The sequence below is a fragment of the Lycorma delicatula genome, chromosome 9 (assembly GCF_047948215.1).
Source record: "Lycorma delicatula isolate Av1 chromosome 9, ASM4794821v1, whole genome shotgun sequence".
Taxonomy (NCBI): Eukaryota; Metazoa; Arthropoda; class Insecta; order Hemiptera; family Fulgoridae; genus Lycorma; species Lycorma delicatula.
This window is the reverse complement of record NC_134463.1, coordinates 112,267,817-112,411,995: the sequence shown is the minus strand read 5'-3', so window position 1 is coordinate 112,411,995 and position 144,179 is coordinate 112,267,817. Positions and strand designations below refer to the sequence as shown.

General features: G+C 30.5%; 1 protein-coding gene and 1 long non-coding RNA gene across 2 annotated transcripts; both read right to left on the bottom strand.

The window, feature by feature from the left end:
* Positions 1-62,486: 62,486 nt before the first annotated feature.
* On the bottom strand, positions 62,487-69,655 carry LOC142330450 (uncharacterized). The gene is made up of 3 exons (XR_012757770.1): positions 69,257-69,655; positions 68,236-68,387; positions 62,487-63,596 (listed from the first exon to the last, which is right to left on the bottom strand). It is a non-coding gene; the product is annotated as an uncharacterized LOC142330450 (long non-coding RNA).
* Positions 69,656-76,630: 6,975 nt separating this feature from the next.
* Positions 76,631-124,325, bottom strand: LOC142330731 (uncharacterized). Its single transcript, XM_075376176.1, has 4 exons — positions 124,213-124,325; positions 83,576-83,751; positions 77,647-77,766; positions 76,631-76,657 (listed from the first exon to the last, which is right to left on the bottom strand). Exons 1-4 carry the CDS (start codon positions 124,289-124,291, stop codon positions 76,631-76,633), a joined length of 402 nt encoding a protein of 133 aa, XP_075232291.1. The 5' UTR covers positions 124,292-124,325.
* Between the last annotated feature and the right edge of the window lie 19,854 nt (positions 124,326-144,179).

Here is a 144,179-nt window from a genome sequence, read left to right as displayed (position 1 = left end):
ACCGAGTCATCCGTAGCAGAGTGGACCAGGCGACTAATACATGAATTAGATAACTGGCTGGACCGGCGTCACGGTGATATGGATTACCACATTACCCGATTAATGTCTGGCCATGGCTGTTTCAGCACCTACCTGAATAGAGTTGGTAAGAAGGAGACGCCTGTTTGTGAATATTGTCAGGGGGCGTAGATGACGCCGAACATACGCTGTTCGAGTGCCATAGATGGACGCAACACCGCCAACGATTAGTAGATGAACGCATTGTGACTGGAAATCTTGTGGAGTGGATGTTGGCCTCTGAAAATAACTGGAAATGGTTCGCAAACATCGCGAGAACAGTTCTCCGTACGAAGGTGGAGGAATATCGACGCCGGGGTTACTAGAGTAACCCCGGCGGGGGTTAGCATACGGGTCTCGGAGGACCCGTATGCTTAGGTGTACGGGTACCTGCGAGGGGACGGGGACTCCATGGGAAAGCCTTCGCGAGGGGTTAAGTTAAGACCGAGATCCGGCCGAGGGTGTTGGTTTTCTGGGGGTGCTTGCGCCCTTGTTGCTGGCACCTTTGGTTTGAGGCAAAGCATAATGACCGACATCCGGTTCCTGGTGGGGGGGGGGGGAACGGCATAGCCGAGCTCTGTTTCCCCCGCCGGGGATTAGAGGCAGGCACAAAAGATCCAGAACCGGGGGGGGGGGGGGTTGACCTGTCGTGCCGGATGTTAAGCCGGTGGATGGGGAGACCTCCTTAGAGTCGGAAGGACACGTCCTTGGGCCGAGTATACTTAATTGGATGTCCGGCCCAGGGATGTAGTGATAAAAAAAAAAAGAAAAAAAAAAACTAGCTCCTAGAGCTAACCTAATTGCGTGAGCGAACTAAGCATGGTGTCACACACCACTTGCTTTGTGTCCCACCGCTCACTTGTCATTTATTCTAAAATGGGTAGGCGCATCCCGTAATAAAATTATTATAAATTTAATGTAAATTAAATTTATATGCAATAAATTTAATTTATCACGTCAAGACAGCAATTCGCTGCCACGCCTAGATCGCTGAATGCCAGCAAGTATCTGTCCACCAATATTAAAGCGCTTGGAGCTTTAATTGGCTGATGGCCAGCCATAACTCTCGGGTAGCTTTTCACAGCGGCGAGGTAGGACTCTTTCCCTTAAATAAACTACTGATGCCGGTTGAACAAAGCGACGGCATCAAGGAACATCCACACGGTCCGAAAATGCGGCTCACGCCACATTGACTCGCCTTTTATGAGTGGCCAATTTTCTCCTTGAACTCTAAGTTCCAGGGTGGCCTGAGTTCTGGTCCCCCCAAGAGCTGGGCAGTCAAACATCATATGTTCGTTCAACTGGACTTCTCCGCAGACGCACAGCTCATGAGCTGCCAGGCGAAATCGAAACAAATATTGATTCAAGTTCACGTGGTTGGAGAGCACCTGGGTACTCGTTTCCCTTAAAAACTAATGTGAAGCATACCATCCCCCAAGTCCTGTATAAATCTATACAAGAACCTTCCCTTAGTCGTGGTGTGCCATTCTTGCTGCCATGCATCCATCGCAAGGCTGTAAAGCCTCCTCCTCAGGCGGGTGATGGGCAACCGAACGAAATTTAGAATCGGTGCATTGCGATCTAAAATATTAGATGAAATGTATATGAATACACAACCGACCACATATACAGTCGTTCACATACGTTAGATTTACCCTGAACATGTTTACCCCGGCCACTTCTAAAAGAAACGCAACTGCGCTAAAATACGATGGTCTTACATTATTATTGTAAATTTGTTTGTAACTACTGCATTTTAATAAACCTAAATACTAAACAATAGCTAATTTTTTTTGTAATGTTTTATTTTTTTAAAAGGAACATTATAAATAATACTTAACTGATTTACGTAATAAAAAACTATACAAATTTTATCTAATTTATTATTTTAAATTCGTATTATTTAAATAATGCATGAAAATAAAAAAAATAAATGTTTATAGAATGGAAACAATTAAAATAAATGATGGGGTAGGAGAGGGGTGCAATACAGTCCACTTTCAATAACTCGATAATCACTAATCAGATTTTCATGATAGATATCGGATGATAGGTTTGTTAGGTGGTTGGGGTAAACATGATCAAATAAACATGTTCATGGTCGATCAGTTACACTTAGTAGTAAATTCTTATTCAAGAATTCAAACATGCCACAAGTATTTTCACTTGCTGCCTTCGCCTGGTTGACATCCTTGAAGGATGCTATCAGACGTCAACCTAATGAAGATTTTGTGGTGATACTTCGTCGGATGTTCGAAGTGTCATCCATACGTAAATTGATAGACCCATACTTATACGTAAGCGCGTGAGGTGAACTCCAAGAAACTTTCAACGAGATTAATCTCATTGAAAAGCACCTTGATGAACTTCATGATGGGTGAACGAATAGTTCATATACCTACTAGATGCCCTTTTAAGAAGGGTTTTCTAGATTAGTCTACAGTTAACTTGCTTTAAGGCTCTCAGTCTCAAACCGAAAAGTTATTTGGTATGATTACATAGATTAGATGTCTTGACGAATCATTAAAAAACGTATTTACTTCTAGAATGATTAGTGTATGTGAGTATGACAAAACATTAATAATGACTAAATTGCAATACAAAGGTGTTATTAATTGTAATCAAATACTTAGATTATTTTAAAAAATTTATTAAAACTACATAGAAATATATAAATACGATAAACATTTTTAAATAAATGCATTAAATACTTTTAAATAAATACATTAATATACAATGAATAAATATACAATACAATAAATAAATAATTCATTATACAATAAATACTACAATTACTCTGATAAACATAATTTCTGTTTCCCAACATGCAATACATTTTGTGCTGAAAACGAGTATGATCTCAGAATCTTTCGATCACCCAACATTTTTGAAAAAATTTTTAATTTTAATTAAAGGATTTTTTACATTTTTCAACTATAGTTAGGCTATACTAAGTACATGTGTTTTCTTTGCGAATGGGACAGCCGAGCTACGGATAAAAATTATGTTACCAAAGAGTGAAAGAAACGAGACAACTTAACTCCAGATGGGAAAAATATTATTCATGACCCCTTAGTTGAACCAAAAAATTACTTTAAAAAATTACTACCCCCTCTCCAATTCAAGCTAGAACTAATGAACAGTTTTGTAAAAGCATGATGTATTTATCATGATCAAAGATGATGTATTTAACTGAATGTTAAATAATGTAGAAAGTGCAGCTTGGGCTTTATTTAAAGACGTTTGCAAAGATTTTCTCGAAAAAAATCTAACAATTACCTCGATATTTTTAATCAACTTTTTACTTCATACATAGTTATGGGATGTAATATGTCTTTGAAAATATATTTCCTCCACTCACATCTGGATTTTTTCTCGGATAACTTCGGAGACGTAAGTGACGAACACGGTGAACGTTTCCACCAAGACATTTCTGTAATAGCAAGCCGGTATAAACGGAAATGGAATACTAACACGCTAGCCGATTACTGTTGGAAATTAATTCGGGATGTGCCTGAGGCTATTTATCAGCAAAATCAGTTTAAAAGACAGGTATGGCCATGGAAAATTAAAATTTTACAGATTTTAACTATATTTTTCTCTTAATTTTTTTTGAAGCGTAATTTATTTAAAACCAAGGGTGAGAGAAAAATTATATTTACAGATCTGTAATGCGCGAAAAAAAAAACAATTTAAGAAATGGTATCACACTTAGAGAAACATTAACTTTTTTTTTGTTTATCAGTGTTATTTTTAAATAAATACATTAAATACTTTTAAATAAATACCAAAATTATTTTTAAATAAATATTATTAAATAAATACAGTAAATATACCATAAATAGTTTTAAATAAGTAGCGGAAAAGAAGGTAATATATCCGCAAATATTCCTATACTTAATTAATCCTAATTATTCCTGTACCTAAAGATATAATTTTTAGTTATTTAGAATATTTTTCGTCTAAAGATCTTTTAGAAAATATCATCTCTACTATTATTTTTATCAATTAATTTATTCCTCTATAGAACGTTTTATTTTGTAAAGTGATATGCTAGGTTCTGATTTTCACAGAACTACCTTTAAATTTATATATAGCATATCTAAGCAGTGTTCCTAAATGTGTAGATTGTAACCAGTAGGGAATTACAGAAAGATCTATGGGGAAAACTGTGAGGATTTTAAATTTAACGTAGAAAAAATAGAAATAAAGCAAAAAACAACAAAAAAAAATCACTGAAATTATGTAGTAATAAATTTAGGGTTGTAGATGAATGCGTATAATAAAAGGTAGAAAAATAACTTTTTATTTATAATTACAAAAAATAAATATTCAGCTTATTTTGTGAACAGCTCAATTTTTATAAGAAAAATATTTCTCTGGATTGTCTTATCTAGGAGGAAAATATTGGTATTTATTAAATATGCGATTTTAATAAAAAGTGACAAATTCCCGGTTGTTAATTAATAGAATTTTTCTAAAAATAAATGTTAAAAAGTAATGTTACGTTAATTGACCTTCCTTTTATCAATGTATACTCTTTTACATATATTTAATTGAAAGGCAATTTACATGTACTTTGTTTTTACTAATATTTTCTATCCTAAAAAAATGTAATATTAAATTATTTTTGAGATGTTTTCAGTTTTTCTTTTAAATTGATATAAGTAAATTAATTAATTTTTATGAACTCGCTAAACAGTCCTAAAATCATAATCAAATGATTTTCAGCACGCACTGCTGAAACGCTCCAGAAACTCAACTTTGAAATACTGGCTCGTCCTCCGTATAGTTCTGATATTGCCCCTTCTTACCACCACTTGTTTGATCCACTCAAAGAGGCATTAAGGGGCCATCGATTTACCTCGGACGAAACAGTGAAAGAAGCGGTGCATTCCTGGCTCGCAGCTCAACCGAAAACTATCTTTTATTAGAGCATCAGGAACGTTGTGCAAAGATGGACCAAGTGCGTTGAAATGCAATGGAACTATATTGAAAAATGATGTTCATGAAAGTTCCCTTTGTATTGCAATAAAATGTAAAACTACATTGCGGATAATAATTGACTTACCCTCTTATATGTATTATAATGGCATTAAAAATTACTGACAATTTCACATTTTTTGACTATGCAGTTTTTATTTTTAACTACGGATTTAATTTTTAGCATAAAAAGGTATTCCAATAATAAGAATGGAAACCAAAAATATAATTTACAAAACTATGAAACGTAGTAAAAAGTATGTTAATAGTTATTGAATGACTATGTATCACAGACTGACAATCGTTACAGGATACACTAAAAATTAAGTTAAATTTCTTTATTAAAAATCAAATGATAGGCTTAACATGTAAATAAATTATAAATAAATAAATATTGGTTGATTTTTCACATAATCATTGTCTCTAAACATTGTACAGATTGCTTTTACACCAATTTCTGTTTGTAACGACAACCTTCAAAATATACGCGTTTGATAATTTTATTGGAAAATAAATAGGAATATGTGAAATAAACGTATAATAACAATGGCGTAAAATTTCTTACTCGCATATAATCAGTATAAAATTGAAAAATGAATTTTTTTATTACTTTCATTTAATATTAAAAAATATACCCACTAAATTAAAAGTTGAGTGTATGGTTTAAAAATAATATTAAAACAAACATATAAATTTAATAATAATAAATGAAAAAAGCTAAAATTATAAGAAATAACTGTTAAACAATAAACCTGTAATTTAAAGGAACTTTCTTCATTTTTATAATTATTTAATAAAATATGTAAGATATAACTTGACGTTTTATATCGTTATAACTTCTTTCTTTTTCCTGTTTAGCCTCCGGTATTACTTCAGAGGTTGATACGTATGAGTGTAAATGAAGTGTGAAATTTTACAGTTTCAGTTCAACCATTCCTGAGATGTGTGTTTAATTGAAACCCAACTATAAAAAAACACCGGTATACACGATCTAGTATTCAAATCTGTATGAAAGTAACTGTATTTACTAGGACTTGAACGGTGGAACTCTAAAAACGCTTGAACTTATTATAACCTAAATTTAACTAACAGTTATACTTCGATATACCGTCCTAACCACGAATATTTGATGATAGTTTTCACAATTCGTCACACATCGCATCGTCTTAACCTAAATTAGCCGATGTTAATCTTTTTTTTTTTCTCTCAGCTCCCCTAGGCCGGACCGACTTGTTGGTATTACGCCGCCCAGGGGAGTGTCTTTAAAGTCAAATAGGCCTCCCCACCTACGGGCTATATACCGGCATGGCAGGTCAGCCTACCGGTTAGCTCTTTTTGAGAGTTCTTTATTAATATTGCCCTTTTGGACACCACGCCAGACCCAGTTCGCCGCGACGCGGCGCCGGGTCCCTTCAGTATTCAGTGTGCTGTTACCTGACTGTTACCCGTGGAGTCCTTGGTGGCTCATCAGTGCCAACACACCGCAGCATGCTGCACCTCACCAGCAAGGCTGTCCACCCAGTCCTATTCTAGCCAACACCTTGTCTTCTCTCATCGGAGTATTTCTGTACAACAACTTGTCTAACAAAGCTAGCAAAATTGTTCCAGTTTGACTCTCTTCTTAGCATGTAGTCTATTGTTGTCTCTGGAGTTATACCTGTGAGTGCCTTACTATGTCTAAGTGTGTCCCACCTATTGCACTCAAAAAAGGTGTGCTCAGCATCATCTATCTCGTTGCAGTAGTTGCAAATTGGCTCTTCTCTCTTGCCTATTTTGTGCAGGTAGTTATTGAAGGAACCATGTCCTGTAAAAAACTGCGATAGGTGATGATCAACCTCACCAAATCTTCTCGACAACCGTGGCTTGATGTTGGGGATGAGGGTTCTCGTCCATCGACCCACAGCTTCCTGCGACCATCTTTCCAGATATTATAAACAGCATCCCTAACCTCTTGTTCTGGCTTGCCTTGTGCCCTCTCCACCCTATTTTTTGCGATTAGGTCAATAGGAGGTGTACCCGATAACACGTACAGGGCGGCATAGGACACTGTCCTATATGCGGACACAACACCTAGGAGCACACACCTGTACGTCCTCGCCAGTCTCTCTTTGTTGCGCCTAATGGCGATAGAGTGCCACCAGGCCGGAACGGCATACATAAGCGAAGACACGACGGTGGTCGCCAGTAAACGGCGCTTTGCGATGGGGCATTCTGCGATGACATAATGATGTTTAGGCTTTTTATCATCTTTTCTGCCTTGTTGCATACATTGACTATGTGGTCGGTGTATCTACCGTTTTTCTGGAGGATAACTCCTAAGTACTTGATGTTATTCGCTTCTTCTATAGGATGACCGTTGATGGAAATGTGTTACACATGCGTATTGACACACCCAATATCAGTTTCGATACCTCGTCCTAACCAAAATTAGATCCAGAATTTGCGATAAAAGCTATGTAAGCGACTAACTTTGTGCTATCTTTTTTTGAAAAAGAGAAAAAATTCTATAACTTTATTCACCATCGTCTGTATTTAATAAGTATGGGAATATGAAAATAGGTTCTGTTTTCCTTTTTACCCGCCCAGAATTCTTATATTCCAGCTTTGACATCGTACGTATCGCATCGACGTTGTTAGCTCCTGACACTTCCGGAAATAAAATTAGTTTAAAACGCCTTGTAAACAATAATTGATAATTGCTACCAAAGACATTGAATTAAATAAACGAAAAAATATTATATTTAAATAAAATGATAAATATTTTAAATTTATATGTGTGTGTATGTTATACATCAGAAAAAAGGTACGTAGTGGAAAAGTACTTCAACTGTTTTTATTGCTTCCTATTTTTTTTTTGGAATTTTTTCAAATGTTTGCAAATTTTTTGCAATTTTTTACGTTTAATTATTTTCTTTAGTTACTTTTTAATTTTGAGATATCTAGTTTTGTTATATTAAAAATATGAAAGGAACCAAATACTAACAACTGAACGAATTTTATAGGGATAAAGCTTTCTGGATTCCCTTTTATTCTTAATACCTGTCCAAAAAAAACGGGACGTACTTATATACCGTTCTGGTATGTTTGAAGCTTACGAGGTGCGACAATAAAGTAATGAGACTGATTTTTCTTTGCAAGATGTGGCAACCCTGCAGCTTGCGTAGGCACACCATCTTTGACCTTGGTCTATAAGCTACTTCTAGTCCAAGCGGCACATTGATGCAACTGCTCAGTCGTGAGTTGTGCTGCACTGTAATAAGTGAACGAATACGTGTTTGTGTCTCTTGTCACAGAAATGAAACCGCAAAATATTGCGCAACGGTATGCCATTTCTTTTTGCGTTAAATCGGATGAAAACGCGACGACAACTTACGGTAAACTTCAGAAGGCTTTTGGAGAGGAGGTTATGTCAAGAGCTCAAGTTTTTCGGTGGCATAAAATTTTTAGTGAAGGCAGAATGTTGAAGATGAAGACCGCAGTGGACGACCATCAACCTCACGGACAGATGTCAACTTGACCAGTGTGCGTGAAATCGTACGATCTGATCGAAGATTATCCGTGAAAATGATTGCAGAAGAACTCAACATCGATCGAGAAACGGTTCGTCTAATATTAACTGAAGATCTTGGTACGAGAAAGATTTGTGCAAAAATGGTTCCCAAAAATCTCACACAACAACAGCGAGAAATACGGAAAAATATGGCAGCCGATCTGTTACAGCAAACTGAAATCAATCCAGATTTGTTGAGCCGTGTTGTCACTGGTGATTAAGGTTGGTTTTTTCAATACGATCCAGAGACAAAACGCCAAAGTTCGCAATGGTGCTCAAAGGGATCACCCAGACCAAAAAAAGCTCGTGTGTCAAAGTCAAAAGTGAAATGCATGCTTGTGTGCTTCTTCGATTCCAAGGGAATTTGTTCATAAAGAGTGGGTGCCTCCTGGACAAACAGTTAACCGATATTTCTACAAATAAATTTTAGAAAGACTTCGTAAACGAGTTCGTGTCCGTGCCAACATTGCTGATGATTGGATTCTGCATCACGATAATGCGCTATCCCATACTGCTCTGTCAGTACAGCAATTTTTAACCTCAAAACAAATATCAGTACTACCACAGCCACCTTATTCACCATATATCGCTCCGTGCGACTTTTTTCTATTTCCAAGAGTCAAAATGGCGGTCAAGGGACACCATTTTCAAACAACACAAGATGTCCAAAAAGCTGTGACGAGGGTCTTGGAGGATATTACAGGAGATGAGTTCCAGAAATGTTACCATCAATGGCAGAAGCGCTGGAATAAGTGTGTGCAGTCAGAGGGGAACTACTTTGAAGGAGACAACACTAAACATGACTAAAATGGTAAGCAACATTAATCCAATCTATGAACAAATTCACATCTTGTGCTTATTAGTTACTTATTTAATCCTGAGTTTATATATTTTGAAATTAATAATTTATTTCTTTATTAGATACTGAAATAGACATGTTACGCAATATTATGCAGACTAATCGGCTGTTACTGATTACTGTTTAGCCCTAAATGTATTTATTTACAGTTCTTTAACTGTAAAAAATATTCAAGCCGAACACGCACAAGATAGATGTTTACTATTTATGCTACACTCTTCACCCTTTGTTCTAGCAGTAGCGAACAACCGTACGCTAGCCTAGGCTATGAGTTATATATATAAAAAAATTCTTTACTCAGGTTTGTGTAAATAATAACCGAACGATGTGTCATTCTAAACATTCAAATGAAATTTATAATCGTTTAAACGATTTATAATCGTTCCCGATTCATTCAGAGACTAACTTTTTTGTTGGCTCTATTTTTATCGTAGCGAACTGATTTTATTACTTTCCATATTATGTCTAATCTACATGGAAAATACATTCACCGCCTAGGGAAAGACATTATACACAACGGTTTTAGTCACATGGCATGAGAAGCTGTCTGAAACGTCTGTTAGCGACTCCAAAACAGTTGTAGAACGTGTTGCGTCTGCCACAGGAGTCTCAAAAATAACAATTTAACGAATTACTGTAAGATAGCTTCGGAGAAAAATTCAGTTCTCCTCGGAAAGGAATAAAACGGAAAAGGAAGTGAAAACCCCCGACAGTTTTGATCGGGATACCATACGTAAAGTGTTTAAATTTTACTTAAACGAGAGCGGGTTGCTTTCTCTAAGTACTTGCCCCAAAACTAAAAAGTAATTGGGTATTTAATGAGCAAAGGAGTAGCTTACGGACATTTTTGTTATGCATGGACTTCAAATGGAAGAGAATCAGAAATAAGAGGACAATTATTATCGAAAACATTATATTCAGTACAAACGGTTTGCGTACTTGAATAATGTGGAAGAAAACCAAGAAGACGTAAATCGAGTTGAAGGAAGACTAATCGTCTGCGTCGATGAGACTTATATTTTAAGTTCTCATTACCAGCAGAAATGTTGACAACTTTCAAATGCACCTAGTGTTTTCCTGTGCCAATTTCAAAAGAGAAAGGATAATAATTATCTACGCCGATAGTAAAACGGGATTCGTTCCCAACTGATTGACAGTATGGAAAGCCAAATCTTTTTCAGGTGATTGTCAATCTCAGAAGAACTGTAACATGTTTTTAAAGCGGATGAGAGAAGAATTACTGCCTAACTTGTCAGTAAACAGTGTAATCATTTTAGATAATGCATCTTATCACGATGCTGAAGAAAGCCGAGCACCGAATTTAGCATCAACAAAACAACCGATAGTTGTTTTGTTGGCTGCAAACTAACAACTTACCATTCCATAAAAATTTGATCAAAATTCAGTTGTATGAGACAATTAAAAAAAAAAAAAAAACATAAAGATCATCTGAAAACATATAAAACAGATGAAATATTGGAGGAAGGCGGATCCCCGTTTTACACCTACTTCCATATCATCGCGATTTGAATCTCATCGAGATGATATGGGCACGAGTGAGAAACCGGTTTGCAGCCGAAAATGTACAATTTACGACTGCTGCAACAATGGAAATTTTTCATAAAAAGTTCGCAAAACTTTCAGTCGAGGACTGTATAAAATGTTGCGAACATGTTAAAAAACGGAAGATGAGTATCGCAAGCTCCAAGGAACTCTATAACAACAATTGAACATGTCATCATCAATTTGGGGGAAGGAGAGTTCATCAGAATCGTCAGAAGAAGACTAAAACGTGCAGTAGGGAGTAAAGTACCATACATTCGGCAAATTTTTAATATTTTACTTTAGTTATTTGTATTATGCTAGTGTTTGTTACAGAATTCATAACGAATTACATTATAAAGTAAACTTAAAAGTTTTACTGAAAAAATAATTGCCGAGAAAGTAAAAACAATTATAGAAATACGGAAAAGCATGTCAACATGTCAAGTTAATAATTATATTTAATTTTTTTTTACGTTTATATTAATTTTATTTTTTATTTCATTTAAATTCTTTTTTTCATTTTAATTTTAATTTTTTTTACATTTATATAATTTTTTTAGTTCTTCTATTATTACTAGTGTATTTAATTGCCATCAAATTTATTTTTATATTTTTTTTTTTTTAGTTTTTAAAAATAAGTTATTTGTGTATTGTTTTAATCCGCTATGAATTTATTTATTTATTTTTTATTATAAATATAAGACTAAAAATAGTTTAAAAATTATAACATGTTTTTTATTGATTGAATAAACATTAGTATAAAAAAATTAGTTACGTTAAAAAATTACTATAAAAAAATTATACTGAATATATATATATATATATATATATATATATATATATATCATAAAATTTATTATACCGTATATATACTATCTTCCACGAGTAGCATATTATAGCCCCGTGCTACCTAGGCAACGAATGAACAACGCATTAACACTAAGTTTTGTTTTAAGTTGCAAAAGAGTGCCAAAGAAGCTCACGAAATCGCAGTACACCGATTCTAACATTTCGTGAGAATCGGTGTACTGCGATAATGTGGTAACTTTGAAGACTGTATATAAGTCGTATGACCGATTTAAAAACGGAAATGAGTCAGTTGAAGACGAGCAGCGTGCGGGACGTCCAGTAACCTCAAAAACAGTTGAAAATGTGCAAAAAGTGGAAACAATGGTTCGTTCAAACAGGCGAATGACTATTCGGGAGCTATCGGAAGATCTTAACATCTCGTACGGATCCGTTCAAAGCGAAACGACGTACGAAGAAAGCGACCAGAAAAATGGACCAATGGCTTCCTTCTTCACCACGACAACGTGCCGTGTCACACCTCGCTTCTCATTCGCGAGTTTTTGGCCGAAAAAAGTGTTCCTGTCTGTCCACATCCGCCATACTCACCGGATTTAGCACCATGTGACTTTTGGCTCTTCCCAAAAATTAAAACTGCGCTTAAAGGAAAACGTTTTGACACCATTGCTGACATTGAGAGGGCCACGAGGGCCACGACCGAGTAGCTGAAAGCCCTTCCGAAAGACGCCTTCCAGAAATGCCTCCAGTCATGGAGTCAACGTTGGGATAAGTGCATTGCTAGCCAAGGACAGTACTTTGAAGGAGATTAAATCGAATTCTATGTAACCTTATTACTTTTTTTAATAACAAATTATTCACCGTATTTTTTGATCACACCGTAATGCTATACCAACATTAATATGAAATCTATGTTGAAAACTAGTTCTACAGAATCATGTGGATTGTTTTCGCTTCATAAATGACGGTTTTTAAAATTCAATATTCCGTTTCTCATAAAAGTGGCTTCGTCAGTAAAAAGATTGAATTTACCTTATAATCCTGACCCCGTAGGGAAGACACCCTCCACCACCTCCTCAGTTCCAAACCCTTATGGACTTTACCGGAGGTCATCTTCGAAGCCTCGGTTTTTGACATATTCCAGTCCGTCTCGTCCAGGATGCCACCGATGCGAATATCACGAGTGACAATTCCATCGGTGTACAACTTACTCAAAACAATCTCACACAGCTCACCAAGGCTTAAGTAAGACTGAAAATACCTAACGAATAAAGGAATTGAACTACCTACCCGTAGAAGGCAAAAGTGAGTTCAACACATAACATGTGTACCTTAACAGCGTTGTTTAAAGCCGATGAGAGATGTTTAACCGCTTAGGATAAAATTTGCGGCCAACAGATTACTCTGAACGGTTAATCTGTTGGCCGCAAATTTTAAATCTTCTGCAAGAGAAAAAGATAAAGATGTTCGTTCCGTAGGATTCGCCACACTTTGTTTTTTTTAACAAATCAGTGCCACATGAAATTCTCCTTGTACTAGTGCCTGGCCTACGCTGAATGTGCTGATCACAGGATGTTCATTATTAACACGACGATTTACTTGGCGTTCAGCAGAAAACGAATTCGTTGGAAATGACTTTTTCGTTCGTATACGCTGATAGACCGAAAAATGTTTAAAAATATTGCTTAATAAATGTTTATTAGGTACGGAAAGAATAATACGATTTTCCTATGTTTCGACTTTTTTGCTTCAATAAAAAACCAGTTTTTAAAAGATATTTACTTTTTATTGAATGTATTTATTTTTAATTTTCTCAGAATTAAATTCTCTACAAGTTTTTTCTAAATGTAGCGCATTTATTAGTCGTTTTACAAAGTTATTGTACTACAAACTAAAAAAAAACTTGTTTTTCAACACTAAATTTTGTTTTTTACGTTGGATATCTTAAAAACTACTGAAGTTACAGTTCTAGTACTTGTTTTAACCTATTTTTAAGCTCAAATAAGAAACCACAACTTACTTAATTTGGATTCCACAAATTACAGCAGAATTTATTTTTATTATAATAGCTGAAATCCGGGAGAAATTTTTCGTTAGCCGTAACACGAAAAAAAAGAGTTTCCAGGCCTATATTTTTATGAAAGGTTTTCATTATTTTCACAGTAGAACATGTCCTGAAGGTTTCTCCGAGGTGTGTGTATGTAGAATCTCATTTTATAGTGACTTTGTTTTACGGAGCAGAAAATGTTCAATCCTTAATGTACTAGCTTTTCAATCATTTTTTAATTGTTGCGTAATTTGTCGTTCTTTTCATATTGAAGTAATGTTAAAATATTATGATATTCTTATTTTTATTTCCCAATACAAAAAAATTTTGTTTTATATTATTGATCAAAAATGTGTTTTCGTTTTACACAAATGCTGGTGCGTAAACACATTTAATAATTGAAACAAACCCTTTTGTGCTTATAAAATAATATTATGAAAAAATAATCCTTTCAAATTTTTATGTATTATTGTTGTACTATATATAAATTAATATTACTTTACAATATAATAATTTTAGTTAAATATTTTTTTGAAATATTCTTTTATTTATTTTTTTTTTTCAGAACGAAAAGAAAAAATATAAAATTGGATGAAAAGATTTTTTAAAATAACCCTATTAATAATAAAGTTATGATCAAAGAATAAATTTATATTTTTTAATAAATATTTTCTTGTGATTTTTTTTATTAAAATATCAAACTTCAAAGGATGAAAGGAACTTGAAAGGATAAATTTGTAGATGAAAGTGAATGTTAACAGATTTTATAATTTTTGAATTCAATAATAGAAAACAATATTCACACAGGAATGGTATAGAAGGAAAAAAACTTTATCCTACGTTTCGTTGCTTTTGTTAAAATGAGTATTTTAGAATACCAACTTATGTGATGGACACTTACTCTATGTGGTGGTACATTAAAGAGAAATGAATTTTCTTAAAAATACTTAAGTTTTTTATTTACATAAAATACCATTAACTTATTCTATCAACAAAAAAAAAATCGATTAAGAATTTTAACAAATGCAGAAAAACATTAATTCTGTTACAACCCACAAACTTTTAGTTGAACAATTCAATCATTACGATTAAATCAGATATTAAAGAAAAGTATTATTAATTATCTTATAACTGGTACGATGATATTTTTATCAATTAGTTAACCGTTACAATTATTTTCAATTCTGCAATAAAGGTAATTTTTAAAATTTAAAAATTTTTTTGCAAATATATTTCACGTATAATATTTTTTATGGGAAAAAATTATGGGCAAAGTAGGTAGAGATTTTTGTAATATGTATTCTACGATTACTAAAACCTGTGTAGGTATGCTGATGGTTAGTAAACATTAAGGGGTTGGAGAATATTCAAATGTTAAATTAAGAGTAATCTTCGGTAACCTGAATAATGATGGAGGAATAACTAGTGTGCACTTCATTTTAAATTGGTTTACGTCTATTTGTAAGGGATGCTTCCTTTTATATTATACAATAAGTATTTGTCATTACCGTTTAATTTAAATTATCATTTTATATATATATATAAGGTTGATAAAGGAATTTGGACCTTTGTTATAAGGTTGAGTTTAGATCATACGATTATTATGATAATAATTATGAATTAAATTATAATTAATAAAACCTATTATCTAAATTCAAGGCTTTAACGAATACCTTTATTATTATCAGAGATAATTTAATTATTTTAGATAATTTGTTATTCCAATTAATTTAATTTAGAATAATTTTAAAATTTGAGTACCTTTTAAAAATATATAAACAATTATTATATTAATATTAATTTATTAGTAATATTAATTTATTTAGAGTAAGAAGAGGTACCTGGCGTACCAGAAGTATCCCTCTATTGGTTTCATTGGACATCAAGAACGCCTTTGGTTCCATTAGATGGAGCCATATCAATCAGGCAGTAGCAGCAAAGGGACTGAGTCCCTATCTATGCAGACAAGTAGAGGGATACTTGACTGTCAGGAGATGCACGGTCGAAGCTCAGGAGGAGGCCATAGATTTTCTAATGCACAGTGGAGTTCCGCAGGTGTCGGTCTTGGGGCCTTTGTTATGGATTATCGTCTTTGATGGGCTAATAAACAGTGAATTCCCGGTAGGCGTGGAGGTGATAGCATATGCCGATGATCTTGCGGTCCTATTAGAAGGCAAGACAGTTATGGAGGTGGGTGATAGGGCGAACGCCGCTGCTAACACAATACATGAGTGGTTATGCATGCTCTAGAGTTCTGGAACTGGCAATAGAAAAGTGTCGGTGTATCACCTTCACTGGCAGAAGGAACTTGGAATCCATGGACGTAAGAATTAATCACAAAGTCATCGAAGAGGTTAACTCCCTCAAATATCTGGGAGTTATTTTACAAAAGAATTGTAGATATACCGAACACATTGATAGTGTATGCCAGAAGGTGGAAGGAATGATCAAAAGTCTGAATGTTCTGATGTCGTCACAGAGAGCCCCTAGGGCTTCCAAAAGAAGACTGATTGCATCCACGGTTGTGTCCTTGCTGCTATATGCGGTACCGGCTTGGTGGAATGCCATCTCTATTAGGAGGAATAGGGAGAAGCTGGCGAGGACACACAGAAGAGTGCTTCTGGGTGTGGCAGTGGCTTACAGAACAGTTTCTTACGACGCCCTATGTGTCCTAGCGGGTGTGCCTTCAATTGACTTAATCGCCAAGCAGCGTGTAGATAAGGCGCATGGAAGGACGGAACAAGAAATCAGAGGCGCTATCATCGATACCTGGCAAGAGAGGTGGGCAAAGGATGGAGTAGCCCGGTGAACTAAAACACTCATTCCAATGATTAAACCCTGGCTCATGAGAAAACACGGTGAAGTGGAGTACTATCTGACACAGTTCCTCACAGGACATGGATGCTTTAACAACTACTTGCACAAGGTTGGAAGGAGAGAAGATCCTGGGTGCATGTACTGTGGGGAACTGGATGACGCTGAGCACACTTTCTTTGATTGTAACAGGTGGGCCGAGTTAAGGTTTAATGCATCTCTTACAGGGTTGGAACCAACAGATATAGTACAATTCATGCTAGTTAGTGAAGAAAATTGGAGAAGAGTCACTGACTTCGTTAAAAGAGTTATCTCAAAAAAGAATGAAGACGAGAGAAGAATGGGTTATTAGTCAGAGTAGGGTAGGGCAGACAGCCTCAGCGGTGAGGGTCGGCATGCGGAGGTGTGTCGGTCCCGATGAGCCGCTGGGGACTCCATGGGCATTAGATAGGGTTAATCAAAATAAGTGAATTAAGAAAAGACCCGACACCACACCACACCACGACATACTTGGTATGGTGTGGTGTCAAAGATTGGGCAATAATAAAAGAATAACTCTCTCAGAAGAGCTAAACCGGTAGGCCGACCTGCCATGCCGGTATATAGCCGGTAGGCGGGGAGGCCTATTAGAGTTAAAAAGACACTCCTCTGGGTGGCGCAATACCACCAAGTCGGACCGGCCCAGGGCAGTTGAGAAAAAAAAAATTAATCCTTTGTATAGGAAATCTGGATAAAAAACTATGTTATTCACAGTTTTTCATAAGATATAACTATTTTATTTCTTAAATACAGCACGTAGATGTAATTAGAGAAGTAAATTGTTATACCTGAATTGGCAGTTTAAATAAGGTATTTATTTGTATCAGTATAATTATAATCAGGGAATCGCTAGAGAATTTAAAAAAATGATCGGAATTATTTATTTCCAATGTTCAATTAAGCGAATTGGATTTGTGTTCGCCTAGTAATGATCGTGATTTTATTATCCGTAAGCAAAATTTTACCAGGCCTTGTTTCCACAAACAGAAAAATATTTAATTCAGCAAACATTATAGTTACATGATATCCTAATTTTCAAATGTTTCTTGTTATAGAAAATACCAGTCATATGCATGTTACAGCATCTACCCCAGCAGCCGAAATATATAACAGAGAAAAATGAATAGAATAGAAAAGGATTCTCGGTAGTGAATTACTGAATTTACCAACACAGTAATAATACAATATTATTAGTATTAATTTGTGTGATAAAATAGAAGAATTAATTTAAATAACTCTGACATATTACTAATAAATAATTGCTAATTATATACTTATTCTAATATATATCAACGATTTTTTAAAACTGAACCTTCCTAACGGTACCATATTTTTCGCTAATGACAGCCTTTTGTGTTTCTGTTTAGCTTCCGGAACCACCGTAAGGTATCAAACTTCAAAGGATAAATGAGGATATGTATGAGAATGTAAATGAAGTGTTTTTGGGCGAGATGCGAGATGAAGTATATAAGAATGCTACTAGTGGATTATTTTTGATGAAATCTTGATTTGAAAGCCATATTCTTATGCTCAACCTAAATAAGACAAAGTATATGTCGTTCTCGCCTACTGAAACCGGCAAAACCCCACGTGAATTTTAACTAAAACTACATACATGTTCAGTAAATAATAGCGAATCTATAAACAGTAACTGTCGTTGTCAGTCGATTGAAGTTAAGTCAATAAAATATCTTGGAATAATAATCGACGATCATGTGATCTGGAATGTCCATATACAGTATTTATCATCAATACTTAAATACCTTACCCATACTCTTTACAAAATCTTAAAAAAATTATAGATCTTTAAATAATAAGAATTATATATTTTGTATATGCTTATTCACGTTTTACTTCCTCGTACGAAGTAAAAGAAGTATTGTGATCGCGAAAAACTACGGTTTGCAGATTTCAACGGAAATATCCATTTTTACCATCCCTGGATCCATTTTGACTAGTCTCAGCGTGACGTCTGTACATATGTATCTCGCATAACTCAAATATGATTAGCCGTAGGATGTTAAAATTTTGGATTTAAGACTCTTTTAACATTTGTGCACCTCCCCTTTGATTATAATCGACTGGATCAAAAGTAATTATGTGACTCGTAAGTTATTATGTAAACGATTTATGTGAAAGTCTGAAGAAGGACGTGATTAATGATAAATTTTACCTGTCCTACTTTTAGTAATAGTGCTAAACATTTAGTAACAGGGAAATCAAGAAATCCAAGATGTCTTATGAATGTAAAAAATCTCCCGTCGATTACGTATCTAATTCTAAAGCAAGGATGACTTCAACGATTTTCGAATAAGAAATTCATAAATGGGATTTGGAATTAAAAAAAATAACAGAAAAATTTTATTATTGATCGATAATTGCCCCGCTCATCCGTCACTGCACAACTTAAAAAATCTGATGTGGGCACCACATCATTTACCTACCTTGGACGCTTATTAAATTGTATATACACATTTTTTTTTTTTAATGAAATGTACATAAAATTTTATTTCATTAATAATTCTTCTGATATTTTTTCATTTTTTTTTTTTTTGTTATTCAATTATTATTTATCGTACAGTTTATTTTACAATCAGAGGTTAATATATTAATAAATAAATATATTTAAACTAAAAAAAAAGTTAAAAAAAAGATGAAGTCTGATTCGAACCGATGTGCCCCCTTGTAAGATCCAAATATTTTATTAATTAAATTTTCATTTGGCTATAACTCTGGAACCAATGAAAACAAGTACCACTTATGACATATCGTTGAAAAGCTCTTAATAAGGGCTTATTACTGCAGTTAAGAAAAAATCCTGCCCTGAGGTAGATATTCCCCACGTCCGGAAAATAACATCTACGGTCCACGTCCAGGGCGGCAACAGCTGTACTCAAGTACATTTTATATAGCTGGCTAACAGGGTTCCGAGTGTTGTTTCTCGGATATGCTTTTTTCGGCCGATTTTCATCTATAGGCCGAATTGCAGGACTGGACTTTGCGGCCACCTTCAGATACGAAATTCTTGACGATTATGGAAATGGATTAATACCGCCTTTAGAGCTGGCGATGTGGCGGCCACGGTCAAAGTTATTTGCAGGTGTAACGGAGACCTTTCGTCGTCCACATGCTCCCCGCGATGGCAAGCATGTAGTTAAGGTGCCCATGTTCGGAGCATGGGAGCCCTGAAAGCTTCGGTGTGTAGGGACCTGGAGTCAGTGCAGAGACTGCGCATCCGCTCTCTGCCAGGACATATGCCGGTTCCACCGGAGTACCGGAACGGACCTCCAGGGTTGGTAGCCCTGGAGTGGGGGTGTACCCCGGCGGCTAGCCTTACTAAGCAGGGATCAACTGTTCATGCAAACTGAACAACCAAACGTGGCAGAGGGTTCACGGAAACACCCTCGTCTAGAACCAGCCGTTTCGCCTGAGGCAAAACGGAGAAAGAGCGCGGAATCTCTTAAAATTGAAGTTGAGGCTAGGAAAAGCTTGCAAAAAGCTTTCTTCAAAAGCAACGTTCCAAAGCCAAAATACATAGTTGTTACAAAAGAAGACGGTAATTTCTCGAAGGTGAGTCCATTCCTCATCGCTCGAGAAATAACAAAATGTGCTGGAGGCCCTGTTAAGGAAATTAGGAAAACTTTCACAGGACTTCATGTAGAGACTGTAAATGATATACAGTCACAGAAGATCCTAGGTCTTAAAAAATTTGGAGAACTAGCTGTACGTGTTTTCGAGTTATGAGAAATACGTACAGACGTCACGCCGAAACTAGTCAAATTAGACTCAGGGATGGTCAAAATGGATATTTTCGTAGAAATCTAAAAACCGAAATTTTTCGTGATCACAATACTTCTTTTACTTCGTACAAGGAAGTAAAAATGAGTGAATGTATATATTTATAAAAAGTAATTTAATAACAGAATTTCAACGTACATTTAGTAGTAATATTAGTTTGATAAAAAATAATAATGATAAAAAAGAAAGGAAAAAGTTAAAATAAAATAAATGAGGGAAGTAAAAATGAAACTAAAAGTTCCCAAGAAAAAAATTCCTTAGTTCAGAACAATGCAACAATACACCAGAATACAGAAAAAAGCTGCACAACATCAGAACTTTACAAGCAAAGAGAGACGCCATGGAGAAGGCTAATGTTCGGATGAGAGGAAGAAAACTTCTATGAACAGATGAAAGTGTATTGGCAAAAATAAAAATGAAACCCCAAAGACTCTGCAATTAATATTTGCGTAATCCGTCTAGAAAGCTAGATCGCAAGAGAAAAAAATGATTGAATTTATATATTTATACAATGAAAAATAAGTAAAAATAATCTTATTAAAAATCAAGATTAATAACACAAAATAACGAGCTTTAAACGTTCGTTTAGATGCAGTATTAAATTAATCAAAAAATAATAGCGATAAAAAAGATTGAAAAAAAAAATAAATGAAAGAAGTAAAAATTAAAATAATAGTTCCCAAGAAAAATATTCCGCAGTTCAGAACAATGCAACAACACACCAGAATACAGGAAAAAAACCTTTACATCAGAATCTTTGCAATCAAAAGGGAGACGCCATTGAAATTTCCAAAGTTGGGATGAGAGAAAAAAACTTTTCAGAACAGATGAACGTCTATTGGCAAAAGATAAAAATAAAAACCTAAAACCCTCCAATTAATATTTGCGTAGTCCGTCTAGAAAGCTAGATCGCAAGAGTAAAAAAAATACTGGAATTATACATTTATATGTATGAAGACCTCCTCTATGAATCATGAGACCTTGCTGTTGGTGAGGGGGCTTGAGTGCTCAGGGATACAGAGTAGCTGGACCGAAGGTGCAACCATATCGGAGAGGTATCTGTTGAGAGCCAGACTAAGGAATGATTCCTGAAAGAGGGCAGCAGCTCTTTCAGTAGTTGTTAGGGGCGTGAGTCAGGACGACTTAAACGGCCGTATCAACATCACTCAGTCCTCTGAGTACTGCGCAGCTGAAAGCAATGGAAAACTACAGCTGCTTTTTTTCCAAGAAAATGTTGCTCTCTGCATTTTCACATAGCAATAATGGAGGCGCCTTCCTTGGTAAAATATTCCGGAGGTAAAATAGTCCCCCGTTCGGAACTCCGGGTGGGGACTACTAAGGAAGGGGTCACCAGAAAATTAAAAATTTACATTCTACGAGTCGGAGCGTGGAATGTTAGAAGCTTAAAAAAGGTTGGTAGGCTAGAAAATTTAAAAAGGGAAATGGGTAGGACAAATGTGGATATAGTAGGAATTAGTGAGGTTCGGTGGGAAGAGGAAGGCGACTTTTGGTCGGGTGACTTTAGAGTAATTAACTCAGCGTCAAATAATGGGCAGGCAGGAGTAGGTTTCGTGATGAACAAGAAAATAGGAAGGAGAGTGGAGTATTTCAAGACGCATAGCGATAGAGTCATTGTAATAAGGATAAATTCAAAACCTAAACCGACAACGATTGTTAACGTCTATATGCCTACAAGCGCCCATGATGATGATGAGGTAGAATGTGTATACGAAGAGATTGATGAAGCAATTAAACACGTAAAAGGAGATGAAAATTTAATAATAGTTGGAGATTGGAATGCAAGCATTGGAAAAGGCAAGGAAGGAAGTATAGTGGGTGAATACGGGCTGGGCAAAAGGAATGAAAGAGGGGACCGACTTATAGAGTTTTGCACGAAGTATAATTTAGTAATTGCCAACACCCAATTTAAAAATCATAATAGAAGAATATACACTTGGAAAAAGTCAGGCGATACTGCAAGGTATCAGATAGATTATATCATGGTTAAGCAAAGATTTAGAAATCAACTCGTTGACTGCAAAACTTACCCTGGAGCAGACATTGATAGCGACCATAATTTGGTGATAATGAAATGTAGATTGGGGTTTAAAAACCTGAAGAAAAGGTGTCAGATGAATCGGTGGAATTTAGAGAAGCTTGAGGAAGAGGAGGTAAAGAAGATTTTTGAGGAGGACATCGCAAGAGGTCTGAGTAAAAAAGATAAGGTAGAAAATGTAGAAGAAGAATGGGAGAATGTTAAAAAGGAAATTCTTAAATCAGCAGAAGCAAACTTAGGCGGAATAAAGAGAACCGGTAGAAAACCTTGGGTTTCAGACGATATATTACAGCTGATGGATGAACGTAGAAAATATAAGAATGCTAGTGATGAAGAAAGTAAAAGGAACTATCGGCAATTAAGAAATGCTATAAACAGGAAGTGCAAACTGGCGAAAGAAGAGTGGATTAAAGAAAAGTGTTCAGAAGTGGAAAGAGAAATGAACATTGGTAAAATAGACGGAGCATACAGGAAAAGGAAAATTTTGGGGTACATAAATTAAAATGTAATAATGTGTTAAACAAAGATGGTACACCAATATATAATACGAAAGGTAAAGTCGATACATAGGTGGAATATATTGAAGAGTTATACGGAGGAAATGAATTAGAAAATGGTGTTATAGAGGAAGAAGAGGAAGTTGAGGAGGATGAAATGGGAGAAACAATACTGAGATCTGAATTTAAGAGAGCATTAAAAGATTTAAATGGCAGAAAGGCTCCTGGAATATACGGAATACCTGTAGAATTACTGCGCAGTGCAGGTGAGGAAGCGATTGATAGATTATACAAACTGGTGTGTAATATTTATGAAAATGGGGAATTTCCATCAGACTTCAAAAAAAGTGTTATAGTTATGATACCAAAGAAAGTAGGGGCAGATAAATGTGAAGAATACAGAACAATTAGTTTAACTAGTCATGCATCAAAAATCTTGACTAGAATTTTATACAGAAGAATTGAGAGGAGAGTGGAAGAAGTGTTAGGAGAAGACCAATTTGGTTTCAGGAAAAGTATAGGGACAAGGGAAGCAATTTTAGGCCTCAGATTAATAGTAGAAGGAAGATTAAAGAAAAACAAACCAACATACTTGGCGTTTGAAGACCTAGAAAAGGCTTTCGATAACGTAGACTGGAATAAAATGTTCAGCATTTAAAAAAAATTAGGGTTCAAATACAGAGATAGAAGAACAATTGCTAACATGTACAGGAACCAAACAGCAACAATAACAATTGAAGAACATAAGAAAGAAGCCCTAATAAGAAAGGGAGTCCGACAAGGATGTTCCCTATCGCCGTTACTTTTTAATCTTTACATGGAACTAGCAGTTAATGATGTTAAAGAACAATTTAGATTCGGAGTAACAGTACAAGGTGAAAAGATAAAGATGCTACGATTTGCTGATGATATAGTAATTCTAGCCGAGAGTAAAAAGGATTTAGAAGAAACAATGAACGGCATAGATGAAGTCCTACGCAAAAACTATCGCATGAAAATAAACAAGAACAAAACAAAAGTAATGAAATGTAGTAGAAATAACAAAGATGGACCACTGAATGTGAAAATAGGAGGAGAAAAGATTATGGAGGTAGAAGAATTTTGTTATTTGGGAAGTAAAATTACTAAAGATGGACGAAGCAGGAGCGATATAAAATGCCGAATAGCACAAGCTAAACGAGCCTTCAGTAAGAAATATAATTTGTTTACATCAAAAATGAATTTAAATGTCAGGAAAAGATTTTTGAAAGTGTATGTTTGGAGTGTCGCTTTATATGGAAGTGAAACTTGGACAATCGGAGTATCTGGGAAGAAAAGATTAGAACCTTTTGAAATGTGGTGCTATAGGAGAATGTTAAAAATCAGATGGGTGGATAAAGTGACAAATGAAGAGGTATTGCGGCAAATAGATGAAGAAAGTAGCATTTGGAAAAATATAGTTAAAAGAAGAGACAGACTTATAGGCCACATACTAAGGCATCCTGGAATAGTCGCTTGAATATTGGAAGGACAGGTAGAAGGGTAAAATTGTGTAGGCAGGCCACGTTTGGAGTATGTAAAACAAATTGTTGGGGATGTAGGATGTAGAGGGTATACTGAAATGAAACGACTAGCACTAGATAGGGAATCTTGGAGAGCTGCATCAAACCAGTCAAATGACTGAAGACAAAAAAAAAAAAAAAAAAATGTATGAAGAAAAATTAATAAAAATAATATTTTTTATGGATCAAGATTAATTTAATAAATAATATAAAATAACGAAACTTAAACGTACATTTAGTTATAATATTCGTTTGATAAAAAAAAGATAAATAAAATAAAATAAAAAGATAGAAAAAATACAAGCGAGAAACGTAGCGGCAAAAAATGAAAGAATTAAGTATACACGTAATTTTGCTGATATATCCAAACAAAACATTAACTTCAATATGGAGCAATTCCAGATAAAAACAGATGGAATAGATATTCTATGTATTTATATAAATATGTATTTTAAAAACTAATTTACTATTGTTATTAATTTTATTTACTTTGTATTAAATTCCTCTATAAGAAAATACCAGAAAATCTAAGAAATGCCAACTGCGCCTTAGATTTCATGAAGGAAAAAACCTGAAATTCACTGCCCCGTGGTTCAGGAGGGCAACGATTACATATATTAATGTTGTTTGGTATATACAAGCGGCTAACAAATAAAGGAACTCAGCAGCTTCCGAGATAAGGAGCTTCGTCCCTACAAATGCCAACGGCCTGTTCGGAGGGTGGATGAGCGGTAGAGGTTTAAGGCAATCCAATGCCTTGTGGATGAGAAATAGCCCCCAAAGGCGGAAGAAACTTCTATAGAAAGTCAACCGCATTAGGATACAGAAGACAACGGAATACCACAGTATTACGTTTTGCTAGTCAGGCACCACGATGACGTCTTTTGTTAACTATTGCGGAAGTAAAATGATTTCTTATTCGAATCTCCTGGGGAAATAGCAGGAGTGTCACATAAAAGACAAAGAACAGGTACATGGAATGTGAGGGCATTATTGTTTGTCAAGTAAATTGAAAAACTTTAAGAGAGGGATAAAGATATATAAAATGGATATAGTATGGATAAATGAGGTTAAATGGTAGGGGAAAAGAGAGTTGAAAAGTGATGAACGTACATTTCTTCTATTAATGCGTTGAAAAGTCTCAACATAAACTTAGAAAATTTTCTTCTTCTGCAGCTTGGTTTAGAAAAACTCCCCGCCAATGTTCGAACCCGTTTCGAAAATCGTACCGCCTCGTCAAGCGTACCCACATACGAAGAGTTGATTGAATTCCTCACCGTTCAGGAAAAAATTTCCGAAAGCCTTGACGCCGATGTCACCTTTTCTGAAAAATTTCCCTCGAGTTCACCTAAAAATCCTACGTACTTTAATAACTCTAATCCTCAAACATCAAAATTCTCCAAACCGATAAAATCCTTCTTTGTTCAAAATCACGCTCCGTCCGGCAGCTGTCCGGTATGTGCGGACTCTCATCGCATTTATGGTTGTAAGCAATTTCAAACTTTGTCACATGAACAAAAAATCGCCTGGTTACGAAAAAGTGATCGTTGTTTCCGCTGTTTAGGCTCTCATTCGCCGAAAACTTGTACGTCAAAATTCAACTGCAGAAACTGTAATAACTCTTCGCACCATACTTTACTGTGTCAAAAGAGTAACATCGCTCTCTTCGGAATTTCAAACGACAGCACTTTGAAACCCTTTCCATCGTCAGGTCGTTGTACCACTCCTCCATCTCCTACTTTTTCCCGGCAAAATATTACACAGAATTGTCCCTCTCAGTCTTCCAGTAATTTTCAATCTTCCCATCACTCGTCTCTACGCCCACATACCCCCACTCTATCCGGTTGTCATTCTGCTCATAACGCTTGCCCCTCACCCTCTGTAACCACACCTACTCCCACGACGCCTTCCGTCACACAATATTCAGATTGACAAAACCTTCCGGTTTTGTCAATCTGAATAGCCTTTTAAGTGGTGGGGATTTTTATAAAACGTAGTTTCGAAACATATGTTACTTTATTGTGTGAGAAGAGTGCACGCAAATGTATTACATCCGTACAACTGCAGTAAGTAACTTACTATTGCATACCGTCGTTCTGTTGGTAATATATTATTTCATTATTTTTTTCAAAATTACATCAGTTTTTTTTTATTCAGTGCGATTTTTTTCACATATTGGGCGTTTTTTTTTAAATTTGTGATTTTTTATTTATTTGCCGTAATTTTTTTTTTTTATCGAGACAATGAATGACGAACAGATTAGGCTTGCTCTTGACGAAGGACTTTCAGATTATGACGAAAATGACAGTGACGACCTTGAGGGCTTGGACGACATCACAAAAACTGAAATTAAGGGACGATGATGATCCAGGTCATTCGAGTAGTGAAACTGACACGGAACAGAAAATAAATGTAGCCGGTTCAGTTCTACATCCACATGCTGAAGGAAACGGTAATATATTTCATGAAATCCATTATCGTTCTCCAGTGCAGTTGGATGTTGAAATGCAACCAGCTGTTGAGTTTCCTCTCCAAGATGAGGAACTTGATACGGCGGAGTTACAAGAAAATCCAACTGACCGGGCCCGAAATGACGAAACAGTTAGAGATGACGAAGGTTACGAGTTGGAAGGTCGTCTGCCGGTTCTTGGAAATCCCTGGTTAGTTTGTACTGATATGTGTAAATATGACACACTAAACAGTTTGCCTTTTACGGGTCTTACGGGTGACGTTAGTCTTGACCAGATGAAACGTTTCTTTGCAATCATCCTGGAAATGGGTCATGCTGTAAGACACACTTTAGAAGAATACTGGTCAATTGATGAGGTTTCCCATATCGCTTGGTTTGGGAATACATTACCGAGAACTGTCTTTCTTCATATTTTGAAGTATTTACACTTCACTAACCAGGCTCCACCAATAGAATCAGAAATGCAAACTTGTAACTATGACCGTCTCTGGAGAGTACGCGAAATATTTGAAATTGCACGTCAGAAATCTCGTGAACTCTGTAATCCACGACAACAAATCGTAGTTGATGAGGTTTTATGAGCCTACAAGGGTAGAGTCTTGTTTCGCTAGTATATACCTAGTAAACGAAAGCGCTTTGGGATAAAGGTTTACAGACTTTGCGATAATTCTGGGTACACATTCGATATGAGTGTATATCTCGGGAGACAACGAGAGGAACTAAATGTAAACGAAACGATTACTGAACGTACAGTTATCAATCTAATTGCAGGTTATGAAAATTGTGGATATCATTTGTATATGGACAATTTTTTTTCATCCCTGCAATTATATCGACGACTGAAAGATGTGGGAATTCTAGCTTGTAGAACAGCTCGATCCAATCGTGCTGGAATGCGAGCTGAATTCACACGAAACAGACGTAAACAATTAGGTTTGACCAGACACCGGTTAGCCTGTCGTACGACACTGGATGGAATATCTTGTATTCTATTCAATGACAAGCGAATGGTAACAATTCTGTCTTCTATTCATGGGCCTGGTAAAGAGGGTAAATACAGTAACAATTCGCGGTACAGAAAATGTCGTGAGACCTGTAATGATTGTAGACTACAATAATTATATGGGGGCTGTTGATCTATCTGATCGTCTGTCTTCAAGCTATTACTTACATAGGCGCATGACAAAATGGACGAAAAAACTTTTTTTCCACATTTTTGATATGCTCCTTGTCAATGCTTATACGGCTTACAAGTCAGTCAATAAGATGGAGAAGAACCAATCCTTCAGATGGTTTCGAAATGAGGTTTTGAAAGGGCTTGTTTCATCATCTCCTACGGGGTTTTCTGTACGAGGATCTTATGTAAGAAATCGTGAATTGTTACGTCTTGAAAGTTGTGAAGCAAGACATTTTCCTAAACGTGGAACAAACAGTTTTAGACAATGCGTTGTGTGCTCCGCAAACGGCATTCGCGTAAGATCAGTCTGGAGGTGTGTGGCTTGTGAGGTACCACTCTGTATAGACGGATGACTTGGTCGGATTGGCCAAGGACCTGGTCTCCGGTGACCATGCAATCGGCAGGTCGCCGCCGCGGCCCCGGTTTTCCGCTAAGGAGGTCTCGGAAGCCCCTCGGGTAGTTGAGCGCCCGAGCGAAGCGGCATCGCAGAAAATCGAGATACCTCGGTTTCGAGCGGCGCGGTGAAGGCGAAAGCCAAACCCGTGCAGCAAGGACTAGGCACTGATGGGGGCGCCAAGTCCGAAGTACGTCTCCCTACGAAGTCGGGAAAGGCGGAATGCGGAGGCGCTAAATCTGCTCCTGGGCCTAAGGTCCCGGAAGGGAAGCCTGTCAAAAAGCAGGTCACCTCTGGGGCTGGAAGCATAGGGCGGATTGAGGAGATGCGGGCCGAATGGTCCAAGATCTCCTCAAAAAAGGAATCAAGAGTCGCTCTTGAGTTACGCCAGCTGGTTGACTCTTATTTGAGCGAATGTTCACTAATGGTTTCCGGGCTGGCATTAAAATGTGAAGGCCTCGAGGGTGCACACCTTAAAAACTGGACTATTTATGGACTGAATTACGGAAAACGTAAGTAGGCATTTCACGGAATATTTATATAATTACTAAAAGTGTATCTGTATGCTAAAGGTTAGTGAAAATTAATGTGGGAGGATAAATCACGTATTTTCGGTTAAGCACAGCCATCGGTAACGATTTAATGATAGTGTAGCAATAACTAGTATTTACTTCAACCTGCAACAACATCAAGACTGCCTACGCCAACCTCATGCCACTCTGGATCCTCCAGGATGGCCATGAACACTGGGGCCCACACGGATTGTGGACAGTGTGGCCACTGGTTTCGACCGAAGGATGGTCACCGTGGCCTCCTTCTTGGATGTATTAAGGCATTTAAAAGGGTGTGGCACGAAGACTTGTTATATAAGCTCGTGCGTTATCCTCTGCTGGGCGGGTTGGTAATGCTGTTCCTCTCCTATCTGACGGGTAGAAAATTCTACGTCTCGGTGGGAGAGTCGGTATCCACTGACCGACCCATCGCAGCTAGAGTACCGCAAGGGGCTGTCCTCTTCTCCCTGCTTTCCACAACATCGTGTAGCTCCGATTTTGCAAGGAAGCTACAGGAACAGCTGGAGAGATGGCGGATCAAGGCGAATCACTTTTCCAGTGACTTTTCAGGAGATAGGGGATGAGCTTCCTAGGCTAACAGATAGCATCGGTTAAGAAACTGACCATAATTATAAATTATAAGTATCTCATCAATAACGCTTTGTTTAGTTCTTTATGAATTTTGACTGTAATTATTCATATATTAATACAGCGATACAGCAATTGTTTTAAAATGGTTAAGTAAAAATTTAGAATTGTTTTATTAAATTAATTATCAAACGAACTATCTAATATTATTCATGAAATCTTAAGGTGTTTTCTCATTTATTCACTTGTAGCCAAATATTAGAACTAAATCTGTAGATAATGTTTTGTGGATGTCAGTAATACATCCTAATTTTAATTTCCCGAGAAATTTTTAATTTATTTGTTAAATAAGATCGTAGTAAATAGGAAGAATTAGATAATTGCCTGCTCTAAGAAAATTCATGATGTTGAATGGAATAAGAGGAACAACGAAGTATGTGTACAATGTATTTTGTATAATGAAATATTTTTATTTACAGTATTAGAGATTATTATCTCTAATAAAGGACTTTAAATCCTTTATTAAAGAGAAGACAAGAATGAATACGGACATTGGTGTAGAATGAGGTTTAAGATTTTAATCATAAGGTTCCCGATATTGCCGAAAATAATATTTATTATATAATATTTGAGTCATCTAATAAATAAATCATTTTGATAAGTATTGTTCTAAATGAATAATTCTATTATTTAAGCAAATTGTAATATCGCCAGAAAAGATACTCTGTATTTTAAAAATATTTTTTATAAATGTATTCTGAAAAAGTACAAATCCTTGGGAAAGAGCTATTTATTTACCTATATGTTAGATCTGTATATTTATAACTAATATATGTTTAGAAATCTACTAATATATATTAAAATATTATTTTTTGGATTATTTTTTAAAATTAAGAATCATCTTTCATATTTTGTGAGATGTCACTTACATACACAACCCAAGGATATAAGAAGGAAGCAAAAATAATAAATAAATGCAATTCAAAAGTAAAAACGAGTTATAAAAAAATAAAAATACATACATATATATATATATATATATAATAAAATCTTACATAGATAAAGTAATTGTAATGGATATTAAAAATCTATAATTTTATTAAACTGTATTATAATTTTTAATATGTGTAATTATTTTTAGATATTAATTACACACTAAAACGTTCAGAAGTCAAAGATATCGAATAAATGTCTTAAAATGGAAGAAAAAACAATAAACATCGAATAAACATTAAATAGATATTAAATGTTTATATGCATTTTTTTTAATAAACGCCGTGTTTCACAGCATTTAAATATTATTTTTTTAGGAATCGCTTCTTCCTCTAAACTTCAAAATGATCCGAACATGAAACAATAATGAATAATGTCTAAATGAAAGAAATTGAATACAAATTAGACCTATTCTAAACGGTTATTGAAACATATTGAAAAAAAGCCAAAATTAGAAGGTTTATCGAATATTATGTTAGTATAAAACTAACTTTTGTTCTAAAACAAACCGAAAGAGGAAAAAAACAAAAATAATTCAATTAACAAGCTTAAAAAGATTTAAAAAAACTTTTACCTTAAAGCCGATTAAAAAATTGATGTTTTGGTTTTTTAATGAAATTTCGCAAAATAATTGAAACGGGGCGGATTGTTTTAATTAATAAAAACTCTCTTCCTCGTTTCATTCGGAATACTGGAACGTATTATAAAGAATTGAAACCATTTTTGGAGTAAAAAAAATTCATAATTATTTCTGATTCAGTAATGCCAAAATTATATTCTCACAAAAATTACATAAACCAATTGATTCGAGTGTTACTTTTTGCCCTTCCAAACACTGTCATTCTTAGTAAAGCAAGCCAATATTCGTAGTAAACCAATATTAGGCTTAAAAAACAGCGTATTGAAAATATTTGATTCCAGCTTATGCTAAAATTAAGAATAATGCAAATAATTACTCTTCGACAAAGGTCATTAGAAAAAGAAGAAAAGGATCGGGTGAAAATGGAAGTAAAAACGTTATAAATTACGAAGACAACCTAAATATAAAGGTTTGCCGGCCTCCGTGACGCTAGTGATAGCGTCTCAGCCTTTCATCCGGGGTCGAATCCTGGTCAGGCATGGCATTTTCACATACAGTACAAATCATTATCTCATCCTCTGAAGCAATACCTAACGGTAGACCCAGAGGTTAAACAATAAAATTAAAAAGGTTTTAAACTTACACTTGATGCTTAGTTCAATACTTTTTAACAGAAACCTTGAATACAATAAGAGAAAAAAAGCAAGAATAACAAATTATCTAAAAAAACAATGACAGATTTACTAGGAAATCAGAAATATTAAAACGCAATAACAAAAATAGAATCTAATGAACGGGAAGATAAATGATATATTTCATAGTAGGATAATCGATTTAGCAAAAATAATTTAGGTGATTTGGAATAACCTATTAAGTAAAGGATTAAAAACAATATACGGAGTAGGAAAAGATGTAGAACATAATATAACAGATATTGAAAAACACGCACTAATATTAGTGCCGAATGAAGAATAAAAGCACGCATGACATTCAACAGCGAAAATTATAAAAAAAACAATATACCAGCGACAAAATAAAAGTAAGGATAATAATAAAGAAGAAAAATCAATTAAAACATTAAAAACGTTCATAGAAGAACACGACAATATAATTAGAAAAGCGGATAAAGGAAACGCTATAGTGATAATTAAAAAAGAGGATTACATAAAAAATAAATAAAAAACGGATGATTTTTAAAAAAAACTAATTGCAAAGTTGAACCTAAAAATAAAACAGAAGTATATCAAAGGCAAATTAAGAATATTATAAAAACTTCAAGAAATCTGATCACGAAAAATGAATATAATGTTTAACATGAATCCAAGTGTGCCTGTAGAGACCACAGATAAAAAATATACAAAGAAAAATCAACCGATTAGGCCAATAATAAACTGTAAGACAGCTTCGGCATACTAATCGCCTAAATTTTTGGTAAATATTTTTAAAAATTGGGGCTTATGGAAAAAAAATGTAATTTAAAATTCGGTAGATGTGGCAAATAAATTAAAGGAAACAAAGATTACAGATGATAGTAGGAATATATCATCCTATGTCGAAAATTTATACTAGTCAATACTAGTTAAGAAAACAATTAAAAAAAAGAGGATTGAAAGTAGTCTTGAGAATGGAGATGTTCCGAAACGCGTCGACTACGAAATCATTTATGATAATCCTAACGGTAATATGAAATATTGTGAAAATTACATAAACCAAGTTAATCAAATGGCACTGGAAGAGATAGAGCTCTCCGGTAGGTTTTCAGACAATCAGTAGGCTTCATCCAGGGGCGCCCCTGGATGAAGCCTACTAACTATTGTGATGCGATGGGCTGCGAACAAAGCTGCTGGAACAAGGAGGAAGAGAAAAATTCCTCTGTTACTTTTCTTGGACCATACGGAACGCATTTAATAGCGTTCCATGGTGTGTGGTGTTGGATGCGGTGGGAGCAAAAGGTGTGAACAGATACTTGTTGGCAATCATCAATATGTATCTGCACGAACGAACTCTACTGGTGGATACAGAAGATGGACGGGAAGACTTTAATATGTTCGGTGGCGTCCCACAGGGTTCGGTCCTCGGGCCAATACTTTGGAATGCGGCGTACGACGGCCTTCTGCGCTTGGAGTTACCGGGGAGATTCTGAGATGGTCGCATACGCCGACGATATGACCCTGTTGGTGGCTGTAAAAACAGAAGACCTAGTTGAAGAGTTGGCCAACGAAGCTATAAGGAGAGTCAGTGACAGAGAAAGGGGGATGGAGCAGACTCCCAATAAGACGGCGGTGTTGTCGATGGTCCGCCGACGGAAATTGAAAAGTATGGCTGTTTTAGTAGACGGACAAATAATAAAGGAGGATAGGGTAGTTAAGTACTTAGGAGTATACTTGGAGAGATCCAGGAAATTTAATACCCGTGCCAGGGAGGCTGTTGCAGAAGCTGAGAGGACCACGATTGCACTAAGGAAACTGATGCCGACGACAAAGTCTGGACCCAGAGCTAATCATCTGTACTGTGGCAACATCTGTACTGTTAAATGCGGCCTGGAGGTCAGTTCGAGAAATTAAGTGGAGCTGTGGACTTTTACAATCATTTCAGCGTAAACTGGCGATCGCGTCAGTCAGCTATGGCATAACGAACAGTACCCGGGGTAGCGGTCGGAGTAATATACGGTGTGCCACCGATCAGTCTCAGAATTAATTTGATTTGCAGAATTCATGATCGGGTTCACAACAAACAGGCAAACCAAATAATGGTGGAAGAATGGCAGGCGTCTTGGGAAGCCTCAACTAAAGGAGCGTGGACCAGGAGTCTGTTTCCCCGTCTTGAACCCTGGGTCCGAAGGGGTTGTCGTACTTCCTTACGCAGTTCTTCTCGGGCCACGGGAGATCTGGGGCATATCTAAAAAGGTTCAAAAGAAGATTCTCATCTGACTGTATATATTGTGGAGCGGAAGGTACTCGGAACATACGTTCTTTGTTTGTGACAGATGGAATGCTTTTAGGGTTTCGCCTGAACTACCCAGCTTGACACCGGAAAATGTGATAAGAAACTAGACAATGGGAACTGGTATCAAGCATGGTAGCAAATATTCTCTGTACAAAGGAAATAGAAGAGAACTGGAATACTGGCTGACTGAGCTGGGCACTCGGTAGGATTTCTACAGTGCTGCCAGCGGAATATAGTTTCTAGGAAAAGTCCTCTGAGAAAGGCAGAAAAGCACGACCGGAAGACGAAGGGGTAAAGGACAGTTCCCTGCTGAGTTGTCCTTTGGTATGCGCTTACGTGGATTGGCGACGATGATGACGCACGGCTACTCTGAATCCACTGAGTCCGAAGGCTCCTGCCGGGACCGTGGTAACGCTTCAATGCCGGTCTGGCCCCGGACAGGGGTGTTGGTGAGGGGGTTTAGGTTCAGTCGGTAGAGCGCAGGAACACACACGCACTTTAATTAACACCTTGCGGAACCTGTGGCAAGTCTGACACTGCCCCTTATGGGGCGTATGTAACTGGTATTCCCCTCATTACAAAAAAAAAATGAAGTTAATGAAATGGGACCAATCATTTTTTAGCCATAAAAATAATGACTTAGAACAATTTGTATTAAAAAAGTTCAGCAAATTACAGCAACTTCTACATTTTTTAATTAAAAATAACGTCAAGCTAATTAATAAATTGAAAGATGAAGTTTTACATTAATTTTTATTTTAAATAAATTGGTGGGAAGATCTTTTACCAGATCGGATAATTTATTAACAGTGGCATAAAAATCATATTACGGCCCTTTTTCGTAAGTCTATAAGGTAAAATTTCTTTTACTTTTCATCAATAAAACTATTAAAGAAGATTACTAATGTTACTAGATAATTACTAAATTTGAATTAATGAAACGTAACTGAAATTTTACATTGTAATTCCTTTGATGTAAACAATGATACTTAAAAGAATTCTAATAAAACTAAACTAATTTTCTAAATATCACTAAAACAAAATAATATTTTAACTATAAACATAAATTAGATTTTAGTTTCAAATGTTACATACCACTTTTCAGAGCAGGTATTGTATTATAATGTACTAAGATACTGGTAAAATGTACAAATACACTTTATAAAAGTATTCTGAGCACTAAAGTATTTCCTTTATTTTAATGATTAATATGTTAAGTTATAATCTGTATATATGTGAATATAAGTATATAAATCTTTAAAATTAAAAGAAAAACTTAAATTTTTATAATACATAGAAATTAATTAACTCCTAAGATAGTTTACTGATTATTGAGTATATTTTAAAATTATTATAGTTTGTGTGTGCATGGTTCATATATATATATATATATATTTTAAATAAAACAATTAATATATTTTTCAGGTTAAAGAACCTCACAGACGTAAATTTAACTGCAGGTCAGCAGCTTTAAAAATTAGTTTATAAAAAAAAATCAGAGCTAACGACTTAATAAAAACTGTATATATTTAGAATACGCACATTTTTTGTTGCATCTTACATTCTACGATAATTGTTAAATGTTTACTTTGTAAAAAAATGAAAATAATTAATTTTTGTTAGGGATCAATAATTTTCGAAAATAAAATCTAAATAAAAAAAAAAAGATTATAGACGTTTTATTTGAGACTCGCTTTTTTATATTTTTCTGTTCACGATCCAAATTTTTGGCACCGAACGACAAAATTAATTTAATATTATTTTACGACTATTTTTGGTTTTCTTGATGACACTGACTTACAGTCGTTAACTTACTCGTAAATGCAAACTATATATTTACTTTATAAATAATTCAAGGAATCGATTAATAATAATTATGTACCAGCCGTTGGCATTTCGTTTAAATTACAAATTTTTTATCATTACATTAAAATGTAGTTTCGTTTTTATGTCTATCATGTCGAGAAATAGTGCCAAGTGAACAAAGTTTACAGCCAAGATTTCATTCATCTGTTGGTTCATCGCATCAAATTTTGAAACGTTTTTTGAAGCGAAAGCTTCGCAACTTCTGTTATTGTAACAAAAGTCAATTTAAAGATAATGGAACAATTATTGAATATTAAAAAAAAAACTTCAAAAAGGGGAAAATTTTGTCGTTGAAAGCAATACAGGTGTAGTTGTGCTAAAATGGCATGACAGAAAAGAAGTCCTGATGTTGACAACCAAACACACTGATGATATGATAGAAGTTCAGAGACGAAACAATCCTGTTCAGAAACCGAAGTGTGTCATTTATCGATAGTTCGGACCAAATCAAGAGTTATTGCTCGTCTCTGAGACGTGGAGAGAAGTGGTACAGAAAACTTGCTGTGGAATTGCTTCTTGGAACCAATGTAGTAAATGTGCGATACTTATACAATCAGCTTACAAATGGAAACATGCACATCATCGCATTCAAAGAATTAGTCAAAGAATTGACAAGAATCAATGTTAGTGCCGTTGCTCCTCCTCCGACACCAGTAGACCAACCTCACTGCCTTGTCGATGTTGGCAGACAAGTAAGAAGGCGATGTCATAAAATGTTATGAAGAAAAGTCAAAGGCCGAAGGCAGGAAGATTGCCATGCGAAAAACTACTTAAACCAAATATAAATGTGTGGTGTGTGAAAAACACTTTTGCTTGGACTGTTTTTTTGGTGTACATAAATATATTGTCTGAAAAGTTATTTTTTATTTTTATTTTTGTTTACGCCGTTTAGCGTAAAGTCGTTTTATTCCAATGAATTCAAGGTTATGGTGTTAGCTCATTTCTATCACGCATTATTTCATTGCTGAAAACCATTTGCTCACTTAAGTACAGTCACGACAGGTTACTTACATAAAGTTGTCATTGTTCCGCTGCAACCTATTTCACGTGCTCAATTAATTTCAATGCGATTATATTGTAATTAACTCTTTATGTTTATGTTTACTTATCACATTTTCATTATTGTTATTAACTCCTTTTGTACTTGAATATTATTGTGTCCTTTTTCTACGTTATACTAGAATTACATTTTTATATTATTTAATGCTAAGTTTGTTGGTCATAAATCAGGAAAGGCCAGTGCTAATTAAGATTTACTGTAATTTATTTCTCTAGTTAATGACATTTGTTCATTCCTAATTTTCAATATTACTGCATTTATCAGCAATGCAATAATTTTTCAGACATACTATGTTTATTGATGTTATATTTTTCTAAATTTATAATTAAAATTAAGCTGTTTCATGTTCTCTTGTTTGCAGGCTTTGTTAAAAATGTGTATTTAAAAGTGTATATTCATGTATTTTTTCATTTAATATCATTGCTATGCTGATTTCATTTGATATTCTTATGTATCATTAAATTATGCTATTTTCATAATTTCTTTCTAGTTTTTAAGTTAAGTTGTTTTTCTTTCTAATTAAAGTCCAATTTATTTTGGCAAATACGAGCTGTGTTTTTTTAGTTAACTTTACCCAACAATTTTCAAGTTGAAATTTTATTATCTATATTTTATTTTCAAGCCCATTTTCTAGCAGATTCTTTGCAATTGCTTTTGTATAGTTTTTGTTAATAAAAATAACATCATATTATAATACTAATATTCTGCATTATTTCATTACATTTATCATAAAGTAATAGCCATGTGACACCAGTGTGGACTCACTATCAACAGGCCAATAACAGTTTCATGACATGCTGGCCATGCTCTTTCACTTGCCATGTGTTTTAATAGGAATTTTGAATCCAGAGCGGAGTTACACGGCCATATAACTAAACCTAACATGTGGTGACACATTCGACTCACGCGGCCATTAGATCTGTAACTCTGTGAATCGACGTTGGACTCACGTGGCACTTAAAGTGTTAAATAAATGAACTGCGATTTTCGAATCATTTCCAAACAAATTCGAATATAAATATACAATATTATAAGACGTGACTATTTTGTAATATTACAAATATTTTACAAAATAGAATTAAGATAATACTTATGAAGATATCAAGTAAATTTACAAATATAGAAATAAAATTTAATTATACAGACTTTTTCGTTACTTTTTTTTTTTACGAAAACCTATTAGAGAGGCACCTAAATTCCACATCTATATTCAAAACGTTTTGACATGCATCAAACGAAAAAGATAAACACAGCAGTTGTTTATTTGTAAATTTATTAAAATACATTTTTTTTTACGAAACGATTTGTTTCATAAATGTGTTCTATTCCAACTTAAAAAACAAACAAATATTTTGGCTAAAGAAGGACACTTAAGCTGCATGATAAAAAAAGAAAAATTTCCTGTCAAGAAATATTTGCAGCACAATGTATTTTAATTATTTAATTAAATCGACTAGAAGTGCTTATCTAAGAAAAAAATACGCGAGTTAGTTCAACGTAGTACTGTAATACGTAGATCGTCTTATTACAAACAAATAAGATTAAGTGAAAAGCGATAACAATGCTGATAATAAGGAAAAATTATAAAGTTTTCATAAACGATAATTATTTCTCTCGTATGCATATATATGTATAAAATATATGTACATAATAAATAAATCATTTTTTTATAAATTCAAAACTATTTTTAGTAATAAATATTCAACTACAAATTTAATTATATTTATTCAAGTATACATTCGATGATTACAATATTGTAGCAATTTTTCTAAATTTGAACTGACATGTCTGTCAAAAACACAAAAAATCATACTCTAAAATCCTCTCAACATATCACAAAAATAGCCAGTTATCAGAACACAAAGTTTGTAATTAGCAGAATATTTAACTTTTAATAAGAAAAATTTAGTAGAAGATTTAGAAAAGTCAGAAAAATATTAAGGGAAATCCGAGAACCCCAAAAAAAGTAAACAATAACTACGAACCAATCCATTGTCAAAACTTAGTGTACTACAATACCGAAACGCGTCAACATATATAAAAAGAGTGAAGCTAAGAAAGGTAAACGGTACTCAATATAGAAACTATAGTGAATTTCTCAACCAACTTGAGTATACTGTTGGAATGAATACAGTCATGACGGTAAGTATTTTACCTTTAGACTTTTTTTTTACTCTTTTAAACTATTACAATATTTTTAACTCCTGATGAATATTTTGAAATAAGCGGAATGATCTTGATGAGACAGTCCTCATATACTGCCAAGGTGGATTTTTATTTTTTAATAATTTAAGAAACTACAGTGATCTTAGCAGAAAAGACATTAGTAATTATTATTGATTTTAGAAAAAAAGACAATAGTAATTATTATTTTAATAACAACAATAACTACGAATTTCATCTTAGATCAAACAAAGAACTATATTAAAAATTCGAAAAACTAAAAAACACAATAACAAGAGTAAAGCCCTGAGGTAGATAATCCTCACGTCCGGGACAAAATATCTACGTTCCACGTTCATGGCGGAAACAGTTGTACAAATGAGATAAAAGAGTTGGAAAAATTCCTATTAAATTCTGATTTTATTATTTTAAATGAAGATTCAGGAACGTTTTTCAACGCCAGAGATCGATCGACGTCCTGTACAGATTTAGAATTTATAAGTGCATCGATAGCATCGAAGTACTCATTCAAAGTTTTAGAATATCTAGACGGAAGTGATCATTTCCCGTTGCAAATTACAACTGATGCTACAAGAAAATTAAATCCCATCTCCAAAAAGATGGCTGTATGATAAGGCAGATTGTACGAGCTTCATTGCTGATACGAAACTCTCCAAAATAACCGGAGTTATCGAAGCCGATGTCGATGCTGTAAAGAATGTTATATTTGACTCGACAGAACATCCGGGAATCTCAAGAAGCGACCTGTTCCGTGATGAAACGATGAAATAAAAGAAGTTATAAAAAAAGAAAAAAAAAGAAACCATACAACGCTTTTAAGAAACGCCCAACACTAAAAAATCTTATTGCCTTTCAAAAATATAGAGCGTATGCAAAAAGACTTATGATAGATTCTAAAAAACGATCTCGACAAAAATACGTGCCATCTATTAACAGAAAAACTACTGCATCAGACATCTGGAAGAAAGTGAAGGCTATTTGTGGGCGTGCAAATTTTACTCCAATAACTTGCCTTTAATATGAAGATGTAGTTAGAGATACTCCAAATAAAATTGCAGTTACTAGCCATTCATTTCGAAGAAGCCAGAAAAACAGCTAACTATGATGAATTTTTTAGAGGGCAACAAACAGAATTTGAGGTCTGCTAAATTTCAGAACTAAAATGAATTATTCATATAATGAACCGATCAAAATAGAAGAACTTTTGAAATCGTTGGAGAAAACCGGTAATACAGCTTCCGATCCGGACGAAATTCATTGTCATTATCAGACACCTATGCACCACTACAAAACTTAACATTTTAGAACTATATATGATCATCCAATACAATACAACGTCAATGTACAATTTTCAGTACTTGTATTACGATAAATCAAGAGATTTATCTAAGGGATTTATTTAGCCCCCGTGTAAGGACACGGGAGCTAAATATAAAGCACCTTAGTGTTAGATGCAGAAAGACCTAAACATTATTAAATGTTTATCAAACATAAATTGGGGCTTAGATAAGGGAATATTACTATGGCTGTGTAAAGCATTTCTTCAATCGAAGTTCGATTACGAGTGTATTGTATATTCATCCGCTCAAAAGTCGCATCCACGAAAATTAAACTTAATAAATAACAAGAGAAATATTCTGTTTACATTGTAACATCAGCAAAGTGAGTAAAAATTAATTTTTTAAGTGTTTTTGCATGTACTTTGGAGGTAAGAATAAGACATTTATAAGTGAAAATTTTTTAAATAATTAGAAAGTTACTACGAGCAAGTAACAAGACGAAAACAACGACTTATGTTTACGCCATGCGTAAAGTTCCGTTATTTTTAATGAATTCAAAGCTATGGTTGGGTCATGTTTTTTGTTACAGGCATAGTAAATGTTACTATGTTTCGTATTTTGGGAGGTGTCATTTGTACCTATTTGATTATTTGTTCTCGTGCTCGACACTCCTGGCGCCGGCCAGACTGTCTGCTTCTGTCATCCTTAGTGACCGCGTGTATTCATTTCTCGAATTATTTTTGGCTACCCTGGTCACACACCCGTTATTCATTCGTACCCATACTAATACACATCTCTTGTTTTTTTATACACACTCTCTCCTGTTCACTACCTGGGTTTGGTTTCCCCCTCTTTTCTTTCACCCTTCTTTTCGGCAGAGTAGATCCAACATTCCTCCTGTGCAGTCGTCTATGGCCATTCTCTCTCAAACTTGATAATATTTTTCATAGCATTCATACCCGCATAAACTTTGCGGTATTTCTCTGTCGAAATATTCTCTAGCCCTACTCGGCAATGTCTCGTAATTTCACCGATCTCAATGTTTTGTTTTGCCTCGTTTCTTCGTTAAGTTATTCTTCAAATTCTACATTACGTCTCTGTGGAAAGTGTAGGGTAGGGTGGACAGCCCCAGTGGTGAGAGTTGACATGCTCAGGTGTGTCAACTTCGAGGATCTACTGGGGACTCCAGGGGAGAGTAGAACTGACAATAAACACCGGAAAAGACCCGACACCATGTCACGACTTTACAAGGTATGGCGTGGTGTCAAAAGTGGGGCAACTGACAAGCTACACTCAGGGGAGTGTAGCTACCGGTCCAGGGGAGAAGAGTGAAAAAAATATATACATAACAGCGGAATCAGGTATGCCACAGATGCTTTTCGTACGGCGACTAAATTAATGTCAGAATCCGGCATAATGCCACTAAATTATAGAAGAGAGATCCTATTGTTAAGATATGGGCTCCCACCCATATAAACAATAAAATATTTAAGATCATCCTTTGGCTGCATTATATCAACTTACAAATGCCAGTTCCAGACCAGCCGGAATACGTTATCATGAATTGAGAAGAAAATTTGGAATTGCTTTACCAAACCCATTAGTAATTTCTACAAGAGAAATATCGCTAACAGAAAACAAAAGATAAACCAGCAGTAATCATCCAACAGGAATTTTCGTCAACCATCAGAAGTCATAAGGGATACATAAAAATCTATACTGTTGGTTCTAAATGCGACCACGGTGTTGGATGCTCCATATATGTAAATGGAGAAGCCCATTCATGGAAATTGCCCGATATGGCAAGTGTTTATACGGCAGAATTCATTGCCATACAGCAAGCTCTTTGCTACTCATAACATTTCTGCGAAGAGAGTGCTCATAAGTTCCGACTCATTAAGCGCACTAACTGCTATTCGGAACAAGGATGTTAAGGACGTCCTTATTAGAAACATCCTGACCATTCTACACGTTTTAAATCGACGAGGACAGTGAGGCGTATTTGTATAGGCTCATGCTAGAATCCCAGGAAGCGAAAGCGCAAACGAAGCTGCCAGAATGGCAACAGTATATGATAATAAGAATATAATTCCTATTCGAGTGACGATGTTAAAAATTGTCTAACCATCACTATAAGAAATACATGAAGTAATGAATGAAGAAGGTTAAATTCTAAATTAAAGCTTCTCCATACAAATGGAAGAGCTACATGAATATTTGTTAACCGATAAAGAAAGATCAATGTTCCGTGTTTTTAATAAATAGCTTACAGTAAAGCACCTACTGGAAGAATGTACCGTATATGAGGAACTCAGAAAGAAAAAAAAAACAAGAATCAAATTTTACGGTCGTATCTACAGAATGAACAATAGTAGAACTGGAAATCCATCCATCACTTTTTTTTAAAATAGAAAACAAAAAAGATATTAGTTTGAAGAAATAGAGAAAGTTTCTAGCAACTAAAAAATAAAAAAATACTCCTCAGCGTCCTTTTCAGAACAAAAATAAAAAGAATGAAAGAATTCAAAAATATAAAAACAGCAAAAAGAAATGGATAAGAAAAACGAAGAGAACATAAAGTAAGGATAAACATTTACTGGAAATAGAGAAAATAAGATAGTTCCAACTGGTATTTTTTACGAGCAGTCTACAGCAACCATACACACAAAAATTAAAAAATTCATTATTTTAAATTACAATACTTTTTATTTAATTCGTTAATGTAAGTTTACGTAAGTTTTTAATAAATTTCTATTTTTGGTATGTGATTTCTTATTATTTTTATATGTTGTTTACTTATTTAATAACTGATTACAAATATCTTCTCTGAAACTATTACTTTTTGTGTGTGCGTATAGAAAAATTACTAAAAATTATGAAAATAACTGAATTTTATTTTTTATGATTAGATCGATCCACGATTTGTGTGAATTAAATTGTATTTAATTAAGTTTCATTTAACTTTTAGTAAAATATTTAGTAAAAATTTCATTATTATTATTATTACAGTTAATATACATTTCAAGGTTCATCGAAAGCGATCTAAAGTTTAAGCCTTCAAGGTTTTGGAAATACGTCTCAAAACATAGATCTAACCAGAAAAGAGTAGTTGCACCAATGATCGATAATGAACCAGTCACCGATCCTCAAGTGCTATGTACTCGTTTTGGGGAGTACTTTCAATCTGTGTTTCAGTCTTTTCCAGAGGATGTACAAGCGGATACATCTTCAACGTCTAAAGATCGGATGAACTGTGCTGAGCTTAATATACCCTATGTCAGCGTCGAATTAGTATTAACCACCATTAACGGAATTAATCACAAGGCAGCCAGTGGACCTGATGGCATATCAACATTTATTATTAAAGGCGTCAGCAGCGTGATCGCTCCTATTCTGGCCTCATTGTGCAACTAGAGCTTGAAATCAGGTACCTTCCCCAGCCTATGGAAAAAGGCGATCGTTACTCCAATTCCCAAAACTGGTGTCCCCCTTATTCCTAATTTCCGCCCTATTTCCGTTCTATCCTCCTTTTCTAAAATTTTTGAATCAATCCTAACATCTCATATATCTCAAAAAACCCAACATAAAATTTCCGCTTCTCAACACGGCTTCATGCAATCCCGTTCCACAACCACAAACCTCAATTGTCTCCTTGATAAAATTGGTCCTGTTGTTGAATCTCAAGGTCAGGTGGACGCTGTCTATTTTGACTTTCAAAAAGCATTTGAATAAATGCCGCGTCACCTGCTCGAAAAGAAGTTGGCTGTATTTGGGTTCAGTGAGCGTCTTTTAAAGTGGATCTCTTCATACTTGAATAACAGAACTTTTGCTGTTAGGTATGCTGGATGGACTTCTCAACGAGAATTCTCTGCAATCTCTGCAGTTCCACAGAGTTCCAACTTTGGCCCGTTGCTGTTTCTACTTTTTATCAATGATATTACTGATATCAATAATTCTAAAATTTACCAATGATAAGAAAAATATCTTGCTTTGTTAACAAGCAAAAAGTGTAATAAAGTATAATGTTGCGATATGGAAAAGCGTAGTATTTTAAATAAATGTGTTATAATACGGATAGAGAAATAAAAACGGTAATTTTTAGAACTATCAAAACTCTCCTTAAAATGAAATTATCTACAAATTAGAGCAACTATAATGCTAATATATTGTAACAACTCCGGTATAACACACAATGCCCGCTAACACACAATGAACACCAGTTGTACGGTGAGAATAGACCAGGTATTGAATTCATGGGAACAAAACCTTCGGTCAGTGTTCTTACGCTTCGACTTGGGTCCGGTCCGGTAGGTAAAGCGGCTAGAAGTATAAATAGGCAGCAGACCAGCTAAAAGAGAATTCCATTAGAACCAGTCTGCAAGGCGTTATGACGCGATTCCAGCAAGAGCAATTCTGCGAGGAGAGACTGCGAGTCGCTGAACCAGTCAAGCGACATGTTGCAATGTCGGTCCAGCAAGGAGAGTCACAGGTGTGAGTCTGCGAGAAATCAGTTCAGCAGGAAAGTCCTGAATTCAGTTCGATACTAGTAAGATGGTGCCACGAGTAATTCCAGTAAACCAGAAGTACTATCGATGACTTACAGTAAAACCATAAGTTTTTAAGTAAAAGAAATAATGCAATAGACTTCATTCATAAACTGTCAACCGGGGAAGTGGTTGACCTGCCATGCCGAACTTACTGCCAGTAGGTGGGGAGGCCCCCTTAGAGTTAAAGGACACTCCTCTGGGCTGAGCTTTAATTAACTGTATGTCTAGAATTGATAAACTGATATAAAGATGTGTAATTTGTAATTTGAAACTGCTAATGAAGTGAATACTTTGAAAGCTCTCCAATAGGTAAGTGTTTCTTACTTTTAATTGGCTGTATATGGTGGTTTCAGTATTACGTGTTTTTACATATATATATAAATTATTGTTATCAATAATTTTTCATTATTTTATTTAAAATTACCATTTATTTATTGACCTAGAAGATGAAACATTCTTCTTTACTATTTTAATATTTTAACATAAAAAGGATTTTGATAGATGTGATCACTACGAAAGAGCTTATACAGGAAAAAATTACAAGCAGTAAGTAGGTATTAATGTAGTAAGCGATCTACCTCTGTAGTTAGTTACTTCTTAGATGGCTCCACGGAAATCAGTTGAGTTTTGCAGTTGTCTTTTAACCGCTATCAAAATCAGTTGTTCTTTAGCACACTGTTTTATCGCACACTCGAATATGAAAGCTATTGAGGTTTTTTGAGCCATAGCCACCGATAAATCAATCATTCAACATCTTCACCAACATTGATTACTCCCATCGCAAAATAGCCTTCCTGCTTGTTTAAAGTGTGGTGATGAAACCCAATAGGATTTCAAGGAAAAATAAGAAAGGTCAAGAATACAAAAACCTGAGATGTTCTCGCAAAGGATGCCAAACGAATCAATAAGAAAACCAAACCCTTTTTTTTATGAAATAGAGACTTCATGGATTTTTAGATTAAATAAAAATAATTTAATTTGTTCTTACATTTATTCATTCTTTTTTATATTTATTTTCTTATTTTAATGTATCGTTTCAGTGGCGCCATCTAAAAACTAAGTAACTACAAAGGTAGATTGCCTACTACATTAATACCAGTAAGTGTTATCATTTTTATTATTGTTGATAATAAATTAGGTATAATTTTTATTTTATATTTATATTATTTTTTTTATATTTTATAATTATATGTAATTTTTTTATAACTTGTGAAAAATGTCATACTTGACTGAGATTTGAAACAAGGGCCTTAGGAAAAAAAATCAATTTAAAGGCTTATATATGAACCCTCTTAGCTGTGATACATGTGAAGTAAGTGAGTAAAAAAAGCACATGTCAAAATTAGTTTCTAAAGAAATGTTGCCTACCGTACAGCCAGTACGATAAGAAAACCTATCGTAAAAGAAGTTACTAATTTTCTTTTTTTTTATTAAGCAACAAAAATTACAAAGGATAGATAAAGTGATGCAAACATCTAAAGCAGATAGGTTCAACCAAGGAAAACCAATTTAGAAAAGAAGCTGCTAGTATTAATTTTATGTAAAAGAATAAAAAAATAATTTATTAAAGTACTTGTGTATGGATTGTATTGCATTATGGTAGTGAAATAAGAAAAACAGAAGAGAAAAGGAATGTGATGTTACTGGTCTTTGAAATGTGATAATAAAGCATGATAAAAATGGGAAGTTAATAAATTTCAAAACTAAGTCAAACAAAGATGACAGATAGGACTTTTTTGGTAAAATCTTGTAAAAAGACAAAATATAATGATAAGATGTTGGACCAATGTAATCGATATTAAGGTCTAGTTACCCTGATAATAACGTAAAGAGATTTGTAGAGGTAAAAAGTGTATATATGTTACATAAAGAGACATCATTCTACTGATTGTAGGCAAACCCAAAATGGCACAGCTGTATTCAAAAACATGAATATCCCATCACAAGTTTACTCATGAAATTGAGACAAAGTTTCTTGTTACTTTTTTCATACATATCTATCATGTTCAGGTTCACCAAAATTCAGGTTCACCTGTACAAGTAACACCTTCACTCTATTCACTACAGGGTGTAGCCATCAAGAGAACATCAATAGTATCAGAAAAAGAAACTCTGACTAGTCCTCTTATACCTCAGATGCTTTACTTGCATCACATTTAAAAGAGCAAATAGAGTAAATTTACAGATTAATATATCGCTTTATACTGAAATCTGAATTTAAGAGAGCATTAAAAGATTTGAATGGCAGAAAAGCCTTCTGGGGTAGATGGTATACCTGCAGAATTACAGCACAGTGCAGGTGAAGAAGCGATATACAAATTATACAAATGGTGTGTAATATTTATGAAAAAGTGAAAGTTCTGTCAAACTTCAAAAAGAGTGTTATTGTCATGATACCAAGGAAAGCAGAAGCAGATAAATGTAAAGAATACAGAACAATTAGCTTAACTACTCGTGTATCAAAAATCTTAACTAGATTTCGGTACAGAAGAATTGAGAGGAGAGTGGAAGAAGTGTTAGGAGAAGACCAATATGGTTTCAAGAAAAGTATAGGGACAAGGGAAGCAATTTTTAGTGCTCAGATTAATAGTAGAAGGAAGATTAAACAAAAACAAACCAATATACTAGGCATTTATAGACCTCTCTCTCTCTTTTTCCCTGTTTAGCCTCCGGTAACTACCGTTTAGATAATTCTTCAGAGGATGAACGAGGATGATATGTATGAGTGTAAATGAAGTGTAGTCTTGTACATTCTCAGTTCGACCATTCCTGAGATGTGTGGTTAATTGAAACCCAACCACCAAAGAACACCGGTATCCACGATCTAGTATTCAAATCCATGTAAAAATAACTGGCTTTACTAGGACTTGAACGCTGTAACTCTCGACTTCCAAATCAGCTGATTTGGGAAGACACGTTAACCACTAGACCACTAGGTGAACTTGATATGTGAAAAAAGCAAGTTTATGAGATACTAAAATCTGATTAGGTGAACATAGTACCAGAAGTTAAAGAATTTTGTTATTAAGTTACTAAAGATGAATAAACAGTACAGAGATAAAAAACATGTGACATAAGAATTTTTACAGAAAAAGAGAAAAAAATACAAGTATCAAATAGAGATTTATGAATGAGAAAGAAATTCTAGAACACAATTATGTAAATTGTGGTACTTTACGAAAGAGTAATATAGACAATTAGAAAAAAAAGATCTTTAATGAAATATGATTCTACAGGAGCATAATGAAAATTATAGAGTTGATAAATTTTTGTTTTATCAACCTTGGTAATAGTTATAGTGCAAGACAAAGGTTGGAATTATTAGTATCAAAATCATATTAAAATAAAAATAATAATAATTAACTGACTTAGAAAATGAAACAACCTTCTTCTGTTTTAATATTTTGGCAAAAGGATTTTTAATATCTAATAAAGTAGTGATTGTGAAAGCGCTCATATAATACAAAAAACTAAAAGGAGTAAGTGTAAATTTTATTACTATTGACAATAGTATTTTATTATTATACTGATATGACACTCAATTACAAATTCATAATCTAGTAGATCGTGGATACCGGTGATCTTTGGTGGTTGGGTTTCAATTAACCACACACCTCAGGAGTAGTCTACCTGAGTTTGTTCAAGACTACAAATTTATTGGTACAGTTATATTACACTTATAAGTCATTAATGACTTTAATTGTTGATGCGACTATAAATAAAAGTATAAACAAATTCATAAAAATGATTGATTAGCAATATAAAAAAGAGTAAATGAGATTATAGAAAATGGAAATATTAAAAGTTAATGCAGAACAGAAAGGAATTATTAAAAAGACTTATTTTAATATTTAAACTTTTTTATCACATTTGACATAATTTATTTCTTTAGTGGGGGGTAAAGGTGTTCGTGTCTGTAACAGAATGCTACACGTGCTCCCTGGTTACCACTAAATGAACAGCAATAAAAAACTGCCAGACTGTCTTTTCATTCTTTTGATCTTCTGGCGAAAACATTGTAATGAAAACAAGGCAAATTCAACTTTACAACAGTCCTTCTCAGGACTTTTGACAACTAGTTCCAGAATAAGAGTGTGCCAAATTAACAAATAAGGCAATCAGATGCAGTAAAAGTGAATACATCAGTAAGTTAGCAATTAAATTAAAATTTAACATTATCACAACGTTAAAGGAAACACTCACAGCTGACATTTGTCAAATTCAATCATGAGGCTACGAAGATATAATCTCGCTGCAACAATAAATCATCCAAAATATGGAATTTCTACATATGTTATTATAGGTATTGATAATGTTTTGATAACCCACTCATCTTCCTCACAAGATCTTTTTCTACTAGCTGCAAAGGTCTAAGAAACAAAAACCGTCAATATTTATAAATCTTCAAATACACAGTGGCCTAATGGTATAATCCCCATTTTTAATCATCTTTGTATACATACTTTTTTTTTAATGCCTCCGGATCCACCGTTAGCCATTCTTCAGAGGATGAGATGAATGATTTTTAGCTTGTGTGAAAATGCCATGTCTGGCCGGGACTCGAACCCGGGACCCCTGGATGAAAGGTAGAGATGCTACCACTTGTGCCACGAAGACCGTCCCTTGTATATATACTGGAGATTTTAACTCACACCACCAAATTTGGATATAATGACAACAATACACAAGGTTTAAACCTAGTACACTGGACAGAGAGAAACAACCTTAAACTACTTATTGATGCTAAGCAGAAACCCACATTTTATTCTGCAAGATGGAGGAAGGGCTGCAATCCTGACCTAACTTTTATAACCACAGATACACAATTACACCACACTGTTTATGTACTAGAAGTACTTGACAACTTTCCGAATTCTCAACACAAACCAATAGTCACTACTTTAGGCAGAACAATTCCCATCAACTGTTCTCTTCCCTTACCTAGATGGAATTTTAGGAAAGTCAACTGGGATAAATTCAACAAGCAACTCTAGAGGATGACATCAGGTGGATTCCATCAAAAATAGAGAACTACGAAAGATTTGCTGCTCTAGTAGTCAGCTGTGGCAAAAATACATCCCCTCAAGGAGTAATAAATCCTACATTCCCACAATGCTTATGAATGCACAAGAGACCAGGCAATAGGCGAGCAGTTGCTAAAAGTCCTAAACAATACTAGAACAGTTAGATGGAAAGAAACGCTGGAGAGCCTCAACTGCAGCAGGACAGCATGGAATTTATTGCACAAGCTGGAAACCAGATAAAAACACCCATCGCTACTACAACAAAGTCATCAATAGCTCCTCCCCATTATGGACCATATCACAATGGAAGAATTCAATGCTGCAATCAATTTAACAAAATTTAGAAAAGCAGCTGGATTAGACAACATATATCCTGAGTTTATTAAACACATTGGTCCAAACACGAAACGATGGCTCTTAAATCTTTATAATGATATCCTGTGATGGGGTAAGTTACCAAAACTTTTCAAGTAAAGTAATTGCCATTTCTAAGCCTGGGAAGGACATCGCTCAACCTGAAAGCTACAGACCAATAGCACCTTTAAGCATATGTTTCACTCAGATCATACAAATAATACTACTTGTGTGTCTAACACCCATTTTCTGTAATGGTTTACCAATGGAACAGGTTGTTTTTATGCCAGGAAGAAGTTGCTGCAATCAGATTCTTTTGCTTATAACCTATATAGAGAAAGGATTTCAACAAAAGACTTAAAACATCTGCTGCGTTTATTGATTTAAGTTCTGCCTATGCTACAGTCTGGAAAGAAGGACTGACTACTACTCAAGGTTTATCAACTTGTTCGTTGCAAATCAATCCTTAATATACTGAATGAGAGATGCTGAGTGATAGACTTTTCCAAGTATAGCTCAATGGAAAGCCAAGCATTTTCTACAGCCTACAAAATGGCCTATACAGGGATCCATAATGGCACCTCTGTTGTTTAATATTTATATTTCAGATATACGACCAACTACATCTTGAAAATTCATGTATGCAGACGATATTGCCATCGGTATCCAAAACTCAAACTTAGCCCAAACTGAGGCTGTACTGATAGAAGACCTTGGTGTAATCAGTAAACATTTCAAAAAATGGGGACTCTAGCCAAATTCAAATAAAACTGAAGTCGCAGCATTCCATCTTAACAACAGGGAAGCTCAACGAACTCTTGCCGTTAATTATGAAGGAGTCGCACTAAAACATAACCCACACTCGAAATACCTCAGGGTCATGCTTGACAGAACACCTACCTTTAAACAACAGCTTGAAAAATTATCAGGTAAAGTTAAAACTAGAGCCAGTGTTGGGTAAACTTAACTAAAAAAAACACAGCTCGTATTTGCCAAAAGAAATTGGATTTTAATGAGAAAGAAAAACAACTTAACTTAAAACCTAGAAAGAAATTATGAAAATAACATAATTTAATGATACATAGGAATATCAAATGAAATCAGCATAGCAATGATATTAAATGAAAAAATACATGAATATACACTTTTAAATACACATTTTTAACAAAGCCTGCAAACAAGAGAACATGAAACACCTTAATTTTAATTATAAATTTAGAAAAATATAACATCAATAAACATAGTATGTCTGAAAAACTATTGCATTGCTGATAAATGCAGTAATATTGAAAATTAGGAATGAACAAATGTCATTAACTAGAAAAATAAATTACAGTAAATCTTAATTGGCACTAGCCTTTCCTGATTTATGACCAACAAACTTAGCATTAAATAATATAAAAATGTAATTCTAGTTTAACGTAGAAAAACGTAGGACACAATAATATTCTAGTACAAAAAGAGTTAACCCACCGGGTTGGTCTAGTGGTGAACGCGTCTTCCCAAATCATCTGATTTGGAAGCCGAGAGTCCAGCGTTCAACTCCTAGTAAAGCCAGTTATTTTTACACGGACTTGAATACTAGATCGTGGATACCGGTGTTCTTTGGTGGGTGGGTTTCAATTAACCAGACATCTCAGGAACGGTCGAACTGAGAATGTACAAGACTACACTTCATTTACACTCATACATATCATCCTCATTCATCCTCTGAAGTATTATCTAAACGGTAGTTACCGGAGGCTAAACAGGAAAAAGAGAGAGTACAAAAAGAGTTAATTGCAAATAATCCAATTGAAATTAATAAACATATAAAGTTTAGAGTTCCTTAGCTTAGTAAGCTTTCTTGAAAAATATAAATTACAAAGTCCTAAAACATAATTGCACATCAGTAACAAATTGTTTTAGGTTAATTTTAGAGCAGTAATGAACACAGTTCATGAATAGAAATGGATTAATCTCGGCGATTAACAAGATACAAGATTAAATTTTATAGTTAATTATCATAACTACAGAATTGAAATTAATAAAGCACGAGAAATAAGTTGCAGCTGAACAAAGACTCAACCTTATGTATGTAACCTGTCGTGACTGTACTTAAGTGAGCAAATGGTTTTGTGAACTACACTTGAAAGTGAAAACTAGAGCCAGTTCATCGTACCTAGGCAAGTACGATGAACTGAATGTTCCACAAATTTTTACTGATAAAATAACTGTTTAAACGTAATAAATAACGAAAATTAAACTTGCCAGTAGCACACAAATATTAGTAAACGACGAACTCGTGAATGAAGATAAATGAATACATACAGTAATTCCTGGGCGTAGTCCGCCGTGGTGTATCAGGAACGCAGGGGTGAGACGTGGTGTAGAGTTAGACTAATGCGTAGTAGATATGTAGCAACGAGGTTGGAGATTCTGGATCGAGGAAAAATGTAAATCTGCGATTCGAGAAGATTGGACGTCGATGGAAATGGCAGTTTGTAGTAATTGAAGGACTTTCAGGAGAAACGTAATATAGTGAATTTGAAGAATAACTTATCGAAGAAACTCATAAGAACTAAGAAACTATAAGACACTCATAAGATAAGAACTATAAGAAAGTCATATACGCCGTTTAGCGTATATGACTTTACGCTAAACGGCGTAAACAGCCAGCCTGATTCAGAAGCTGGCCAATTCGTCTTGGGGAACTACTGCTGAAACTCTAAGAATCAGTGCACTAGTCCTCGTACATTCAATCGCAGAATATTGTGCTCCTGTTTTGGATTAATAGCTGCCACATCAAGCTTGTTGACTCACATCTGAAACAGGCTATGCGAACCATAACTGGAACCATTAGAACAACTCTGCTCCAGTGGCTGCCATTGCTGAGTAATATTGCACCCCCTCCCCCAAATTAGACGACTGGCAGCCCTCAAATCACAGTTAGAAAAATATAATGCTAACCCATCTCTATGTATTCATGCCAATATAGATTTTCTCAAACAGCACTGGAAACTGAAGTCTAGACATCCACCTGCAGCAGCCACCAAACTGGTCAACGACCTCAACACAAAGGATCACTAGACATCACTATGGCAAGATCAGAATATCACTAACTCAAACCTTGTGATATATCCAACTCTGAGGATACCAGGATTTACTCTTCCCAGTAGACAATGGTGTAACATCAACAGGATTCACACAAATCATGTATCTGTAATAAGAACCTGACTCAATGGGAAGCTGCAGAAAGCTCACAATCTGAGCAATGCAGAGCTGAAAAGCAAATGATTGCCCGCCTGATCCTAGTTTGTCCAAATACATATTTTAGAGGCTCGCTACAAGATATCCACGATCTTAACCCCGAAGCATTGGAATGACTGACCCACTGTGACCTATTTTTGTTATAAAAAGGTGCAACAGACATAATATCGTCAATAGTATTATTGACGTAATATTGTTAAATTATTATGTTTGTAAGTTCATTAGAATGTATAAATATTTCTTTAGTTTTAATCCAGAAGTCATAGGCATATGCCCAACTGCAGCTACCCTTTTATGACAAAAAATAAATTTTGTACATGTGAAAATATGAAAAATATTATTTAAAAAGGTGTAACACAATCAAGTGAACTGAATTCAGCATCTAATTGTTCCCCAACTAGTTTAAGTAAATTTTAGAAAGAGCATAAGACTATTTGATTAAAAATATTTATTACATTTATTTAATACATCTAGAAAAGATGTGGAGAAAGTTTTGTCTTAATATCATTCTGATTTTGTATGAATGTTTAAAAAAATGATCAGAATTACTCACTCATTTCACATTCATTAGTACATGTGTTTTTTTCTGTTGAATTTTCTATATCTTTTGATTACTGTAATCCTTTATTTATTTTATCTTAGCCATAAATGAACGGTTCATATTACATTAACTTAATTTGGCATGATATTTTAAATTACTGATATATAAAATAATTTGGTTGATGATGAATCTATTATCTACCATCTTCATTAATATTATTACCATCATCTCAGAAATTATAACCACAATGATGATATGAAAAACTCAGCAGACATCAATGATGTTTCTAATTTAAATGGTTTTTAATTACTTGTATACAATATTAAAAAACATGCAGTTGATGCTGATGGAAGTAAATGTTAACAGTTTTAGTGCTTATACTCATATATTACTTCTATTTTTTTATTAGTGCTTATGTATTGGTTATAGGTTTTCTATACATAGTCTGTTTTTTGTATATGGTTTCATCGTATTAACCATCTTTTACCAAGTACAGTATTTTTGTCAGCATCTCTGCTGTAGTAACAATTCTCATCCCTCTTCTAATAATCCTGACTCATACAAAAACTGAGAGATTAATTATATTACTTAATTGGATTCTTATTTTTTTAAATTTAATTTAAATTAATTTTTTTTAAAGACATTTTAATTTTTCCTTTTTACTTTATTACTTTGTACCTACTACTTTACTACTTAAAAACTTTTACTACTTTTTACTCTACTACTATGTCTGGAGGACAGAAAAGGAATGATTTCTGATAAGGAGCAGGAGCCCTACCAGCAGTTATTCTGGACACCAACTAATTGATAGTTGATATGGCCTCATCAATAAGAAAAATTAAAGTTAAATTATTTTAAATTTTGTATACTGTCCAACTGAAAGCAACACCAAACGTATCCATATTTTTCATGAAAATGTTTATAATTTAATGTGATGGTCCAGAGAAGTAAATGACTGTCCGTATGTCACAACATGAAAATAGTTGTCAAATTAAAAATTTTAACTGATAATGAAGTAACTATCTTTTGTTAATATTTCGCTTCATTATTTCTCTAAGAGGTCAAAACCCTGAACTCTGAACAACTGTTTACCTACAGACTGGTCAAAAGGTAGCTTTTTGTACATTTCTGGAGTATATATAAGATATAATCAAATCTACAATGTTAATTTCTTTGAATTAAGTATTCATTTAAACCTCTGAATTTTTAATTTAACTTTTATTCAAAAGTTTTCATGTTATCTTTCAATACTTTTATTACAGTAATAAGCTACTTTATTTTTCAATATAAAACATACTCACTTTAGTTTAAATTAAACGTTTATTCTTATTCTATATATTAATTTTTAGAGTAATTAAAATGGATGCACTCTAACTGGTCTCTGATTCTGATTTGAAGGCCAAATATTGTAATCACAAGCTATTAACAGAAGAACAATTTGCTTACAATACGAGTCACTAATAATGACTATGATATGGTGAGAGTAAGAGAGAAAACTGATTCTCTGAAGAGAGTAGGGGTACAGAGTAGAATAGTGCCTGACAACTTCAGAGTGGGTATTCAACATGTGAGGTTAGCTTAGGTTATGAGAATATCCATTAGTTGCTGAACTGATAATGAATTGTACAATGCAGTAGTTTCTGATTTCAACTTGGAATAGGAAACCTTTGTTAGTGAATGTTACAGTATAATTAACTCTTTGAGGGGCAGGTGACATATATTATAACCAACAAAATTAGATTAAGTTGGTTATAACAAAAAAAAAAAAAAATTAAGATCAAATCTATTTTTACAAAATGAATCTTAAAATGATAAAGGTTTTTTTTTATTAATGGTTGTAGATATATGTTACAATAAGGTTGTATTTTCGATATAAACAGTCTTACGTCATTTTACTCAAACCGAAAAAATGCCTGCGTTCGAATCCCGGTCAGGCAAGGTATTTTCACACATGCTATAAATCATTCATCTCATGCTCTGAAGAATGCCTAAGGGTGGATCCAGAGGTTTAAAAAAAAAAAAGAATGTAGAGAATTAAGAGGCTTTTTAATTTCTACTGAAAGAGACTAGATTTTCCTGAATCAGAAACAAAAGTAATAAATAAGATATATGTATATTTTTTTAAGTTATATTTAATACATTCTGAGATACATGGAAAATATTAGAAGTTGACTCCTCAAAACAAAATACAAAAATTTTATTTCAGCAGTAATATTCCAGTCAACAATTTACCTAAGCAATTTTATTTATTTATTTTTTAAAAATTTAATCTAAATGTTATTCTTCATACAAAATAAAAATTACTGTATGTAGATAATTTCATTCGTATGGGAAAGAGACCCGGTTATAAAAAAAAATAAATTAATTTAAATATAATTATTTTGAATAAAATAAAATATATTACTTAAGTCAGTAGATTTATTTTCTAAAATAATCTTTGCTTTTTTTAGGTGATATAGACAATTCACCTTTTGTAATACTTGCTGCAGCGGAGTGTTCCCTTCCAGCTAAAGAAGATTTATAGTTAGTTGCATTGCTGTGGGTATTTTTCAACACGTTTATTTCTACAAGCGGTACACAAAGCAGAATATTTGTTTCTTTTATTCAGTGCATTAAGCGGAGAGATGCCTACTGATTTTATTGTCAATATAATCAGCAGAGAGAGTGCGTCAGCGGAGAGCTGCATCAAACCAGTCTGATGACAGAAGCCAAAAAAAAAATTATCATTACTTTTATTATTATTATAAAACATGGACGTTGGGATTTTTAAGACATGTTTTCAATGTCCATATATAAGAACGCTGGGAACGAAAATGTTAAGAGCAAACTATGGTCCAGCACGGACTTGCACAGTTTTAGAACACATGAACTGGAGCTGGTAGAGGAATGTGTGTGGATTGAGGTGAAATTGCGCGATGAGCTTAATTTACTGATTAGCAACACTATTTGGTCCTAATTCTTCTCCTGTGATGCTAAACAATTACTTTGACGTGATCGAGCCTGTTCTGGATATCGCATATAGAGTCATTATGCTTGGTGACTTCAACATTCCAAATGTGTCTCGGAAGGATCGTTGTTTGGAGCCCGGTATTTTTAACATTCTTGAATAAAGAATATTATCATACAAAAATTATTGTACATCATTTTATCAAGACAAGATAATAATTTTTTTAAATTTTTATTACATGAGCTCAATATTTAGGCTATTGAAAAGACATTATGTAGATATATAACTGTTAGATATATATATATGTAACTGTTTATGGTAATCTCAAGTAATGAAAATTGTTAATATATGTACATAATTTTGGTAGCTATGTGGGATTAACTATTGTTTATTTGAGATTATTTCAATCAAAATAAGAATCATATCAGAACATTCTCTGCTCTTTTTATATTAGTTATTCAGGAAAAACCTAAGCATTGCTACAAAGTATGAAAAATATTCCAAAAAAAAAAATGTTTATAATAAAATTCTTAAAAGTTGATGCGATTTTTCGATTGATATTAATGTATGTGAACGTAGCAATCTTTAATTTTTTTCTGTTATATCACGTTACTATTCATACACTTATTTTAATGTATATATTTTTTATTAATATATATTTATTAATATATATGTTGCAAAAACATACTTGTAATATCGCAACTGGAATTACTACTAAAATAAAAAAAGTAATTGATTGGCAGAGCTCAATCTTATAATTTTATACTAGCAAATAGTGATTTGTACATAGAAAAATTATTTTGTAATTTTGAAAGGACAACAGATCCTTCAGTAATGATGCAGTTTATCACAAACATGAGTGATTATTTTTTTGCTTGTGTATTTCAATATTCTTAAGTTATTACCGAAACATTATACACGCTACGTTTAATTGTTTCATAAACGATTAATAACTTAATGAAGCAATGTAGATAATATTAAAATAAATATCTTCTATGTATTCACTATATTAATAAAAATATATAAATATATATATATATAATATATAAATATATATATATATTATATAATATAATATATAATATATATAATATAAAAATATATATATTCACCCAAAAATAAAAATACACAATTATAATATATTTATAATAGCATGATTTTTATTTAATTTTGTAATGTATTTATTACAAGACTGCCCAAAAAGGCGTGTAATGTATTTAGGGGATATGTACAGAGGGGTGCAAAAGTAGGTATACAGTTTCTATGCTCTACTGCACTATAATATTAATATATTCTATCTGTTATTGTTCTATTCTTTTGTTCTGTTATTGTTGTAGATTATCAATTTTTCAGATTGCGCAATAAGTGCATAAATTTGATAGAATTGGGTCCATCTGTAATATGCCACAGAGCGGCTGACCAGTCAGTGTTACTTACCTATGAAAATAAAATGTTAATTGCTCAGGCATTTACCCAAAGCTGAAAGAAATCCAAAAAGAGACCTTTTGTTAAGTTAGACATTTCCCAAATAATTAATACTTAAATAAAAAGAAAAAGAAATACTTAAATAAAAGAAAAGAATTCTTTTCTTTTATAAAAAGAAAAGAATACTTAACAAATGAATAGAGTAAACTAATTCTAAACCTAAGCACAATCACCAAATAAAGGTTTTCCTAAATCTCTGGGTCATCTAATGCAACGTTAAGGGTTTGCAAATGTTTGGCCAAGATTGCTTCATGGATTAATAGAGGATGATCCAGATTGACGTTTATAATTCTGTGAGATACTTTTGAATGAAGAAAGGCAAACTGATGGCATCATTCAAAAAATTTGTTGGTCTAACAAAGTGAATTTTAAACTGTCAGACACTATTAATAGACAAAACTGTATCAATTACTCAACAGATCAACCCAATATAATGATTGAAAAACAACTGAATCAACCTGGGGTTACAGTTTGAGCGTGCCTTTCATATGAAGGGATCATTGGGCCTGTTCCTTCCACACAACTGTTACCCACGTCTATCATAACATACTGAGGGACACTGGCATTCCATAATTACGGCTACAGCAGGATAAGAAGAGTTCTATTTCCAGCAAGATGGTGCTCCTCCCCACTATGCTTTAACAGTGCTTGGGTTTCTTGACAATGGGTGAATACCCAATAGGTGGATAGGTTGATGAGGGCCAATTGAATGGCTACTATGATCACCAGACCTTACTCCAGTGGACTTTTTCTTTTGGGTGTTATCAAAGATAAAGTACTTGCAAGAAAACCACACACTGTTGATGACATGTGTAAATTCATAAGAGAAGCATGGCAAGAAATTGATAACAATAAAGACCTCTGTCTCAGTGTGCTTGAGTGTAGCAACTAGACTACAGGAATGTGAAAATTGGGAAGGCCGGTGATTTGAGTACTTTTCATAATAAAACCTGCATATCTACCATACACCTACTTTTGCATCCCCCTCTGTATGGATGTATGTTTACTCTACCATAGCAGTTCAACAGCTGAATCAATTCAGATGTATGCCCCTGCATTAGAATCCTTATGTTACCGAGAATGCCATATATATATAAACTTATATGTAGTAGTGGAGATTTGCTGGTTGAAGCATTATTATTACATAATTAGTTTTTACTAATTACCTTCTCTTTCACCCTTTCAGCATGTTTTTGGACAGATCTTGCAATCAAAGAGCCCTTGCTTTCCACCATCTTCTGATCACTACTGATAAAACAACTAAACCACTTTCATATTCCTTAACCAATTAAACTAGATAAAGGAACGAACAAAGTAAAAAAATACTACCTTCCACCAGCACGCCAGGGTTGACACTGCAGGAATGACAGTGTTCACTCTCCCTTGCAGCCTTGCGGACAGCTTTCTATGTGCACAACAGCCAAACATCACACTGTTGGAACTGTGAAGCATACGATTCCATACAAAGATTTTTGTATCTTTTTCAAAAACTGGAGATGGCTATTGACATTAAATTAAATTAGGGATTGTATATTGTACAAGTATAAAGAAAGAATTAAAGAAAAAAGGACTCATTATATTAAAAGTTACTGATAATATCAAGTGGAAATAGGGAGTGCTGCAGTTCCACAGTGCCTATATGCAAGCTGCCACTGCATTTGGGTGATCAGAGAAGTGTTCTTATTATTCTACCAACAAGAGTTAATTACATGTACTTCGGCCAGTTGCATCAATAGTATTTTTACTATTGTATATAAAGATAATTTTTGGGCTTTTAGAATAGTTTATAACTAATAAATTATTGAAGTATCATTTATAAGTAAAAAAATAAGGTGAGGAATAATATTTTTCTTACTTCAATAAAAATACTGAGTAACAATTTGAAAAAAAAACTGAGAACCTGGTTTCAGAAAATTATTTAAAAAAGAATAACAATGTTGCTTTTGATGAAAAACTGAACACGTTTTAAAAGACATTTTTTTAGTTTGCCCACACGTGGAAAAGAAATATTTTTAATAAGAGAAAAAAACATTTGCATTGATTACTAAAATAATTAGAAAATCTAGCACTATCCAGTGGAATTTGTGTGAAATACTGAAGTTCAATTAATTCCTTTTATTGGCTTGTAAAACCTATTTTAAAAATAATAAAATAATTAAAAATTTATATATAAAGATAACTTAATGTGTAATTATAATAACAAATGTAAAATGGGATCACTATAAAGGTTAAAAATGAAATTTTTGGTAAAATAACCCTGCAAAAATGCAATACAAAAGGGGCTTTCTGTTCAATTTCAACATGAAATTCCTTGTTTCTATTCTGAAAGAAGTCATAAGAATCTAACATTATCATTCTTGGTTAATTGACAAAACCCTCTTTATTAATAGTATTTTATAGCCCTCCATTGTTAGCCCCCTTCAGAAGAAATTTTTTGTAATAAATTTGCAAGATTATTTGATAAATTTGGGTCTCATCCATATTTTACTGACATCAATTTTTTTAAGATTCACATAATTTCTCTGTACTGTTAAATTATATCTAAATTCTGTTACATAAACCATGTAGTGCAGAATATTGAGATAAGACATATGTTACCTTAATATTAAAAAAATACTTTTGCAGGATCCCACATCCTCAGTTATGACTGAAATTACTGAAATAATTCTGTTATCGCATAAAAAAAATTAAAAATAAGAATACTAAAATAATGAAAAATGCATTTAATTTAAACGTATGCTGCTATCTTTTGCAATTTTTATAAGAACATTTCCCTCAAGCACTGTATGATGGTTTATCAAACTGAAATTTTGTTTGTATTTATATGTATAATATTTTTCTAATACATCTGTTTTTATGTCATCTTTATTAATCTGTAATATTTCTAAAATTGGTATTAATACCAGAAACAGAAAGTTTACTGTTTATTAGATGATCTGTTATATTAGATTAACTTAATTTATTATTTTTGTAATTTATATAACATTAAAGAAATCTAGTTTTAAAGGATCTATTTGTCTTTTGTATATAAATACCATCACAATCATTACATTTAATTTTACAAATTCCACACAGATTGATTATTTTATTATTATTAGTTTTGTTTTTTAGATATTCTGTTATGTAGTTATTAGGTTTGTAGGCTGATTTAAATATCTTTTTATTGTGTTTTAATATTGTTTTCAGTGATATTATTAGTGCATAAATATTTTATGTATATTCTTTTCACTCTTTTGTGTGTCTTATACGTTGGTTGTAAGGTCGTTATTATGTTATTGTTTTGATAATTGATTTTTTATAAATATTATTAATTAAAGTAGTATCATATCCATTTTTAGCCGCTATATGTTTTATGATGTTTATTTCATTATTTAACTTTTCTTTGTAATTATGTGTGTGATTGTTATTTGTATGTGTATTTATTTTATGAGAGCAAGAGTGATTTGATTTTTTATAAATTGTATTATTAGATGTAGATTACCTATATATATTGATATTTAAATTTGGTTGTCCTTGTTTATTTCGATACTGACATCTAGATAATTTAATTTTATTATTGTCTGTTTCAAAAGTGAATTTTAAATTTAAAAAAAAAATTAAAATCATTAATAACCTTTTTTATATAAACTTATTGACTATGCTAATTGTATGGGTATTTTTCACATCAATGAAAATAGTAATAAATATTTTTATAGTCAACTTTGTACAATTTTCGGCATCTTGTAAGTTGATAAATTTTCATGAGTCAATGAAATTAATTTTGTTGGTAATATGAATGTTTTGATTTGAAGCATGTTAATGAATTTTTAACGCTATCATTAATGCATCATTATTTTTTAACGCATCATTATTATTAATAAAATAAATATGTAGTCATTACTCATATTCTACAAAAATAACAATCAAATCAATAGTAATACAACAGTCATACCTTCATCACATCCGACCACAGAATTATTTTTACAAACTATACTACCACACCTTGTTATCCTTTAATTTCATTTTTAATAAATTACCTATTAAAATATTTAGGTATTTAAATATTTAGATTTATTTAAAATTAAACTAGAACCTTTTAAAAAACCATATTTCTCTGTTGATAGGTTTTATAAATAACATGTTAATGAATTTTTAACGCTAGTCATCATTATTATTAATAAAAAAAAACATGTAGTCATTACTCATATTCCTACAAAAATAACAATCAAATAAATAGTCATACAACAGTCATACCATCATCAAATCCGACCACAGAATTATTTTTACAAAATATACTACCATACTTTCTCTTATGAGAAAGGACCTTGTTATGCTTTAATTCCATTCTTAATAAATTACCTATTAAAATATTTAGGTATTTAAATATTTAGATTTATTTAAAATTAAACTAGAAACTTCCTTTTAAAAAACAATATTACTCTGTTGATGAGATTTTAAACAAAATGTATTATATAAACCTGAATTTTCTGCATACTTGTTTTACATGTATCCTGCATGTAAAAATCCTGGATAAAATGGTAAACATTCCCCAACAGGTAAACAATCTATCCCTTTTCCTTATCCTAGTCCTTTTTCCCCACAATTGGTTTTGCGGGTGTAGGTGTGATGCTGAGAATGCCAGAACTTTGATGATAGAGCCATCCTTGGAGTTATCTACTAGAGGGGCTACCAGTTGGACTGACTCAGCACTGTATTTTCTGTCTGCACAATTCTGTAGCTGCACAATACTTTCAACAGTTGAAAGCCTACCAGTAGGTCTTCTAAACCCTCCTACAAAAAAAAAAGACCAACCTTAACAGAGATTCGAGATTCTATACAAATTTATTATCTTTATATAATTGTACCCCTGTTATCTGATATAATAATTTCTTTTATACATTACGTAAATGGCTTTCTCTTTTTTATTCATTACATGTAGTACTTCTGAATGGTTTTTTTGGTTTTTATTGATTTTTTCAGAGAAAAGCTGCTTTTTGTAATCTGTGGAATAACATACCTACTATTCTTGATATCATTTATAAAATATATCACTATGTTCAGATCTAAGTAAAGCAACATTAATTCTTTGTTCATTCATAAAAATTATCCACTATGATAGTTAACATATTCACTGGCTCACTTGCTCTAATAAGGTGGAAAATATAATACATATAAACCGATTCAGTTTACAAAACATGGGTAATAAACGAAGCCAGTTTTTGTTCAATTACCGATTAGAGATTGGTCTTCCCCAGACTGAGACTCATTGTTTTGCCGATGATACAGTTCATCAAACTAAACAACAGAATAGTGAATATTTCAATTTATAAGAAAAGGGTCTACCATTATGTATCTTTTCATTTTTAATAAATGACCTCTCTGTTTAAAAAATCAGACAGATTTATTCAAAATTAGATTATAAGATTTCCTTTGATATAAACATTATTCAATTGATAAGTCTTTAAATAACACTAATTAAACTAACTTGAATTTTTTGCATACTTGTAGAATGAATATATACAAAGATACTTTTCAATTAATAATTATAAAATATTTATTTTATCCTAAGGAACTCTAAAAAAAAAAGAAAAAAGAATGTAACTGTTGGGACAGTTCCTTTCATTATGATCTACATAATGTATAATTATGGGCCAAACAGATAAAATAATACTTATAAAATTTACTTATTTATTACGTCTAATAACAAAATTAAATTGGTTATTTTATGAAATTTAACTATAATAAACTTTGCCAATACTTAAGTACAGGCTTAAAGTGCAATTAAAATGAATTTTCATTATTTTAAATTTAATATTTAAACAACCAGAAAGGTTATTATTGGTTAAACATCATTAACAAAACATTTTTACAATATAGATAAACTGAAATAGTGTCAAAGAAATATATATATATATATTACAAAAGTATTTGACTGTTTTCCACAAGTTATTTCCGATTATATTTATATTATAATTCCAAGTTATTTCTGTCAACACAAATTTTCAGCACTGGCACTTCATAATTATTTTAGATCCTTCTTGTGTGTATGAGTAAGTAGTGTTTCCCTTTTCCCAATCTATAATGCTTAGAAGAGTCATAGGAGGAGATAACCCAACTGCCTTGACCAAAAAACCACAATTATGTTAGCAAAACATTAATATACCTTATTAAAACTCTTTATTTAACAAGTGATACAATCTAAATGTTATTTACAATTTGAATGTGTTATATGTGATTTTTTAAATTTTCTTATTAGATGTAAACAAGAACAAAAAAATATAGGTATTAATTTATAGAGAAATATTTTAAAAGATATTACACTTTAAACATCTGATATTATTTTAATGGAAGAATTTTTGTTGGTTTTCGATTAGCAATTATACATTTTTCAATTCTATCTTCTTTTAAATAACATGTACACCTGAAATTGAAAGATATGTAATTAAATAGATATATTTTTATTTATCTATAGAGTGTCCCGAGATGTATTACCCGAACTTCAGGTACTGATTCAGGACAGGAAAATGAGCAAAAAAGTTCATAAATCCTATTTTGATTTTTTCCTTCTGGATGCAATTTTGTGATTTTCAAAGAAAAAGTTATTTCTCAGGAATGAGTAAACCTACTGATCTTAAATTTGGCAAATGTAAGAGTAGTGTCTTGTTCTACAAAATAAAAAATTTTTAAAACGTCACCTTCAAAAATTTTAAAATGGCGGCAATCTTAATTTTATAATCTTCAATATCTCTGTAACTGTTTGATCAAAATTCACTTATCACAAAATTTATTTAGCATTTTGTTTTGAACAAAATGACACCTGATTTGTAAAAAGCCATTGAAAAACAATCAAGTTAATGCAGATAATTAACCCGGCAGTCGCTTGCGCACCACAATGCAAACTGATAATATTTTGCCTGTTTTTATTTTCTCCACAAAATTTAATAAAAATTATTAATGATAAATAATAACTGTAAATTAATAAAAATGATCACACATGTTTTACTTTATGCCATTTTCTTGTTTGTATACATGTAGGTTATTATATTAAGGATACCGGTACCTTGATTTATTAAATTCATTTTTTTTTATTTCTACTTATTTCAAATGTTTTTTTATGGGTTTAAAACAATAAAATAGGCAAAAATAATTTTGTTAAGGACTACTCATTAAAAAATCCAAAGTTTGAAGTGTTTTTTATAGATTATTTGTTTTTTGTTAGCACTGGCTGGTTATTATGAAAGGAAAATTTAGTCTTTATATAGGGAAATTTTGGTCATATTCAGAAGAGGATGGGCTCACAATTGCGAAAACTCTGCGGAGACTTGAAGAATGTTTTGTTAGATGGTACAAAAATTTCTATAAAGGGTCAACTGACAGATAAATTTTTCAATGAAATTCATGACAACTATGGTGTTGCTATAACAAAAAAGTACACATAGTATAACAGACATGAAGCGTGCAGTATGGGCTATTTATTTTCATAAAACCTCAACCGATGATAACCCTTCACATGGGCTTTGTCTATGGACTATCATCAACATGATGAAACACCATCAAATAAAAGGTGGTGATAAGGTAGCAAAAATAGTTTATTAATGTAGAACTACAAAAAACAGAAAAAGTACACAACCAGAATGTAAGGATGATGAAAAAGAAGACCCAGACAATGCAGAATATGGTGCTGGGATGCATTTACCTGCAGTAAGTGTTGTTTTCAATTATTTTCCAAAAATTGCATGTCTTTTAAATAAAAAAGTGTTATCTCAAGAAATGCTTACAGTAGGAAATTTTTACAGTGCATTTGTGTATGCAAGACACAGCTACTGAGTTTTTTTAAGACCTAATGATGTATATTTTCTAAGATACATAACTTTTAGCTTCAAAAAATAAGAAAATTGAATAAAAAACTGTAAGTGAAAAAATTTTTGTAGTACTTAAGGTATGGAAAAACTAAGTAGCTAAAAGACCTTAAACAACTGTGCAAGATTTTTCTGCTGATTTTCATGTGGATCCTGAGATAATAGGTCTTAAAGTTAGAAAAAAGAACATTACTAAGATACTGATTTAAAAAAAAAATCTACCTAACAAAATTTATTTTTCAATTGTTCTTTAAATTTTGATCTTTAGAAACCAGCAATCAAATTAAAAATGAACAGGTTATTAACTCTTAATTTGCTACAGATATAAAAAAAATCAAAATTTAAAGATGAATTAAAACTATTATTTTTTTTTTAGATTTTATGCACTTCTTGTAAATTGTAAGGCTCTATGGAATGGTGATTCTATACCTTAATTTTCCCAAATAATCTTTTTCTTGAATTCTCATGGGAAAATACCTTAAATATCATCATGATATCAGTATGTATATTATTACGCTACAATAATGCATAATAAAGAATTATAATCATTAACTGATTTATAATAATTATATATAATATTAAAAACAGCTACCAATATATTATTTGATTTCCTCAAACGTTTTCGACTATTCTGTCATCTTCAGAAGAAATTTATAATAATTTAAAATTAAAATATATAAAAAGCATTCAAGTTGTGATACTCTTATAAAACAGATGTAATTATTTTAATTTAACTTGACTTAAACATTTAAAAAATTTATCTTATAATGATCAATTTTATGTCTTTAATTTATCTTGAAAATTTTAAATTTTTATACATCTGAATTATAAATTTTTATAAATTCCTCCTGAAGATGGCAGAATAGTCGAAAATGTTTAAGGAAATCAAATAATATATTGGTAGCTGTTTTTAATATTACATATAATAATTATATTTTATCAACAGTGCCAAGTTTGAAAAGCTTAATTTATAATATTATGAAATTTTTTATGAAGATAATTAAGGCCATTACATAAACTACATCTGAAAAATACAAAAAAGAATTATCAAAATCATTTGGAGATTTGAACATATATAAAAAAAAATACAAAATGAACTAGGAATCTCCTTCTTTTACTTAAGAAAGCAGTAAAAAATCATTAGTCACATAATCTTCATAAAAACTTTCATAACTTTCTCTGAAATACTTTGGTAAATTTGATTTTTTTCTCTTTTATACATATTCTTTATGGTATAATTAATTGAGATTCTCTGACTTGTAGGTCCCATGTGAAGTACCTAAGATTCAATTGGTACTATTTAAAGTAACTTTTTTTACCGTATGGTCTGACTTTATGATAAACTTATCAAGTATCATTTATATTTACATGAGCTGTGCCCACTGATATGTGATTTAATATTCATATGATTACCATATGAATTCATTTCAAATGTAATGCCAGTTATATGAAATGCAAGAGGAAAAATCCTGTGCCAACAGGACATATTTTTTAGATTCTAAAAAAATATACATAATGTATTATTATCACTAGATAAACTTCTACACTCAAAATATAATTAATGTGCTTACTTGTGAGCTCTTGCATGCTTTGTAATCAAATAATCTCGAGGAGGTTCAGCAAAAGTTAAATTGTGTGTTGTTTGGTAAGGATTATTTATTTTAATTTCTTCTTCCCATTGTAGTCTTTTTCTTTCTCCTAAACCAGTTTTTGTAAGAATACCCTGTAACGAAAACACATCTATATATATTAATTTTATATTATGTATAATATAATCAAAATTGCCTAAATACTTATTACTAACGAAAAGCAGATAGTGAGGAATTGAATAATAAAGTTATAAATTTTGTAGTGTATACAGTAAAATTATAAAAGATGGATGTAGTAAGGAAGACATAGGCTGCTGCAAGGAAGTTAGTTGAGGTTGTAGACATAATTAATAAGTTGACATTAATTGATGATCTCAGAAAAAATTATGTTATATTTAATGGTCTAATGTATATTAAACTAAAAATTAGTCTTATACTATTCATATGTGAGGTAAGAATTAAACAACATTATTGTCAGAATTAAAATTTTATTTAACTTTAGTAATATGATCTTGGAATGCTACTCATCTTATTTTAATGAGGAAAATGATATTAGATACATAAAATGATTTGTAAAAATGTTTTAATATAAAGAATAATAAATCGTGCTAACACAATCAAATGATATATTATGAAAAAAAATGTTAAAACTGAACTGATCCTTCTTAAAAAAATGTAAGGCTAAGTTACTAAAACTTAAAATCTGTTCAACTGTGCTTTCATTCTGTTTGAAACCAAACTGAGTTTTAGAGAAGGGGTTATTTTATTTTAAAAGTAACTTCTAAAAGGGTTTTTTAGACCCTCTAAAAGACCTTAAAAAACTGATTAAGTGAAAAAAGGTTGAAGTGAGCTAAGTTATCAATACCACATTTGAAAGGAAATTTTAGGTTTGAAACTGAGATTATTTAAAATTGTTGACAATTATAGTAATAATAATTGTGTTGGTTAAAATTTTAGAATTTAAAAAAAAATAGTTTAACATTTGTTTAAAAATTTTACTTACCTGAGATTGTGGATATGAAATCTTATATCCATTTGATAAAATTAGGTAATTATCTTTGAATACATATTGCTAAGTTGTTACATCCATTTCAACAGTGAATTGAGGTTCTCTAACATAGAGATGAAAAATCTTAATTGCATTAAACATTTTTTTCCCTCCACTATAATGTCTGTTCAATGTGTTGTAGATTTTAGTAATAATTATTATAAAAAAAAAATATTGGTTCAATCTTAAATTGTATGTTTAAGTGACTTTTCCTCTTATGTAACCTAAGGAATAAGCATTAAACTTCTTTTCTGTACTTATTGGCCATTAAGCATTAATCAGCTTACCCTTTGTAATCTTCAACATGAACTAAATTATAAATTCCTTATTTCTTCATTTACAATCATAACATGATTCTACTATATCTAAGCAAGATGTGACTGGTAGATAATAAACTACTTTATTTATTAGTTCTGAAATTTGACTGTTATCAAATAATAATTTAATTTAATCAACTGTATTTTTACCCTAAATTTAATTATCCTATTGTATTTGTTTACTGATAATCAAATAAATTATTCAGAATAGTAGCTTTTAAAGAGAAATATTTAAAATAATATTTTATCTATTCTTTTTTAACCAACTTGATTTTCATTTAAGGCTTTTAATTTTTTTTAAATAGATATTAGTATAATTTAGACAGAAAAGTTAATTAAAGGAGGAAGATAGAGATTAGATTAAGAAGACATTTAAAAGTTAAATTAAAAAGGAAAAAAACTTTTAAAATTATTAAAACAGAAAATTTGAACAGATAGATTAGTTTAAATTTTATGAGAAATAAAAGTTAGTTTGGCTTTATGTGTAATCTCTGTATCAGAAACAGAATCGTAGGATATTTCCACAGGCAAATATATACACATGTGAAACTATTGAAAGAAATATACATGTAAAGATTAAGGGTGGAGTAAATGAAACCCTCATTAAAATGTTGTTACCCGTTGACTATTTGAAGGTACAAACCTGATAATTGAAAATCAGGGTAGCAGCTAACCAAATTCATGTGAAACTATTCATCCAAAAACAAAAGCATAACTGAATAATGAAAGTTAAGTGGATAGAGGAAAGGTGAACAATAAACCAACAGAGTGATTGGATCCAGTCATGTTGGTTAATAGTTTATTCATGACCCTCTTTAGATGAACCAATTTCCCAAAAAAGGGAAAAATAAATGAATATACATGTAAAGATTAAGGGTGAAGTAGAAGGAGGCTGCAGTTAATGATACTTCAGTGTTATCAAATAATTAGGTAACATTATTTGTTGTATGTTACATGTACAGTGTGGGAGATATTAGTTAAGGTTTAATAATCCTGCAGCAAGGAAAAATTACAATAAATGATTTTTCAGTTTCAATTCAACAGATTTGTCAGATAAAAGTAGGAAGTATCAGAGATTTTTTTACATAAATTTTGCTTAAAATAAATACTAGAATTCAAGAAGTCTAATTATGAGATTAGAGCTTTATATTTGCATAAATGGAGGAGGATTTTGGATTGAAGCAAGACAATTCCTTGTTAGATGAATCCAAACTGGTAGCCAATTCCTTTCAACAATAATTATTTTGAAAGTGACAGATAATACAAGGATTACTAGATCAATAAGAAAACGTTTAAAATTTTAGTCACAGTAATAAAAACTTATTTAAAAAATTAATAGTAACAGCACTGATAATGGCATATAAACAGTAATTTTTCATTGTCAATTTTAGGAGTCACATCTAGTAATTGAAACCACTTGTTTTCTACTATCAGTTAGCTTAACCTGTACCATACATTTTTTGATCACCCAATTTCTGTCACATATCTGAGATTATTAAAGTTTTTTTTTCAGATGATACTGGTTCAATAAATTAAGGAATTTAAGATTAAAGTAGATTTTCAATAATTTTTTCATAATTAATATTACATTTTTCAATTTCTGTTAATTCATCTGCAACAACAAACATTTACCGGCACCATTTTTAACATGCATCATTTAGATGTAGATTTCCACTCTCTAAGGGAAATTTAGCCTGTGTCACTCTTTTCAGGGCCACGGGATAATTCAAGGTTCGGTTTCTAAATTATTTACAGCTGTTTTGTGGAAAGGCAGGTTAAAGAAGGAAATAAGGAAGAAGAATGAAGACTGGCCCAATACCACAGACTGGAATCCAACATGACCAAATCCAGCCAATATGCAGTAACAAAGCCAGAGTGGAGAAAATTACCTAACTTTATCTCACCAATCATCCTTACTCCTTCCTTAAATCGTACAATTATTTCACCGCCAGCACATGTAACTCCCTCCGCATAGAGGAGTGCATTGCATCCTCCAAACACTAGGGCTACTGAAAAGCACATTCCTGCTAGGCCAGACGACTCTAGCACTGAAAGGACTTCAGGGCAGAGACTGAAGGCCAATCATGCTCGAAGAAAAAAGCTTATATGTGGCTAGTTTTTCAAGTTCAACATCGGTGAAATAACTCTTCCTGGTCTAAAGGATCAGAACACAGCAAATAATACCATACATAAATAAAACAAAATAATGTAATTGCCACTAAATAAATAATTACCTGCCTATTAAAAGAAAGATTTAACAGCATGGGATTGTTGTCCAGGTTCTGTGATTATTAGGGAGATACATAATTCTCTCACTATCCTTGCATTTTGCTCCAAGAAATGTAAAAATAATGCCACTAAAAATCTACTTCAGTTAACAAACAACTGTTTTCACTCAAAATGACTTATTATTAAAAAAATCAGCAACATTTAGTATTGCTAGAGTATTTAGTATTGCAAGCTTGTAATTTACAAGCTTTCAGTGATGGTGGTTTCTTCCCAATATAAAAACATTTATTCCGTGCATAAGAACTTCTGTTATCAAATAAATCATTTAACTTTGAAAATTAACTTGTTAAATCAAAGTACTTATAAAGAGAAGTTATATTTAATTAGTGTCACTTTATAAACATTATTTTACAATGTTTAATCAACAATAAGATAACTAAGGCTACACAAAGAAATGATCTCCAAAAAAAAAATAAACATGTGATTGCAAAACGCTAAAAAAAACTAAACAAAACTTTGAAGTTCATGCAAAACTGGCACATAGAAAAGATAAATAGAATTAAATATAACAAAATAAAATATAAATTACATTATAAATAAACTGGTTTATAAAAATCGCATAATATTAATTCCCTTTTTTAAGTGACCCCTTTTTTTAATAATGAGAAAATAGAATCTAATAAAATTTATAATTATGATTTCATAAAATTAAATTTAAATTATTTAATAGAAAAATAAATAACTTCATAATAATTAATTATTTAATTGAGTATCTCTATTGAAAGATAATTAAAGATAATAATAACTCACAAATTTTATTACAAGTTTTTAAGAGTATTTTGAGTGTAATAAAGAGTAATACTCGTATGATTGTAAATAAGCTAATCTTCTAAGATCATTAATTGCTGGTGTACATTGTAAAAAATTTTACAAAACTAAGTTTCAATAAATCTCTTGGTCTTATTTTAGTTAGAAAATTACAGTGGTAACCCATGTAAATACTCTTTGTAAAAAGATATGCAAACTTATTTTATAATATATATAAAGCCAACTGAAAGAAATAGCTGAAGAACTAGCCCCTATAGACCCAAGAAAAAAACACCAATGGTGGAATGAAGAATGTGACAAAGCAGTCAAAGACCGACACCGTGCTTGGATCAACCACCAAACCCAGAAAACTGAAGAATCTAACCATGAATTCACCAAACAAAGGAAAATAACTCAGAAAATTATAAGAGGAACCAAATGACAAGCCCAAAAAAACTTGATTCAGCAAATAGAAGAAAGTTCCAAGAAAACTAACTTCTGAGACTATTATAAACTTTTTGGTCAGGCTCTTCAAAGATATGAACCACCCACCCTTATGCTGAGAGGAAAAAAAGGAAATATAGCCCACACCAATAAAGAAAATGCTGAAATTTTGGCAGAAACCTTCAATAGACTCCTCAACTGTGACGACCCCCCAGAGCTTTTTGAGATTGACACTGAAACTCCAGTTAAAACTTCACCAGTAAATATCAACCCGCCAACAATTCAAGAAGTTCTCGCAGCCTTAAATGAAATAAAGAACTACAAAGCAAGCGGAGAAGACCAGCTTTTCGCAGAACTCTGGAAACACTCATCAGTTTATTCAGTCAAAACTTCCCTACATCTATGCCTCGTGAAAATATGGAACGAAGAAAAACTTCCAGAACACTGGACCACAGCCCTCATTCATCCATTACATAAAAAAGGGGATAAAACTAATCCGGAAAACTACAGAGGCATATCTCTCCTGGATTGAACATACAAAACCCTGTCGAGAATCATATACAACCGATGCAAAGACCAACTTGAACTGGAACTTGGGGAATACGAATACCAAGGGGGATTTAGGCCATGGAGAGGTTGCCCGGAGCAAATAATATCCCTAAAACTTATGATGGACTTATATAAAAGATGGAAAAAACAACTAATAATCACCTTCGTCGACTTTAAAAGGGCCTATGATTGTATACACCGACCATCCATGCTGAATATTCTGAGAAACCTGGGCCTTCACCCTAAACTCGTAAACATGATAAAATTAACTTTAACCAATACCCAGTCCAGAGTGAAATTCAGAGCTGAACTCTCTCAACCCTTCTACATAAAAACTGGATTGAGGCAAGGAGACGGCCTCTCACCACTCCTTTTTAACTGCGCCCTCAAATTTGTCATGAGAAAATGGTATGAAATAAATCCCAAAAATATAAAAATGGGTACTAAGAAAAACTCCATCATACTAAATTGCCTAGGATTTGCAGATGACCTCGCTCTTTTAGCAAATAATATTCAAGAAGCCAAAACACAAATCATGAGCCTTCAAAACCTAGCACAAAAGATAGGGCTTCATATCTCTTTCGAAAAAACTGAACTAATGGCCATAGATCCTCTGGTAATAGAGCACATTACGGTAAACAATCAGAAAATTAAAATAGTAAAACAATTTAAATATCTAGGGGAAATAATAACTTATAATTTAAATGAAAAAGTGACATGGCAAAACAGGACAAATAAAATGATTAAATCCCAAAAATTAACTTGGTCAACATATAACAAAAAATGCCTTTCTGCTAAAACAAAACTTAAACATTATAAAACTGTAGTACAGCCAGAAGTCACCTACGGAAGCGAGACCCTTTTCAAAATCACTCAGAAAAACCGAATTGAAAAAATTCTGAAAATAGAGAGGAGAATTGTCAGAACGTGTATCAATAAAAAACACCAAAAAGAAGGCCAATGGTGGATTGTGCCAAATGAGGTGGTGTATCGAGAAATAGAGCCTGTTACTGATACTATGCGGAAAAAAAAAATCTCTTTCTTCGGTCATCTCATAAGGACACCGGAAACAAGACTGTCAAGAAATATCATTGAAAAGCTCTGGTTCCAAAAGCTAGAAGTAGGATGGATCAAAGAAATTAGAGAAGATATGAAAGAATTGGGAATTTCCCTGACTGACCTACAGAATAAAACTGGAAAAATTACAAAGCTAAAAGATAAAAGCATTAGATTTAAACAAAAGACAGACAAACGACAAAATACAACGAAGAGGGTGTTTACGGATGAAGAAAAGAAAGCAAGATCTGAACGGATGAAGAAATACTGGGCAGCTCGGAAGAGTAAAATAACACGCTTTTCTCAGAAAAGATCCAACTAGAATTGACTTAAGTGGTCCCATGTTGGCCGTAAAAGCATAATAATAAATAATAATAAAGCCAACACATCAACTAGTACCATTTTATTTGTGTTTTTCTGTTTTTGAAATACATTTTGGAAACATTATTGAATTATTAGGTAGTTCTAATAAATATTTTTCTTACTTCATTTATTATCCACATGAAGTAATAACATGCATACATTTATGCACTCTTGTATTAAAATAACAGATTATTTTGTAATCCACATATGCTAGTCATTCATTTCAGCCACAGAATTTCAAAATTCTGATATGGGCAATAACAATTCATGTTACACTGATAGGGTGTAAATATTATATAGCTACAGGGCAACATAGTATGGGAAAAGATCAGACTTGATTCATTGTTTTTAATGAAATACTGATTACTTCACACATGTGCGCGCACATGTACATGCACATACACATACATAAACACCTCTGTCATTTTGGAATAGAGAAATTTATTTTAATTTTTGAATATGTAGAAAATGTAATTGTCTTTTAATTGTAACAACTACCATACCTCTTCAGGTTCTGTTATATGAATGAGAGAGAGAGAGAGAGAGAGAGAGAGAGAAAGAGATTGAATATTACATAATGTAATAGAATATAATAAATCTAATTATAATCTCTATTAGCAAACTTAGTAAAGCATGACAAATTCAGAAGACTGTATTTTCCTGCAACTGCAACTTAAATAAAATACATTACAATTACTGTTACATCCTTATACTATCTGTTTCTAATCTCATAAAAGTAACTATTAGTTTTCTTATCTACAGTAAATAATAATGTTCAATAATTACATGTTTATCATCTATAACTGAAATAATAAAGTTTATCTGACAGCACATGAAAATATTCTGACAGAACAGGAAAATATTCCAAATAAGTTAACAGTAAAGAAAAAATAAAACAACTTATGTCCTTTTTCCTATAATATAAATATTGGTCTCCCCTGAAAAAAAAAACCCTTTCTTATATGATGCGAGTTAGGTGCAATAACCATACCAGTTTTGGACAATGTGACATGAGATAAGTTAAAAATGCCACACGCATACCCAAGAATAATAAGCTATCCCAGGGTTAATAGTGAAGTCATGTGATTTTCCATTACATCAGTTCTTGTGTAAGGGCCACATGTAGAACTGAACATCTTTGTACTTCAATGGGTTTTTCATGCCAGTGTCAAACAGTAAGTTTGGTTCATTCAAGAAGATATTTCAATAAGAAATCACTTTACTTCTCACTTTATTCAGTCACTTCTCACTTTATCTTAGAATGACTGTCAGTCTCAGGGGTGACTTTTTTCTTCTATCAGATTGCCTACAAGGATTTTTGGTTATGTCATCAAACATACACATGCTTAAAATGAAAAATAAGCACAATATTTGACCAAATTAGTAAACTACATGCAATTCGTTAAGTTGCATGAAATTAAATGATCTCTCATGAATTAAAGAATTATAACTACTTGTTCATATCAAATTAAAAATAAGTTTTTTTTATGAATATAAAAGTAAAAATTTTCTTAAATTCAGTAAAAATTGTTATTTCTTAATTTTTAAGTGTACATAATGGAAATCATGAAACTACTTTGGATTTTGTACTCTATAATAAAAATTAGACAAAAATTAATATAATAATGAAATACTAATAATTATAATAATAACATTTTATTTATAATAATAAACTATCTTCCAAGCCTACAATAATGGGTTACTATATTAGAGCTATAATTGTATGAAAATTTGACCTCATTTTACAAGATTAATATTTAAAATAATTAAATAAAAATACTTTCTTACATAATAAAATTACTGTCGTAAAAAGAAGTTAAAAATTGTGGTAATTAATAAATGAATATTTGGCAAAATAAATATAAAGATGTTTTAACTCAGGCAGAAGTATTTGCAATATTTTAGTTTTGATTCAATTTGACTTTTAATTATTTAGTTAGAGTAATTTTCACAACTAACTAGAAATTTCATGTTTTATATTAACTACTTTGAACAAGAGAACTAAATGATCACAATATTAGTTGTATATATTTTTTTCCCTAAAGGAATCTGTATCAATTTAATTTTTTATATATATAGTTTGTCCAGAAATCAAAACTGCATTAAGAAAAGATGAAGAATTTGTTTCTGGCCATTAACCGCATACATTAGCTTTACTAACAGTGTTATCCACTGATGATACAGCTATCAGCTATGAGTTAACCAATCTATTCCAGATTTAAATCTACCTTTATTACTCCCCATTAAAATTTTCTCTTTATTCCAGCGAAAGATTTAACAATATATTTTTTCTAATCTTCGTATATTTAAACAAATCTTTCCATCTACCTCTCCTTTAAGAGCAGTTTTGATTTTTGAATAAGTTTTATAAATCTGTGTTGGCTATTTTAACAATGTATTTTCAAATCATAACAGGATTAATTTGTCTGCTATATAGAAATATATATGATTGCCTTCACTACCACAATATAAAAGCTGTTGAATATATCATTTCATTTTTTTCTACTAATATTTCAGTGAATGTGATTTTAAAATAATTTAAGTGAATGAAAATTATTCATATATAAAAATAATACTTACATCACTCCTATCGAGTGGTTTTCTAAATTTGTGATGAAATGCAAGATCATAAACAGTTGACTTATTTCTAAAGAATTCTATAGATTTACCTTGACCGAATAAATCTAATGATGATAAGCCCTGAAAAGTGTATTAATATATTTATAAAATATCTTGTTAAATTACTATAAATAATAACAAAAAATACTCTTTTTTAACAGTAATAAAATTCAGCTGAATGAAATACAAAAAAAATATAGATGAATATATATGTTTGATAGTAATGAAGCAGTTATACTTTATGCCACTACTTACTAGTAATAACTACTGGTAATTACAGTTACAATTATTTAATAGAAGTATTACTTAAATAATAGTAACTGTGTATTACTACAATAACTATTACTATTATGCATTATTATTATTTTTTTTTAATAATAAAATTCCTTATTTCATTTTACTACAGTTAAGTGGGCAGCAGTCACGTTTTTTTCTCCTTTTTTTAACCTCCAGGACCACCGTTAGGTATTCAGAGGATGAGATGAATTACAATTTTTGTAGCATGTGAAAATACCATGCCTGATCAGGATTCAAACTGGGGATCTCTCGGGTCACTTTACCATGAGAAATAAGCACATAACTAGTAAAACAAATGTGATGTGGACAACACATAACTTCCTTGTACGCCCGTTAAATTACATTTACACATTTTTTTAAAATGAAAAATACATAAAATTTTATTTCATTTAAAACTTTTTTTAAAAATACGAATGAAACCACTTATGATATATTGTTGAAAAGCTCTCAATAAGGGCTTATTTCTGCAGTTAAGAAAAGGTCCAAAATCCAAATTTTTTTTAATTTTGAGCTTTTTTCACACTTTTGGTTCAGTCGATTGCAATGAAAAGGGAAGGTGCACAACTAGATGTTACAACAGTCCTAAATCCAAAATTTGAACATCCTATGGCTAATCGTTTTTTAGTTACGTGAGATACATATGCACATACATGCATGCGTATGTACAGACATCACAATGAAAATAGTCAAAATGGATTCAGGGATGGTTAAAATGGATATTTCTGTTGAAATCTGGAAATCGAAATTTTTCACCATCACAATACTTCCTTTACTTTGTACAAGGAAGTAATTCATGATGAATAACTGTTGTAACTAGTATCAAATGTTATCTTTAAAAAAATACAAAAATTGTTATTGACTAATTGTAACTACTTCTGAGTGTATATTATTAATAAGTAATAATAGTTAGCAACATAAAAACTACTCTTTACTACTATTAAACTTAAAATATATTCATTCATCTATACAAAAAAATTAAAATTTCTATTTAATATATTTTTTTTATGTATGAGTTATTTCTGAAGCAATTTTTTTTTAAAAGATCAGGGCAAGCAAAATGGCAAAACACTTCAGCCATAAGATTAATTACACACTCTTGAAGAAAGTAATTTATTTTCTTCTAATTCTGTTTAAACATTCTCAGAATTATCCATCAGGCTAGAATTATCACCCAAGAAACAAACCTCCTATGATATGGTAGAACCACCTCGAGTTAAAAGCTTCAAGAACATGTTTTGCAATTTCTGGAGACTGATAAAAGGTTCCGTAGGATATCACTCAGAAAAAGGCCCATAGTACATAAATGCCTCTGGAATATTCCACTAATGTAATGTAGTAATGAAAAATAGAACATTTTAAAAGCAATCCCTTTCAAGCAGACAGGTAGGTTTATTGAATGGCATCTATTCAGTCTTTGATCAAGGCATTTATACTGATTACTGGAGTACTAATTACAGGATTACCTATAAATTTGTTATACAGTTGGAGAACAAAGTCTGGGAGCACTCTCATACCAGCTCAGAATTAAACCAAGAAAACAACATGAGCTCAGCGCTACAAGGGATGCTTGATAATCAACATGTTGAAAATTAATCTCCAAGACTGAGTCTACAGTCTTAACTATTTATTACTAGTTACTACTACTACTTATAGTCTAACTACTTATTATTAGTCTTAACTAATAATATTCAATATATCAGAAGTTGGTATGATATTATTAATTTATAACTCATGTAGAATCATATAAAACTTGCTTAAACAGTACATTTCTGAAAGTGATATTTCTACTCTTTTTTCTTGCTTCAGTTAAAACATACAAGTTAAAAAATTAACATGTCAATTTCAAGATGTTTTTACAAAACATAATAAATTCCCATCACAATGTCTACAAATGTTGCTTTAGTTTACAGCAACTGCTTTTGATTGGCATATAAGATTTTGTAAGGCCCAAGAAGTCGTTAAGAATGACTTACAGTTTAAATGTTCATTCATTTCAAAAACTGATATTACTTCTAAAAAATTAATCAAACAATTCAAAGTGATTGATGGTTGAATATTAGAATAACAGCAAACATGTTAGATATTCATGGTAGATTCAAGGAGATGGCAAGAAATTTTATAGGTGTGTCCTTAAAAGAATCATATGATTTTAAAATTTCATAACTTCAGCTTTTAATTTGTTTTGATCGAGCAAATTACTGTTAGAAAGAGGGAACTCTCAGGTTTCATGCAGTTGCTGCTAGGTAGCAACAGAACTTTGTTCACTTAAGTATTAGAGAAAATGGCGACTTCATGAAAGAAATTATTTTGTGTTCTACGCTTTGCTCAGTGTGGGTCCTTAATTACTTTCAGTGTAATTTCTGTAGTGAATATGGTCCTCCTACCGCTCAGAGCATTAGGCAGTGGTATAGACAATTTAAAAACACGAGTTGTTTGTGTAAGGGGAAATCAGTGGTCGACCGTGTCAGATGAAGATGTGGAGCACATCCATCAGAATTTCTGATGTAGCCCCCTAAAATCAACTCACCATGCCAGTAGAGAACTAAAAATTCCCAGAATGTCTATCTAGTCGTGTTTTACGTCAACGTTTGCTTATGAATCCGTACAGAATTCAGTTACAAACAATGAAGATGACAAACAATGACTTGTGGTGTTTTATGAATCCATCCTTAATAAAGTGGCAGAAGATTACAATTTTGAAACATGCTTAGTGTTTAGTGACATAACTACTTTTCATTTAAGTGGGAAGGTAAACAACCACAATATTAGAATATGTAGTATGGAGAAGCTACATGAATTTGTTCAGCATGAGAGAGATTCTCCCAAAGTTAATTTTTTTTGTGCAATTTCTAGGGAAAAGGTGTATGGTCTCTTTTTTTCTTAGAGAACACTGTTATGGGAACAATGTGTCTCGGATATGCTTGAAAACTGACTTTTCCCTCATTTAGAGGTCGATTCAAAAGATTTAATTTTTCAGCAGGAACACCACCTCACTAGAGTTATTCGAGAATTTTTGAATGATAGGATTTCTCAGCGATGGATCAGCTGTATGGGACCTAACAATTCAGCTTTACATCACTGGTCTCCAAGATTGCCAGACCTCACTGTGTGTGATTTTTACTTGTGGGGTTTTGTAAAAGATTCCGTCTATGTGCTTCCCCTTCCAGCTACATCAGGTGGACTGCAGAACCTCATAACAGTAGCCATGGCAGCAGTGAATAGAGAAACACTTGTGTGAGTGGGATGAATTCAACTACTGTGTGGATGTAGGCCGTGCATCCCAAGTGGGCATATTGAGCACCTATGACTTAGTATGTAAAACAACTTCATGAATAAATCTTTAATACAAAATTAATATTAAGTTTTTATATTCAATATGTTTCAAAATATAAATGATTCAAATTGGATGATTCTTTTTGGCACATGCTATGCTGTATAATTATTTAAATATGTTAGATAATACATGAAGATTGTTTTTTGCTATTTTAACTACATGGTGATTGATACACTGAAAACTCCACATTACCAGTGATGAAAAAAATGCTATGAAAGTTCTAGGTCATGCTAATTTTTTTCTTTGATATCAAAGCAATCATCATGACTGTATGGGTACCTGAGGGTCAAATAGTTATCAATATAATTTCAATGTCCTGGCTGGTAAAACTTTAAAAAAAGAAAAGCTACTGCGTGTGTTCAAAAATGAAAACAAATTTCCAATCAAGGTATTCACGAACGGTCTACCTTGCCTGATTAGTAATTTTCATCACAGTTTGAAATACCCATTCCATTCATCAAATGTTGCATGTTTTACTTACTTCCAAAAATGTTCTAAAGAAAATCTATTTTGGACATAAAAAATGTAAAAGCAAAGCCAATTGAACTCCTCAGAATCATTTAAACTGAATAATTCTGACATTGATTTAAATGATATAATATGTGCATACATTTAGAACAATGCATAGATTGAGTTGGAGAGTATACTGATGGGAAGAAATGTTAAAAGGTCAGATTTTTACTCTAACATCTTTAGATATCCAGTCTTTAAACTTGACAGTCTAATCCTGCAATATATCTTATCTTCTGTAGCCCAACTGACTGTACTAATGATCGTGGAACTTCAAAAGAAAATACTCACAGTATGGGTAATTTTTAGAGCAAATTACAGTAAAAATCATAATTCTATGGTGTTATTACTGCAGGATTTTTTTAGAAATTTAGGGTGTGGTTGAAAAGTGAATTAGACTTTATGCAATTGTTGTGTATTGGTGTATTTTTTAATGTTTGAGTATGTTAAAATGTGTTTTTTTTTGGCCCGTGTAAAATATCTATGTTGTTAATGATGATTAATCAGTGATTTGTTTCTATAAAATGGTTAGAAAATATTAATTTCATGTTTACAAATTTATTTATTTTTATTTCTCTTTGAAGCTGCACTCCTTTTCTCCAACAGAAAATGTGATTTGGAGCAGTTTATCACAAGGGTATTGTGTTTTCTTGGCAATTGTGTTTTTTGTGCACAATTTTTATAGTTGTATTCATCTTTTTAAATTTTTAAGTTATTTTCTTTAAGTCTTATTTGATGTTAAATGTTTTATTTTTATAATAATAAAAATTATTTATTCCTGTAAACAGGATCAGGAGAGGAGCTCACAGGAAGGCAATTGGATGAGCATATTGTTTGTTTAAGAACAAAGCGATAATTGGTAAAATTGTTTAAAGTGTTTTTTATTATTTCTGAAACATGATGTGGTGCTTTATTTTGTTTGAGATTATTCTTGATACTTCTAATATTAGGTTTATCTTATTACAATGTTTATATTGTATGAAAATTTTATCAGATGATTCTAATGATTGTTGAGTAATACAGTATATAGATTTTTTATTAGGTCTGCATTTTTAGAATTTATGCACTTGTTCATCTCCTCAATGATGCTCTCTTTGTGTAAGAGACATTTGTGGGCAAGAGTGTTTTGATAATTTGAAATAATATATGGAGGAATGTTGTGGTTGGGTATTTTTGGAAAGATTTTAAATTGATGTCTTTGGGATGGGTTTGTTTGAGGAAAATCAAATAAAATGCATTTTGAATTGTTAATGATATCTTTTAACATAATTTTGTCTGTTTGATCATATGTAAGTTGTGTAATGTTTTTATGGATATATTCTAAAACCGTTTAAGATATTATAATTAATAATTATTATGTTCACAACTGATTTGATTATAAATGTATTATTTATTTGTCTTATTTTTTAAATAATTTATTTAAAATTATGAATTTTTTAACTTTAAGCTGAACCAAATTAAAAATAAAATATGTATAAAATATTTTCAAAGCTAACTTCTTAATGTATTTTCTTACTTTAACAACTATCTTCGGTGATTGGAACTGTTATTCCCATTCTGATGTCAGATGGTGTTGTGAACTTTTTCACTTGTGAAGATACATATTAGAATGTATTTATTGGATTTAAATGTTAACTATTCATTTAGTATTTTATTGCCATTATCAGGGATCTACCTGAAAATACAACCATTTTGCAATGGATTAAAATCAACAATAAAAAAATGTATATATTAAAATAGTATTCTTACTTGTCCATCAGAAGCATTTTTCCAGAATTCCTCATTAAGATGATATGGTATCTTTGGATGTGTATAATTTGCCATATAAATAGAGTACTGAGGACATTCTATGTTAACATATTCTCGTTGTTCTTCAACCCAATTACCAATCAAGACTTTTCGATTATAATGAAAATCCTCACAAGCTGTAAAGTTGAAAAAAATAATTATTAATATGTTAACAGTAATTAATATCACACATAAACTTATAAACCTTGTAGTATTTGAATTACACAGTAATTTTATTATTCATAACTTACAATTATATCACAGTTCATGTAATAATAACACGCAAATACAATAGCATAAAACCAATACAATTTACTAATACCTTCAGTTACAAAGAAAAAAATTACACAAGTATCTGAAAAGATTAAATGGATAATATAACTTCAAAAGTATAGATTATTTTTAGTCTAAATAATAAATTATTTCTTAAAAGATGTGAAAAAAACTTTGTATAAAATAAAATATTTTACTACAGTAAACACAATTTACTAAACGCTAATATAAAAGTAAGATATTTTAAAAGTTAATTTAGTAAAGGCATGTATCTATTTTGATGATAATTTTATCCGAGATTGATATAGAGATGAAAGACATTGGAAATTTATTTTTTCAGTTGAACGATCAAACACTGACTGAGTTAAATTATTTTTTTTTAGATTATCATGGAGGTTGGCTGTAACTGCTGTTTGTTATAATTAACTACTGGAACACCCCATTACAACTATTACTATCAGTAAAAGTTTGTCACTCAGGGAAGGATGGTTCCCTGAGCATCTGCTCACAGAAGGATGCACCATACAGGTTAATTTAAAAAAAAAAAACAAAATAAATAAAATTAGAATACAAAATAGAATTGTTGTAAGGTTTAGTGCTAGCCTCTTAGGATCTCAGCCTTTCATTGGGAGGTCCTAGGTTCGAATCCCGGTCAGGCATGGCATTTTTCACATGCTACAAAATTGCCATTTCATCTCATCCTCCAAAGCAGTACTATACAGTGATCCTGGAGGCTAAAAAGAAGGGTTTAACAGTGCTAATACATGAACATTATATCTGGAGATACCATATATTACTGATTTGCGACTATAAAGACTGAACTATTTTTATTATTACCTCATACATTTTTTAATACCTTCTAGTTTCTTTAGAAATAAGATTTCCGAGGAGAAAAAAAAAATTAGTTTATCAAAGCCAATATAAGATTTTGTAGTCTTCTAAGAAGTGCAAGCGCTGTAAAGTTGAAGTAGTAAAAGAGTAGTAAGAGTAAAATATTAGATTTAAATTTAAAGTAAATATGTTGAATGAAATATCAGATCCTTAGCTGTAGTCAGACTAGAAAAAACAGGTAAAATCAGGATGGTACACATCAGGAGTAGAAGGGAGACTGAGGCCAGATGATGGAAACTTCTCCTTCATTGTACTTTTTCAGTCATCTCTGTCTAAGAAAGATAGCTAGTATTTCTGATGAGGTTTTTTTTAAATTATTTTTTGTTTTATTTTAGCTGCTATTCTGAAATAGAGATTTTTATGAAAAATCCTATGATGAATCGCTTTTATCATTAAAATGATGAAAAATCATTATTTTGTCAAACAGCAAGAAACTTTACTGCAAAATTTCATATAATTAAAAAAAAGTCTCTATATATAAGTATATGATAAACATGGAAAACAAAACAAATGAAATACCAAGTCAATTCAAAAAAGAACTTATTTTGCTTGGTCAACAATTGCATTTTGTCTATGATAAAAGAACAAGAAGATAATATAAACTTTTCACAAACATTTCATTAAGAAATGACTAAAATGATATTTTTTAAAAACAAAGTTAAGGGACCATTAGAATATTATATAATCGCTTTCTTTTTATTTATTTAGCCTTCTCCTCACCATTAGAAACAAATACCATACTGCTCTCTTTACTTACATAATATTTCTCCACATAGTTATTATTTTTAATTGGTCACAGATTAAAATTATTTATACTAATATTATTTACACAGATACATATTACTTAGTATTAGTTTTTTAAGATTACTTTTATAAAAAAATAATAATTATCAAATGAAATTGTAGTAGCATTAGAGTTAAGTATGACATTAGCCTAATGTAATAAAAGTGCTAAATCTTTTTTGGAATTTTGTGGAATATTTCAAGAATTTGCAAATACCATAATAACCAAATAATTGTAAAACATATCTAGATATATTCCTGGAATAATCTAAAGATAATAATGAAATGATTTGTACTCTTTTATTATGGCATATAATAATCCGCTGTACATAGTAATAATACATTGTATTATCAATGTATTAATTGATAATTTATCAATTTTCCTTTTTCTATTTTACTTTACTAAAGGATTTGAGTAGCTCTGCTTTCCCTTGTCAGAAAAAGTAAGCAAGTGTAAACTTGCCTCTACCTAAAGTGTTAATATAATACTGCAAATGCTCCTAATAAAGAATGTTCTGTAACATTAAAATGAATAGATATTTTAGTTAAATCCACATTTTTCATTATGTGCTAAATCATGGGTAATTTTTTATTGAGGCTCTTTAGTGCTTATATTTTATTATATTTGTGATAATGATTGTTTAAAAAAGATAATTACCATTTTCAAAATATTTTTTTTTTTGCATGATGAAACAATTAAAAAACTCTTAATAAAATAAAATATTTAAAAATCATCAATGAATACAGAATGCTGTTCTTCAAAATGTAGCAATGGTAGAAAAGACCATTTAAAAAATAGAAAATTCAGATGAAGTATTTAATATAGAAATAATACAAACTAAGCGGTATATTTTTTTCTTTTTTACTAAAAAATCCAGCCAGATTTTAATTTTATTTATAGATTTACATTTTAAGAATTTAAACAGTTTTCCTGGTTTTAAGGAGTATTTTATATTAAGATGTCTGTGGTATTGGATATAAACTGATTAACATTTAAGCACAATAAGAATAGATTGCTGCCAAATAATAAAGATTTTTTGTGAGAATGAAAAATTAATATTAAGTGATATATTAAGATCTTAATGAAAAAAACTTAGGATTGCCTATGTAAAAAAAAGGGGGAGAAGAAGAGTTATCTTCTAATCTTGATTCTAACATTTAGTGGGTTTCAGATTCTGTCAAATGGATTATTAAAGAATTAAAGATGACCACATCAGCTTGCTGACATGAATAACAATTTATTTTATGTGGCAAAAAATTTAATGTTTTGAAGATGTTACCACGGTTATTAAATTTAATGAAATATTTGATATGCAGCAGATTTTCTTTGGTTTTATTAATTACATAGTACCATCATGAACTAAGACTTTTGTTATTATCACCATATTGTTATAAAAAAAAAACACAGAAGATAAGATTACATAAAAAAGTAAAGTAACATTCTTCCTAAAAAATAATCAAATTCTCTACATTTTTTGAGTTAAGTTCTTACACATCATCCGCTCTTCAATATCTGGCTTAGGCATTTTGAATTACAGCACGATATTAAAAAATTCAATTTGCAGCAATTTTTTTAAAAATAACCTTTTGATTTATACAATGAAATAATGAATAATATTTCCTAGCAACTTATTAAATAAGATAATTATGACTTATTAACTGAAATATTTCAATTGGAGTGTAAAAAATTTATTTTTTATAGAATATTATATAAACATTTAATAAAATTGTAGTCTAGTGTATTGCAATTATTAATAATTAACAAAAATTATCTATGAAGAGATTACAGTGGCAAGCTGTAGTACGAGTATAAATTTAAAATGTTATTTTTCTTGTATTACAGATAAGAAAAATTAACACAACTAAGTTATTACTATACCTATATCATCATGCCCAATAGTTATGCTACAAACTCTAGAATTAATAAAATTTTATTAATCTTTTCTTTTTAATAAAAAATTAAATTAAAATTAATTTTTAATTAAATTAACAAATTTAATTAAAATTTTTTATTTAAAAAAATTTGTTTTTAACAAAAAATTAAAATTATATATGGAAGTGAAGTCAAATCGATTTGTAATCTACTGTTCAATGCATTTCAGACAGATCTGGATCCAGATAAATTTTAGAGTCAAATATTTAGAATAAATACATAAAAATTTTATTTAATTTAAAATAGATTTTTCATATCTTGGTCTTGGGGAATTGGTTCAACCTGCTGACTATATATTTGAAAGAATATAATGATTTGATAACTTGCTGAAAAAGATTTAATTATATATAATAATACAGAACACAATGTAATGAAATGTATAAAATTTTGTTACGTAGATAATAAAATTACAAAAAATGCTTTAAGAAAAGATAACACAAAACAGCAGATTTTTTACTACTTCATTGTTTGAAATTAAGGAAGTTTTGTGATGGTGAAAAATTTCGGTTTTCAGATTTCAAGAGAAATATCAATTTTGATCATCTCTAAATTCATTTTGACTAGTTTTGGCGTGACATCTGTACGTATGTATATATGCACCTCACATAACTCAAAAACAATTAGCCGTAGTATGTTGAAATTTTGGATTTAGGACTATTGTAACATCTAGTTGTGCACCTCCCCTTTTGATTCCAATTGACTGAACCAAAAGTGTTCAAAAAAGCTCAAAATCCAAACGTCTGGATTTTGGACTTTTTCTTAACTGCAGTAGTATGCCTTCATTGAGAGCTTTTCAACGATATATCATAATTCGTACCTATTATCATCAGTTCCAGAGTTGTACCCAAATGAAATTTTAATTAATGAAATATTTGGATCTTCAGGAGAAGGCACATCAGTTTGAATTAGACTTCATTTACCTTTTTTTAACTTTTTTTTTTTTAATTTAAATGTATTGATTAATAATTATTAACCTGTGATTGTAAAAAAAAATTACAATAAATAATAATTCAATAATAATAAAAAATAAAATAAAATATGAAAAAGTATCAGAAGTTATTAATGAAATAAAATTTTATGTACTTTTCATTTTAAAAAATGTACATATGTAATTTAATGGGTGTACAAGTAAGTCATGTGGAGTCTACATCAGATTTGGTGAAACATCTGATTATTCGTTTTTATTTTCATTTTCATTTTTTTGTTGGTTACGTTACAATAATTTAAAAAACATAGTATTAGTTAAATATAAGACTTACATTTATTTAACGAGTGATAAAGGGACTTTTTTTCTATCCTAATGTTTTAGGTAAGATTGTTGAATTAATAATTATATAAATATTTGATGTTAATAAAAATTAATTTTTTTAGCAATTGCGTAACTGTCCACTTAATTTAAGAATTGGAGGATCGTATCTAACTTTCAAATGAAATAAGTTTAAATGAAGTGCAGCAAAATATGTGTGTATATGTAATTTAATAGGCATAAAAGGAAGTCATGTGATGTCTACATCATATTTATTTAGAAAAAATTTATTGTTATGCAAGTTTTTTAGATGTTTAAAAATTAAAAAAAAAGTTACTTCTTTTTTATTGAATAGTACTACAGAAAGTCAGAAAACTAAAGAATAAAACCTTTTAAAATGGTTTTACAAAGAATGTTGAAAGTTAAGTGACCTGATGAAGGGATTTTGGGAAATAATTTGAGTAGAGATAAATAAGTATGTGATAGAATTTTCTAAAAAGATTTTTTTTTTTTTTTTTTTTGTCTTCAGTCATTTGACTGGTTTGATGCAGCTCTCCAAGATTCCCTATCTAGTGCTAGTCGTTTCATTTCAGTATACCCTCTACATCCTACATCCCCAACAATTTGTTTTACATACTCCAAACGTGGCCTGCCTACACAATTTTTCCCTTCTACCTGTCCTTCCAATATTAAAGCGACTATTCCAGGATGCCTTAGTATGTGGCCTATAAGTCTGTCTCTTCTTTTAACTATATTCTTCCAAATGCTTCTTTCTTCATCTATTTGCCGCAATACCTCTTCATTTGTCACTTTATCCACCCATCTGATTTTTAACATTCTCCTATAGCACCACATTTCAAAAGCTTCTAATCTTTTCTTCTCAGATACTCCGATTGTCCAAGTTTCACTTCCATATAAAGCGACACTCCAAACATACACTTTCAAAAATCTTTTCCTGACATTTAAATTCATTTTTGATGTAAACAAATTATATTTCTTACTGAAGGCTCGTTTAGCTTGTGCTATTCGGCATTTTATATCGCTCCTGCTTCGTCCATCTTTAGTAATTTTACTTCCCAAATAACAAAATTCTTCTACCTCCATAATCTTTTCTCCTCCTATTTTCACATTCAGGGGTCCATCTTTGTTATTTCTACTACATTTCATTACTTTTGTTTTGTTCTTGTTTATTTTCATGCGATAGTTCTTGCGTAGGACTTCATCTATGCCATTCATTGTTTCTTCTAAATCCTTTTTACTCTCGGCTAGAATTACTATATCATCAGCAAATCGTAGCATCTTTATCTTTTCACCTTGTACTGTTACTCCGAATCTAAATTGTTCTTTAATATCATTAACTGCTAGTTCCATGTAAAGATTAAAAAGTAACGGAGATAGGGAACATCCTTGTCGGACTCCCTTTCTTATTAGGGCTTCTTTCTTATGTTCTTCAATTGTTATTGTTGCTGTTTGGTTCCTGTACATGTTAGCAATTGTTCTTCTATCTCTGTATTTGAACCCTAATTTTTTTAAAATGCTGAACATTTTATTCCAATCTACGTTATCGAAAGCCTTTTCTAGGTCTATAAACGCCAAGTATGTTGGTTTGTTTTTCTTTAATCTTCCTTCTACTATTAATCTGAGGCCTAAAATTGCTTCCCTTGTCCCTATACTTTTCCTGAAACCAAATTGGTCTTCTCCTAACACTTCTTCCACTCTCCTCTCAATTCTTCTGTATAAAATTCTAGTTAAGATTTTTGATGCATGACTAGTTAAACTAATTGTTCTGTATTCTTCACATTTATCTGCCCCTGCTTTCTTTGGTATCGTAACTATAACACTTTTTTTGAAGTCTGACGGAAATTCCCCTTTTTCATAAATATTACACACCAGTTTGTATAATCTATCAATCGCTTCCTCACCTGCACTGCGCAGTAATTCTACAGGTATTCCGTCTATTCCAGGAGCCTTTCTGCCATTTAAATCTTTTAATGCTCTCTTAAATTCAGATCTCAGTATTGTTTCTCCCATTTCATCCTCCTCAACTTCCTCTTCTTCCTCTATAACACCATTTTCTAATTCATTTCCTCCGTATAACTCTTCAATATATTCCACCCATCTATCGACTTTACCTTTCGTATTATATATTGGTGTACCATCTTTGTTTAACACATTATTAGATTTTAATTTATGTACCCCAAAATTTTCCTTAACTTTCCTGTATGCTCCGTCAATTTTACCAATGTTCATTTCTCTTTCCACTTCTGAACACTTTTCTTTAATCCACTCTTCTTTCGCCAGTTTGCATTTCCTATTTATAGCATTTCTTAATTGCCGATAGTTCCTTTTACTTTCTTCATCATTAGCATTCTTATATTTTCTACGTTCATCCATCAGCTGCAATATATCGTCTGAAACCCAAGGTTTTCTACCAGTTCTCTTTATTCCGCCTAAGTTTGCTTCAGCTGATTTAAGAATTTCCTTTTTAACATTCTCCCATTCTTCTTCTACATTTTCTACCATATCTTTTTTACTCAGACCTCTTGCGATGTCCTCCTCAAAAATCTTCTTTACCTCCTCTTCCTCAAGCTTCTCTAAATTCCACCGATTCATCTGACAACTTTTCTTCAGGTTTTTAAACCCCAATCTACATTTCATTATCACCAAATTATGGTCGCTATCAATGTCTGCTCCAGGGTAAGTTTTGCAGTCAACGAGTTGATTTCTAAATCTTTGCTTAACCATGATATAATCTATCTGATACCTTCCAGTATCGCCTGGCTTTTTCCAAGTGTATATTCTTCTATTATGATTTTTAAATTGGGTGTTGGCAATTACTAAATTATACTTCGTGCAAAATTCTATAAGTCGGTCCCCTCTTTCATTCCTTTTGCCCAGCCCATATTCACCCACTATATTTCCTTCCTTGCCTTTTCCAATGCTTGCATTCCAATCTCCAACTATTATTAAATTTTCATCTCCCTTTACGTGTTTAATTGCTTCATCAATCTCTTCGTATACACACTCTACCTCATCATCATCATGGGCGCTTGTAGGCATATAAACGTTAACAATCGTTGTCGGTTTAGGTTTTGATTTTATCCTTATTACAATGATTCTATCGCTATGCGTTTTGAAATACTCCACTCTCCTCCCTATCTTCTTGTTCATCACGAAACCTACTCCTGCCTGCCCATTATTTGACGCTGAGTTAATTACTCTAAAATCACCTGACCAAAAGTCGCCTTCCTCTTCCCACCGAACCTCACTAATTCCTACTATATCCACATTCACCCTATCCATTTCCCTTTTTAAATTTTCTAGCCTACCAACCTTTTTTAAGCTTCTAACATTCCACGCTCCGACTCGTAGAATGTTATTTTTTAATTTTCTGGTGACCCCTTCCTTAGTAGTCCCCACCCGGAGATCCGAACGGGGGACTATTTTACCTCCGGAATATTTTACCAAGGAAGGCGCCTCCATTGTTGCTATGTGAAAATGCAGAGAGCCACATTTTCTTGGAAAAAAAGCAGCTGTAGTTTTCCATTGCTTTCAGCTGCGCAGTACTCAGAGGACTGAGTGATGTTGATACGGCCGTTTAAGTCATTGTGACTCACGCCCCTAACAACTACTGGAAGAGCTGCTGCCCTCTTTCAGGAATCATTCCTTAGTCTGGCTCTCAACAGATACCTCTCCGATATGGTTGCACCTTCGGTCCAGCTACTCTGTATCCCTGAGCACTCAAGCCCCCTCACCAACGGCAAGGTCTCATGATTCATAGAGGAGGCTAAAAAGATTGCGAAGCTTAATGGGTCCATTATTAATACATCTAGGGTTAGGAATTTAGTTAAAGAAGTGTAAATAATGGAAACAGTACAGAAAGACAAGAATTATTATTTATGATGTTGGTAATTTAAAATATAGTAAGTAGGAATTTATTTTGGTTAAGCTTGAAACTAAATAAAAAGGAATAAAAAAGTTCATCACATCTATCAAATGAGGAATAATGCCAAAAATGAACTCTTGTGAGGAAAAACTGTAATTCAATTTGAAAATAAATAAAAGAAAAACAAAATCAATGAAGTTAGGCAAAGTGAAGTTACATGTAGGAACTTAGAAATGCTACGCATAAAAAGGTGCAAAAAAAGGACTTGGAAGAAGAGCTTACATATACAAAGGAAAGAGAATTTCCTAATATAAATATACGTGCAAATTAGAAAGAAACACTGAAACATGTCTGGGAGGGCATTTTCATTACTTCAATATAAAGCAAATAACAGGAAAGTCAGAAAATCTTTTGAAATGTACTGTACTCGCAGGAGTTTAAATACAATACTATTTTTATTAATAATTACAGTAATTTAAATTAAAACTTTAAATTTTAATATTTATATTTAATGTGTATAAAAATTTATTTTAAATCTTTTTTTAATTGATTTTATTTAAATTTTTTACATATTTACTATTGTTTCAAATATTCATTACTTTTATAATAATCATTTAATTTTTTCAATTTAATAATTAATTTTGTATTTTTTAATATTTGTTCAAGTTTTTATCACGGTTTTCTTGGTCTGTTCCTGCAAATGCTGTGCCATTTACCTTATTTACAGGTGAAATAGCATACCTACCACTTTACTGATGTGATCTTTGTACTGTATGACTATATTCTGATCTGAATAAAATACTATTTAATCATTAATAACTATAGTACAGGGGAAGGTCTGTAACCCACCGGGTTGGTCTAGCTGTGAACGCGTCTTCCCAAATCAGCTGATTTGGAAGTCGAGAGTTCCAGCGTTCAAGTCCTAGTAAAGTTATTTTTACAAAGATTTGAATACTAGATCGTGGATACTGGTGTTCTTTGGTGGTTAGGTTTCAGTTAACCATACATCTCAGGAATGGTCGACCTGAGACTGTACAAGACTACACTTCATTTACACTCATACATATCATCCTCATTTATCCTCTGAAGTATTATCTGAAAGGTATACCGGATGCTAAACAGGAAAAAAAAAGAAAGGGGAAGGTCTTGTAATAGAGAAATGAATCACACCTGTCAAGTAACTGATAACTAAAAAGAAAATATTTAATAAAATAAATAAGTCCTTTTAGAAAAAAAGAATTGTTCAAATTAGTTTTACGTTTTGATCTGGACTTGAATCCTAAAGAATATATTTTAAGATAAGTATTATTGATATACTGTGTGCATTCCAGAAGAATCAGTCATATGAACTTGTGTGTTCATATTACTGAATGGAGAAAAAAAAAGTTTTGTTAAAAATATTTAAAAAAATATATATATATATAAAACAAAAGATACTGAAAAAAAATTTAAATAACCAAAAAATTATAATAAAAATATATAATATATAAAAAAACAAAATGAATTATCAATACTAAACAATAAATTGTGAACATAAAAAATATAAAACAAGTAAGTACAGAATACTATTTTAATTGAAAAACTGATTTCCAGAAAAATATTTTATAAAAATCTTTGCTGATGTAACATTTTTTAAATAAAATAAAAGATATAGGAAATAAACTAGTAAATAGTATTATAATGAATTTTTGACTGTAATCAGCATAACATTTCTTATTTGCTGAATCAAATAAGGAAGAAAATCTGTTATTTTATTTAACAAGTTTACAAAGTAAAAAATCCATATAAAGCAATGATTAAAATTTTTCTCACTTACTAGGTCACACAAAGTTATTTGACTACAAGGTTAGTAGTAGCACTAATTGTGTGTCACTATGTTAAATTTTAGTTTAATGATATATTTTCTGGAACTCTGCTTCCTAGTTGCTCTACAAGGTATGTTCTAATACTTATAATTTATTACTATTACAATATAATAAAATTACTGTTACTACAATTTTCCTTCTAAATATGTTAGTTTTAATGTATAAAATCATCAAAGTAAATATTTTATATTTATAAAAATAAAAATTATTATTAATTTTCTTTTGAGTTAATAAATGATCCAACTGAATAAATGTTACCAACTGATGAATCTCACATATGCACGTGCACGCGTCTCACACACACACACACAAAAAAAAATTTTTTTTTAGTGACAGTCTTCTTGTTCTATCACTAGTAATGAAAACTAAATAAATGTAAAGTACATCCTTTTCAAACTAATGGTTTTGCAACTCTGAATATCTCAGGAAATACTATCCAGAAAATTGAAGAGTGTGAAGTAAACTACCATTGGCAAAAGCAATTTTCAGTTGAACTTCTTCTTCTTGTAAGCACCTTCTCCTTAATGGAGGTTGGCGATACACAAAACCATCTCCAAACGTGATATTGAACACAGCCATGCCATGTGAATTTAAAGAGATATCCTTCAGGATCTTTAATGCAATTGTTTCCCATTGCCTTCTGCATCCTAATACAGTTGACCAATTTTGGCTCTTCCGCCTTTTGGGGCCATTTTCTGCCTAAGGGCAATAGAGTGCCCTAACCTCTACCTGCTCATCCACCCTCAAAGAGACTATTGGTACTTGGTAGAGAGGACCTTCTTATCCCAGAAGATACTTGGTCTCTTTATTCGTTTGCCACCTGCAAGTAACAACATGCTATAAACAGCCATTGCCCCCTCTCTACCATGGGGAGGTAATGAATGGACTCACTCAATTCATTACCTCCCCATGGTAGAGAGGGGGCAATGGCTGTTTATAGCATGTTGTTGAGTCCATTCTGTAACTAGGTAAAGTTCACTTGAGCTCATTTTTTCTAGATTAGTACATTATTATGCTGTAGAATGTTACATTTTTGGGGGAATAAGAAGAACTGGCTTTAACTGAGTAAGCAATAGCTTACTTGTTGGGAAGTAAGTCCCTAAGTCATTGTACAAACATCAAGATACCTAGCAGATATGTAAAGGATCACTATAGTTTTGTTAAGGATGCAAGATCTTGTAGGATGAGACCTACACCCGCAAAACTAATAATGAGAAAGAAGGATCAAGGATAAGGAAATGAGATGGATGATATGCTGCTCAATCCCAGAACCAACACATAATCTTCAGAACAGCATTACAAAAACACAAAATTTATCAATAAAGAAGAAAATTATTCATAATTATATGTAGAAATAATGCTATAATTGTGAGAAATAATAGTTTTGGATTTAAATGATAAAAAATAAATAAATAAAATGGTGCAGAATAAATATCTATTACAAGGCAATAACTGAAAAATATTTTAAGTATATGTAACAATACATATCACCTTTTAAATTAAGCCAGTGTTTATAATAAATTATTTCCCAGCAGAAAGAAGTACATATATTTGTTGCTTTACAATAACTGTCTTGGTTTTTTAAATTCTGTATTGTGTGTTAATCTTTTTTAGGAGTAATGATGTCCATTTCATAGCAAAACTCTAGTAAAAAGAGTGATAATATCAATTGTTGGGCTGAATATTGTCTGTATTTCAGGGGACATGCTATGTTGAAATGCAACAGTAAACTCAGCTCAATGAAAAAGACAGTGGGAAACAATTTCACTCACTCCACCTGAAAAACTTTGTGTAGTATATTACTATGTTTAAGAATAGCCATTTTTGTGTATAACGTTTGAGTCATACAGGTTATTTACGGTTGTAATGTTTATGGCAGTTTACAAATAAAAACGTTAAATATAAATTTAACAAGATGTAAAAAATTCTGTTCTTTTTAAAAACTATTGAAAAGTCTGATAACAACGAATAACATTTTTGTAACTGAAAATATTTTTATTCAGTTTTAAATAGTTGATTAGATTTTTTAGATGCTTTGTTTTTTGTAATAATATATGTGTTTCTGTTATAGTTACTGAGAAAGGTACTTATGCATAAGATTCTTCCTCATTAACTGAATATTGAGCTTGTTATGTGCAATTAATACTGTTGTCTGGTTTGATACAAGTATAATTTCATCTCTTTGGAATAAATGATTTAGTTTTTTGAAAAAGTAACAAATTTATATAAAAGCAAAGAGAGTTAGAATTTTTATTATTAATGTATAAATGTTCTTTTTAATATTATAACATCATTATATTAGTAATAAATATGAACTAAGAGCCCAATTTTGTTTTGCAAAAATTCATCCTAATTTTTTTTTTAATTTTACACCTTAATGTAGAGTTAATATAAACTCCTTGTTCATTTATTTATTCTACAGATGTCAACCCAATAATTATAGTTACTATTAATGATAAAAGATGAATTTTTGTAGCTTGTAAAAAAAGTCAAACCTGGCTGGGATTTGAACCATGAACTTTGAAATAAATCATTCTAATGAATTAATCTGGAATGCTTTTTATTATTAGTTCTAAAATATGAAAATAAGTAAATAATTTAATTATGAAAGAAATAAGATTAGAGATACTTGTAACAAATATTAAATTATAAGTTGCATTTAAAAAATCACTCATTTCCAGTTTTTTAACAATAAATATGAAAGTCTAGTTTTTAATAAAGATATTAGAAATTTAAGTTGAAAAATATATAAAATTTTGATTATTTAAAAAATTGTCCTTATATATATACATTATATATGTATATATATGTATATATATATATATACATATATATAAATACATGCACACACAACACACCCACACACACAATTAAAAACTAAAAAGGATGTAACAGTTTACATGCACTGATAATCTTGAAACCAGTTTCTCTTAATAATAATTACCATTTAATAATAACTATATTTTATGAACACTACTAACTGGTTAAGTGAATTAATGCTCACGTTAAACTACTTTCTATTTTGATAAAGAATCAAACATAAGAAAAAATATTACATTGCAAACTGTAAAAATGTTTTTCCTTTAAAACAAAAAAAAAAAATCAATATTTTTATTTTTATAAAAAGAAAATTTTAATATAAATCATGTTTCTTCTTAAAAACCTTAAAATTTTATAAGCTAAACATAATTTTCAAGAAAATATTTATTGTAGTTATGATATATCTTAAGTTCTAATTACTTTAAAATTCTGTTTCAAATACTCTACTAAAATATCAATATAGACTCTCTTTGTAAGAGCTCATTTCTCATTCATGATAGCAATCTACAATAATTATTTTAAGGAATGTTATTCATGAAGTCTTAGTTTTTGTATTTGAATATTGTAGAGGCTCTGCTTCTTTGTAAGACTTATTTTATACAGTATTGCTTACATTAAAACAGGTTCTAAATTCAATTACAGTATAGTAGTTAATCTGTTTCACCCTTAAACTTAATAATATTTAGATGGTTCATTTATTCAACTCAGATAATGAAACTTAATCAATTGCATGAAATTTAAATTCAATTAAAATTAATTATACATCATAGAAAAGATGGCATAATAGCTGATCAAATATAAAAGATCAAAATACAAAAATTTTGTTATTTGCAATATATTTAATAAGCAGACAATTTATAGTGAATAAATGTATTAGAGTAATATTATTCGTATAGTGACAGGAAATAAAATGTGCTGTTTTATCCAATGGAGCAGAATATAAAAACACTTTTAGAAAGTAATAACTGAACTTCAAGATTAGATAATCTCTACAATTTTTAAATACAAATTTGGGGATTGGAGGAACATTAACTGCATACTTGAAATTGTTATTTGCATTTTAAGTGGTATCAACTACTGTGGTAATTAGCAATTATTAATAAATGACAACAATATTCAGTTAGCGTTGTTGGGTATTTTATACCCTCTCTGTATAAAATAATTTTTATCTGTTGATATTGATGGTAATAATACAGATTAACTCTATTTAAATTAAAGTACGCTGACTGAAAATTTTCCAACATATTTACACATACTGGACTTTGTAGGTATCATTAGGAATTATTAAATATTTTAACTGTATTAATAACTATTAAATAATTATTCTTTGAAAAACATATAAGTATGAACAGTATACAAATATGACATTGAATGTGAAATATTGTAAAACAAAAATTATTAAATGACTATTTTCAAATTAATGGAACTCATTAATTCAAAGGGCTTATAGAAGTAATTAATTATCAGAACCTACTTCAATTGAATGTCCAGAAGTGTTGTTAATAGAATCACAATCTCAACACATTTGAAAAATGTGAAATTCTTAATCACAAAATTTGATTAAAACAACATATTAAGTGAAAAAAAGTACATTGAATTTATTATTTGATTCCAAATTCAAGGAGTTTTTTTTAACAAGAGCACAGATATTTATTTCAATAAGAAAGAACTCCATTAATTTAAAAGTGAGTTGATCTATATTGAATAATTCTTTAATATTTATAATGGTATGAAGTTAGATAGATGGGTTTTCTTTAAATTCTAACCTTCATTTGAAAGTACATTGTTCTGTTGATGATTGTAATTATTGGTTTTTATCTTTAAAAAAAAATTGAAATGAATGTTAAAAAAAGTTGTCAATCTGAAAATGAACTTGAGCCACTTGAAAAATGTAACTTGATTATTTGTACAATAAAGATTTTAATGAAAGTTAAGTTATAAAAAATAAAATATATATATATTTTTATTGTTTCAGAGGCATTATTTTCCAATCTAACCACAAATTACAGTTTCTGTGACTTTTTAATTTTTGTCTCTGCCCATTTGCTATTATTATCAGGTATTGGTCAGATTTGATTGAAACATTTAGTGTTTGACTGTCAAAGAGAATTTTAGGGCTATAATATGTTTCAATATGTGCAAGGGAGTAGCATCTCTTACTTATCAACAATGACCATTCATTTTCTTCTTATTTTGTATTCTATTAAAATACTGACGAAAAAGATTTTGAAACTGAATATAATTTCTAAAACATTCTGGCCCCTAACTTCCTACCCACTGCTGATAAAAATTATTTTCTGCTCTTATAAAAAAAATTAAGAAAAGTACGGTTACATAAAATAATACCCCAGCAGTTCAAAAAAAAAACTTTGTTTAAAGCATTTTTTAAGAGTCTCGAGCTCATGATAATAAGATCTAATATATTTTCAGTGTCCTCAATCACTGTTACGTAATGAAACCTTGCTTACACTGTGTTCTGTTAAACTTTCAGACCATACTAATCTCCAGAAATTTTTTAAAATCAGATATTTTAAAATTGTTTGAAATAATCTTAGTGCTGAAGTTCTTGGTTAGGATTATCATTATTTGACTCGGGGGTCTTTTAATGACTGTTCAAAGTGGTCACCACTTAATTATAATTATTGGTTTTATGTTTGAATCACTTAAAAATAAATTTGATGACTTCTTTGAGTGGCCTAAAGCACTTTATCATTGTTAAACCAATGAAGCACACACAAACAACAAATATAGCATAATAGTTCTGCTTTTTTTTCACTTTTAACTTAAAAAAAAGTATCATTGAATATCAGTCAAAAGACTTGCATAAATATAAGCTTTTTTTATATTATGAGTTAAATACTCCAAACTTTAAATATACTGTTTCTTAAATATCTACAATTAATAATGGTTTTACTCATTATTTATATATAAAGCAACAGTAAACTGTAGGCAGATAGGTTAAAAAATAATAATATTAGACATTTATGATTATGATATAAGAATAAAACAGAATAAGCAGTTTTGAATAGGTATATATAACTACATTATTTGGATATAAATGATCTAAAATAGTGGCAAAAATTATAAATAAGGTACGACGTGAGTGTACTTCTGATAACATAAAAATTTAAGAAAAAAATCTAAGCTATTTTTCTTAAAAAATTTATTTGCTCCATTTTTTAACAAAATTTATATTAGAAACATTATAAATTATTTAATTTTATCAATTAAAATAAGCAAATAAAAAATTAAAATGTACACTGTAAGTTATGTTATGTTATAAACATTTTGTTAGTTAAGGAGGGAAATACACCTCTGAACTACGAAAGGACATCACAAATTTATCTTTCACAACTATAGAATATAAAATCAAAACAATAGATGACTATTTTAAACTGTCATTAAAATCAAAGACCAGAGGGAAAAGCCAGAGGCCTCATCCAGTACTCACAAAATAAGTCTTGCTTAATATTTTAATCAGTTGCTTATTGTAATATTTTCAACTATTTCATTTATTTCTATTTATTAAATTAATCCATAGACATTACAACAGCCAAATTTGTTACAAAACTATTTACACTGAATGTACGAGTAGATAGCTCAAAATATAAACAAATAATCATTCATTATATGAAAAAAATATATATATATGTATGTATATGAACACTAGATAACAGAACAGAAACAATTGATTATTAATATCATTTAATGTAAAGCATTTAAACCAACCAGTTAACAGTCTCATTAATTTACTACATAAATTCTTCAAAAATAGAAAATGCATTTTCTAGCATTACATGTTTAATTCAACCCTAAGGTAATTCTCAAGTATTTGGGGAATATTATTCCTAAAACAATCTTTACCAGATAACATCTATTTGTTGTTACACAGCGTAATATATTTTTAGTGTCACAGTGTAAGTTCATTTCAAGAAACAATCTTATTATCCTTAAGTTTACCTAACAGAATGTAAGATGTTGATAAATAATAACTTATCAGTTAATGATACAAAGAAAATATGGATGTAAATGTGAATAATAGAAAACATAACAATAATTAATACAACATTTTAAATGTAATTCAATTTCCAGAGAAAAATTAAGTATATATAAAAAAGGTTTAAAAGTATAAAAAGTAATTATAATAATATGTCAGATAAAATTGTTAGGAGACATAAGGTATAATAAAATGCTTATAAAAATATGAATATATAATAATACTAAAAAAAGTAAAGTTAACAGAATATATACCGTACATAATAGCTGTTATTAGACAAAAATGATTTTTTCCTTATTATAATGTATTTAGGGTATGTCCTTGTATGAACATTAAGTTATAAGATTATTAGTGAATTTTATGGTACAATGCATGTAGAAGGAAGAAGGAAATCTTGCCTCAGGGGACATAAAGGATTTACACTGATGAGCTTGTAAGCTTAGAAGAGGGAAGAAAATCAACGTAAAAGACATTACATTTTATATTTTGTTGACATGTTATCATTAGAGTCGTCGTGTAACATATCATCAGTACCACTGGTAGTTAATAATAGTATACTAACAATATGCCCTACATAAAACTTAAATATATATATATATGTATATATATATATATATATGTAAAATTGAAGAATTATCTGTACATTGCAAATTATTTAAAATATGCCTTTTCATGATACCTTTGCAACACATAGAAAATTGAAACAGTAACCATTGTTTTCAATATTGTGTTCATTTTTCCATGTATCTTCTAATAAAGGCTGTATTGCTTTCTAGAGATGAATTACTACAGTAATTTATTTCTATACAATATCTTAAAATATTTTTATGAGATCATTCCACTCTAAATACATTTTTTCAAAATCTATTTGCTCAAAATTTATTTTTTATCTTTCTTTCTAATCTTCAACATCACTTTCTTGATACAGACATTTTCCAAGTTTCTTCACCTCTTTTTATTTTGGGCTAATCTATTCCAGTTTTTTCTTCCTGTATTTAAATATTGTTTTCCAACTACTTTCTGGACTACCTATCTTTCTTCTACATAAACATAATTGTTTACTGTCCTAATCCATCTTTCATTTGTCAATCTTGCAATATCCCTGCTCATTTCCACTAGTTTCTAAGCATTTGCCTTTCTTCATTCTTGAAATCCTTTTTATTTTTCATTCGAATGTTTTTTTTGTTTTCTTTCCATAATTTTATTATCAAAACCATCCTTTCCAAACTTTTCTTTTATTCCCCAAATCTTCCACTATTTTTTGTTTGTAAGTGGGAAAGTTCATCACAACTTATTATTAGAAAGATTATTAGAAAGTGAGCAGGATTAACAGATCCTGCTTATTATTAGCAGGATTGGTTGGTTAATCCTGCTTTATTCTCTATTCTGATGTTAGAACCAAAATAATTTATTTTCCCGAAATAATTAATGGAAAAAATAATATTGTGCAGGGTTTTAAGAATTATAAAAAACTTTTGAAAAACCACATATTACAGTGGCCCTTTATTAAGATATGTCAGCTCATCTGACATATACATCATTATGAACCAAAATCATTTCGTAATAAACAGTTCTTTTTATTATGAAGATTTTTTATGTTAAGATTATCTAATCTGGAAGTGCCTACTTAAGAAATATCAATATTGTTTAAATAAAAAAATGAATTTGTATGTATCCAGTTTCATTTAAACAAAGTTTGGTATTTTATAGATGAAAATAACTTTTTTGTATGTTGTATAATTTTTTCACTACCAGTTTTAAGCAATTACCAATTAACAATGTTACTATTGAGCAATTTCACTACCAATAATTTCTTTAAAGAAATTAATAATGAATTAAAGAATTAATAATGATTCAATTTAAATTATCTGTTTACTGTAATTTTAATTAATTATAGAATAGAGACAATGTCTATACCCTAATGACATGTTTATTTACAGAAGAGATTCATTTGTCTTTAAGTTTTCTAAAGTCAATACTTATAAGACCCATAATTGTAATCTTTAATTAAATAAAATTAATCACTTTTACAGTTTCAGCTTTTAATTATGATAAGTTAAAAATAAGTTCAACAATTTTCTTCTAAATTAATTATAAGAATAAGTGATTTTTTGCAATGTAATACTAAATTATCACCACACTGAACAACTAAACAAATTTCTATTCTACTAGATACAAGTGATATAATTTTTTTAAAATCTCAATCAATAGAAGCAAATAAGAGATAGAAGAGTGATGTAAATTATTGGGATAATACAAAAAAGGTGTTGATTAATATTATGATCTGTTGTAATTAATTTTTTATACTGTGATGCTGTTCTGATTAAAATTTTCCACTGATTTACCTTAATCCTTTGAGACAGTTCTGATGAAGTTTGTTGTAAGATATTAATTTATACTATTTAAGATTGTTATTATAGTACAATGCACATTAATGTCAACATATTCAAATCTTTATATGTGAAAAGATTATACCACCTTAATAGGATTTCTACTATTAAGAGTAATGGTAAGGCTATAGCTTTCATTTTTTGGGTTTTAGGTTATACCTTACAATTTAAAAATTGTTTATCATTTTTTCAATAAGAAGAGGAAATTATTATGCAGTAAAAATCTGGATTTACAGTTAAGGAAGAGGTTACCCAAATGCTGTGTATGGAGTATCTTGTTCAATGGAAATGAAGTATGGATTATGAGGAAGAGAGAGGGGATTAGATTGAGGTTTTTGAGATGTGGATATAGAGAAGGAAGGAAAAGGTATGAGACACATAAAGTGGGGAATAGGGAAGTAATGAAGATTATTAAAAAGGAAAGAGCACTTATGCAGGAAGTATACAAATAAAAGGAGGCTGGTTAGAACATGTGTTTAGAAGAAGTGGAATATGACAGCTGCATTGAATGGGTCAGTAGAAGGATACTAATAGAACTGAGATGAAGATTAGAAACTAGAAGGGAATGAAGGAAATAGCTTGAGACAGAAATAGAAGGAGACAGGGGTGGTGTAAGAAACCTGCCATGAAGCAGAACACCAAATTTTAATAATGAGGTTATACCACAATTTAAGATTTGAAAATTTATCAAACTGGACCTGACAATGTTGATAGATAAAAGTATTGGAGTCAATGTTATAATAACATCAATCTGTAGAGAAAATAGTATAAAATATGTATTAAATTCAGTATTATATTAAATGAAACAAATTACCGTATCAGTATTTAAAAAAAATAATTATTTTTTTTTAATGAACTAGTGTAAGGTAAAAATATAATGTCATTCAAGTGTCCTTAAACTTTTTAAAACCATCAATAATAACTCTGGTAAGTACGAATATGTTTTCAGGCAAATAATAATTAACTACATGGATAAAATTTATTACTAAAAGAAATAAATATTAATATTTTTTGTAATTATTCAATAAAATTCATTTTCCTTTGTTTATACAGGAAATCATGTACAAAGTTATATTGTATCTCACCACTCAATGAATCCACATAGTCTTTTAAAAAATAAACAAAAAATCCATTATATGAGTGGTATTTTAAAACATAATTGCGTACAATTATGCAAAATTTGTAATGGAATGCCACGATATGAAAATGAAATATGCAGATGCCATGTTAGAACAAGTAAGTAAGAAACATATGAGAAAATTATTAAAATTTCCTTATTCACAATATTTATTCCTGTTTTACACATATGTGTGTTATTTTACTGAAATAATTCTGTTTAAGATTCATATTATTCCTCTGTATGTTAAACTATATTAAATAAATCTATAGCAGTATATATATATATATATATATATATATATATATATATATACTGAAATTAATCTTAAGATTCATGTTATTCCTCTATATGTTAAATTATGTTTAAATTCTATCAAATAAACCGCCTAGTACAGAATATTGAGATAAAACATATCTTACCTTAACTTTTCATGAAAGTACTTTGGTGAGATCCTGCATCCTGTCATGATTGAAATTCCATTATTTAATATTAGAATAACAGAATTATTTCATTTATTTAAGACAAGGTATGTCTTATCTCAATATTCTACACTAGGTGATTTACTTAATAGAATTTAAATATATAATTTCTTGTACTTGTGTGTATAAGAAAAAAAAGTATACTTATATATATATATAGATATATATTGCATGTGAAATATATAAGGTCTGTAAATAAAGTAATGAGACTAGTTTTGTTTGGCAGCCAAAGTAGCAACACTGTAAAATTTCTGAAACGTTATATGAACACTTAATTTATATTAGGTATTCATATTTTAGACTATTGTTGTCACATGAGACGTAAACAAACTTTTCATGAAACGACTTTTTGTTGTGTGTTACAAAAATGAATGATACTAATTATGAGAAACATTGTGCAATCAAGTTTTTTAATTGGTGAGAATGCTACTGAAACTTTTTTAAGATTGAAAAGGGCGTATGGAGATGACACTGTCATGAGCCCAAGTGTTTAGGTGGTTTAAAGCATTTTTAGATGACCAAGAATCAGTTGCAGATGATAAATACTCTGGAAGATTGTTAATGTCAAAAAGCAATGACAATGTTGAGCGAATCAGAGGTTTGATACAGTACAACTGGCGATTAACTATCAGCTTGACTGCAGAACAATTGAATTTGAACCATACCGTAGTTCATCAAATTTTGACAAACAAATTGGACGTGAAAAATGTTTGTGCAAAATTGCTCCCAAAAAATCTCACTGTTGAACAGAAAAACAACAGGGTGAAAGTGTGCTGTGATCTTCTAGGTCAAATTGAAACTGATCCTAATTTTCTAAAAAAAATTTATTACAGGTGATGAAACTTGTTTCTGAGTACAACCCAGAAACAAAATGCCAGAACAAGGAGATTAGCACACTTTAAATTCACTATGTCCCAAAAAAGCAAAAATGAACAAATCAAAAATCAAAACCAGGCTAATTTCTTTCTTCGATAGTAATGACATTGTCCATAAGGAGTTTTGGCCTTCAGGACAGATTGTAAATCAGTATGTTTACCGAGAAATTTTTGAAAGACTCCAGAAAAGAGTTGCCCAAGGGAGATCAGCCATGAAAGACAACTGGATGCTATATCATGACAATGCACCTTTTCACACGGCATTCTCAATTAATGAGTTTTTGGAAAAGAAAAACATTCCTTAGTTCCTCAACCACCTTATTCACCCCTTGATTCCCTATGACTTTTTCCTGTTCCTGACTTTAAAAAAACTTCATAGGACACCATTTTGGAACAGTTGAAAACATTTTAAAAAATGTAACCGACCATCTGAAAGATATTTTGGTTTCTGAGTTCCAACACTGCTATTAAGAGTGGGAAAACCGTTTGAAGCATTGCGTTGCTTCCTAAGGGTTTTGAAAATGATAGAGTCCATGTATAATTGGATTGTACATGAAAAGTTTTTCTGAACCAGCCTCATTACTTTATTTACAGAGTTCATATGTATTTATAATTGTTATATATGTATATACACACAGCGGTGAACAAATTAATCTGAACACAGTATTTTTAACAAAAATTTTATTTTTAAAAGAAAAAAATGTTTAAAACTTACTCAAATTTAATAGTTTATGTATTCTCCTTTGTTTTTTATTATCTCATTAATTCTCTTTGGCACTGATTTCACTAAGGTAGAACAATGATTTTGGATTTCTTCATCTTAAAAACCAAACGTGTACCACTGAACTAATAAAGTCAATTTTTGTTTTCCCAAGTCTTTTTTTTAGTATGATCCATAAATTTTCAATGGGATTCAGATTGGGTTTTTGAAGAACTTTTTTGCTGCTGGCCCTTCATGTGTAAAATATCCCCAAAACATCTTTTTATCTGGGTGTTTGGGAGCTTCTTGCAGGTGTGCTGGCATAGTAGTCTTCTCATCAGCTGACTTATGGATGTAGGCTACTCACTCTCTTCCCTTGGACAAAGAAATGAGTCTCGTCTGAAAAAATAACTTTTTTACACATCTGAATAGTCCATTCTTTATGTTCCTTCGCCCATTGAAGTCTTTTTGTCTTCATAACCTGTGTCAAGTAATGCTTCTTTTTAGGCCTCCAAGCGATTCTTCTCACTATCAACAATCTTCTATGAACTGTCATATCAGAAACATTAGTACCGCTGGTTCTCAAATCCCTTTTAAGGTCAACTGCTGACAATTGTGGATTAATTTTGCTTTTCCTTATCTGTAACTGATCCTGCATAGGTGTGCTTTTCTTTTTCTGTCAGCATTTTCCTTTTCTCTTTGGAGAGACAGAACATGTTTCCCTTAACCTTTTCACAGTTTCATTTACGGAACGTAACCCCATACTACACTCACTGGGAATCTGTTTTTGAGTCATTTGTTGCTCAGAGCAATAATTGTTGGGATAGAGCAACAATTTTTTATCACTTTCGTGGGGTTATTTCCATTGTATTAACAACAAATGAATAACAAACTTATAACAGAAACTTACAAGGTCCCCAAAAAGTAATTGACAATGAATTATAAAAGCACAAAAACCAGTAATTCTGTTTGTACTATATGAACTAACATAACCTGAAACACCAAACAGCAAGCAGTCTACCACAGAATGAAAATTGCCTACAACGAACAAAAATTCTCTTTGTTCGGATTAATGAATTTGTAATTTATATACATACAATTTTTTAATTAATTTACTTAGAAGATAAACAACCTTCTTTTCTGTATTAATATTTTGAGAAAAAATTTTTTTAATATCTGATGAAGTAATGATTTTTACAAAAGCACTCATTTGGTATAAAAAGCTCATGTTATTTAAAACACTAAAAATAGTAATCGTAACTTCTATTATTTCTGATAATAGTGTATTATTGACAGTATATAAAAGTAAATGATGATGATTTTATAAAAAAATATTGACCAATGTGTTGCCTATTCTAATTATCAATAAATCTACCACAAATAACCAAATTAGTAATAGTAAGGTCAATGCAAAATTACCAATTTACATTTCATCATCAGTTATTTAAATACTTAATTCAATTGTTTAATCTTGATACTGGTTTAGTTGTAATCAATTTTCATTCAGCTGATCATGTCAACTATCAGTTTTAATCTATAACAAAGATAATGCAATTACCTTTTTATGGAAGTTAATGTTGCACCTTAAATACTAAATATTTAAGGTGCAACTGATTTGAAAAGTTCTTATTATGTAAACTGGTAACTTTACTCTCAATTTGCTATTGCTATTAATTTGTTTTGTTTAAGGTGTCTTTTGGTTAAGTGTATATGATTATATATATATCTACATTCATTGTTTTTATTATTAAATTTCTAACAACTTTACAGCATTTGTTTATAAGATTTTAAGTAAATATTACCTAAAGAACTGTGTAAGACATTCAGAAAAACATTTTTGTGGGGTACATAGAATCTTTTTCAGCTTTCAGTTTAACAGTTTCCAAACAGGTTGTGTGCATATCCTCAATGAGTGGTGTATTTCAGATTGTTTGTGAATAAACAAAAAAAAAATAATGTTAGAAAAAATAATATCAATAAAAAATAATAATAAGGAAATACAAAAATTTGCATTTTTTGTGATGATTCAACTCAATCAATATATACCAATTTTTTTACAAACATCATCCTTTAACATATTTATAACGTCCTTCTTTTGTAATAGTTATTAGTAATTAAAACATTATAAATTACTAAATATTTATAATTTAGTGTTTTTTTGTTGACGATTCATTCATAAGGATAAAATTTGTGCATATGAATAAGGAATGGAAAGTTTTTAGCCTAAGCAAAATACCATGCCTCACTTAGGTTTGAACATGGAATCTTGTGAATGAAAGGCAGAGTGCTACATACTGCCAAGAAGGTAGGAGGTTGACCTAGGAGGTTGCTGAAGAGAGAATGTATGGAAATATGCTACCATAAAGTTTCAGTTGACTTGACAAGTGACTGGTAAACCAAACATTTTTACGTTACACAAAACTGAATACAAAAATTATGATTTTTGAAAATGATTTCCTTTGATGTATGAATATATATTTTTTACATTTAACACATTTTATCTCATATCAGGTTTTAAGCTTCATTATTTTTTTCAGTCAAATGCTAACCACTTATGAAAAATATTACTTGAATTAAAATAAAATTTAAAACCTAATTTATAATATCAACTTAAAGTAATTACATCTTGAATTGTATTTAAACTACAATTTTCTGACCTGTGATTTAGTAGTAACATTTTTGCCTTTTTTCTAGAAGTTATTGAGATCAAAGTGTTTGGCTTGACATTTTTCAGTGCTATAACATCATTAAATATTACAAAAAAAAGAGAGAAGAATGGCAGTTACAATCGGGCATCAAAACTGTTTGCCAAAAAGAGTAAATAAATTTATATTTTAAGGAACCATATATAGTAGTTATGAAAATAAATGATAAAAAATGATTCTAATCACTTACAAAACAAATTCCAGTAAATTATTTTTTGGAGTTAATTTCAATGTTTTAGATTTAATTGAAAGTAAATTAAAGCATATATTGAGCTTTCAAATTTAAAAATATTTTCATTACAATTTTTTACTAAATATCTGGTCACTGAATCATGTTATTCTGAGCCTAAATTACTGATAAAAACTGAAAAATAATATTGTTTATGAAATATGTTTATAACATATTATGTCTTCAATAACTTAAAAACACAACATGAACAAAATAGCTTGCAACGTAACAGATGAGAAGAATCGCTGGTTTTAAATTTAAAAAAAACACAAATATCATTTGAGTTGAATTAAATCACTAGTAATATAGAATTGATACAAGACGAAACATGGTTATATTGTATTTGAGGTTAACGTTACCTCAATATATATATATATTTTAAATTCATATATATATATATATATATATGAATTTAAAAACAATTAACTTTTTTAAGTTATCATAAAAACATATTTTGATCTAATTGAATTTTAACCTTTGAATCGTTTACACAAACATATTTTCATTATGAACCGAATGTTTACATTAACTTATGTAATGCTGTACTACAAGAAGAAATGTTTTTGTTTTTAATCATAATAACTGAATATTGTACGTAATGAGAGGAAGTTGCTGGGTTATAGCACTTCCAAGAAGGAAAGAAGTTAGTGTGCTTTCTTGATTTCATGACAACACTACATCTAAACTTTTGTATGATTCTGAAAAAAATAAATTATTTCTAGTTTAAATCACTGAATGCTCACTATACAACTCTACAATAATATTAAAGAAACCATTAAAATAAATTATGAAAACAAAATAACTTATAAACCATTCAATATTCTCAAATTCTAAATAAAAGTACCCTGCAATATCTATATTAAATAAAAAATATCAAGAAAAACAAATTATCTAACAATGCTGCTAGATTTGCCTATACAAAGTTCAATGAAGCTGCAAAAATAGAATTACTTATAGAGAAAGTAACAATAATGTATTATGGTTTCATTAATTTGTATATAGACTATGCATTCATTACAATTGCTAAAACATACTTAAAATATTCTTCAAAATTGATGTTAAAAACAGATAAAATTACAAAATGCCTGCCTGATCTATTATTCCATGTTTAACATAATCCATGAATGTAAAATATAAAAATATAAGCAAAATTTTATCAGTAAAGTTTTGGTAATTTTATTTAAAAAGTACAATAAAAAAACAAATTTCTGCAAAAAATGAAAAAAAATAAAAACTCAAGAATGGTAATTACTTTATGTTGGGCGTAAAGTTATAAAATCAATGACAATTTATAATTTATCAAATCTTCATTGATTTTTATAAATAGAAAGTATACATACTTTACCGCTGTAAAACTAATTACAGTACAATAGTTTTTTTGTACAGTCTTAAAAATCTCTTTTATAATACCTGACATGAAGATATAAATTTAATTTTAAATGTATATGTAATCATTTAAATAAAGGAATTTGATGAGGGTGAAGATAAAGGTGTAAATTTTAGCTACTGTTATTTGAAATTGTTTTATCAAATTACAGAACTTAGAAATCTCATTTTATGTAAGTTCACATGAAAGAGGATGTGAATTGTTTATTTACAATTGTTTATGTTATCAGTTTTTAATAAGGTAATAAAAGAACACACGTTATTTTAATAATGTGTGCTAATAGCTAACAGGCATAAGTAAGAGAAATATTAGTATTATTTCCCACAGAAAAGAGTTCATTAATTTTTTAGTTTATTCTACCTGTTACAGATTTTTTTATGGCTGTAAGTTATATAAACCATATGAGATACAAGAATATAATAAAGGTATCACTTATAAAGTTGAATAGCATCAGCATTTTCATATGCAACACTATAATCAACATCAGTGAAGAAGGAAATGGAAAACCATATCACTCCTCACTTTCCTTAGTAAGCCTGGCATGAGATTCTCAGAAATAACAAGCCAAATCAATATCTACTCCATTCTCAGGAATAATTTATGCAAGAATTTCTTGAGTCACTTGAATAATTTGACTGGTGTCTCTTGTCAGGTCACTTATAACTCTTTGGTAATAGGATCTAATATTTTTAACATTACAAAGCTGAGGGATATTTGAGTGGAGAACATTTTTATTATAAAAAAAAAAATTAGGAACAAGTGAAGTATACAGAATAAAATTTTTAAAAACAACATACTGAAATCTGAAACGTGATTACATAAATTGTTATTATTGTAAATAAAAATTATATTATTTCACATAAATTAATATTATTATTACAGATTATCCTATGCAGTGTTTGGAAAATCTACAAAGAAAAGCGCAAATACTAGGTATTAATTTAATACAAAGATATCCATTGAGAAACAAGAGGTGTGTAGGAGGCAATGAAGAAATGGGATTACCATTACAATTTCTCGCAAATACATTTAATCGTGAATCATGTAAGTAGTGGCTTATACAAATAATAGTAACTATTATAAGTAATCAATAATTCTATAATTCTTGTTATATTGAGACATGACATTAGAAGAGAAGTCAAGTTTTCATTGTCACAAGGTATGTGAAAGTCAAGATCTATTTTTAAGGAGTAATCAGTCATTGATTTTTTATGCTAACCTCCATTTCTTTTTAGTCTGTGTTTATCTTTTAATCTCAATATTTTTACTACATTCTATATTCTCTGTTATCTACTTTATTATTTCCAGTTATTACCTTCCTCTACAGATTACACCTCTATATAACTCTTATAAAAATTAGATTTTCCTGATATCTTAATATGTGGCCCACCAATTTAGTTCATCTCTTTGCAAGATTATGCTACAAATTTCTCTCCTATTCATTTCTAGAGCATTTTATTTCAAATTTTATTAACCTATCTTATTCTTCAACCACAACTTCAAAATCCTCTTACGTTTTTCTTTTTGTTTTTTTTTTATATTTCTGCATTTCATTACCATTTAGTGCTGCACAAATAATCCAAACAAATATTTTTATATTATGTTTTTGAGTGTTAATGACTCAGAATTGAGTATAGATGAATGAAAAGTTAAACTTAAATTTAATCATTTAAACTTAGTATATCATCCAGAAAAGTAAAATTAATATTAATACATTTGTTGTTTTATTTCTTTGCTTCAAATAGTACAGAAAAATAAATATAATTTTGAATAATTATTATAATGCAAATAAGAAAGGCGTTATAAACGGTAAACAAATATGAAAAACTGGCATAGAGTAAACTTTTTTCCATTCCTTAGTTAATGGTTCACTATAACAATGAATAACTAATATGAAAAGTGCTGTACTAATAGCAGTAGAAGCTGTTAAACAATGTATGTAACAGTAACAAACCCATACAAAAAAAAAAAAAAACACTTTTCTATAACAAACAGTAGAAAAGATATACCCTAAAGACTGTGCAGTGAAAAATGATGTAAAAAGAATTATTTATAAGTAAGATACAAAGGAATGAAATATGATAAAAGAATTTGATACAAGAATATTTACAAACATATGAACAAAGACAGTTAATTTATATAAAAAGTATGTTAAACTTTTATAATAATAATAATTAAAAAAATATATATTTATCTAATTTAATAAAATAATAATTCAGTTAAGATAATTTACTAATATAAGTAAGTATTTCTGTAAAAACAATGATTTATACTGGTAGATGTATACCTAAAAAGGTCCTCCCCCGCTTTGTAAATCAAGACCCTTCCCAGGACATTCAATTCAACAATCAGTGATTATGTTCCCTCATTAAGAACCTTAAATTAAAAGTAATAAATCAAACACTTATTATTTTTCTACCTAAAAATATCTCATATATAATAAATATTAATTTTTTAAAAGAATTAAAAAAAATTAAACTAGCTCTTGATGTATTTTATAAGATTATTAATAATAAAAATTCTCAGTATTACAGAGATTTAAATTTAGCTAAATTACTGTGAATTTGAATTAAAAACTAGAATGAATTATTTTTATAGAGTAATATTAGGTATTTATTTGTTCAGAATTCATTTTTTTTCTTTCTAGTCTTTAATTATAATCTTCCTGATATAGGCTTTTTTCAACTTTCTCTTCCTTCTGTTCTGGGATATTCTATTCTATTTTTTCCTCCAGTATTTGTAATATTGTTACTGCCTCTTCTACATGGTTTATCACAATCTATCTTTCCCTCATATGACTATTGTCAATTTCTCTTCTAGTTCCTCACACCTCTCTCAATCTAACAATATATCCTGTCAATTTGTTTATAATTATTTTATTTTCTACTTCCTTGAAATTCTTTTTATTTTTTAATAAATCTTTTCTGCTTCTTTGTATTACTAACAAAGGTATTCTTCCTATCATATCTCTTAAGTTTTCCTCAACCCTTCTAGTATTTCTTTACTCAGTGACTACATCTATTGTCATCATATATCTTCACTGGGATAACTGATTAATATTGCCAAGTTCTCTCAGACAAAATATCATTCTATTTTCCTAAAAGAACTCAGTTTAATCTCCTCAAAAATAAATAATAAACAGAATGCTATAATTAAAAAACAGCTACTTTAATGTAAAGGTTTTATTGGATAAAATTTACTTATTAATAAATCAATTTTTTTGTTGTATCTTTTTCTATAAACTTTTAAGGCCAGAATAAAAATATGAATGGATATTTTCAATAATATGGGCATACTTGGAGAATGGATGAGTATAGATGGCCTAGGAGGATACTGGAATCAACTGTAGCAGAGAGGAAGAAACATGGACAACCTCTAAAGCAGTAGATGTCTGGAATTATGAAGGCGATGGAGAGAAAGAATTTGGAGAAGAAAGTTGGCAGGATAGAAACATTAGGGAGCTGGGGTGTGAAAGATGGTCTTTATGGCTGTAAACACTCGCCTAGAAGAAGATAAAAATACGAAGAAAATCTTACTTACATTAAATACTTAAATACTTTATAGTTCTATGCTAATTTTTACATTTACAGGCATCTGAGAACTGACAACAGCTGTACTATTGAACTAGTTTACTGATAACTAATCAAACATTGTCGACAAAATGAAATAAATGAGTAAAGTTGAAAAAAGTCACTGTATATTTGCGGTTGTTTTCTTTTAAACTGAGCAATCCAATGGATTTTTCCTTTCTTAATCTCTTTAATAGATTACTGAGAAACATTTCAATGTAAAATAGTAACAATTCAATAAATAAAATTTAAAAGGATTACTACTTCTTTAAAATTTTATCCATAAATAATTATTATAATATATAAAATATTATTTTATGGTAATTTAATATCATATTAGGAGTTTAATTACTAATGTATATTAATAGAAAAAATAAAGTGAAATTTTAAAAGAAAATTGCTACCACTCCGCTGATTTTTATGGTAGAGTGGTAACATGTTGCCCTTTCATCTGGAAGTCCCTGGTTCAAATACTTTGATAATGATGGGTTTTATGAATTTGATTCTGATGAAGATGATTATGGTGATAATAAAATTAATAAGAATGGTAATGAAAATGCAGTAGTGAGTACTTCAGGACAGTAATCAGAATGCCATGTAATTAGAATAATTATTGGTCTACCTACTTACCATTTGAATAACAACTCAGTAAAATCTATAATGTTTATTACAGCAATTATTTAAATAGTAAAGAAACAAAGAAAAAAAAGAAAAATATTGTTTACTAAATTAAATATTATTACAATTTGGCTAACAAAGGAAGGTACTGGGGTTTTAGCTGTTTTATTTTATAATCTACAGGAATAAAAACAACATACAACCAAAATAAAGTCACTTCTCTTTTATGCTATTATCTAAAGAATTGATTTAAAGAGAAAGAGAAATGTTAGAATATCATACAAAAACATGGGTTCTGTTGTTTTTTAGTATACGGAATTTTGACCACTACTTTCAAATAGCTTTTACATTTTTTGTACACTATCCTGTCGTTTCTTCTTTTCCCCCACCCTTTCTTTATAAAGAGCTCTTACACTAATTTTTTAACACCATAACGTCTTCTGTATATCCAGACACATAATACCAAATCCTTATTAAATTCCTTTTTTCTTTTCTATTGATATTCTTATTGAAAAATTCAAGTCAATTGTGGATCTATAGTTACAATCTTTTGAAAATCATAAAGCATTTTATTGGAAACTACTAATTCAGAAATTACAATATTTACTCTACCTCTGTTAATAATTTAATAGTTAAAATGCACCAGTTTTAAAAACATAAAATGTTTTGTATTTTATTTAAATTCTTTTAAATAGTTTAACATATGCAAAATAAAACAGGTAAGCAATTTTATAATGTTATTATGATTAATATGTTTTAAAGGATACAACATTAAATACACATATATTTACTTATTAAAATTTTTAAATATATTTATTCTATTGATGAAAATCAAATAAATGAAAAATACTAAATGCTTAACAGGAACTTAACTTGAGATCGGCTGATTTAGAGACCAACTATCTGATCACATTTCAACTGAATGACCAGAAGATGACATTTTTCTGACATTTTATTTTCTTGTAGTTATTTTCTATGTTTGATATGACTTGTAAACGTACATAAGCTTCAGTACTTAACAGCAGCAGTTCATTAGCATTATTGTTAATCAATGAGAAGCATAAGTAATCCATGAGAAATATTTTATTAAAAATGGGTTTATACAGTAATTTTATTTGCAGAAATATTCCATCCTGGAATACCTGAGATTCTCCAGGTGTAATGCAGCATCACAATGTGAGGTATATATGATTTACATCATAAAAACTTTTTCAATCATTCTGGCAGACATTTTCAAAGACACTGTTTGCAGGGGTCAGTTGTCATTGTTTTATAATTGTCTTGTTTAATGACAAAGCATCTTATGAGGCAGATACAACAGCAGCATCAGGTGTCTAGATCACTTAAGATGTTTAAGAGAGGCTGAATATATAGTGATATAATTCTAACAAAATTTTTGTTTAAAGTAAATTTAATTCAGTTCATCATTAAAACTAAGAAATTTTGTATAATTATCTCTTCCAATCATTATGGACAAAACACTTTAATTTATTATATTATATGGGAACATTAATAGATACAAGAATGCAGAATCAAGAAAAATTTCTGAATTTCTTTGATATAAAAAAGGAAAAACTAATTTCCTTTATTATTTACAATTTTGTTAAAAAAATTAAAATGATTTAACTTGATTTTCACAATTGATTATTTCTTTTACAGCTGCAAAAAGTAACGATGAAAATGTTGGAGCACCGAGTGATAGTTTTAAAACGTTTTCAGGCGTAATAACAGCACCATTATTTGAACAAATAAAAGCGGTTCTTTTAGGTGATGCTGAAACAGTTGAGAATACAATGGCTGGACAATTTGTAAAAAATCTACCAAATGCTTTATCGTCATTTACCGGCATGTTAGATACTTTTAATTTAGCATCAACAAGGTTAGGGTCTGGAAGAACAGCTGATAATGACGGTGATGAGTCATCAAAATCATCAACTAATGAAAGATTAGGGAGATTAATTGGAGCTTACCCAACAATTCAACAGATGAGAACAACATTTGTTGGTGATCCATATACCGGAGATGTTCGTAATACATTACCAGTACAATTAGGAAAAGCTGTGCCTAAAGTTTTAACATCAATGTTAGATTTATTTCAGTCGCTGAACATCGGTACGGTTTCACAAAATCCACCATCATCAAAGAGTTGGTTAGATGAATTTGATGATGATGATGATGAAAATGATTATGATGATAATAATAATAAGAATAATGATGAAAATGTAGTAGGGAATACTATAGGACAACAAAAAATAATTGTATCACCAGTTAAATCTAGTACAAATTCTTTACTGACAGATAACTCAGGTATGAATTCAAAAACCATTGATGAAGCCTTATCAGATGCAGAAAATCTTGTAAATAATCCTGATTCACAGATAATACAACCAGAGGAAGCAATTATTATAATATCACCAACTAAATTCAGCCAAACATTAAATAAAATGAGCGTGTAAATGTAACTTGAAAAAAAAAAATGGTGGAGGAGAAATGAAAATGTTCAGTGGTAAACAACAATATATATTTTCATACATATCTTTAATAAATTTATGAATTTTTGTAAAATTTAATTTAATTACATAAAACAATAGTTTTCAATAGCAGAATCAACAATTATAATACATGACAGTAGTATACAAAAAATACCTTCTTAAAAAGTTATTTAGTACTGTTTAACCTCAGGAAGCGTGAGAAAATGTGTTATATATTTCTTTGAATTTTAGCCTTTAATTTTTGATGATATTTTCTGATATTTTTCACATTTTTTTGAAACTATCAATTTATAAAAAAGGATGCAATTTGTAATTTTGTACAGGAACAGTAAAATTATTATATTATGTCTCTCACTGCCTGATGGTTCTACAACACATGAAATGCCATATTGATATACATTTTGGACAAAGAACTATGAACAAATAAAAAAATTCTAGCGGTTGAGGTCATTTTTAATAAACTATTTTCCATAGATCACCAAAGTTAAACAGTACTGAATATAGTTTTAGTGGATGCTTTTGGCACTGATAGTAGCTCATGTCTTAACAGACATGACACATAACTTTCTAACTTCTTACTAAATAAAAAAATCTAATGTAGACACTACATGATTTCCTTGTACAATTATTAAATTAAATATACACATTTTTGCTGCACTTCATTGAAACTTATTTCATTTGAAAGTGAGATATGATCCTCCAATTCTTTAATAAAAGTGGACAGTTACACAATTACTAAAATATTAGTTTTTATTAACATCAAATATTTATACAATAGTTAATTCAACAATCTTACCAGAAATAAAGGTTAGATTAGAAAAAGAGTAATACAGCCCTTTTTCTTTTTAAATAAATGTAAGTGTTATATGTATTATGTTTTTTAAATTATTATAAAGGGGAGGTGAACACCTAATTGTTACAACAGTACTAAATCCAAAATTTCAAAATTCTACGGCTAATCATTTTTGGGTTATGCAAGATACATACGTACGTATAGATGTCATGTCAAAACTGGTCAAAATGGATTCAGGGATTGTCATAATGGATACTTCTATTGAAATCTGCAAACCACAATTTTTCGGGATCACAGTACTTCCTTTACTTCATCCAAGAAAGTAAAAATCTGTAACTTATTAAATATTTTTAAATAAAAGTATATATTTTATTTCAAAATTCATTTACAGTAGTTCTAGTAAATAAATTGTAATAGCATTTATTGTGACAACACAATCAAGCGTTGTTATTTTTTTAAACATGTATGACTCTTGTTTATGATTAATTTATATGTTTGTTTGTTAAATAATAAAAAAATTACTTAATATAGATAATGTTCAATTTATTTACAAATTAAATTTGTAGCAAAGGAAGAGAGAAAGTTGTGCCAAAAGAAAGCCTTTTTCTAATTATTGTTGATTTTTACATCTTCATTAAAATAATTTTTGTAGTAAGAAAGAGTGCTGATGAGGAAGTTCAGTGTGCTTCACTAACCCACCAGGTTGGTCTATTGGTGAACTCATCATCACAAATCGGCTGATTTTGAATGAGAGTTCTAAGGTTCAAATCCTATTAAAGGCAATTACTTTTATACGGATTTGAATACTAGATTATGGATACCGGTGTTCTTTGGTGGTCGCGTTTCAATTAACCATGCGTATCAGGAATTGTCAACCTGAGACTGTAGAAGACTACACTTCATTTACATTCATACATATCATCCTCATTCATTCTCTGAAGTAATACCTTATGGTGGTTCCAGAGACTAAACGGAAAATAGTCTGTTGCTTCAGTGTGGTATTACTACTACATTTCTGTTGTTTTAACTTAACTTCACAAGAGCCAGCCAATTGTATTAGTAGATGCTACAAGAATTATGAAAGTGTTAAGTTGAATGGTTACACAATAAATAGGTGTAACATACAAACACAATAATATTCAATTTGCAAAAGAACATAACGCAAGTTTCTTTGAAGTTTACCTAAAATTAATCAAATAAACAATTGATAAATCTAGATGATAATATTACTTGAGATTAATGACATGAAATATAATTACAAGCTTATTGATGTTGGTCAGTCTGACTGAGAAAGATATATGTACTCTTTAATTCAGATTGATTCAAATGACAGTCTAGAAGTAAATAGTCTAATAAACTGCATCATAGAAGCAGAATGCAATTATTTTATTAAAAATTAAAAAATCAATTTTTCATATAACTTATGCTTTTATTCATTATTTTCGTTTAGTAATGAACATTTCTTTGCTTATTTTATATATATATAATTATATAAAACAATTGTGCGTGTGTATGTGCATGTGTATTAACTATCTCAGTCCTTGAAATAAAATGACTGAGGCAGCAAATAATTGAGTAACTGAAAATGTTTGTTTCAATTTTTATTTCTGATGAAGTAATGATATCAGAGAAAATTTAAAGATAATGAATAAAAAATGTAACTGATAAAAAAATTGTTAATAAAATAAAAATATTCTGGAATATTCCAGATAACATAATGGAATTTTATTAAATTGGGGCATCTAGTAAGGTGCATTCCTATTCTTGTAATCGGTGTACCTTTGCTTGTTATATCCATGTCATGCAGGACGTTGATATATAAAAAATATATTAAAAATAGAACAATGCCCATGAGTCATTTCTGCAAAACCAATAAAATTAAAATATTACTTTTCAACTCAAATTTTCAACTTGCACTGTGGGAAGGCTAACCTGTATGCCACATTGTTACTCAAAGCAAAAAAAACAGTTTCAAGTTTTATTTTTATAAAATATTAATATTTAAACAATTATAATTACAAAAAGAATCTATTTTTGCATACAAAATAAGCTAAGTATTGTTAATGCTCCCAAACTTTAATTTAAATTTTCAAGAGTTGAAATATTAGGAAAATAAATAAAAATAAAATTGCAGAAATAAAAATAAAGAATTAGCATTTAAATTTATTTATTCATATTTGTATTGGCAACAACTGTCTAGCACCAAATAACAGCCATCCTACATATTGTTGCATGTTCCGCAGATCGATCAGGACATTGAGAGGTTGTTGACAATTTAGAATGTTTATATAATTACAGTTTATTGGTTTAAAATGTTCAAATTAAAACCAGGCAAATTAATAATAATAACAATGGTGATAAATACAATAATAATGATAATAATAATAATAATAATTATAATAATAATATGTGACTGACAATAATAAAACAGTTAATGAACACAAATATTAATATAGTAATTACAACCACAATAATTGTCACGATAATTGTAGTAAACGATAATATTACATGTCAAATAGTGATAGATGGTAAATAGTAAATAAGTAAATACAGATTACACACAAGACAGAGTTCAAAATAAATACTCGTTTGGAAATTATTCCACGTATATAAATATAAAACTAGATCCATTAAGAAAAGAAACCATTAGTCTTAACCCTTTTTAACCAGTAGTCTTGTATTAACAAACAATTGTATAGTATTCACTTGCAAATACCTTTGCCATCTACCCTATCAGTTTATGAATGAAGTCTATTGCATTATTTCTTTCAATTATACACTTATAGTTTTAATGTAACTCACTGATAATATTTGTTGTATACTTGGATTTACTCGTGGCATCATCTTATTCGTATCGACTAATGTCTCACACTCTCATCTCGGAGACTCAGACATGTGACTCTCCTCGCTGGACCGAAGTATATCTTTCGCTGGATTGGTTCACAGAACTCCGCCGAACCCACACAACTTGCAGTCTCTCCTCGCTGGACAGACGTAATAATGTCTTGCAGAACAGAACTGATTTTTTGCTGGTCTCCTGTGCTATTTATACTGTTAGCCTGTTTACCTGTCGGACCAGACCCAAGTCGAAGCATGGGAAGAGTTGACTGAGGCTTTGTTCCCATGAATTCCAAACCTGGTCTCTTCTCACCATACAACAGATGTTCATTATGTGATAGCGGGCAGTATAACAAAAGACAATTATAAAATAGACCTATTCTTTACAGAAAGGGTTATCCTTTTTGTCTCTTTCTAGATTCTTCCAATTATTATATTAATTATTACTTTTATTATGATTGGTAGGAATCCATTACTCAGGCCTGCTACACCAGACTTGTTACACTATATATTTTTTTAAAATTTATTATGATGAGGCTAATTTTTGGTAGTGTATTAAAAATACCAATTCTGACTGGGATTAAAACCTAGAAACTCCCAGATGGAAAGTTTATAATTTATATAGGTTTATATAGGGTTTTAGCACCTCCCAGTGCTAAAACCTAGTAAACCTGAGGAGACAAAATGATTTTTGTTAACAATAGCTCTATTCATATGGTTGATGAACTTGGTCAGTATTATTGAAGTGAATGACTCATTTAAATAATACCTTTACAAAGTGGATGAACAAATCTTTGCTTGAAATCTGAATAAAGTTATACAATGAAGCTGAATCATTCTGAATGAAACAGAATTAAAACCTTTGTTATTCAATTCTGTCCTTGAAGGGTTTGTCTGTCTGAACTAATGAAGGGGGCTCTCTGTTATTAATGAAAAGTTTAGTTAATCATAACCTAAATCGCATTAATGAAAACTGATGCAGAACATTTTTAAATTTCGTTTAAAAATAAAATTCATGTGTATGCACACTCTGATGCTCATAATTATAAATAATTGTAACTAAGCTTCTAAATTTTAAATTAATATAAAATAAAGATAAGTTAAATTAAATAGGAAAGAATTCTTTAATATTTAACTTATACCTTGCTAAAGTTTAATTACTTTATAATTAACATTTGAGAAACAAGTAAGAAACAATTTACAAAGTGTGATTTTAGATAACACTGGTTAGTTAAGTAGCTTCTACTTGTATGTATAAGTTTTACTTGTAACTTTCAATAAGTTCGTTACACGGTGAAATTGTAAAAGTTATATAAAATTCATGACAACACATTTTACTTTTATTTACACATAATATAATATAAAAATAATTTAAAATTAATTATCTACATATACCAGATGAATTATATCAAACAAAATTTTTAACTTATATGAGGTTTTACAAATTTTATATTAGGATTATAAAGATATAAAGTGAATAAGTTTTTAATGAACAAAGTTTGCTTTAAGCATTTCAACTAAATAACATTATCGTTATTTGCAGTACAACACAAGAAAACTTATGGAAGAGAATTTTATATGAAATTCAATGATATTTTCTTGTAAAAATATAAACAGAATTTACCAAAAGCTGTACTACTACCCTATTTTACTGATTTTTTTTTAATGTTTTTTATTTATGAACGAAGAATCTACTTAAAAAAATGGTTGTTAGCAAAACTGAAAAATATAATTAATCAAAATTAATAAAAGAAAAATATTTTGTCAAAATTAAAAGTGAAAATTAACAACTTGAAATTATTGTAAAACTGTTTTACCCACATTACAACCATGTGACGGTTTACACAAGTCATCAATGAAATTTTTATAGAGAAAATAATTAGATTCTTTAAGTAAAAATATTTACAAGGCTTATATCTAGACTTAGGTATAAAATAAGGTACAAATGCAGAAAAAAGAATGTATAAGTAAATAAATACAATGACATATTGATCTGGGAAACAGTATAAAAAATGATCCTATGTAAAAATAATATTAAAATCAACATTCAATAAAAAATGAAAACAATAAATATTTGAAAATATTTATTTTTGACCTTTATCTTTATTATCTTTCTTTATTTTTGAGGAAATTTTGACCTTTGCTTATACAACAATTTTATGTAAGGAAATTTAGTCAAAATTTCCTCTGTTGAGATGAAACACTGTATACAATGTATTGTTTCACAGTTGAAAGGGGTAAATTAAATTGCTGCTTTACACTCTTAGTCCCACTCTTTCTTATGGTTGTATCTACAGTTTTGAGTATAAAGTTTTTAATGTACAACTGGCATTGGTCACAGTTGCTTCTTCTAATGTTAATGATGTTGTTTACTATACAACAAATCCCTTTGATGAACAAAGTGAAGGTGTGAGTTTTTTAGCTAAATATTGCCTGTCCTTTTGATGGGCATGGAATATTGATATGTTAACAATGTATTTTTGGCTCAGTGAAACCAGATCATAAGAAATCAATTCACTCTTCACCTTCGTACTAAGTCTGAAATGGGTAACTTGACATTCTTAAGAATGATTTACAGGAGTGACTTGTGACTCATGACAAATTTTATACAGTCAACGTGGTTCTGAAATTTTGCATATATACATGTTATGAATACAAAAAGTTACATCTATTTATTTACATGAGAATTATTTTTTGACAGATATTTACCCTTGCCGGCCTTCATGGTGTAAGTGGTAGTGTCTGGCCTTTCATCTGGTGGTTCTGAGTTCAAATCCTGGTCAGGCATGGCATTTTCACACGCTATTTGTCACTCATCTCATCCTCTGAAGCAATACCTAATGGTGGTCCTGGAGGTTAAAAGAAAAAAAAAAACATGAAAAAATAAAGACATTTACCCTTAGATTTTCTGGGGAAAAGCAATAAATAAATATTATTAACTAAAATGATATACTGCCACTTTTCTGCAGTTAAAATACTGGTATGATTTGTTACAGCTGAAATCAGTTCTATTTAAAACTTATTTCCTGTTGAAGTTTAAAGTTTTCTTTTGAAAATTACTTTTTACTTGGCTTCTTATATTGGAATTACACTTTTTATTCCTTCTAAAACTATGAAATTCCAGAGGATTTCAAAGCCTACATAACTTATTCACTTAATTTAAAAAAATATACCAATTTCTGTTATAATGAAGATAATAATTAAATAATAAAAATCATAAATGGATTAAAAAAGTAAAAAAAAATCTAGATTATATTAGCTCACTTGTAGCAACAAATGGATGAGTGTGCGCAACCGAGTGGCATTATAATATGGTGAAGTGAAGAGCAAAGAGGAAATAGCTCGGGTAGCACTCACTCAAGTCTTAATAATTGGATCAAATTAAAGATAGAAGAACATCCATTAGACATTAGTCCACTCTTTAAAAGCAAGTATAGCATCAACTTTAATTTCAACAAAAGCTCTTTTTCCTTTGACCATGAACCTAAAAATATATGTTGGTTAAATTCTACAGTTACGTAATAAAGTCTTAAAGAATGTATTATTAAGTTTAAAAATAATATTATTTTTTAAAATTAAACTAAAAAAATAGCTTAAGGATAATTAACAGAAATAAAGCACATATTAAATATACATTATGAAACATTCATTTTATTCACATATTGAACTGTGCTTTTTTTTGTTTTAATGACCATTTACTTCAGATTTCTAGGATATAATTTAACTCTGTAGGATTTTTATTGTTGGATGTTCTTCTAGTTGTCAATTTAGAAGACGGAATGACGTAACAATATTTTTAATAAGTGAAAAATGGCAAGGGATTTGAACCTAGAACTTTCTGAAGAGACAACTACCTCTCCTTCACAGAAACTGACCTTATTAATGAATAATTTCATAATGAATATGGGCAACGTATAAATATAATTTTTACTGCACTGTAAGTTAAATCATGCGTAAAACATTCATTTTCTTTGAAGATGGTAAGTGAAAAGTATAACTGTATTAATAAATGTAATCAAAGGAATGGATTGGATAACTTCATATGTTAATGTTTTCACTTAAAAGATTCCTTCAGAGAGTTAAAATGAGTTTCCAAGATTCAAAAAATGAGCTTATTATTCAAATATTTTTGTTGAAAATGATGTAAATATTATTATCCCAGGAAGATTTACCATCTAATAAGTTGCCCAAAAGTTTTATGTTACGGGAACAGAAATATTACTGTAAACAGGAATGCTATTAATGCAGTTAGCTATGGTATGTTTATCTTGTTTACATATAAATTTTAGACCAGTTCTAAACCATCATCAGGTGAATTTATTTTTAACAGCTAAAAGAGAATTTTCTAATCTTGTTAAATAATAATTTTCAGATTTAGACACAGCAGATATAGATGTTGTAAAAGTAAATAAAAAAAAAAAATATATATATGAACTCGCTTGTCTCTTGCTCATCACATATCTCCAGAACCACCTAGGTTTTCTCAGGTTTTAGCTGCTTGCATGAAATTTTTTGAAATTCTAACTCTTAAGAAGGTTAAGAAGACATAAACCCACAACATCAAAATCTTCACTTTCTCTTCCTCAAACTGAATATCTTGGATTTCAAAATGTTACGAGGCTGAAAATATAATGAGTAATGTGTATAAACCAATAATAATTTTATTTATTAATTTATACAGCAACAACAGGCAGATGCCCAATAACAGTTAACGATGGATGATAATGAATTTTTTAGTATGTAAAAAATGTCATGATTAACTGGAATCGAACCCAGAACTTCCAGATAAAAGGCAGAAATACTATTCCTATAGATTCCCTCGTAGCTTTAGGTTATAATAATAATATATTCCGAATACCACTTACAAATTCATCATGATATTTGCAGAATCAGTGACGCTGAAAGACTGAAATTTTGTAAATAGATCTAGAAATTAAACTTAAAAGAAGCTGAAATACTGAAAAGAGAGGTTTTATGTTCAAAATCAATAGCCTTTTTGCATCTACATTTAAAATTTTTATTTAAGATTTCGTAAAATTTTCTTCAATAGTTTTTGGAAAAAGCGATCCATAGATGTAAAGACATACAGACAAATGCTATAAATTGCATTTTCATGAAAATGTGATTAAATCTTTTTGCAGATATTTTATGCAAGTTCAAGAATTTTATAATTATAGTTTATATTTTATAATATACAGGATATTAGCAACAATTTAAAAAATAAAATTTAAATCAGATAAACTTAACAACTTTAATGCAAACTTTTTTTAAACATTTCTGTAGAAACATTCTCTGAAGAAAATGGTCTTTTTTTAATTTACTAAATTAGGAATGCGTTGTAGAAAAAAATTACACGAACAAGAATTTAACGGAATAAAAAAAAAAATTATGTAAATTTTCCATAATTAAGCTCGAGAGTTTTTTAGGTCTACACAATAGACTTGAATTGGGATCTAAGGGAAATTTGTTTAGTAAAGATAAGTTAGCCTCAACATGACAAAGATCTCAATGAGTAATTTAAATTGCTACATTTCATAATGCCATAAACTTTATTTTAAAAATAACATAAAAAGTAATATTTTAAATTAATAATTTAATGCTTAAAAATATGAAAAATAGAAAATAACATTTAGTTTATCCTACCTAGTTTATACATTAGAGTAAATAAGTTTTTTATTTTTTGTAAATCTCATTTTAAATTTTCAGATTTATATATTTTATACAATATTAAATAATATAATAGATTTAAAAAGTTTTCTTAACTTTGATAGATTAAAGTAAATACTAAAAGTGTAATAATTTACAAAATTTCAAAAACTTAAATGATTGAAGAAAAATTGCAATAAGAGGTCATATTTAAAAGTTTTTACATATTATAAATTATAATATTAAAAAAGATATAAAAAAAGGGAAAGATATGACCTAGTTACTCTATGCAAATGAATATATTAATATTAGTTTTATAAAACAAGGAAATTTAGATAAAAAAAAAAATCAAAAAAAAATCACGTTTACACATTGTATTATTAATTTGGCATTGTAATTGTTACTTTATATTTCAACTCAAAAACGTTTGTAAAGTATATAAATATCCACGTTATAAATATAAAATACTAATATCCACGTCGCGGTTTCGCCCGAGCTATATGTTTCTTGCGTTTCTTAGCGCGGTCAGGGGATATTTAGCCGGTCATGGTTCGCTTAAAATTTATATATATATATTTTTTTCCCGTCACGGCCTCGTCAGCGTAATCATTGCGGCTTCACCTGCAATATTTACTTAGGTTTCTCGTCGCGATCAGGTTATATACTCGTACTTAGCCGTCATGGCTCGCTTTGCTCACCCTTTCCATATAGACAGAGGGCTCTGTCCCTTGGACCCGCTGTGCTCATTAAACTCATGCTTGTGAGAATAATAATGATAAATAAAAATTAAAGCCTGTTCAATTTATAAAAAAAATCAGTATATTTTAATTTCTCCCGAACAGTTTGGTCAGTACAGGACACGAAACTTTGAGTGATCTAAGTCGAATGGGTTCTAAAACAGTCGGCTTTCATCTTAAAAATATTAGTTATAACTGATTACCCGTACAAAAGTATGCCTGGTTCTTAGCGTTACCTGACAAACACTACTAGGAGGTGTCCGTACTTAGTTTCTCATTAAAAAAAAAAAAAAAAAAAATTTAATTAGTTTTATTTCATGTTGTTTAGCCAAGTAATCGGATACAGGTTTACCCAGTCGTGTCGGACATACAGTAACATAACCCACCGGGTTGGTCTAGTGGTTAACGCGTCTTCCCAAATCAGCTCATTTGGAAAGTCGAGAGTTACAGCGTTCAAGTCCTAGTAAAGCCAGTTATTTTTACATGGATTTGAATACTAGATCGTGAATACCGGTGTTCTTTGGTGGTTGGGTTTCAATTAACCACACATCTCAGGAACGGTCGAACTGAAAATGTACAAGACTACACCTCATTTACACTCATACATATCATCCTCTGAAGTATTATCTAAAACGGTAGTTACCGGAGGCTAAACAGGAAAAAGAAAGGAAAGGACATACAGTAACATGGCTGTGTTGGTTGAACTGCCGCGCCTACACCGTCGCACCATTTAAAAAATTAAAATTTAAAGAAAAAACGAATACGGTTTTTAGATATTTATTTGAAGAATATTTGCAAACTCCAATCTAGTGAATATTTCATTTAATATATTCGAAAATGAAGAAAATTTGCAATCGTTGTTCAAATCTTTTTTAACTTTCATCAACCCATTCAAGGTCTAATTTCGAAAAAAAAAATGAAATTATTTTTTAGATATTTACATGATAATTACAGACATTAAAGATCAAGTTGTTATCTTTATTTTTAACGAGAGTTTAAAAAAATAACCGGGTTTAAAAAAAAATCAAAATCCATTTTAACCCTATAAATTCAGAATTTAAAAACAAAAATAGAAATTCGTTTTTAAATATTCAAATGAAGTTTATACAGAACAAAAATCAAGTTGATATCTTCATTTTTACCAAGAAATAAAAAAAAAACCAGTCGGGTTTCAAAAAACAATTCAAAATCCATTTTAACCCTTTAAACTCTGTATTTCAAAAAATCTAGAGATTCGTTTTTAGATATTCACATGAAGTTACACACAGCAAAAATCCACTCGATATCTTTTTTTTACCGAGAAATTAAAAAGAAAGTAGTAAATTTCATTGTTACTCTATTTTAACCGTTTAAACTTGGAATTTAAAAAACTTATTTCTAAGTGTGCACCTACGTGTAAGAAAAACACGTACAGAAAATTTCACCAATTTATCTTCAGTCGTTTTTTCTGGGTGTCGATGAATCAGTCAGACAAAGTTGATTTATAGGCACAGATTAATAAGTTATTAATCTGTTTACTCTTTATTATCGTAGTATAAAGATAAAAACCGGTTTTATTTATTTAATTTTTTAATGATCAGTTTTAAATATTAATAAAAAGACGAAAATTTCAAAATGTAGCTATGATTTAGCTAGTTAAGTTAATGCATTAATTATATATATTAGCAAAGCAGATGATTTTAATAACCTCGTGTTTGTTAATATTATCTTTTGAAATCTTTCCATAAAATTTAAAATGAGTTTTCAAGATAGAAAAGTAGGAATTTGATTGCCACAAATATGAATCTTGTAGATCAATCCAAAATACGACAACTTTTCATACAATTAATTTACTTTAAAAAAACCTAAACGAGATAACAAAAATATTTTCACATAATTCAGCAGAATATTTTTCATATTCAAGAAAGAATTATATGCTTCTGTTGCTATTTTTAATAAATAATTGATTTTTTGAAAAATCTTCTAACAATTTGAAATAGAATTTTAAAAAATCTATTTTTATCAATATAATATTAAATTTTTAAAAATCCTAATAGAAAATAGATAAATTAAATTTAAAGGGGGGGGGGGGGGTATGATACAAAGAAAAAATTTTTTTTTTTAATTTTTCTCAAAAAAAAATCTTTTGTTCAATTTATAATCCATTTCTTTCTGAATAAAATGGTGTAATCATTATTTATGTACGATAATTGGAAGTATAAAAACAAATAAACAGAAGCATATTTTGCTGGTTTCGAAGTTGGAAAATACTGATTTTTGAATGTGTATTACTAGGCTTCAAAAAGATTCAGAAGATAGATTTTTACCGCGTTGTAAAGTTTGAAATTTGCGCTTTTATGTTCGTTGTAGTTTGTTGTGATAGCCCTATTTTAAACAGTGAAAACACATGTTCGGTTGCAGGTCGGAAAAGTTTTTATGGTTACCGTATACGACGTGTAAATGTGATAGTTTTTTCGCACAGTTATTTGAAATTCACTAAAATAACGTTTTCTTTTACATTTTTCAGTGGTTTTTTTTTTAAGTTTTTACTCAAAATATTAGGTAGGTTCATGTGATTTCTTTCCTATTAACTATGCAAATATTGTTAGGTTATCTTTATAAACAAAAATTTCGTGTAAGAATAGCGTACTGAAAATTATAACGTAGTGATTTTGTTTATTATTTTTGCTTATTTTGATAGTGTTTATTTTTAGATTTTGTATTTGTTTTTGTGTAAAAATATCTCTCAAACAACGATGAATACGAAAAACAACTGCAAGGAAATCTGAAAGCCAGGGAAAAAATTGCTAACCTGGCGAGATGGAGGTTTTTTATTTGGTTTAACCTTCGGGACCACCGTTAGTTATTGCTTCAGAGGATGAGATGAATTTCGCATACTTTGAGGCAAAAATTAATTTTTGGCAGAAAAGTTTAAATCTTTTTCATAAAACATTAATAATATTATGTTTAAAACGTTAAAAAAATTGGTGTATCATACCCCCTTAAAATCAATAAGTTCTTTTTTAAATTTTTGTCTCCTGGGTGGTTATGTAGTCGTATACTTTCTTTTATACTATATAAAAGAAAGCATGCTAATCAAGAAAAATGTTGCAAAGTTTTGCAGAACTTGATGTTTCTTGATCTTCTCTAATCAAAAAAAATCAATTTCAAATCAGCTTTGAAAACTTCTGGAAGGATGCGTTGGCCAATCTTTTGCTTGATATCTCCAAATTGGATGGATTGATTTAGAATTATGATTTCTGTATTTGGGCATACATGGGCTATTGATGTAATTTAATTTTGGTTACAATTGGTCAAAGGTGCTGAGATATAGAACTTATGGTACTGTATCTAAAATTTTATTAAATTTATAGGTAAATGTCCCAATTTAATGCCCTTTAGGTAGCTAAGATACTTTTTATCTTAGTTTAGTTAGTGCCAACGTCGCCCCTAGTACCACCACACCCGGGCTTATTAAATACGGTATGCGCGCGCGCTTTAGTTAGAACCATTGAATTAAATAAACAAAAAAATATTATATTTAAATAAAATTATATATATTTTAAATTAATTTGTGTGTTAGTAAGGCGTGCATCAGAAACAACCCACAATTACCCTGGAATACGGCTATTATTACTATTACTAATATTACTATATGCTATTACTACACTATTACTCTTTTTCTTTTTTTTTTGTTATCGATGAGTTGAAGAAATGCCATTTACGCCCCTCCCCCTTCAATAATTAGAGGAGTGTCGGACTCGACCGCGTTCAGCTAGATGTTATTAAGAGCCTATGTGTACCCACCGGGTTGGTCTAGTGGTTAACGCGTCTTCCCAAATCAGCTGATTTGGAAGTCGAGAGTTACAGCGTTCAAGTCCTAGTAAAAGTCAGTTATTTTTATACGGATTTGAATACTAGATCGTGGATACCGGTGTTCTTTGGTGGTTGGGTTTCAATTAACCACACATCTCTAGAACGGTCGAACTGAGAATGTACAAGACTACACCTCATTTACACTCATACATATCATCCTCTGAAGTATTATCTAAAACGGTAGTTACCGGAGGCTAAACAGGAAAAAGAAAGGAAAGGACATACAGTAACATGGCTGTGTTGGTTGAACTGCCGCGCCTACACCGTCGCACCATTTAAAAAATTAAAATTTAAAGAAAAAACGAATACGGTTTTTAGATATTTATTTGAAGAATATTTGCAAACTCCAATCTAGTGAATATTTCATTTAATATATTCGAAAATGAAGAAAATTTGCAATCGTTGTTCAAATCTTTTTTAACTTTCATCAACCCATTCAAGGTCTAATTTCGAAAAAAAAAATGAAATTATTTTTTAGATATTTACATGATAATTACAGACATTAAAGATCAAGTTGTTATCTTTATTTTTAACGAGAGTTTAAAAAAATAACCGGGTTTAAAAAAAAATCAAAATCCATTTTAACCCTATAAATTCAGAATTTAAAAACAAAAATAGAAATTCGTTTTTAAATATTCAAATGAAGTTTATACAGAACAAAAATCAAGTTGATATCTTCATTTTTACCAAGAAATAAAAAAAAAACCAGTCGGGTTTCAAAAAACAATTCAAAATCCATTTTAACCCTTTAAACTCTGTATTTCAAAAAATCTAGAGATTCGTTTTTAGATATTCACATGAAGTTACACACAGCAAAAATCCACTCGATATCTTTTTTTTACCGAGAAATTAAAAAGAAAGTAGTAAATTTCATTGTTACTCTATTTTAACCGTTTAAACTTGGAATTTAAAAAACTTATTTCTAAGTGTGCACCTACGTGTAAGAAAAACACGTACAGAAAATTTCACCAATTTATCTTCAGTCGTTTTTTCTGGGTGTCGATGAATCAGTCAGACAAAGTTGATTTATAGGCACAGATTAATAAGTTATTAATCTGTTTACTCTTTATTATCGTAGTATAAAGATAAAAACCGGTTTTATTTATTTAATTTTTTAATGATCAGTTTTAAATATTAATAAAAAGACGAAAATTTCAAAATGTAGCTATGATTTAGCTAGTTAAGTTAATGCATTAATTATATATATTAGCAAAGCAGATGATTTTAATAACCTCGTGTTTGTTAATATTATCTTTTGAAATCTTTCCATAAAATTTAAAATGAGTTTTCAAGATAGAAAAGTAGGAATTTGATTGCCACAAATATGAATCTTGTAGATCAATCCAAAATACGACAACTTTTCATACAATTAATTTACTTTAAAAAAACCTAAACGAGATAACAAAAATATTTTCACATAATTCAGCAGAATATTTTTCATATTCCAGAAAGAATTATATGCTTCTGTTGCTATTTTTAATAAATAATTGATTTTTTGAAAAATCTTCTAACAATTTGAAATAGAATTTTAAAAAATCTATTTTTATCAATATAATATTAAATTTTTAAAAATCCTAATAGAAAATAGATAAATTAAATTTAAAGGGGGGGGGGGGGTATGATACAAAGAAAAAATTTTTTTTTTTAATTTTTCTCAAAAAAAAATCTTTTGTTCAATTTATAATCCATTTCTTTCTGAATAAAATGGTGTAATCATTATTTATGTACGATAATTGGAAGTATAAAAACAAATAAACAGAAGCATATTTTGCTGGTTTCGAAGTTGGAAAATACTGATTTTTGAATGTGTATTACTAGGCTTCAAAAAGATTCAGAAGATAGATTTTTACCGCGTTGTAAAGTTTGAAATTTGCGCTTTTATGTTCGTTGTAGTTTGTTGTGATAGCCCTATTTTAAACAGTGAAAACACATGTTCGGTTGCAGGTCGGAAAAGTTTTTATGGTTACCGTATACGACGTGTAAATGTGATAGTTTTTTCGCACAGTTATTTGAAATTCACTAAAATAACGTTTTCTTTTACATTTTTCAGTGGTTTTTTTTTTAAGTTTTTACTCAAAATATTAGGTAGGTTCATGTGATTTCTTTCCTATTAACTATGCAAATATTGTTAGGTTATCTTTATAAACAAAAATTTCGTGTAAGAATAGCGTACTGAAAATTATAACGTAGTGATTTTGTTTATTATTTTTGCTTATTTTGATAGTGTTTATTTTTAGATTTTGTATTTGTTTTTGTGTAAAAATATCTCTCAAACAACGATGAATACGAAAAACAACTGCAAGGAAATCTGAAAGCCAGGGAAAAAATTGCTAACCTGGCGAGATGGAGGTTTTTTATTTGGTTTAACCTTCGGGACCACCGTTAGTTATTGCTTCAGAGGATGAGATGAATTTCGCATACTTTGAGGCAAAAATTAATTTTTGGCAGAAAAGTTTAAATCTTTTTCATAAAACATTAATAATATTATGTTTAAAACGTTAAAAAAATTGGTGTATCATACCCCCTTAAAATCAATAAGTTCTTTTTTAAATTTTTGTCTCCTGGGTGGTTATGTAGTCGTATACTTTCTTTTATACTATATAAAAGAAAGCATGCTAATCAAGAAAAATGTTGCAAAGTTTTGCAGAACTTGATGTTTCTTGATCTTCTCTAATCAAAAAAAATCAATTTCAAATCAGCTTTGAAAACTTCTGGAAGGATGCGTTGGCCAATCTTTTGCTTGATATCTCCAAATTGGATGGATTGATTTAGAATTATGATTTCTGTATTTGGGCATACATGGGCTATTGATGTAATTTAATTTTGGTTACAATTGGTCAAAGGTGCTGAGATATAGAACTTATGGTACTGTATCTAAAATTTTATTAAATTTATAGGTAAATGTCCCAATTTAATGCCCTTTAGGTAGCTAAGATACTTTTTATCTTAGTTTAGTTAGTGCCAACGTCGCCCCTAGTACCACCACACCCGGGCTTATTAAATACGGTATGCGCGCGCGCTTTAGTTAGAACCATTGAATTAAATAAACAAAAAAATATTATATTTAAATAAAATTATATATATTTTAAATTAATTTGTGTGTTAGTAAGGCGTGCATCAGAAACAACCCACAATTACCCTGGAATACGGCTATTATTACTATTACTAATATTACTATATGCTATTACTACACTATTACTCTTTTTCTTTTTTTTTTGTTATCGATGAGTTGAAGAAATGCCATTTACGCCCCTCCCCCTTCAATAATTAGAGGAGTGTCGGACTCGACCGCGTTCAGCTAGATGTTATTAAGAGCCTATGTGTACCCACCGGGTTGGTCTAGTGGTTAACGCGTCTTCCCAAATCAGCTGATTTGGAAGTCGAGAGTTACAGCGTTCAAGTCCTAGTAAAAGTCAGTTATTTTTATACGGATTTGAATACTAGATCGTGGATACCGGTGTTCTTTGGTGGTTGGGTTTCAATTAACCACACATCTCTAGAACGGTCGAACTGAGAATGTACAAGACTACACTTCATTTACACGCATACATATCATCCTCATTAATCCTCTGAAGAATTATCTAAACGGTAGTTACCGGAGGCTAAACAGGAAAAAGAAAGATAGAAAAAGAGCCTATGTGTGTCCGCACCCTATCGACTAAAACAACTATCTCACCGTTTCTCCCCTTCCGGGGCCGGTCCTGCAGTTAAGCATTGCGCGCGCGGCTTTAGGAGGTGCCCTTAGGGTCCAGGTGTCCATCTTCTCCGTCCCCGTTCATCATCTCCGTCGCCCATCCGTACAAGTGCAAACGCACAACGGCTCCACAGGGGGCTGTCCTTCGGCCCTTCTCCCTCAGGTCACTTTCTTCGCCTGAGTCTCAGTTCTTTTACACGCAACTCTGATTCCTTACTGGGTGATCTTCAATATTCTTGCTGATCTGGGTTCTAAATCAGGCTCCATCCCGTTCTCTCGCTTTAGTTTTCAGGATACTTGTAGTTAAGTGTACTACCTTGTTCCACCGCTTTTCCTGTCAACATGTATGGAACTGTTTCTTCCGGAGAAAGCCAGATTAACCCGACATCTCGTCTGACCACATTCCACCGCTGGCATTGGTAGATGGTGTGGTCAACGGTATCTTCAAGATCGCAGTACCTGCATAGTGGAGACGCTCTCCTGCCAAATCGATCCAGGTAGGCTTCAAACTCGCTATGTCCATAAAGGAGCTGCGTGAATAATATTATTTATTATTGTTACTAATACTATTACTATTCTCTGTAGCAATTTTTCCCAAATTCTCTATTTGTTTATTGTTTATTCGTGGTTTTAGTCAAAAAATTGTATGTCAACAAATGGAACTTATTTAGTTTTGTTCCTTTGTTAAAAACATAAAAAAAATTTTTTTCCTTTATATACAAATTAAAAAGTTAAAGGGGACAAACTACATTCTTACGTCACATCTTTCTATATTATAGATCGCGTTTCTTCAATTTCAATATAAATACCTTTACACTTTAATGCTTTACACGATAATATAAATACCTATTTTTTATATAAATTTAATTTTGTTTGCTTGCATTGCTCACAGAGTTTAAAAATTATCTTGTAATAAGCTTAAACCAGGTTAATATTTTTCAAAGTATGGAAATCGTTATATTCTTCTCACAATTCCCTAAAATTTATTGTAATAAAATGTCTCATAATCAATGTAATTATATATAAAATTATAAATTGTGTTTGCAAATTTTATTTTTTTACTGGCAATTTAACGAATTTATTGCACGTTCACCCTAAAAAACAAAAAAAAACATTTTAGCGATACCAGTTTTTGAGTTTTACTATAATTCTTTAGAAAAAAATACGTGACATGCACTACTAAAAACTTTTATATTAGTTTTTTTCAGGTCCAAGACCATATGGAAACATAAAATATATTTCTTAATTTAAAATTCAATGAAATTCAGTGTGACTTTATTTTATCCTTAAAGTCGAAATAAGGTCATTCGTTTTCGCTTGCGACTCATATTTATATGAATTTTTTTCTTTATTTTCAGGTGTAGAACGTGTTCTGAAATTCTTTCTGTTTCTTCGTAATACATTATGTATGTGGAGTAATTTTTTTGTAGAAAAGGGCACTAATTTTGGTATTTCAGAATTGTTACTATAAAATGGGATTTAAAAAAAAATTATTTAGCAAATTTTTATTAATTTTTTTCTATAATTTAGCTTTGTTTTAGTTTTTATATAATATTTATTTAATTCTATTTTTGTAATAAATTTATTTTATAATTTTTACCAAATTTCGTAAAGATAGTTTTACAAAATTTAGGTTTTGGGCCAAAATATTTGTCAAGTAACACTATTTTATAATTATAATACATGCTGTAAATATCCGAAAATAAATTTGTGCTGTACCTTTGTGTTAAATAAAGTTCAAATTACACTAACAAGACAGAACGGTTACTTGCCCTTCAAGCTTTATTATCTCTCGTAATCAACACTCAGTTAAATTATCAAAAGCTGTTTTGAAATAGATTAGTAAACACTCTGCGTAGCTTCCCCAATTAAATTCCTTTTTGTGTTTTCTTTTTATTGTTGGGTTTTACGTTTATTAAAGAACATCATCTGATGCTAAATTGAATCCTTTTGCAAAATTTATAAATATTTTCTAATATCTGAACCAATATATTGAAAAAAATGTTTTTTTTTTTAATATTTATTTGCATTTTATACAAAACTTAAGTAAAATTATCCTACTATCTCTAATTATTTCTGTTAAAAGAGAAGATTTATTTTAATAATTTTGATGTTAGGTAAATAAAAATAAAGTCGTAGTAAATATATTATTGCACATTGTGAGAGGGCTTTAATGCTCTTGTTGAATTATTAAGATCTTTTGTATCAATTAACGTCCAAATCTTTTATTATTAGTTGCATAAACTAATATACTCTAATGGTTTAAAAAAAATGTTTTTTTTCTAACGCAAGAATAACCAAAGAAATTTTAAAGAAAATTGCTAGTTGAATCTACATTAACCATAATTAAAAATATAGGTACACATATTAAGTTAAAATATTTATTCCAGGGGGTCACCACCGTTTTGACAAAAGATTTGATTTTTATTTGACATTTATTCTTTCAGGAAGTAGTTTACGAAACAGATTATTTCATAAAATAGGTAAAACTGTTTTTTTAAAATTTGCACTGATAAAAAACAACAAAAAACACCTTTATGAGGTATTTATTAAATTTTAAGCTTTTGAAGACTGAGTGATAATAAGGTTTAAATAATTATTTACTTCTGTTGACTTCTTCGTGGCGGAGTGAAAGCGTTTCGGCCTTTCATTCGGAAGTCACTGGTTCGAATCCCCGTCAGGCATTGCCTTTTATCATACGCTACAAGACTTCCTTGTACGTCTATTAGATTACATATTTACATTTTTTGCTGCACTTCATTTAAATTTATTTCATTTGAAAGTGAGATACTATCCTCCAGTTACACGATTGCCGAAGTATTAATTTTTATTAACAACAAATATTTGTACAATTATTAATTCAAGAATCTTTCCTGAAATAATTGGATAGATTAAAGGTCCCTTTATTGCTCGTATTGCAAGTATTATTCGTATCTTCGTGAGTTGCTGATTTACAAAAGTTAATAATAATTAAACTTTCCAGTTTAGTGAACTCCTGTATACTGGTTACAAATGTTAATTTCGAACTAACGGTGTAAAATATTCCGTTTTTATAATTGGATTATTTGGTGAATAATAAAAAATGAAAAAGAAACTAGTCATACAGGAAAAAGAAAGATAACATGAAGAAATATATCTCAAAAAAAGACAAGAATACGAATATGAAGGGGAAGAAAATGTTAATAACAAGGGAAGATAAAAATATTAAGGGAGCATGATGAATATAAAGAGAGAGAAAATTTGAAAACTAGAGAACGTGTACACAAATTAAGATCGGACGAATTATATCAAACCGAAGAGCGATTAAATAATTGGCAACAAAAAACAAATAAACGAAATAATGATCAACTCCGATTTCGAGAGAATATTGTCCGACAATATAGGAGTAATGAACTAAAAGATAAAATTTTTGCAATTTATTAAAGGTCAGGCATGAATGCCTCAGTGTATATGTTGTTCTTGCGAGGGTGTAATTTTCAGTAACTCTGTAAACTTTAATGTAGATAAAATTAAACAGAAATTCCAGAATAATTAAATAAAATTAAACTAGAAAATCCAAAAATAATACGATTCTAAATTAAAATTTTCAATTAATACTAAATAATCACCAAATCTATTACATATACACATATGTAATAATGCCTAATAAATTAATAAAAAAGGTTAAAAAAACAAAAGGAGATGAAGTCTCCTTTTGGCAATTCGAACCGATTTGCCTTTCCTTTAAGATCCAAATATTTCATTAATTAAAATTTTAATTTTAATTTTTATTGCAATCAAAAAGGGAGATAGATGGGAGGTAGATGGATGCTAAATGGGTTACAATAGTATTAAATCTAAAATTTCAACATCCTACGGCTAATCGTTCTTGAGTTATGCGAGGCACATACCCACATACATACATACATACATACGTACGTACAGACGTCGCGCCAAAACTAGTCAAAATGGATTCAGGAATGATCAAAATGGATATTTCCTTCCGTTGAAATCTAAAAACTGAAATGTTTCGTGATCACAATACTTCCTTTACTTCGTACAAGGAAGTAAAAAAAAAATTAAATAAAGAAATAAGCAGATGATATCTGAAGACCAAAATCTTTCGCGATCACAATGCTTCCTTTACTTCGTAAAGTAAATAAACATTTTAAAAATATCAATTTGTAGTACAGTTTTTTAGGTGTATTACAAAAATATATATACAGAGTCATTCACGGGAACCGGATGTTTTTAAAATAATCATAAAAAATTGAATATTTACTTTAAAAAAGTTTTATTGGTACTGAAACACTTGTTAAATCAAAGCATATGTTACTTACTCGTGAACGAAAAATTATGTCCGGCAAGTGATGTCCATTTTGGGCAATACATTGTTGTAGCCTTTCACGGTAACTGGCCTCAATTCTTTGCAGCATGTCTACATCAATCTGGGTGACGTGATGACGAATTGCGATCTTTAGGTCCTCCAATGTACGCGGTTTATTGCCGTACACACGCGATTTCAGAAACCCCCGCAGAAAAAAATCACAACTACTCAAGTCGGGGGACCGAGGGGGCCAAGGAATGTCGCCGAAACTGGAAACGAACCCTCCCGGAAACAAGTTACGGAGAACAGCCATCGTTGCCCTCGCTGTGTGCGCTGTAGCTTCTTCCTGCTGGAATAACAAATTTTGAAAATCGATTCCCCGGTTTCGTAACTCAGGGATGAAAAACGTATTCAACATCGCAATGTAACGATCAGCTGTAACAATTACGGCAGCGTCATTTTCTTAAAAAAAAATACGGTCCAATAACACCGACCTTTCCTATTGCAACCAGACAGTCACCTTTGGGCTATGAAGTGGTCTCTCGTGAAGCCGATGTGGGTTTCTTTCTGCCCAATACAGGCAATTCTGTTTGTTGACGAAGCCATTCAGATGAAAATGGGCTTCGTTACTCATTAACAATAACAAATTTTCATTTTCTTCAAAAACGGTAACCGTTTGTCGACAAAATTGTAATCGCTGCGTGAAATCTTGCTCGTTTAACTGCTGCACGATGGCTATCTTGTAAGGATGGAAATGCAGGTCTGTATGCAGAATAAGTCTTACCGTACTTGTGCTCATTTGAAGCGCTGCTGAATGCCTCTGAATAGAGCGGCGTTGGCTTCTGACAATGGCTTCCCTTACTCGTTCGATGTTCTCCGGAGTGCTAGCAGTTCGTCGGAGACCCGGTGGTTTTTTCTTCAATATTGAACCGCTTGTTCGAAGGTTGTTTACCCGTCGCAATATTGTGTTACGAGAAGGGACACTTGCATTACGATGGATATTAAACTGACGGCGGAAATCTCGCTGAACAGCAGTTACGGATTCGTCATTTCGCACAAAACTGTCATACGCGTACAGGCGTTGGTCTAGTGTCCACGGCTCTATCTCAACGACTAAAATGTAAATGCTATGAACAAAGGAAACGTCTGACACCAGCCACGTGCCCCTCCCACCTCGAACGCCCGAGTACAACCCAGTTCAAAAACATCCGGTTCCCGTGAATGACGACTCCGTATATATATATATATATATATATATATTTTGTAAAGTTGACTTCAATTTACAAATTTTATTATTTTTTTTCAATTTAAAATATGGATAGTCCTGTTTAAAACATGACTATACAAAAACAAGACCTGCAAGAAATATGTATACAGAAGAAATTTTCGTCATGATAAATATAATAAAAGAAATGTAGAGTAATGACGAAAAGAGACTAATATTAAACACCAGCTAAGGCTCTCTGAAATGTGGATATTTTTTTCATTTAAGTTTTCATATGAAAATACTTTAAATATCTTTAATAATTAAATACTAAGCAATAATGTCAATAAAAGAAAATATAATTATTTTTAAATTATCTAGAACATAATATCATTTTTTATTTTGAAATTTTTCACATAAGTTGCACCAAGAAAAAAATTACAGATAGCAACAAATGAAAACTCTCTACAAATTAAAAAAAATGTTCATCGAAATCGCTATATAAACATCAATTTGTTAAAAAAAGGTTTTTTATTTAAAATGTAAAAAGTAATTTTTTTAGCCATCAGAGTGATATTGGTTTATGTAATTAAAAATAAAAGAGCGAGATATTCATTGACACAAAAGATGTTAATGGTTCAACAAAAACATTAAAGCCTCTTAACATTTGTAATAATGTATGTCTCTCGCTTTTATTTGTATTTACTTAACATCAATATGATTGCTTAAAATAACATTAGAAAGAATAATACGATTTTCTATTTTTCATCTGTTTTGCTTCATTAAAAAATTTTATTTACCTTTTATTGACTATAATTACAATACTTTTCTTAGAATTAAATTCTCTACAAAAAATTTTTTTTACTACATTTTCCTCATGTATTAGTCATTTAACAAAGCTTTTGTTACAAACCTAACAAAAACTTGTTTTCCGATAGCGAATTTTGTGTTTTACGTTGGATATCTTAAAAACTACTAGAGTTACAGTTGTGGGACTGTTTTTTCTTATTTCCCAGCTCAAATTGCATAAGAAACCACCAACTTTACTCCTTAATATGGAACCCAAAAATTAGAGCTTTTTTCTATTTCAGAAGAGCTGAAATCCAGGCGAAAAAGTTGGTTGGCCGTAGCTCGAAAAGAACAAATTTACAGATCTACGTTTATATGAACATTTTTCATTATTTTCATCAGTAGAACATGTCATGAAAGTTTTTCCGTTTTTTGGTGGGTCACTGGATATAATTTAAAAAAAATCTTTTAATAAATTATATCATTTTCTTATATTTTAGTTTTAATAAAAACAGTAATTATTTTTGAAATGGTACTATCATTTTTTTAAATGCGTATTGATAAATAAAGATTATTATGTTTAATAAATATGAGAACCTTCCACTGATGTAAAGAAGCATTTTTTTAAAATTATTTACGCAATAATTAAATTTATTTTACTAAAATTTCATGAATTATTATTATTAATTAATAATTAATATAATAACTGATAATCATATTGGCACCAGAAATGAATCTAAATTAAAAAATCTTCAATCAGTTTGATAATGGAAAAAATGATGCAAAATTAATCCTAAAATTTGAATTGGAAAGACACAGAATGAGTTTTAGTATAAAATCATTATAAAAAAGATTTCACTGATATTAAAAAAAAAATTGAAATTATTATACTCATTATAAATAAAATGTTTATTATTAATTAATTACATTTACTAATAAATATTTATTAAAAAATATTTAAAAAAATATATATATTAAAATGTGATTATCAATTTTTATTTCGAAATAAAATTACGAATTTCGTTATTATAATAATAATATTTGATTATTAGAAAATAAATCTGTCGATAAAAATTATATCTAATAATTAGCAAAACGTTTAAAAAACATTTAAGTGAAATTATATCAAGAGTGGGACTTTATAGTCTTAATAAAACACAGTGTACTGTCATGCACCAAATATCATAAAAAATAATGACATAGAACCGCAATATATCACAAAAACTTACACCCCTTTTGATAACTGTAATTTAATGACAAAACAACGTAAATAATGACCTGTATAAACTTATATAGAGGAACCAAGTTTTTTTATTTTTGTACAGTTTAATGTTACACTTTATAGAAGAAAGACTACATCAAATTTATTTTTTTCTTTGTGAAGTTTTCATTTTTCTTTTAATGGATATATATACATCATGTGTATACATTTTTATTAAGTTTTAAACTACAATTTAAAATTTTTTTTTTTTAAAACAAAAACATCCAATTTTTAAATATTTTATACATATATATTTTTTTAAATTAAAAAAATAAAATGAAATCATTAAATTCAATAATAAGAATAATAATATTATTTTTATTATTTCTACATAAAATATTAAGTAAAAATTTTTCTGATAATTCTTCAACAAAATTTGAAAATGGCATTATTGAAACAAGTTCTTCTGAATTTCAAAAAGATAATAATAATATGTTTTCAAACAGTGATTTAAATGGTATAAAAACGTCAGTATTATCTTCATCATCATCATCTGATTTATCTACAAAATTTCGTCCGATTCCAAAACCATTGATGACGGATTCAAAATGGAATTATAATTTATGGCCAACAGCAGGAGAGAAAATTAATTTTATGAAAACATACATTGATCCGGTTACAAAATTACCATTCAGGTAAGTAAAACTTAAAAAAAAATTAAGAAATAATATAGATATTTATATCTGATTATTATTATAAAAAAAGGCTAATATATTTGTAATCATATAACTCAAGAATTATTAAATCGATTCGTATAAAATAAAAATCAAGAGTTTAGTATTTATTATAATCTGGACTTAAGTTGATTAAAAATAACTTTGTATTAAAATAATGATAATTAATGAATAATATGGTTTATATTTAGCACTAGAGTGTTTTGTACTTAGAGTATGTTTTATTGAAAAGGAATTTATAGTAGTGCATATACGACTGAAGTGCCATTTCTGGATATGTTTGTACTGGCCAATGATATGGAATTGAAATTATATTACAAGGATTATGCATGTAATATTGCAGTCGGTTTGATGTGATACGTTAAACAAAATAACATACTTGTTTATCGATAAATAAATAAATTAACAACAATAAATAATAAATAAAGTGTAAACTTCACAATATTATCACGTCGCTAAATATAATAATATAATATAATATATAAATATATATTATTATATTTATAATAT

What these genes read in the sequence shown, in the direction of transcription:
- LOC142330731 (XM_075376176.1), bottom strand. Translation starts at nt 124,291, where the DNA reads ATGCCTGACCAGGATTTGAACTCAGAACCACCAGATGAAAGGCCAGAC. An exon ending in CACCATGAAGGCCGGCAAGG is followed by an intron (nt 83,752 to 124,212) that starts GTAAATATCTGT and finishes TCAACTTTACAG; the next exon opens with CTTGTGAGGATTTTCATTAT. An exon ending in AACCACTCGATAGGAGTGAT is followed by an intron (nt 76,658 to 77,646) that starts GTAAGTATTATT and finishes TTTTTATTATAG; the next exon opens with AGTACAAAATCCAAAGTAGT.